At 38.7% G+C, this 144,179-nt stretch overlaps 9 protein-coding genes across 13 annotated transcripts; 6 read left to right on the forward strand and 3 right to left on the reverse strand.

Moving 5' to 3' along the window:
* Window positions 1–10,147: 10,147 nt before the first annotated feature.
* On the reverse strand, window positions 10,148–19,784 carry sar1b (secretion associated, Ras related GTPase 1B). Its single transcript, XM_062432751.1, has 7 exons — window positions 19,625–19,784; window positions 16,462–16,537; window positions 13,890–14,009; window positions 13,525–13,590; window positions 13,154–13,257; window positions 12,253–12,384; window positions 10,148–11,870 (listed from the first exon to the last, which is right to left on the reverse strand). The coding sequence occupies exons 2-7, from the start codon at window positions 16,517–16,519 to the stop codon at window positions 11,754–11,756; spliced, it is 597 nt and encodes a 198-aa protein (XP_062288735.1). The 5' UTR covers window positions 16,520–16,537; window positions 19,625–19,784; the 3' UTR covers window positions 10,148–11,753.
* Window positions 19,785–23,096: 3,312 nt separating this feature from the next.
* On the forward strand, window positions 23,097–44,628 carry sec24a (SEC24 homolog A, COPII coat complex component). 2 transcript variants are annotated; one of them, XM_062432878.1, is made up of 23 exons: window positions 23,097–23,470; window positions 27,316–27,957; window positions 30,749–30,934; window positions 32,224–32,286; window positions 33,056–33,222; window positions 33,770–33,957; window positions 34,304–34,406; window positions 34,782–34,908; window positions 35,437–35,546; window positions 35,742–35,854; window positions 36,067–36,185; window positions 36,549–36,604; window positions 36,954–37,160; window positions 37,382–37,505; window positions 37,924–38,082; window positions 38,380–38,553; window positions 38,639–38,749; window positions 40,564–40,739; window positions 40,926–41,063; window positions 41,284–41,388; window positions 42,068–42,160; window positions 42,341–42,444; window positions 43,028–44,628. In XM_062432878.1, exons 1-23 carry the CDS (start codon window positions 23,416–23,418, stop codon window positions 43,140–43,142), a joined length of 3,435 nt encoding a protein of 1,144 aa, XP_062288862.1. In that variant the 5' UTR covers window positions 23,097–23,415; the 3' UTR covers window positions 43,143–44,628. The 2 variants fall into 2 exon arrangements, with proteins under 2 accessions (XP_062288862.1, XP_062288863.1); XM_062432879.1 differs by having other exon boundaries at window positions 30,752–30,934.
* Window positions 44,629–47,333: 2,705 nt separating this feature from the next.
* Window positions 47,334–54,889, forward strand: camlg (calcium modulating ligand). Of its 2 annotated transcripts, none has more exons than XM_062433785.1 (4): window positions 47,334–47,586; window positions 50,615–51,078; window positions 51,298–51,363; window positions 51,940–54,889. In XM_062433785.1, the coding sequence occupies exons 1-4, from the start codon at window positions 47,433–47,435 to the stop codon at window positions 52,129–52,131; spliced, it is 876 nt and encodes a 291-aa protein (XP_062289769.1). In that variant the 5' UTR covers window positions 47,334–47,432; the 3' UTR covers window positions 52,132–54,889. The 2 variants fall into 2 exon arrangements, with proteins under 2 accessions (XP_062289769.1, XP_062289770.1); XM_062433786.1 differs by having other exon boundaries at window positions 50,618–51,078.
* Window positions 54,890–56,460: 1,571 nt separating this feature from the next.
* ddx46 (DEAD (Asp-Glu-Ala-Asp) box polypeptide 46) lies at window positions 56,461–69,338 on the forward strand. Of its 2 annotated transcripts, none has more exons than XM_062433046.1 (23): window positions 56,461–56,590; window positions 56,819–56,983; window positions 58,134–58,250; window positions 58,409–58,496; window positions 58,624–58,792; window positions 59,121–59,359; window positions 59,945–60,058; window positions 60,268–60,433; window positions 60,644–60,764; window positions 61,184–61,359; window positions 61,562–61,683; window positions 62,098–62,176; window positions 63,339–63,421; window positions 63,660–63,824; window positions 64,000–64,162; window positions 64,385–64,578; window positions 64,724–64,861; window positions 65,316–65,465; window positions 65,700–65,927; window positions 67,660–67,878; window positions 68,174–68,318; window positions 68,450–68,523; window positions 68,702–69,338. In XM_062433046.1, exons 1-23 carry the CDS (start codon window positions 56,574–56,576, stop codon window positions 68,747–68,749), a joined length of 3,180 nt encoding a protein of 1,059 aa, XP_062289030.1. In that variant the 5' UTR covers window positions 56,461–56,573; the 3' UTR covers window positions 68,750–69,338. The 2 variants fall into 2 exon arrangements, with proteins under 2 accessions (XP_062289030.1, XP_062289031.1); XM_062433047.1 differs by having other exon boundaries at window positions 59,948–60,058.
* A 309-nt stretch (window positions 69,339–69,647) lies between these two features.
* On the forward strand, window positions 69,648–73,338 carry c14h5orf24 (chromosome 14 C5orf24 homolog). Its single transcript, XM_062432900.1, has 2 exons — window positions 69,648–69,767; window positions 72,712–73,338. The coding sequence occupies exon 2, from the start codon at window positions 72,715–72,717 to the stop codon at window positions 73,336–73,338; it is 624 nt and encodes a 207-aa protein (XP_062288884.1). The 5' UTR covers window positions 69,648–69,767; window positions 72,712–72,714.
* Window positions 73,339–79,823: 6,485 nt separating this feature from the next.
* On the reverse strand, window positions 79,824–81,545 carry LOC133993807 (tripartite motif-containing protein 16-like). Its single transcript, XM_062432899.1, has one exon. It carries the CDS (start codon window positions 81,521–81,523, stop codon window positions 79,847–79,849), a length of 1,677 nt encoding a protein of 558 aa, XP_062288883.1. The 5' UTR covers window positions 81,524–81,545; the 3' UTR covers window positions 79,824–79,846.
* Window positions 81,546–83,064: 1,519 nt separating this feature from the next.
* On the forward strand, window positions 83,065–88,042 carry txndc15 (thioredoxin domain containing 15). The gene is made up of 6 exons (XM_062433232.1): window positions 83,065–83,253; window positions 85,050–85,369; window positions 85,732–85,878; window positions 86,005–86,168; window positions 86,956–87,086; window positions 87,719–88,042. Exons 1-6 carry the CDS (start codon window positions 83,160–83,162, stop codon window positions 87,913–87,915), a joined length of 1,053 nt encoding a protein of 350 aa, XP_062289216.1. The 5' UTR covers window positions 83,065–83,159; the 3' UTR covers window positions 87,916–88,042.
* A 436-nt stretch (window positions 88,043–88,478) lies between these two features.
* LOC133994467 (pterin-4-alpha-carbinolamine dehydratase 2-like) lies at window positions 88,479–103,511 on the forward strand. The gene is made up of 4 exons (XM_062433722.1): window positions 88,479–88,613; window positions 89,491–89,622; window positions 101,461–101,541; window positions 103,206–103,511. The coding sequence occupies exons 1-4, from the start codon at window positions 88,500–88,502 to the stop codon at window positions 103,299–103,301; spliced, it is 423 nt and encodes a 140-aa protein (XP_062289706.1). The 5' UTR covers window positions 88,479–88,499; the 3' UTR covers window positions 103,302–103,511.
* A 17,174-nt stretch (window positions 103,512–120,685) lies between these two features.
* On the reverse strand, window positions 120,686–131,493 carry pitx1 (paired-like homeodomain 1). 2 transcript variants are annotated; one of them, XM_062433248.1, is made up of 4 exons: window positions 131,448–131,493; window positions 126,051–126,200; window positions 124,659–124,861; window positions 120,686–121,234 (listed from the first exon to the last, which is right to left on the reverse strand). In XM_062433248.1, exons 1-4 carry the CDS (start codon window positions 131,491–131,493, stop codon window positions 120,686–120,688), a joined length of 948 nt encoding a protein of 315 aa, XP_062289232.1. The 2 variants fall into 2 exon arrangements, with proteins under 2 accessions (XP_062289232.1, XP_062289233.1); XM_062433249.1 differs by lacking the exon at window positions 126,051–126,200.
* Between the last annotated feature and the right edge of the window lie 12,686 nt (window positions 131,494–144,179).

The raw sequence follows: 144,179 nt of genomic DNA on the forward strand, positions 1-144,179 counted from the left end.
GACAACTGATAGCTTTTTGTCAGTCACAGAAAAAAAGGAATTGATTTAAAATGAAGTTCAAGGATGGAGGTGGTGATAGATATCTTCAAGTGCCTTCCTGTACTGCCCTCTGCTGGCTTCTTAAAATATTACTTAATACTTATACTTACACAGAGCAATCACCTCAACTCCCAAATGCAATACACAGAAAACTATTTATCTCTATTTGCAAAGAGATTTGAGCCATAAACAGAATTCAAATTGCTTTTTGGTTCAGTTAACAGTGCAGGCCGCACAGATGTAGCAAATGTCAATTATCAGCTTTCTTTACTGTATCCCAATACAACTGATTCACTTGAACACATTGTTAGAGTTTAGTATTGCATTATTAAAAGTTTGAATTTGAGAGCACAGGAGATTTTAGAATTACATTTCGATAGTAGATACTAGTAGCAAATACTTTATAATATCTTGAGACATAGTCATCGATATTAGCAAATATTGTAATTATTATTAGAAATAATATATTTTTTAATGTGGCCTCAAGATTTATTTTAAATGTAATTTTCATCTTATGTGAACACATTAAAAATGTACAAAACATGTTATCCAACTAAAGACTAACTGACTGATACTTTTTCTCCCCTGCTGCCAGTAGTTCAGAAGCCTGTGATACATTTACTTTTTATTGTACTTATGCTTTATGTTACAGGTCCCATAACCTCTGAATAGTTTCCAACATTTAATTTCCTAGGGAGTCTCCCTAAAAAGAGCTATGTAAGTTGGTACAAATTCTTAAGAATTTACAATTATGTATCAGCTTCCTTCTAAATTACTTGGTAAAGTATGGGACTTGTAAAATATAGTGCTACCCATATTTTCTGTACATTTTACCGATCTACTACACGAAACTGCCAAATCTATTCACACATGGTCTACATTACCTCTCTAAAAGATCATGTTCTCTCATCTTTGAGGTTACTGTATATGAAATAAAAAAACAACAGTAATGCTAAAACAGCTGTCCTCCATTCCTGATGGATTTTTGTCATTCAACGGTTATTTTACCTGAATTCACCCATCATTGCAGGTGTAACAGCTAATGTGTTAGCATGATAGCATCACAGAGAATAATCAGACTAATGATTTAAATGGCAACTTGACCACAATCAAATCTCTGTTCAGTAGCTGCAATGTGTCTGTTAAAATAGTTAACTTAACTCTCTTGCTCGTCTTATTTCTGTCTCATGTTTGACATTTACAGCTTTGTTTGCTGGGTTTGTATCCGAGCCTGTAAATAACATGAAATTAATTGAGCTTCCTGCCTGACTGTGTTGAGCGTGGGCATGTGTGTGTGTCAGCGTGTGTATTTGTGTGTTTGTGTGTGTTTGAGAGTCTGGCAGGCAGCATTGTTCACAGCAGCAGTGAAGGACACATCTCCGTGGCCTGTGTACCTTTTTCTCCCTGCCTGCTACTATAAATAGCTTCCAATGATGTTTTTAGTGTGTGTGTGTGTGTGTGTGTGTGTGTGTGTGTGTGTGTGTGTGTGTGTGTGTGTGTGTGTGTGTGTGTGTGTGTGTGTGTGTGTGTGTGTGTGTGTGTGTCCTTGCTTTCTGAGATATTTACCAGACTGTTGAGGACACAGAGAGAGGACAGAAGAATATGAGAGAGAAAATGAGAGATGGAGGGAGGGGCAGCTTAACAAAATAAAACATATTGAACACCTGATCACATCTGAATAATAACTTTAAGGAAGGCCACCATTTTTCTTCATAGCCTGTTCAAATCACCTTAGTATTGTCATCTAAAAACTTTGTTGGAACATCTCCAAGAAGGAAAGCTTCAATGTTTTTTTGACCTTGTCTTTATCCGAGACGGCAATCTTGAATTTATTTAAATTTAAGTGTATTATTCCAGCAGATGGTTTAAGGAAACATTATGGAGGAGCAGTGATTGTCTGGCATCATTTAAGTTTTTTCACCTTGAAGCTCCCATCTAATGTGGCATTTTTGGCACATTTAAATCCACAGGGGCCAAGTTAAATTGACCCTGAAAATTTAGCTGTGGCAAATTGTGTTAAAAAAAAGAAAAGTCAGGCAGGCCGTCTAAGAACGAATTGTTCACAAAGTATCAACAAAGTTAACATATTCAGACTGTGTGGTGGTTTATTCTTAGCATATACAAATATACTGGTAGCCTCTACAATGTGCAAAGCTAATATTCAAGTACAGTCCTGTAATACCAAGAACTACACAATAGAAAAGATTTAGCTGATTAGTCAATGGAAAAAAACAGGTGACTATTTTTATGATTCATTCATATTTGAATTATTTTTTAAGTAAAAACCACCAATGATTCTCAGTTGCAACTTCTGTAATGTGAGGATGTTCTGCTTTTTCTGTTTTATATCATTAAATTGAGTATCTTTGGTTTTTGGACTGTTGCTTGGACAAAAAAACAAGACCCTGAACTAAGAGAAAAAAGAAAGTGTCACAATCTTCTGACCAAATGAGTGATTGATTAATCAAGAGGGAAAAAAACAGTGGTGTGCAGTCAGGGGCAGCAAGGCTAGCACTGCTAGCCCTGTCAAAAATGTATTTTTTCAGTTTTTTCCATAATTAAAGGTCATTCTGAAATGTATATGGAGTCAATTACTTGTTCAGTATGCAACTTTATCCAGAAAACGAATGGTTATATTTTGTGGAGTTCAAATCTCCTATGTCCTATAAACGCATCACAGCTCCTTTAAGTTGCATTGCTAGCCTCTGATCGAGCTGGACGCTGCTATTGGATGTGTAACGTTGAGTGACCGTATCATCAGCCAATCAAAATTTGATGTGTTATTGACAGACCGCCCTATGTCAAGCAGAGTTTCTAGTGCTGGCCTGGGCGTCGTCATTCAAATGAGCTCTGCTGATTGGCCCATGGGCAGGTGCGTAATGACGCACTGTCTGTTATTCTGGAAAGGTGATGGCGGTTGATTTAACAGCAAGATCGGTAGATAAATATATGATTGCGGACCTGCTTCGGGTGACTTTTTCATCATGAAGGATCGCAGGATGGATTTCATCTACAAGTCATCGATGAGTGCTAGTTTTTTTTTTTTTTTTTTAAATTTCTCTGGACCAGATTGGCGATGGTGTTGGGCTAATATCTCTCTCTCGCTCTCTCTTGGTGAAGTAAATTTAGAACCGTTTTTGGAGCATGTTTGTGTCTGTTATAGAAATTGATTTTATTTTTGAAGTGATTTAGAAGTTTCCTTCTAAGGGTGCAGAGCAGTCGGGCAGTATGTGCTGATTTTGATGTTGTGTCACATGGTATGTGCATTGTAAAGTGGGCAGTGACCTAAGGGAAGATGATCTGATGGCGATGCTGCACATTGGTGTCTTGATGCTATGCGGATGTTGATCAGCTGTCATGTTGGTGTCGATTAAGTACTTTTGCATAATAGTGGCCTTAAATTGTATTCGCAATGTGTATGTATTGTAGGACATAGGCCTATATGTGTGCGGCTGCTCTGTTGGCTGTATCTGCAGACAATACTTTATTTTGGGGCGGGGGCGGGGGGTGTTGGATTTTGGTGCTGGCCCTGACTGAAACACCACCGCACGCTACTGATGATAACCATTGCAAAATAAAAGTGTCAAGACTGCACACAAACAACTTCAGCGTTCATGCAAACAAGGCACAGTACATTTAGCCTTATCAATAAAAACCACACAGCAAGTAAATTTAAACACATACATTCACAGTGGGTCAGCAACAAGCATTAGTGCAGCCACAAGACAGCAAACAGGAACAGAGAGAAGAGATATTTTTGACACACGTTATGTGAAGATGAAGGCCATTCTTCTTTCCTTCACAGAGGCAAACTTGTACATACAGCATCTTTGTCAAATAATGTCTCACTGCTTTGGTTTTGCACTTTAACTCGAGATATCCTCCATTGCCAAAACAAACTGACTCTTCTTTAAACTCCTCTGTTTGTATAATAATGCTTAACTTGTATTATTCAGTTTATTAACAGTGGTGTGACAGTGACCACCTCTGTTCAGGTTGATACAGTCTGTGACAGTCTGCCTTCTCGTTAATTAAAGGAAAGGAATTTCACCTGGCCTGATTTCAGCAAGGATGCAATACCAGTTTATACCCGAGGGGCGCTGTTTCACTCATTTAAAGAAACTCTGTATGGAAGCAGTTCATTGCCATAATTTGAAAAATATCATCAATTTAATACCAACATTTGAAATGTTATCTCTACTTAATACTTCATGTTGAAATTTAATTTCCAGTGAATTTATTGCACTGAAATATTTGACTTTAAAACCCATCTTTCTGGATGTATTCCCTTTGTGAAATTTTCAATAGTCACTGTCAAATCGTGCAATTTTAAAAACTATCTCCAGTACATGATTATTTTAGGGTTCACAAATTCAGTTAATATAATATCCTACTATCCAAAATCTTTATTCAAGTCATTGTATTTCAATAAACTCAATGCAGATTAAAAAAGTTAAGTCAAAAACTGAGGTTGCTCAAAATCAGACAATTAAAATTCAAAATATTAAATTCACATTTAAATATAAGGAAAAACAATTGAGCCTGAATGGAGTCAATCCAACCTCATAGTCATATAATATATTTTAAAATTTTGACTTTCCATATTCAGTAGTGATTCAAAATGTGGTATCCAGTTAATGATATAGTTCAAATGATTTAGGTAATGAGTTGCTTCCACAAATATGAACACTGAAGAAGAGATGACCATGAGGCTGCTGTCTGTAAAAGCTGTCTTTTTCACAGCAGAAATGTTGGTATTTCATAGCAGGAAAAATATAGTTGTAAGTAAAATAAAAATGTAGACTTAAATATCATTTTGAGGTTCTGCTTGTCATTTTAATGCTACTATAAAGTCTTATTCTGCCATATTTCAGACACAAATATTGCATATTTACTCAACCACATTTACTTTTCGCATGAAAAATCCCTCTGGATATGCTTTAAGACACATACAATACTCTGCATTGACTACTAATTAGTGTCTCATATGACTTCCACAAAAACGTTAAATAATCTGTTTTCCCGGAAAAATCACCACTGCATTTTGGGGAGGGGAGGGGTGCTAGCACATGTAGATGGACTTGTCACAGGGACAGTGGCCCCCCCTGGGACCTGCCCCCTCAGCCCCAGTGTCCCCTGGTCATATCTGTGAGCAGGACGCTCTGTTCTCTGCTTCATGTTTGCTTTAAACGCTGACTCTCATGCTGCTGGTTGCTACTCATTGTAACATGACTTGCTGGTACACTGCTGCTGCTGTTTTAGTCATTTAATTTGCCTCCCTGTTCAGATACTGCGTACATTATTGTATCTTCCTCCTCTGTTTGTAACAGCTGTTACATGCCCACACACACTCTATTCTCAGTAATAAAGTACAAGTACAGGGTTTGCCTCTGACGTAATTCCTCACTCAAATGATCTAATCCCTGTTTTCATTTTTAGAACATCCCAAACAATAATTGTTTATAACCTGTTTGTGTTTTTATCTTGGTTCTTTTGGTTTCATTCTCTTTGTGTCCTTATCAATGAGATCTCAATGATTTTCCATTCTTACCACTGCTGCCTCCACTATGACTTGCACTTAGGGTTACTACTGACCAGTAATTATATACAGGTTCATCTTAACATTCGTGAGACTGCAGGGTTTTCTTTTAAAAAGCTCTCAAAACTCACCTTTTTAAACCCACTTTTGACCTTTGTTTGGCTCTTAGTCCTATTATTTTAAGACAGAGTATGTTTTTATGTCTTGATGATGTTCTGTTGTTGTTGTTGTTGTTGTTGTGCAGTGTCTTTTTGTCACTTGGTTACAACTGTACAGTACATTAATACAGCATCTTGCTCAAGGACACAATCAGTAGGTCTAGTTAAAAGACAATTTCCTTACTTCCTGCTGTCCTGCAACTGTTATCATACATTTAGGGATAATCTCTTCTTGTTCCTTCAGATGGATATTTGAGCTTCACTGTGCAGAGTTAAGTATGTGGAGTTTAACATTCACTCACATTAATCTAGAGAGAGTGGAAGAGTTATCTGAGTTCAAGGCGGGTGCATACGAACTGCATTTGTGACATTACAACTAGTTTGGAAGACAATAGTTATCCAATATGCAACTTACACAAATGTGAAGTGGAAACTTGAGGCCTCCATTCACTGAAGCAGGAGACATCTTGTGGCCAGTAGTTAAAATTGTGAGAGTATTTATGTGTATTCAAGGTTAGCATTCAGTAAATTCAGCATTTATGCCACAAGTCATTTATTTTTTTCCCCATTCATCTGCATGAGCCAAATCCACATCCCCACACTGGTGGTCGCAAGTGTCAAAGAAATGTGACTGTATGAATTCTGAGCACTTCACTACTCAGAGGTGATCATCACAAGATCATTTTATATTTTCTTTTGTACGTTTGGTGACATTTGACTGTTTTTGACTGCAGTGTAATACTTATAGTTTTGACACAAGGTTATTCTAGTCATGTCTTTATTAAAGTGAAGGAGACTGACTTCTGCTACAGGCTTTAAAATATATTTTTATTGAAGATTTTGCCTCATTCATTTCTTGCACAGACTATTATAAAGAAAGGCACAGAGGTTTTTCTTAAAGACCTATAATGACATATGTGACAGTTCTATCTTGAATGAGTGAGTGTTAAGTTTCCTGTGTTCAATATTCATAAATCATTACACCTGCGCTGAGAGTCTTGATAAAGTGAACCTAATGACTCCAAGCATAGGGCCCATGGGTCTCATATGCTGAAATGACCTGTGGTTGAAATTTTGCACTTCATCTCAGTGTACTTTTTCAAATTGTACATTCACCTGATTTATAAGAATGGCTTTAAATGAATAAAGCTGCGCTAGCAACTCTCAATCTATAAATTGAAAGCACTTCAGGAGTGTGTGGGCTTCAGCTCCCACGGGGAGAATTTCTAATGTCAAGTTCAAGCGCTATAAATAAATGTATTGATGATTCCACTTACTCATATTTCTAGGAACATTTTCATTTCTATACGTGCCTGTGTTGCCATGGCTACAGTATATTTACACACAGAAAAAACTGTAAACTGATAGAGCTTGTGTTTGTGCTGTCACCATTTTGAACTCTACACAAAGTGATGTCATATTTATTCAGCAAATTAAATGTGAATTTTACAAGTTAAGAGTAGTGTTAAGATTATTGAAAGCCAGTTTCAGGGTTGAAGACAGCTATGCAGATTAATGTAATGATTAAATAAATAAATAGTCAAAGGAAAATCCTCTTACATGCGTGTGTGTGTGTGTGTAGGGGGTTGTATTTGTGCTGAAAATTTCCCCATCTTATCTTGACAGCTCATCTTGACCTGACAAAGCAAACTGAAAACATTGAATATTTCCTGTTGCTTTTATGTTGCTGGTACTGCTGTTCACCTGCAAAAGAAAGAGAGAGAATGTGTCACATGTAATCAGAGCAAAGTTTGTGACCTGACTTTCACCAGTGTTTGCTGTGTGTTGGTGTATTTCATTGGAAAAAAGCAGCACTACATCAACATGGAGCAAAGAAAACATGTCTTAAATATATAAATGTTTAGCTCTATATCTCATCATACATCACATTGTATTTTAATGTGACAATGCTTGGCATCTCAGCTGCTTTTATGTTAGAGATTTTGCATTCTTGATTGTTTTGACTTTTAAAATCTACAGACTGATCAAGATAAAGTTCAGTCTCCTATTTTTAGTAGAAATGTGTTTGGTTGTGACGTGGAAGAGCATTTCAACCAGATAAGACTCTACACATTGTTATATTTCATAATGTTTATTTATTTAACATGCCTCCTAGCCATTATTTCATTAGCACAAACAGATAAATTCCTAACGTAAGAGCTCCTGTTGCATGATAAGGTTGCACCCTGTGAGCCATTATCATCCAGTCCATCTTAAGAGGATTAGTTGCTTTTTTAAAATATATCAGGTAGCATTTCCCTCTTTATGTATGAGCATGTACCGTAGATTACCAAGCCCTTTTTTGTGAACGTCTTGTGTATTGTTGTGACTAGGTTCAGGTGTGTCTTGAATGCTGATTGGAGGGAAGATGGGACATGGGAGTCAAAGTACCTGCTAATGGGAAATCACTGCCTAAAATCCCTGTGAAAAAGAGCACAAGCAGCAGTATTTTCCTCTGCAGAGCTGACACAAGACTTCACTGTGAGGTAAGACATTAGGACACTGATGCTTTATACATCTGGCCGATTAAATACTTTAAATACTGCTATTATTAATACTACTGTAAGTGATTCATTTTCTTATGTTATTGAGGGTGATAACTGTTGTATCAGGAATACAGCTGTAGAAATAAATTAAAGTTAATGTTATAAATTATAACATACAGTCAGTATAGCCACCATATTGAGAAACTATGCAGGCGAATGTATTTTACTGAATTTCAGTTTCTTGTTTTTCTCTTCCTATAAAATATTTTTCATAAACTTTTTTTTTTTTTATCACAACAGTCCAACCCACTGAAACTCCTGCTGATCACATATTCCTGCATCATGCCATGTCAGTCTGTACCTGTACTAGGAACAGAAACTCTGACCTGCACCCAGCAAACCTGCAGAGGGACGCCACCAGCACCCCGTTCAGGCCGAGGGTCTCCATCTCTGTGTGCTCAAGGCTCCACGACTGTCTCAGATCCATCAAGCCTACAGGACATCTTCCTCAGTCACACCAGCAGTAGTAAGTCCTTCCACCCTGTGCTCCAGCAAGAGCAGATGCACGGGTCACAAACCTGCTCCGACACTCACCACCAATCTATTGAACTTCAGCCCCAAAATGGAGCCCCAGTCCCCACTGTGAGCGCAGCCATGGAGGCAGGAGGAGACAGGGGAAAGGGTGATGGAGCAGCTGAGACAGAGAAGCATCACTGTGGGGTATGTGGTCATCTGCTGCTGGCTGTTGTCCTGGTTGTCTTCTCCCCACTGGTAGCTGTGGGAGTCTGCATGGCTGACATCCTGACTGGAGCATGCTGTGATGCGCATGGCAAAGACAAAGACTGAATAATATAATGAACGAACAAAATAGTGAACGAGAGGAGCTATATGGGCATCGTTTGTATTTGAATGTGACTATTTTACCAAATGATTTATTGATTATGTACACATCACGTCACAGAATCACATCATTTTTCATGACATAACATTCTCTGCAGAGTAGTGCTGCAGTCGGGAGCTGGCACAGTTTTTCAAAACTCTCCTTGGTGCATTTTCTGAATCTCCAACTCTCAAGTACTGATAGTTAACTGGTCAATATTACTGCACTTTTATTCTACTTGTTTTCTTGCTGGAAAAAGAAACCTTGTAGACAAGGTGACACCAATATGCAACACACTAATCAATATTTTGTAATTAATATATTTTTGCTTGATTTAATTTATATTAATGTTTCCTGTACAGAAAGTACCTCCCATTTTTTATGGAAGTACAAGTATGTGGCTGTATCCTATTATATAACATGCATCACTGCAAAATAAAAAAGTGTATGAAGACAATGCACTGGTTGTAAAGTTATGAGTGATTTTTGTAGAATACTAAAATGAAGTATAATCTAAAATAAAATGCATGTGATGCTTTAGAAAACTGACTTAATCAGTTTCATTGTTAGGATAAAACCAATTGTGTGGTCATTTCAGTCATTGGCACACCTGTAAAATATCTAAATGTAAAGTTGAACAAGAGAAAAAATAAATGTTTTCTACAACAATACTGTTCTAAACTTAATTTGTCATTTATACTAAATATGATCCACAGTCATCTGTGTAAGGAATGTAGATAAGATTGGACTCCTACAAATGCAACTTTTCATGTCATGTGCACCATATAGTGGCCTGATAGTATAGTGCTTGTATTGAGGTTAAATAGAGGTAACTTGCTTTTTTCATAACTTTCACAGTTAACTGTATATAAGCTCCTTTTAAGCCTTCTCCATACACAAGGTGTATGTCTAAAAAGGCATTTCATTAACTACCAATTTAAGGTTAAAGAATTAATTATAGTCATATCACTAAAGAAATGTGACCAAAAAACAAAGAACAGCCTGTGTTGTTGTGGATCAATTTTAAAGACTGTTATTCATTGCAAACATTTATTACATTTTTTTAATGATGCAAACAACAGCAAGTCCCACCCTTGTTGGAACAGCTCATCACGTTGTCATGAGGGAATGAAAGAGACACAAAGGGACAGGGACAGAAAAGTGTGTATTACGCGCAATTCCATTGTTTCCTTTAAAAAAAAAAAAAACAACTAAAAAAAACTGAACAAAACATGACAATCAGCTCTCATTGTAAATTTTGGCATCTTTTTTTTTTTTTTTTTAACCTCCTGTTGTACTCTCTGGAATAATGGTCATTAAAAATCAAAAGAACAAGGCATGCATAATAGTTTCTGGTAATGCACATAGATAAAAGGATACCACCTATAAATACAAAATCCATGTACGGTGTTCATGTACATTTCATATATATATGGTCCCTTTCTTATAGGTGTCTTAGGCCTATCTACCTATTCCCATTGTGGGACTGTTTCCTTCGTTATCTACGCTTGGTCACTAGATTCACCCTGTAAAAAGGTCTGCGCTGGAATATACATTTGTAGATGGACCCCTAATATTGGCGAATACTAGATGTTACAACCATCTGCTCATTCTCCCTACATCTTTCACTGCGTGTTATTTTCAAGCTAGTTATTCCAAATTATCATTTACTTAAATAGTTTTCTTTGCAGCAACTGACCATTGTGCTATCTACACGATTTCAACAAACTTTGTTGGGGTTATAGCCAGTATTATTCTCTATTAAAAATCTCTTCCCATTTACTGTACTACCACCCCATGCTTCTCTTTAAAAAAGGGAGCCCACAGACTACTTGGATCCGCTCAGCGCTAGTGTGCCCATGAGATAGAAGTCTGGAACAAAAGTATTTTCACTTCCAAGTAGCCTAAAGAAATGGATCTAATTTCTGTTACACTAAGATAAATGCACTGGTCGATGTTTTATTAAATGGGTGAAACAGCCGTATGTCTATAATGGGGGCTGTATACGTGGCCACACATTGTACGTTTTGAAATCATGTAAAAAACAAAAAACAAGACAAACCAAAAGGTGGTGATTAAATACAATGTTGAATGAATGTCTACTGTTAAAAAAGTGTACCCCAATGTATACAACTATGTTGCTCTGTCATTGCTCAAAATGGGTTGAAGAAGGGGGGAGAGGCATCAAGGATAGTTGATTTACCAATGAAATCATGTACAGATTTACAGTTAGAATGCATCTATCATCACACTCAACAGATGGCAGGAAGGGAGGGAGCGAGGGCAGCAAACGACAGACACAATATAGAAAAGATTCATCCGTTTGAATTTGAACACCCTTTGCTGTGGAACCAATGCTATGTTACTCTCTTAGAAAAAGAAAGAGAGATGGAAACGAGTGTGTATATATGTGTGTGTGCGCGCATACAGGTATGAATGTTGTAAGTGCGGAACCAAATGTTCGACCAATAAAAGTCTATTGGGATCAAGTTGTACTGGTTTCTCTGAAGGTGGAGGCAAACTTGTTTAACCAAACATGGGGCTGAGTATGATGGTACTGGTGGCAACGGTGGGCGTCTTGAGTGGTTGGGTTTAGCGCCCTCCCCCCTGATGGTGGTGGTGTCGTTGGTGTGTTACGGGGGTTGGCCGCTTTAGTCGATGTACTGGGAGAGCCAGCGGAAGCCCTCGCCGTAGCCCTGCCTCTTCAACACGCTGCACATGAACACCTCCAGTGGTCTCGTGTTCAGCTCCTTCATGGGAATGTTGCCCTGAGAGAAAAGCAGGAAAAAGTTACACTAGATCCACTCCAGTCTGGACCCTCGTTATAAAGATATTTCAGGAGAAACCTATTCATGTGGTGAGCCTGGAGCTTCCAAAGAGATCAGGAGTGAGCTCTGGCCTTAACGCATTTTTTGAATATGTAAATGTGTTCAAGATAAAATGGAGAGTTAACACACACACACACACACACACACACACACACACACACACACACACACACACACACACACACACACACACACACACACACACACACACACACACACACACACACACACACACACACACACACACACACTAATAATAATTTGGATCAGATGCCAAGAAAAAGGTTTAACTGACTGTCCTGAGAGCTGAATGTCTACTTACCTTGCCTGTCGTCTGTCCATACAATCCAAAAAGTTCTCTCAGCTTCTCCTCACTGATGGCTTCTGGTCTGTCGATCTTGTTGCCCAGGATCAGGATAGGCACATTTCCAATGGTCTCGTCTGTCATTAATGCCTAGGAGAGTAGACAAGGTATTAATTTTTATCCTCACGATAATAAATGGTCAAATCTACCCCTCATGTACTATGTTGTTGAATATCAACTGGGTGACATTTAATGCCTTCCATGAGTGCTTTTGTGAGCACTAATTAATTTCTCCTTTACCTAGTCATTTCAAAATCTCCTAACTGAACCGTTTCTGTAAATGTTAAGAGGAACAATAGCACGGCACAGTTGGAGCAAGGGAAAAGTCAGATAGGAGGTGCAACAATGCTGTGATGAGCTGTGCCGCCTTATTCAAGTTACAAAAAGGCCCTCAAACAAGGATCATATTTCATGAGTTATTGCCAGAGCAGAAATTCATATCTTTGCCTCGTCTACATTGGATTCCTCTTTGCACATTTATTAAATATTCTTTCTGAAAGGTGAATAAAACAACCTAGCTCTGTTTGTGAGGGATTGACACTATACGTCTGGTTTTAAATCAGCCACTGTAACAAAATGCTTGTAATCAATTATTTGTAATAATCTATGTAGATGGGCAGCATTTCTTCAACAGTAAGAAAAATCTACAGGTTTAAAAGAATTAACAAGACCGACAACATTTTTTCAAACTGACTGAAACACCAACTAATCTGCCTCAATCTCGACTTTTTCTGGTGCTGTAGAGACAAGCAAACGGATATTTGACCCAAAATGCGTGATGTGAATATGAAAGATTTCTGCTGCCAAAAACACTGCTCTACACAGCATTACTGTGACCAAGCAGGTGGCAGGTACTTACATCAAGTTCTGCTTTTGATTCACCCAATCTGGTGAGGTCTGCACAATCCACAAGGAAGACAATACCATTTATGGCAGGGAGGTAGTTTTTCCAAACTCTGCGGGCTGTGAATACACAAATACAAACATGAATTTCTTACCGACCTCTCTGTCTACTCATAAAACACTACGATGGTATCTCTTATTGACTTTGTTAGCATTCGTGTGGGAAGGAGGGAATTTACTTTCAATTTTTGCATTTTCAATTGTGAAAAATGCTGAAAATATTGCAATCCTTTTATTCCCAGCAGTGAGAAAGAGAAATCAGAGCTTCATTAACACTTACTATGACAAATAAAACTCCACAACATGAGTAAACACACACATACACACCTTGTGCGTGGCCTCCAAGGTCGAAGGTGGTGAAAGTCATGCCAGCAATTGTCAACTCTTCCGAGGCTGGAGGAGGAAAAAAAAGATCATAGGTGAAGCTCAAAACACATCTGAAAAGTCAGGCAGCTCAAAAGAGTCAGTGGTACAAGCACGATGAATAAATAAAATTACTAATACTACACTTATAATCATATCACATCAATTACTTTGTTTAAAAAATGGCAAGCATACATGTCTGGGAGTTATCTGCACGGATGGCTTTGAACACATAATTGAGTGAGCGTGCGTGAGTGAGCGTGCGTGAGTGAGCGTGCGTGTGTGTGTGTGTGTGTGTGTGTGTGAGACACAGAGTAGCATCAACCCACTTGGATGTAAAGTTGGCACATGCTGTCCCAATCTGTCATCTTTGAGCATGTGCAGTAGTGTCGTTTTGCCAGCATTGTCCAGGCCAAGAAATACTAACTTGCCGGATTTCTTGTACAGTCCTGAAAGAAAAGCCAGAAGTATTTTAGAAAGCAAGTGTGGACACCAGAGATCTGGTTTAGATGGGCGGTATCACAATATACAATGCCTGGTATATAGAAATTTCACACATAAGAAAACATCTCTAAGTGTGGCCTCGGGTAATCCATCTTCTATTGAAGGTCTGTCATGGCTTGAAAACAAAATCAATCTTTACAGTAAAAAGGGGGACAACTGACTGAAGAAGTATCAGGCTCAGACTTGTTCATAGGCATGCATTAGATATTCAATTCACACACATAGCTGCACAAATAGTGTGTGCTCCACCTACTGATTGTGATATTCTCCAATATCTACTACACATGAATGTTAAATGAAATAAAATAAGAAAACCTTGCCAAAGTTAACTTATGCTCTCATATTCTCTTTTGTATACAGTTGGAAAAGTACATAGTGGTTGATTTGTGTTTCCATGGAGGAGTGGCGTTTGATCACATTGATAAAAAACACAAATCTTGACAATAAAACCTCTTATTGAAAAGTGCTTTCTGCTTCAAAGGGAAACAGACTTGATTTTACACTTGTCACACCTCTCAGATGGGCGTACTAACTGATTGAACTCAAATGAAAAGGTGAAACTAAGGTTACACCTCCCTTAACTTTCCTGTACTTAGAAAGACAAGATCATAAAGTTTTGTGTTTACTGCCCTCCCCTGAGTCAGCGTAGAGATACCCAGCAGATTTGTGAAATTTCTGAATGAGTCAGCTCTATCAGACGTCACCATTACTCACAGCGCTATGCTACCTGTCTGACAGGGAGAACAGGAACGACAGCTTCACAGGAGCAGCTCTGACACAGAAACTAGAACAGCACACTCTGGGGAAAAGAGCAGCTGGTACACAAAAGATCTTCCACTAGATTTCAGATGGACACGTTGAATACAGGCGCATTTAAGGTCCTCAATGAGTGACCTGTGTGTTTTGTCTATTATTTGTGGAAGTCTTCATTGGTTATTCTATGTTGTATGTGATTGCTGCTGGCTGTACCACAATTTACCCCTCAGGGACAAATTAAAAAGTTGGGGTGAGAGATCATGTTACGTTTCTAAGTGACTCTTTCTTTATCTGTCTTTCGTGTTCACATAGCCACACATACGCCGTTTGGTGGGTGCCTTTATTTGAGTTACTTTACAGGAGAGTGAGTGCATACATGAGTAGCCTCTGTGGCCTCAGAAGTAATCAAACCTATAAGACAGCAGGGAGTTATAATAAACATATATTTCATTAGATTAGATTATTTTATTTCGAATGTGTAAAAGAAGAAAAAATATACAGAGCAGCATTTAAAGGAATGGTGGCCACCAGTGATGATTCTGATTCATTCATTTCTTACTACATGCTCCACATTACTAGACACCGTGAAAAGGACCTTGTGATGCCTTTGATTACGAAATAAGCAACTGTTTTTGGCCTTACAAAGTGTTTAACTGAGGAAGCAACTTTAGTTGGAAATTATATAGTGTGGATCAGCCATTAAGAAGTGGTGCCAGCTGAACCGTTGAGTATTTGCGTTTCAGATTTGTGTCTGTGGGTCACAAAGTAAACGAACGCTTGCAGAGAAACTCGGCTTCCTCCTATCAACTTGTAGCACCACTGCTAAGATGGATTTCTAGGGAACAAAGCCTGCTATTGTGCACCATACTCTGAGCCCCGCTTTTCACTTTAAGACTGAGGTGTAGGACAGACTAGTATTTGGAACAATCAAAGTTGTTCTTGTGATCAGTAAATGCTGATCAATAAGACTGTCACATTATCAACTAAGTAATAATATTTCATTTTAACATATTTTCAGTTTATAATCATATTCTGGGGCCTATTTAAAATATTGTTGCACTTCTTAAAAGCTCCTTATTTAACTCATCCTGTCCTTTTACGCAACCTCTCAGTTCAGCCTCTATCAGAAACAGCCCACCACCCTCCTGATGAGTCCACTCTGTCCTGATTGGTTAGCTGTGTCACAGCTGACCTCTGGCCACTCAGGAGGCAATGTCAACAAACTACAGAGATAGGATTTTACAACTTTTTCTTGTTCGTTACTCGAAATTTCAACTTTTCAGATACATCCGTGCACGACTGAGCCAGAATCCAATCGGAAATATGTCAGTGGACAGTGCAAACGACACATGGAAAGACCTTAACAGAGAAATATCTATGGACATGCACAGCGATTGGCCGTCGGCTCATCAGCATCTGTACAGTAGTAGTATGTAAATAAAATCCCAAAAGGCGTGATATGTCCCATTTTTAACAATAGCTTAGTGGTTCAAGATATTCCTTTATTAGTCCCACAATGGGGAAATTTGCATTTCACAATAGGGTAAAACCACTTTGATTAATGACTTAAATACTAAAGCAGTTAAAGCTTTTAAAATATGAATAATTTATGAGTTAGGATTTTTGCTTAACAGTACTCACCTAAAAACTGTAGTACACTATTGAAACCGCTATAAATCCAATCAAATATGAAAGCCATATCCGGAGCTGTTGAATCCTGAAAAACAAGAAATAGAATAAAATAAATAAATAATAGAGGTCAGCAAAGACATGAATTCACACAAACATTCAGATACAAAGAGAAACAAAATAGCAGGGACGTGTTATCTTTGGCTGTAACACACGTCATTAGCCTACAGTGAGTGACCAAAATCAAATCAAGACCATGTGATATCATCTAATGTTTGTCCCTTTTTTTTCCTTATCATTCCGTTATTTTAAATATTTTTCAGTAACTTTAAGTTGTATTTATTTTTGTATGCATGTTGTCAGTGACGTTATTCAGCCAGTTTCTGTTCCCTTGGACATCAAGAAGAGTGTCAGCATTAATTTGAGGTGGAGGAACATTTCATCCCTTTCATCCCCAGCATGGACAAAATACTGGATGATAGGGAAAGGTGTAACGTTAAACTTGTCATGCTATTGTATATTTTTTTAATGAAGATAAATTGACAAATTACTGCAATATACGCATAAGGATACAACAGTTTCAACAGTAATTTATTTCAATGGAATAAACGATGGTGTAATATTGATGCCTAAAGTCTACAGGGGAGATTACATGAAGACACCAAGAGACAAATACTGCAGCAGATAGTAAGATCAGCAAGGGACCAATCAGTACATCTCACCACACACGTAATAAAAGTGACGAAAATCAGCTCTATAAATATGCAATCAGCCTATCAAACAGATATTGGCAACTGCTGATAAGAACAATGATTAGCTTGTTCCAGTAGGAGTCTTTGGACAGCAGGTCGAGGGATTCAGAGCAATGATCAAACACCGTCATCTCTTCAACAGGCAACAGGAGGGTTTTGTTCAACGAGCCTTAGAAATGAAGCCTAGACTCTGTTTTTAAGATAGAGTAGCTTGATTGTATTTCAATTAAAGCAACATGGATATTAGACCTGCTGTAACTGTGTGAAATCATCAGTTAGTTTAGTTTAGTTTATTTCAATCACATGAACTCAAAACACACGTACAAATAGACAAGCCAAAAGGGAAAAAACAAAAGTATAAATAAATAAATAAGTAAAGCAGCTTGACCAAAATGTTGAAGGCATTTGCTTATAGCGCCTACCCTTGAGTGTGACTTACTACATGCAGCAGCTTGTTGCCTCTGCTTAAGAAAGGCTCATGTTTTGTCATTCTCAAACGTCTTTTACCCTCTTCTTATAAACATGTGATCAGATGTTTCAGCCCTAAGTGTCAAGATTATGAAAATCTGTGAAACAGGGGTTAGAAAAAACAAACTTCCTCTCTCTGTAAGCAGAGAAGTTGGTTACAGAGAGAGGAAACCATGATGTTTGCCACATTGGACGTACACTCTGCTTTAAAGCTTCATCTCATCGTTTTTTCTCACTTCTCACGTTCGTGACAGTTACAGAGGCATCGGAGCAAGGTAAGCGTGTGCCGACCTCTAGCCCCAATTACGCAACATGCAAACAACTGTAGGGCTAAAGTATAAGGTAGCCAAAGGTCAAGACCACGCAAATACAGCTGAACTACACGTCAGCTGCTGCTACACTCTAGTCCATTAGGCTCCCATGCCCGCCCCCCCTACCCCCGGCTGCTGTGACACCTCTGGGGCTACGTTTCAGACTGATGCTCTCTCGTGTGACATGATGCAGCTGCAAATGTAAAAAAAAACCAACAGTTTGACAGTAACCACTATCAAATTTGGACTCTTACAAAACCATGTAGTAAAGTGAGCAGCCTTAACCTGTTTTGAAGGATCTCGGGTTGTTGTCTTACAGGGTTTAACTGTGCAAACTTATCAACAGACATGACATTAAAGTAACACTAAGAGACTCCCTTAGAGCTAATCTCACCATCACTGAAGCATATGTTATGAAATAAATCTACCACATGAATAAATAAGCATTATTTCAGGCTAAAAGATATTTAGCATTAATAGGAGATGTACTAACTCAAACACCATCAAATGACACCTTCTCAGTTTGCTCTACTTACTCTTCACCCTCTAAACTACATCTTTAGTGTCTGTTTATGGTGTTATCACATAAAAATAGTTATTATACTGGAGAAAAATTGTGTTTCAGCCATGGGCGATTCTAGGATCAGCAAGTGTTGTAACCTCTAAATTACTAATTTCATGGGATAACGTAATAAAGAATAAAGAAATATTCATACACAGTAGAGTGGTCTACTATAGTGTATAATAATAATGGTTCAAAATAAACAGTCACAGCTGTTGACTGTGAGAGGAGCCTGAGATAGTTAATGAACCCAAAGTACATTAAAGCTGTCCAAATAAAACCATTTGAACCTGCAGCATAATTGTTTGTCCCATCTCTAACAGACGGGCTCGCAAAATAATTAAAGTCGTAAAATGCAATACTAATTTATTTATTTATTTTTAGGGGTGCTGAGATCAAATTTACGGGTGCTTGAGCTGGTTTCAGCTCACAAATTAAGATGCAAAGTAACGCGTGATTTACATTAAACTCCACCTGTGTTAAGATTTAAGCCAGGTGCTGTGAATAAATACAGATGTGATAAGTTAAATCCATAATTGGGTGAAAGAGACACTCACGCTGTCAAACTACATCCAGTTTTAACATCTACTGTCAACGCAGCAGCTAAGTTTTTAACGCTACGTGGACATTAGAAGTCGCCAGCACTGCCTGAAAATTATCAAAAACAATCTCATGTTAGAATATTAACAAGTCGTGTTAAAGTTAAACACACCCGTTAAGTGTAATTTAATGAAATATGTGGGTGAGGCCGGCTAACAGGCTGGCTAGCAGGAAGCCACTACTTACGTGTCATACTCTCAAAAAACCGGCGACGTTGCACTTAGCTGCGTTGAGCTAATCAGCTAATATCAGACATACTTCACCGAGAAAACGCTGATAATAATGAGTGTTTCCCCTTCCAGTAAATAAGCACGAATGTTAAAAATGAATTTAATAAAGGAGGCTCTAGTTTATATCCATCTTACTCCTTCCAACACAGTAGTGAAGGTAGCCAATGCTAACGTAGCATCGTTAGCAGCCGGGGTGATTTTTACTTAGCCATAAAAGAAGATTTTAACATCGTTTTATCCCAAAAAACTTACCCGTTATTTAGGTGTAGATTACTTTACCGAGTCGCTCTACTAATCATGTAAATTGGCTTCCCCCCGGGTCCAGAGAAAAAAAAAGGTCCAGGTCCTCCTCTCCTTTTTTTTCTTCGTGTTTTGTTACTGAGCCACGACACTGCAATGGCTGTCCAACAACTCCCCGAAAACTCAGCGCTGCCGCTTCCTGTTTATGTTCCACTGTCATCTCTCCGACCAGAGACCAGAAGCTTACCCAGAATATTACCTTCTTCTCACATTATACAATCTACACATATGATTAAAACAATAATAAAATATGGTTTATATATAGAAATTGACGACTAACCACAAATGTTATTTCTTAATTGCTATAAAAAAACGATAATGTGACGTTCATCTTACAATATACAATCTCCACATATGATTAAAGATAATATAATATTTCATAAACTATTTCAAAGACAGCAGCTGTGATTGGTTTAAATATAAAAATAGAAACGACTAACCACAAATGTTAATTATTAATTGCTATCTAGCCTGTAAAAGTCATATAAATAATCTTGTTATTCACTTAAATATCACTTTTAATAATAATAATAATAGTAATCATAATAATGCATTTTAATTTAAAGGTGCCTTTCAAAGCACTCAAGGACACCTTACACACATAACACAACAACAGTACATCAAACAATATAAATCAGGTAACACTGATGTGGAAGTTAGTGTAATTGGATATGACTACATAGTGCAATAGTACAATAAATAAAAAAGAATGTGATTGCATAGTTAGTGTGAGACAGAGTATGCCACTCGGAATAAGTGTGTTTCATGCGAGATTTAAAGGTGGAGACAGTGTCAGAAGTGAGACTGGTGTCTGGTGGGAGAGAGTTCCAAAGGCGGGGGGCAGATTGGCTGAAGGCTCTTGACCCCATGGTACTTAAGTTGGCAGATGGGGCAAAGAGCTGGATGGCATGACTTTTGTATGAAGATAGAGATAAATAAATATATACAATAATGATAAAGTATATTTATTACCAAATCAAGCAATTACAAAGTAAGTGCTTTAACACTTCTCACATTCTCCTCCTGGGAACCAAGGGGAAAAGTGTCTTCCAATTTCATTTTTTGTGTGATTTCTTACCTATTTAGGACTAAAAAAAAAAAAAAAATCTTACAATTTAGACTTTTTAAAACATATTTTTATTTTTATTTTACAGGACTATTTTAGTGTGAAAAGACCGCAAAATTTAAAAGACAAAAAATGTATCAGATTATGGCTGTGTAATGATATTAATCCAAAAATACATTTAATTTGATCAAGAAACGCAATTATTTATCATTCTGGAATTGTTTCACTAGCGTGTTTGTTACAAGGAATTAAGTATATTTTCTATTGAAACTGAATGAATTGCCAAATCTCAGAAAACTTTGTAAATTTATAGAGAAAAGAAATGAATTGGGCTCCAGTTTGTATGGTTATAGAGTCATTTTGACACCCAGGAAGCCCAGGTAGCACAGATGTGAATCTAATATCATGGAAAAAAACACCAATAAATGAAAGCAGTGAAAGGAGATGTATGTGAACAAAATGTCCACTACAGAGGACACAAGTCAATGGGCTGGGTCTTTTGATTAAAAATAATAATAAAATATGGTTTAAATATAGAAATTGATGACCAACCACAAATGTTATTTCTTAATTGCTATCTAGCCTGTAAAAGTCATATAAATAATCTTGTTATTCACTTAAGTATCACTTTTGTACAAAGATGGAGATAAAGAAATATATACAATAATGATAAAGTATATTTATTACCAAATCAAGCAATTACAAAGTGCTTTAACAGCTGAAAAAAGAAAAAAAAGGATAATGTGATGTTCATCTTACAATATACAATCTCCACATATGATTAAAAATAATATAATATTTCATAAAATATTTCAAAGACAGCAGCTGTGATTGGTTTAAATATAGAAATAGAAACGACCAACCACAAATGTTATTTCTTCTTTAACCCTTTGTAGGTCTGCTCAGCCGTTTATTAGAAACCTGTAAAAAATAATATTTAGGGTCAGTAAGAAAAAAGAATCAATGTTTTATGTTGTCATGGCCCCAAATAGGTAGGAAAAGCAAATACATCATTTTTTAAATACCATTTTTCTTGATGTGACTTAGTGTGACAAAGGGTTAACACCTATAAAAATAAAAAAATAAAAAATGCAGTGCTAATGCACACACATTCCCACATATGTATCATTAAAACAAATAAAATAAATGTCTATATATAGTAATAGTAATGTAAATCAATAAAGATTATAAAAAATGACATAGAGTAAAAGTGAGTTTTAAAAATTGACTTAACAGAAGATATTGAATTTGCAAGTCTGAGATTCTCATTTCATAATAGTCCCTTATAGGAAGGACTCTTTTGGTCTTCAACCTTGCATTAAGTGCAGCTATGAGGTTCGTGCCATAGGAACTCAAACTTCATGCAGGTTGTTAAGGGGAGAGTAGCTCTAAAATGTAATCCACCACTAACTCACAGTTAAAAAAGACTGATGCTGCACATGTACAACAGTATGCACAAGTGTATTTACTTTACCTTACTATGTAAATCACAGAAACATTGCACATGTATATATCTCAGATTTTTGCACATTACACATTTATTTTTATCTGTATGAGGGTATATTCTGTATGTAGGAACAATCACATGTATATAATCTCAGGAACTTCTGCATATTGCGAATTTATATATTGCAGATTATTTATACAAAGATCCATTTTACTGTATATTGTATTTTATTGTATTTTTGTCTTATTTATTGTTAATTCAGTTTTTAGTACACTTTCACCCTTACGTTGCTTTTTTCCACTGTACTGCTGTGTCAATTTGAATTTTTCCCAAGGGGGATCAATAAATATACATCTTACATCTTAGGTTTTAGAACTGATCTTAAGATCCTACATATAACATAAAGGCAACTCATGGCCTTGCTCTGGATTACATTTTAGAGCTACTCTCCCCTTAACAACCTACATGAAGTTTGAGTTCCTCTGGCAGGAACCCCATAGCTGTGCCTAATGCAATGTTGAAGACCAAAGGAGACAGAGTGACGGTGATTTTTAAAGTATTTTTACCTGCACATTAACTTGTTCTTGTTGTTGTTGTTGTTGTTGTTACTTGATTTTTATACATATTTTTTTAGATACGTTGTTATTTATTTTAACACATATTTATTTATATTTATACTGATTGCAGCTGCTACAAGGATTACTGCCAAACCCGAAATTTAATTGTATCTCGCTGTGCAATGACAATAAAGCTTCTACTTCTTCTTCTTCATCCAATCTGAGCTGTCTCTCCTCTTGTTTCCAGTACGCTCAATTAGTCAAGAGCACAGGGAGGAAATGCCACGTGTACACACTGCGCATGCCCGACGAGTTTTACGTCGCTCCTGCTGGGTGATCCCAACTTCCGGTGAAAGAGGAGAAGTAACGATCATAACTGAGAGCAGGCCCGTCGTTACTCACCCGTGTGGGGTAGTTGTGAACGGGGGTTTCGATAACAGCCATGGCCCTGTGATTGCCAGCCACACAACAAGTCAGCTAATTAACTTTTTTTTGTTTTCTTGATACAAGCAGCTACGAGACGCCGCTTTGACTTAAAAAAACACACAAAGTGTGAGAACGTTTTTACTGCCAGCTAAGTTAGTTAGCATCGCTTAGCTTTAAAAAGACGCAGCTAGCTATTCGCCAACCAAGCAAAACCTCCAAATTATTAGATCCTGGTGTCTATTTCAAGATGTCAAGTGCGGGATTTAACTCTCAAAATGGGACAGGACAGACGTATGCGAATGGTGAGTAAAAAAACCACACACATACATTTATACGTAAACTTAACACAGGGCTAAGTAGCTACTATTAGCCTAATCGGTTCACGCTATCTTCTGTGGCTAATGTGCTAACTGTGAGCTATCTGCCTTGATTGGAAACGCTGCAACTTAACGTAACCAAGCGAGAGTGAGCTGTCAATTGTATCTGCCTTTAATCTTGCCACGGCACTGATTTAAAGTAGGCAAACAATTTATATCTCCAACGCAAACTTAACTATAACAATCTCTGGATTTAGCCTAGTGTTTGCTAACTTTAGGGTTTGTCGAGGTGGCAAAAAACCCAACAGGTTGACAAACTGAGGGGTCATAGACACCATAAAACCTTCAAGCCAAGTGTTGGGATGTCCCCTACCCCCACTCCTACCTCCTTGTGTCCCCCTAGTAAACACACATGGTGATATTAGTGACAACTTTTCCACTATGAGAAGCTACTCTGTTATCCACAACTTTTACCTCCTCCTTGCCACATCGTTTTAACACATCCACATGATTTTGTCTTGTAGCTTAGTCTTATTGGCAGTGAGCAGTCCTCATCTCCCAGGTTTGTTGGTGTCCTCACGGGGTTGTCAGCAGGTTAAATATCTCTAGTTGTCCTTTTCCGTTTTACTGTACATGTGGCACATTGGGGATGATCCAAATATATGAGATCCTTCATTCAGACTCCTCTCACCTAACTTTGAGGTTACTTGCACACATTGCACAACAACAATAGTGACAGCTGACCAAATTGCAACAGAGTGCAGCCTTCATTAGCTTTCCTTATCACTACCTTTATAAGGAGACCTCTTATACTATGCAGATGAAGCAATTGCACAGCTCTAGTTAATAATGCTGGTTTTCTAAAGCTGTAGATAAACTGAGCATCTTATCTTCATTGCCATTCTCCCTTTAATCATGTTCTTATCTTGTATCAGATTGGTCACCAAATGATGTTAATTCGTCTGTTATTTAGAGCCCTAATTAATCTGAAAACAGTGTCTTTCTGACAGAAGAAGCAAACTGTAACAACATGTCATTAAAGCTGGATGGGATCTTCAGTGCAATGAGTTTCCACTCACCTTTTAAAAATATATATAGTTTTTGTATCTGATGAATGGGACTAGGTATCGAAACCAGTGCCAATCCACACATCCTTAAAGTAATACAGATTGAGCACTTCATTCGATACCCATCATGTATACAGAAGCCACCACTCCTCCACATCTAAATGATTTGATTTTTACACAAATGCATTTAACTATTAACTCAAATTCACTGTGATTTCAGCATCACAGACTGGTTGTAGCTGCTGTGGCAGTGGGCCAATCAAATGTTGCATTAAAAAAAAAACACGCTTGTGTTGATTGACTGGAAGCAAGTCTGTACAAAAAGTCATATTTTTTAAAGGCTCTGGGTGCAAAAAGGATCGATTGCAGGTATATTTTGGATGGGAGATGTTTCAATACTACTTGTTATCAATTTATTTCGGTTGATACCCTTTAAAGGTATTGAGTACCGATACCCAGCCTGACCGATGAACATACAGTAACCTGCTTTTATTTATTTATTCATCTTTGTAAAATTATACTAACTTCCACATCAATGTTAGCTGATTTATATTGTTTGATGTTCTGTTGTTGTTTTACGTGTCTTGTAAGGTGTCCTTGACTGCTTTGAAAGGCGCCTTTAAATAAAATGCATTATTATTATTTATTATTAAATTTCACACTTGAGTTTGTCTGATTTATATGTTCTTGTTATACCAAAAAAAAATGTCAGAAGATGCTCTGGTATAACTTACATTATCCACTTTTCCTTGGAAAGTGTTTCCATCTAAATAGGAATTTTAAGTTTTAAGGGTTTTAGTTACATTTCTGTGGTGTTATTTGAAGACATGTTTGTGACTTTAATAACAAAATTACCTTTTAAAGGTCCTCTCTTTAACTGGTGTCAAGCTGAACAATTCCCTCATTTTCATCGCCAGTGTTTACAGTAACTTAAATAAATGAGTTGAGATTGGCGGATAGGACCGGTTCAGGCTCTTTCTGGCCAGAAGCTTTAGTTCTTAAAAAATGCTTTCAGGAAGGACAAAGATTTGAAGATTTTAGGTGGATTATGTGCCTTCATCTATCTTTTGCTCATTGAGAAGAGTTGTTCACTAATCCCATCTCAGTCTGCTGACTTAGCTCTACCTACGGTGGTGTAGTGCAGGACTAAGTGGATAGTAGTGAGTGTGTTGGCATTATGTAATCATTAAGAGTGTAAAGACGGATCCAGTCACTGATTCTGCACCGGTTCTTGTTTAGATAACACATTTATTGATATGAATTACCACTCCAGTCTCTCTCTCTCTCTCTCTCTGCTGATCATTAGATACGTTTTTAAGATCTGCTTTTGCTTTAAACAAGATTTTCTACTACTTCAGGAAGAGTAAATCAATTAGTCAATCTTTATTTATATAGAGGCAAATCACAACGAAAGTCATCTCAAGGCACTTTACACATAGAGCAGGTCTAGACCATACTCTTTGGTTTAATTAATTAGAAAAGAAAGAGGAAATCAATTAGTGCTTTGATCTTCAGTATAACACCATGGTCTGGTATCTGAAACATTTACATCTTAATTTAAAAGTAACGCTTATTTGTATTTCTTATCTAAAAAAAAGCAAAGCCCGGTTTTTGTGTGTGGGTTCAGTAAAGAAAGGTCTGACTCTGGCTCTGAGATCCACACTCACTGTCACTGAGCGCAGATCATGATTAAGGTAAAGGGATTACACCCCAGGCTGTCCGTTCATTGGTCATTTGGTGCATCTGAGTGGTTTTCACTCACTGTCGTCACTGACAGCACTGTCACCTGCTTTTCTTACACTTATTGTACTGTTCTTCAGATTTAAACCCAATGATTCACTTTAATCAAAACACACTCACCTTAAGTCACGAACAAAAGCTCTTTTAGACTCTGAATCTGTAACATTGCCGCCTTCATCTCTCTTAAGATAAAGACTTGGCTTTCGACCTTCCACATAAGGCTACCTTATAGTAATGGTTGATAATGGTTCTGGGTAAGCGTGGCAGGTCCATAACCTAGAGAGCTGCAATCCCTGTGCACATTGTGGTATCTGGTACGCAAGAGAGAGTCCAACAGCCTCTTTTTCTTCTCGCTACAGTGTCCGTAATTAGGGCCCGACCGATACTAGATTTTTGGGGCCGATACAGATATCAGGGAGCAAAAAAAATATCTGATATGTATATATTGGGTGATAATGTTACATTAAGAATATATACATAAACACACATTTTATTTGAAAATGTGGTTATCAAACACTTGTGACAAGGATATATAATGGAAGCTGTTATTTTACAGTAAACCAGTGGTGATTACTGTTTCAGTGCACTCATTTTATACAATAAGTTTATTTAGCTATGAATAAAAAAACACACAGAGCAAACAAACACATGTATATTAAACTATATGTATATTAAAGGATCAAATATACAGAAAATGCTGTTTATATAACTTTAAAAATGTACAAAACTATATTGGCACGTATCGGACAACATATCCAGCAATAGTGATATACCTGTGATAGGTCGATATCGGCTTACTGATATATCGGCCTGGCTCTATGCTGTAGAGCAGTTTGAAAGTAATGATATTAAAAAAGAAGCACGTTCAACATGCAAAAGAAAATGTACAATGTGAAATGCATGTCTGAAGGAGTGTGTGTTGTTGTTTTGGGAGTAGAAATGTGTAACTAATAACAAACATCAACCTGCTGTTTTTGACCTACTTTCTCTAACATGTATATTTTTACTTCCTCCCGTCTTCAGGTCCGTCACAGAATCCAGTTGCCATGCAGCAGCTGCCGGGGGTCAGCTACGGCATGACTCACCAACCAACCTACAATCCAATGCAGGCCAAAGCTCCCATGCCCCCCGGCCCTGGACTCTATCCCTCTGGGTCATACCAGCCTGCTCCCTCAGTCAACTGCTACCAGTCTGGCCCACCACCCACCTCTTACCCAGCTGCTCCAGGCCAGCCGCTGTTGACTAGGCCTCCTATGGGAGTTGCTCCATCACATACTCCTCCTCACTCTGCCAGCCCCAGCCCTGGTCCGAGGCTTCCCCCTGCACAGGGCACACCTCCCCCTCCTGCTGTGTCTTCTAGTAGCTATTACCCAAACCCCCAGCAGCAGCAGCAGCATCATCATCAGCAGCAGCCGCCCGTGGCTCCAGCATGGCAGTACAACACATCCCCACCACCGATGGGGCCGCCCACTTCTTCCATGAGCGCACCACCTCGTGGCCCTGTGGCAAATCATGTGAACCCAGCTGCTAGCATGACAGCACAACCGCCACCATCATCAGCACCTTACAGCTCTGCACCACCAGCCCCCCTGTCCCACAGCGCCACCCAGCCACCAGGCCCAGGGATGGCACCGCCCACCTCTTTGCATGGATACATCCAGCCAGGTACGAACACTGAAAGCCACATTTGTAAAATATTTACGCAATGAGTTTTTTGATAAATAATGATCAGTAATGTGGATATAATGACTAAGTGGTTAAAAGCAGGTAAGAGAAAAGTCTGGTAAGCTCAGAAAATGACATTTTTACTGTATTGCAGCCTTTAAAAGCAGGAAACGGCTTATTCCATATCATGATATTATGAATCTAAGATGATATCTATAAAATATCACAATATCAATATAATATCAGTTTATTGCCCAGCACTACTTGAAATGATAACATGGAGAAGAGGGGACAATATGCCGTTGTGGTAAATGAGAAGCTGATATTGCAGGCACACCTTGAGCCAAATCAATAAAAAGATGAATCACCATTTCAAGTTTCAAATCAGACTAGTGAACGTCAGCCTATCAAGTCAAGGGTCCCCCCATCACCTAATCACTGTAATATCTTTAAAAACATACACTGTGTTTTATAAATTAGCCCCCATACACTCCTCCCAATAACTTCTCTAAAGAAGGATGAATGTGTCTCGTCATTGTCTTAAATAAAAGACTGATGTGCTGCAGATATGAGTATCTAGTATGCTGATATGTTGGAGCTGGACATTGCCCTCTGCCCTTACACTAAACATGTTGGCTCGATGCCGCTTCTGGATTTCCTCCCAGGCACAGAGACTCATTTGCTCTGAATTTGTACAAAGTTCAAAGAAGAAATTTTATTGTTTCCATTGCAGCTCTTACGCATGACGTGGCTGTTGAGGGTAAATCTACTTTTTTTTTTTCTGGCACAGTTTCAGTTACTGGGCCTCGGTTGTGTTCCTAAAATGACCGTGTTTTTGATGTTTATATTGGCAGAAACACCCACAACTGTCTCAGGGGTATTTGTGCCATTTTGATAGTGGTTTGATTTCTTGTTTCGATTGAAAAATATGCCAAGAGGGCAGAGAGTTTAACATCTGTCTCCATGGTGAAGTATTTGGCTTATAATGAAAAACAAAAGGCCACTCGGAGTGAATCTGAGAAACTTTGTCAGCTACTCATGAACATTTTCGCTGGAGGAAGTGGTTTTGTTGGTTGTGTAATCTGTGGCCTCAGTGTCTGAATGATTTGTCAAAGCGTTTTGTGAATTAGCCTTGATTTTATTTTATTTTTTAAAGCTATCTTTAGTGCAGTAAAGTAGAGGTCACATAATCGCCTGTGGCTGTTACCAACATATCTCTAAATCTTATTGTAGCATTGGCTTGAAAATCTTTGTTCACATTCACTCTACCAACAAGAAGAGTTTACTTGATTTTTTTAGAGACCTTTCCCCCCAGCAGCACCATCAGGACAAATCAGTTCACTTGATTATTGTGGACTCCAGTTTGTGCAATAACATATCACTCATTTCACTACTGACGTTAATAATGATTGATATGTAATGAATGATAAATTAATCCCAAAAAAAAGCACAGGGAACAATGTGAGGATTATCATTTTAATCATAATCATGCAGCCTTATCTCAATCTAATCTCTAATCTAATTAAGACTATGCCTATGTCTTCTGGCCCTGCTGTTATAGATTTTTAATTTAATAAGTTGTCCTTATAATTATAATTGGCAATCGCAATTTTCTGTCACTGCTGTAAGAATAATCAAGCTGTATGGGGTATTACGCAATTATTTACACCGTTCACGAAGGTCATGTATCATTTAGGAAAACAATGTGGACACCTCATACTCAAACTTATTTGACACATTCATTGATAACATAAAAAAAGATAAGATATTTCTTTATTAGTCCCACAGTGGGGAAATTTACATTATTGCAGCAGCAAGTGGATAGCAAAAAGTAGTAGAGCATCAATAGAAATTATAAAAACAATAAATAATAAGTACACAAGCAATAAAACAGACAATAGCAGTAAAAAATATAGTAAAAGAATAGTAACATTATGTACACAGTATTGAAAAATAATAGCTTGTTAGGGTTCAGACACATGTTAAGTGACTGTTGTGTCAGTAGAGACGGTTGGGTTCTGTCGCTGCTCTGACATTTGCTGGCTGTTGGACAGTATTTCAACCAGTTGTTGTCACCTCGACTCAGAGCTTAACGTTCGAGCGCTTCTGTGATGCAACATATCTGCCGTCTACATGATATGTTGCAACTACACTCTTGTGTTTTGCATGACAGAGTAGTGCAGACAAATTTAGAAGTCATCACTCTGTCGAAATGACCTCACGGTGCCAGCTGAGCCACATGAATGGACTTTGAAGTGATTAATACATGTTAAAATAGATAATTACTTAACAACTTTGAGCTGCTCATAAAAAAAAAAGCCAAACAGTTTGCTGGTTGTAGCTTTTGAAATGTGAGGATTAGCTGCTTTTATTTTCTGGTTACATAATAATATACTAAATGAGTAATACTCAAATCTAGAAACGACTCTGTTAACCTTACATACTATTCATATTCTGACTCATAATTAGTCTCTACACCAATTCCCATTCATCCCCTTCAGTCATTAACAAATGTTTAATTAATCCTTAATGTGAGTGTATTGTATGTATTTATAAAAAAAAGACATTCACAGTCACTATTTTATGGTCCAGGAGAACATTTTATAGTATATGAAAGAACAGGTCGTCAGGTGTTTTTGAACATTTGTACATTTGAATATATAATTGTGTGTCAGCTGCACAATAGTAAGTAAAAAATATGCAATTTATTTCCATTTTTATATATTCGTGTCACATTATGAAAGGTCGATACCAGCCCTAAATAATAATCACTGTTGTCGGTCTGTTTCAGTAGGCACGGCACCCCCGCCAATGAATCCCATGACTCCCCACACATATCAGCCCAGCAGAGCTCCCTATGGTCCCCCACCTACAGGACCCCCACCTACAGGCCTACCACCAACCATGAAACCTGCACCGCCTCCCACTGGACCCCCAATGGCCAATGCAACACCTCCGCCACCCCCAAAGGCAGATGGTACGTTTTGTGCTTAGTCCTCAGGTGTGACAACCTGTAGAGGAACATTTTTTTATACTTTCTTTATTACTTTGATTATTTATTTACATGTGACGTCGGCTGATAGTGTTAACGGCCTGGTATGAGCTCAGCAAGCTGGGACTAGTAATTTATTGTGAGAGCATTGAAGTCGATGTTAGTTGAACTGGATAAGAAAATGAAATCGATGGTATGGTAGGTTTCTATAAAAAAACTTAAGAAGTCACTGAAGGTGGATTAATAGATCTGCGTGTGGTTATTGTGTAGCTACAGAGCCTGTGCCTCAGTAGTGTTTCAGTCTGACTGTATATGTTTTAAACTGGGTTAGCAAGCTCGTTAAAATGTTGGAAGTCAGTGCAGCACATGTTTCCCTCACAAATTAGGTAAGTAATGTACAAACATTTTGTGGGTCTGTGTCATCTCAGCACACTGTCAGCGATGACAGATATTGTACCACTTTGAGCCAGGGACTGTGTGTCCCTTTTTTTTTTTTTAACAAGCCAATCATTTTTTGTTCTGATCAGCTTTCGTTGTTTCCCCTCCCTCCCCATCCTTCCTCTACATGCCAGCTCATTGTGGGGGGACTGTCAACAGCACTCTGTCCCCCACTGAGCCCGACTGCCAGGAGGCGGATATTGAATGTCCAGGTGTGGCTAAATCTGTCAGTAGCTGTTAGCTGTTTCCGTCAGTGTTGTGTCCATCCTGTCGTTCATTGAATCTAGGGATGCACTCGTTCTGTTTTTTTCACCCCTTAATTTGATGCCAAATATGAAGATTAGCTGATACGGAGCTCCAATATTGTTACTTCTAGAGAAAGAAAATGAGTCAAGAGATATTAGGCAAGATGCTTTCCTTTGATCTCTGACAATGCGCTTATGTAGCTGGGTGTTAGTACTGAGGAATCTGTCAAGTATGCTGCTTTAGCTCAGTCATTTCTCATTATCAGTGCATCCCTGGTGATATATATTTCTTGTCGGTAGTTTATCTTCCTCTTGTCATCCATTCTCACCGTGTCTCTTGTTTGACTTCTGAATAAACTGAATTCATGTGTCTAGATAATGAAGTCTCTTTACACACCATACAACAATTTCCATCATTACCATCGTTAACAATGTCTCATAATAGTCCCTCCTTTGTGTCCATCTCATGCGTGTCTTGTTCTGTAGTTCAGATCGTTCTATATCTATCGCCTGTGGTTAGCACACTGAGATAGAAAGAGCAAAAAAGTGTCACTAAAATTATTCATACCACATGTCTTTGCTTTGGAACAGGAACTGTGGCTGGCAATGGCCCACAACCATCTAACAGCTATAATCATGTTGACAACAAAATGGGTAAGGCCTTTTTCTGCCACATCTTGGAAGCTTTTCACACCAACCACGTGTACAGTCTTGTTTTTTACTAAGCAGAGTTTCATAGCAGTAATAGACCCTGACAGTAAATGAGCCTCTTCTCTTGGAGGAGGCAAAGCATTTCTAAAAAAAAAGTTTCTTTTTGTCTCTGAAATGTTTCTTTACATTTTATTTAACATCTAAAACATTAAATTTGTTCTTCAGTTCTGTTCAAAATTTTAAAATTCATGGCCTGTTGCATTGATTTTTCTGTACATGTTGCTAAATACACAATGTCACAAGAGTAACTGCTTTCATAGTAACAAAATACATCAGCGAGCCGCTGATTAACTAGAACTACCATGAACTAGGCAACTGAAGTTTATGTTGATACAGTATAACACTTATTAAAGCACCAAATATGTATTTATCTGAAGGTGATAATGGTCTCGAAAACCAAATGCACTTTGAGCAACATTTGTTAAAAACTATTGAGCCGTGTTAAAAAATGAAAATGACTCACTTTAAAGATTTGTCTTCAGTAGAAAAGAATGAGCTCTGAGTGCCACAGGGAACGAAGAGAAGTCAGAAATCATTTTTAGACAGACTAACACATTGTATTTTTTTATAGTATTTCTTGAGTGTAAGAAAAATATAAAATATTGCTTCCAGTAAAGAGGTTCATCTTTAGTTTTTTCACTGATAACTGCTGCTCAGTTGGTTTGATTTCTTGTGAAAACGAAACTAATTTTTGTTCCTATTTCTTCCCCAGCTGGTCCACCTCAGCCTGGACCTCCGGGTCGGCACTTGGGTCACTACCCCTCCCTTCCCCCCGGGTACCAGCAGACCTCTGCTCCCCACAACGCCACCTCCCCCATGCACCCTGCGATGCAGGCCGCCACGCAGCCTTACAGTCAAGGACCTCAGCAATACCAGCAGGTGAGAGGCATGTTTCAGCAGCTCACTGACTGCGTGCTGTTAGTGTATCGACATGCTCTGCCACTTCTGTCATCCATATTCTTTTCACTTAGCACACAAGCTAAACCTTTCTGTCTGTTCAGGCTATACAGAAACATTAAGCTGACGTTGAGATATAACCTCTGTGCTTAATTTTACAGTATGAAGGAACACAGTTTGCTTATGTTATGTGTGTCTGGATTTCATCACCTTAACTAATTTTTAATTTTATTCCAGCAAATGTTTGCTGATATATCTATCTATGTTTTTTTAAAGTTTATTTTTCTTTCAAACATTTTGTTACACATGGGACAGTAGCCAGTGTTATCCACAAATATACACGATAATAATATTGAATTGTTTCTTTGGGTGTTTACGAGAAAAATACTTTTGAGAAAACAAAATATTTTATTTAATGATAAGACTTTAAGATAATAAATTATCAATCAAAGCATTGGTTGCCCTTCATACTAAATAATTTGGCTGTCTCAGGTTTTGGTTAAATGCTTCTTGTTTTTCCGTCTCTCAGCCACCTGGTGGTCCCGGGCCAGCTCAGCTGAGCCCATCCTTGGCGGCCATGAGCCTCCAGTCCAGCACCCCTGAGGCCCTGAGAGTGGTCAACCTGCTGCAGGATAGGAACCTGCTACCACCAACTCCAGTCCCCGCCCCGATACCTTGCCTGCCCCAAGATCTGCAGAAGATAAACTGCCACCCAGAGTAAGCGATGGTGGACTAATCAACAGCATCTGTCTATATTCTGTCTATTTGTGCTTATTAAATGATTTTAAAATAGCTTACAGTTAATAACAAAATGTTGTCTGTGGTAAGGTTACCATCTGTGCATGCACTGTATGTATTTTAGATTAGCATAAGCATGACTTTGTCCCTGTATACAGTACGTTACGTCATTCTAGGAAAATGTTTTTTAGGCAAAACAGAGTTTTCACAGGTTCATCCATTCATCTAACCCAGGGACCCACATACCAAACTGGTACATGTGAAATACCATATATAACATCATCTCGGCCTGCAGTTCAAGTTCTGTGTATTTGTGTCCCTCCAGGGTTTTCCGTTCTACGCTGACCAGCATCCCTCAGACCCAGTCTCTGCTCAATAAAGCCAAAATGCCACTAGGCTTGCTGCTCCATCCCTTCAAAGACCTCTCGGTAAAAAGCCTATTTCTTAAATGTTGTGTAAACATGAAACCTGGTTTATTAAGTTGGGGTAAGGGATTGAGAGGAACATGGTAAACACAGCTACATTTCTCCTGGAGAAACCATATTATTTGGTCATGTTGGTGCGTAACCCGACTAGGATAGGATTTGACTAAATGCCCCCCTTGGCAAAATCTGTCGGAATGAATTGGTGTCTGTTCCTGTTGTAATTGAGGACACGGACAACAGAGACGTTGCACAACTTGGACAGCAACAAGAAAGTCTTTATTGAAATGCCAGTTACAATGAGCCGCAGACAAGAAAATGCTTTTGCCTAGAGGCACTTCTCACACAGGGGTCGGTTTTGTTCTGTGGCTTTCCTTGCAGCAACTTCCTGTGGTGACATCCAGCACCATCGTCAGGTGTCGGTCCTGCAGAACATACATCAACCCTTTCGTTTCCTTCCTGGACCAGAGGAGGTGGAAATGCAACTTGTGCTATCGGGTTAATGATGGTAAGAATAGTTGGGAGGAATGATGGAAGAGATGTATTTTACCAGAGATATCTTCTGAATATTCTCTAAAAGAGCTACTTTCAGTGAGGATACCGGAGGCAGCTGACAAAGATTCAGTCTAATACAGCTGAGCAACAAAACGTATATTACAATTAAGTAATAAATTGAGAAAGTGGCAAGACCATCTCAGAAACGTTTCACCTGATTTGAAATATGGAAAAAAGCAAAGAAGGAAAACAGCTATTTGCCTCATGATCATTTATTACAGTGATTATGTAATGACTATATCATTATGAATACCTGCACGCGAAGTGGATGAAAGTCTTTAGCATGATTAAATAACTGTAGGTCGTATGCCTCATGTAGCACCATGTACTCCACAGCTTCAGTTCACAGTTTTACCTTTGTGACTGTGGACCATCTTTATATACAGCCTTTACACTGACCACAGAGGAACAAAGCACACAGCAAATTATTTCACACTATAATCTGACGAGATGGTGTCTGATTGTGTGTCTGTGTCTGTAGTTCCAGAGGAGTTTATGTACAACCCAGTCAGCAGATCGTACGGAGAGCCACACAAAAGACCCGAGGTCCAGAACGCCACCATCGAGTTCATTGCTCCTTCAGAATATATGGTAGGTTTCAACACACACTATTGACAAATGTGAACAGTTATCCGTGTGCTCAGTCTATTGTAAATGAAATAAAAGTACTAGTAGTAAATTAATATACTAAATTTTAAAGTTACTTACAAAATCTGTACAGTAATCTGTGTGTGTTTTATATTGATTATAGTGTTAAATTACATTTACTTGCCCTGATTTTCCCAGCTGAGGCCACCGCAGCCTGCTGTTTACCTCTTTGTTCTGGACGTATCCCACAATGCAGTGGAGACAGGCTACCTGAATGTGTTCTGTCAGTCACTGCTGGACAACATCAATGCGTATGTACAATATTTAATTTCTAGTTATTAGAGATAGAAGAAATCGGGGCCTTTTTTTGTCATTATTCCTCTGGTGCTTTAACACCATGAGGATTCAACAGCACTAACATAACTTCTGACAGCCAGGTTGAAATGAGTCTCTATAAATATAGCTGAAATAGGTCATTCTCATCGCCTGAGTACTAGTTTATTGAAGCATCTGTGTGTCCTAGGCTTCCTGGAGACTCGCGGACAAAGGTAGGCTTCATCACCTTTGACAGCACGATCCACTTCTACAACCTCCAGGAGGGGCTTTCCCAGCCTCAGATGCTCATTGTTTCTGACATTGAAGGTGAGATATATTACTGTAACTTGACAGATGTTTGTGCAAAAATGTAGAGCTAATAAATATATAAGGTATGAAGAGATCACAGACTGATTGGATCAATAAACTTCATACTAGGTGTTGCGTTTTAGGGAACTGTTACCTTCAGCCAAAAGATTTCAGAGAAAAGAATCAAGTATATAATCAAGATGACTACTAATTTTTCTGTTTTAATTATTGATGTCACCAGAAAAAGTGGTTCTTCTTTGTTCTTGAAATGAATCACTTTATGATAGCTTCAATTTTGAAAATTTGTTTCATCACTTTTATAACATCAGTGTTTATGATTGTATTTAATGTGTCTACATGATACATTTTTGTTCTGCACAGATATCTTTTTACCAACACCAGACAGCCTTCTAGTTAACCTCAATGAATGCAAAGAGGTAAGAAACTTTATCTTGATTAAAACTTGTTGGAAATGAATGTTGTTCAATAGCCCAGAACCTCCTCACTTTGTCATATTTCTGAATTTTAAGCATAATCTTAGCCATGTGTTTTCTATTTTTTTGCACCTTATAGGAAATGACATTGACAACTACTGTATATTTAAGATTTCCTTTTTCTATAAACACTTCAGCCACACTGCTGAATGAGAAATGACTGAAATCTCGCTGATCCTCTCTAACCTCTTCGCAGATATAATAAAGATGAAATGACAAAACTAAAGTCTCCCTTGTAGGGATCAAGTGTGCATCACGAAAATAAGTCTCCCTCTCTGTATTTGTCTTTCAGCTTGTGCAGGATCTTCTGAAGAGCCTGCCAACTTTATTTGAAAAGACCATGGAGACCCAGTCTGCCCTGGGTTCAGCCCTGCAAGCAGCCTTCAAGCTGCTGTCGCCCACTGGAGGGCGCTTGTCTGTTTTTCAGACCCAACTGCCTAACCTCGGTGTGGGGGCACTCCAGTCCAGAGAGGACCCCAACCAGCGGGCATCTGCTAAGGTAAGAGATCTGATGATGAGGTTTTTTCATAATATCAGTGAGATGTGTGTTGGACATTGTACTGTGGGATTAAATAGCCTTTTACCCAACAGCAGCAGCATATCGTAGGAGCAGTTGTATAATTGTTTTGTAGCTTTTCAGCTATAATTAGATCTTGAGAATGTGCCAAATTCCTGTTAATATTTTGAGCTTATTGTCCTACCTTCTTTGTTTTCTTTCAGGACATCCAGCACTTATCCCCAGCGACAGACTTCTACAAGAAGCTGGCTCTGGACTGCTCTGGTCAGCAGGTCGCTGTTGACCTGTTCCTGCTCAGCGCTCAGTACTGTGACCTGGCATCACTTGGTGAGTCCTGGACTAAATGGATGGAAGACGGAGGATAGATGAAAAGAAGGAACACAGGACAATTTGAACTGATGTTTTTTTTCCAGATTTTGTCAGCAACCTCAGATTTATAATTTACCCTCTGATTGTTTGTTTTGATGTAGCTACAGGAGGACATTATTTTGCAAGTAAAGTTAGTTGAACAATATTATGATTATTACCAACAAATAAATGAAAAACAAAAACTCATTGGAAATCTAGTGATGCCAACCCAAGTTTATATACCATCAATAATGGTAAAAAGCCAGATACAGACACAAGAAGCATCAGATTCTCTTTTCCACAATACCAGATTTGAGCACAGCAGGAGAGAGATGGGGAGAGAAAACATAGCATCTCATCTGTTCATTTCTCCTCTTGTCTGCCTTCTCTCCCACAGGCTGCATATCCAGATACTCGGCAGGGAGCGTTTACTACTTCCCCTCCTACCACCACCAGCACAACCCCGCTCAGGTGGAGCGCTTCCAGAAAGAGCTGAAGAGATACATAACCAGGAAGATTGGCTTCGAGGCTGTCATGAGGATACGCTGCACCAAAGGTCTGTTGGCACAGGATTTGTTGGGTTGAGCAATGACTTAAGTATCACACATACTGTACATTCTTAGATGTGATTAGTAAATTCTTTTCCATTACTGCTTTTTAGTTGTTTTTCATCTTATTATGATTTATGCAGCATAATTTAAATTTTGAACAGTCAGGATTGTTGTTGATGGCTATTTGATCTTATATTTTGGAATATGTCTCTAGAGTCCAGACATAATTGATTTTTGTTGCTGTTGGGGATAATTGTTTTGCAGTTGAATGTTACAATTTGTCTCTCTTTGTGTCTCTGCAGGTCTCTCCATCCACACGTTCCACGGAAACTTCTTTGTGCGCTCCACAGATCTGTTGTCTCTCCCCAACGTGAACCCAGATGCTGGCTTTGCAGTTCAGATGTCTATCGAGGAAAACCTGGACGACATGCAGGTCGTCTCTTTCCAGGCTGCGCTGCTTTACACCTCCAGCAAAGGTACATATAAACACACAGTATTAGAGGTTCAGTCAAAGCTGTGAACATTTCTGTTCTGTTGAAATAATGTGTCTTTCTCTTTTAGGAGAGAGAAGGATCCGTGTCCACACCTTGTGTCTCCCCGTGGTTAATTCTCTGTCAGATATCTTTGCTGGGGCCGATGTTCAAGCCATGAGTGGACTGCTGGCTTGCATGGGTACGTACTGTGACACTTGAAAGGGAACACATAAGATTACTTTTTTAGAAGGACATTGTGACTGAGGTTGTTAAATACGCATTAAACTCACAATATTGAAAGATTAGATCCTAAATTAATACTTTTTTCCACCATATTCTGGTGGTGTGCATGATGATTAAATGTGACATCAGAGTTGGGAAAACCTCCAATATTATACATTTTTATACCCTAAAATTATTTAGCAATTGTCCATATATCACAACTCATTCTTGAATTTAAGTAGTCAAGTTATGCATCCCTAGTTTCTACCAAATATTTATTATAATTTATGAAAAATATTTGTTACAATTTATGATTTTCAGGTGTTTCCATCCTTGTTTATAGTAACTTTGAGTATGAAGGCTTATGTAACATATGCAGTGTTCAAGGCATTTTGTCTTCATGCCAGTTATAATTTTGTGGACACTAAATGACATCAGATCATCATAACATGAATATCATATTTCAAAAGAGAAGCATCAGCTTGGTGTGTGTGTATAAACTTGGATTTGGATGAATCATTACTCTAAAATTATTCTTCTTGGATGCAATAATTATTCATTTGATTGGCTTGCTGTGAAATCATTGCAAAGTTTACATTGACTTCACTGTTATAAGCACTGACAGATGGTGATGAGTGGCGGCAGCTGTGGTCGCCTAGCAACCATCACACACTGAGCACTCAGATCTATGCGGTCTCAGTTCACGTTCACTTACAAAGCAGACATGGATATTTTATCCTCTTAAGAATATGATATCAAGAAGTTTGACATTTTGAATTTAATTTCATCATGAAGGTCAGCTGGAGGAGAGCTGTTACTGATGCATTAATTGAACACTAACACTTCAATTGTATAGTCAGTCTAAGCCATGTATAGTGTGAATTCTGTTGTTTGTGTCTTACTTTGACTGATAACCCACAGCTGCTCTAAACTCTAAACATTCAAATCGTCATTATGTGCCAAGAGTTAAATGAGAAGATGGATACCAATCTCATATCTGTGCTTTAAATATGACACTAGGAGTCAGCATCTCTAAAGCTCTTAATCTTTACACAAACTGGAGTGTAAAAATGTTTTCTTGGCCAGGAGCAGTGATTCCCTGGAGTCCTAACTGGTTGCCTGGCAACCTCACAGTGACGACAAGCTAACCTGCTGAGGGCTGCAGCTTCATACTTAATGAGCATATCTGAGAGTGGCATTGATCTTCTCATGTAACTCTTGGAAAGAAAGCAAATATGTACTGCCCAAAATGCTAAATGATCCCTTTTTAATTCCTGTATAGATTATTATACATTCATAAATCACATTTTGTCAAACCAGGGTCAAGAATGAACTTTCTTGTTCAATTTTCATTAAGTTTATTTTTCAACGCTCTTATCTTATTAATTGGTGGATAGCATATCAGTTGGGATACAATTATTATAGGCATTATGCTGCACCCTCTGTACACCCTTCACTTTATATAAAACCTACTTGCTACCTCAGCAACAGGACAATGTGTTAGTACATTTTCAGGCATTATAAACATTATAAAAAGCAGTTTTCAACTTACTGCTAGCAACTTCTCTCTCAATTTAAATACCTACATATATATAATTATCATGTATAACTTAGAGCCACTATATGTAGAGTTTGTATGTAGTTATACAGTATTATCTTTCAAATGACTGTTTGCAGAAAACTGCAACAAATACCTGTGAAAATTGGTGAGGCCCATGTATTAGCTGTGTTACTACCACTTGGGGCAGCGAAAGTCTGAAATTTAAAATCCTACACTGTCTTTCTGTGCAGCTGTGGACCGCTCGGTGACAGCCAGTCTGAGTGACGCCAGAGATGCGATGACCAACGCTGCCATTGACTCGCTGATGTCGTACAGGCAGTCTGTGTTGACCATCCAGCAGCCTGGCCTGCTGGTTCCAGCTTGTCTCAGACTCTTCCCCCTCTTCATCCTTGCCCTACTCAAACAGGTGAGCGTTTTCACAAAATCCAGTCATTTCACAGCAGCTGCACTCCGACTCTTAGTGTTTTATTTTAAGTGATTAAACATTTTTCTGGCCCTTAAACTCTTTCTACTTCAAGGATGTAGTGTTGGTAAAATACACAATCAAGCCTTTATTGATCTGGTTTCGTGTGTTTATGTGTGCACCTTACAGAAAGCTTTCAGGACAGGCACCAGCACCAGGCTAGATGACCGGGTGTTTGCCATGTGTCAGCTGAAGTACCAGCCGCTGGTCTACTCCATGCTGATGATCCACCCTGCTTTGTACCGCATGGATGACCTGACAGATGAGGTGAGGCGGGTGAAAGTTTCCTTTTCAGTGTCTGCACGTGGATAAAGATGTAGCAGCGAAAAACAGTATTGACCCTGGATAGTCTCCTTTTTTAAAAGCAGATGTTTCAGAGGAAACAGGAATGATTTTTTATAGGGTTTTTTTATTCCAATAATTTCCCCAGTTATATAGTGTGTGTCAGTGAGTGATCTTCATTTTCTTCTCTTTCCTTCATCCACAGGGAGCTTTGAACATCAACGATCGGACCATCCCTCAGCCGCAACTGCTGCAGCTGTCTGTGGAAAAGCTCAGCAGGGATGGAGCTTTCCTCATGGATGCTGGAATGGTGCGGAGCATTTCACCCCTAAACAGTTAGCACCGCTCACAAAGGCTCATTTCATTTACTTTTATTATTGGTTAATCTTTATCTATCTGTAAATCTATAAAATGTCAGAAAATAGTGAAAGATGCTAGTTCAAGGTGATATCTGCAAATAGTTTGCTTTTGTCTGGTAAACATTCAAAACTCAAAGATATTCACTTTATTATCATTACAAAAAAACAAAACAATCCTCCCATTTTAGAGGCTAGAAAATTAGTTATTGCTTTTACAATTAGAATTCTTATGAAAATGATTTGAGTGTGGGCTGTGGTGGACAAAACAAGACATTTGAGGACATCATCTTTGGGAAACATTTTCTGACAGTTTTTGCGACCATTAATCAAGAGATTCATTGATAAAGAAAATAATAATTAGGTACAGCCCTATTGTAGTTGTCCTGTTTATTATGGAAAAAAAATATAGCCTGAAATAACAATAACAAAAAGCATCCATCATCTAGATTTTAGAATACAACGCTAGCATAATATAGCAGAGGTATCCAGTGTGGCTTTGAATTAAAACATCAGTATAAGCTTCTGCTTTTTTATATCTCTAAAATTGAAGCACTCAGTAACAAAGTGTGCAAGTGTTCACAGTAGTAACTCTGTTATTATATTGAATATATGTCTATTCTGCTCCAAAAGGTGATGTATCTGTGGATTGGACGGAACTGCAACCCCAACTTCCTCATGCAAGTCATGGGAGTTCCCAACTACGCTGCCGTGCCTGAAAACCTGGTAGGAATGTTTCAGCAGTCACAGTTTAACTTATATAACCACCAAAACTCCATCAAATTACTTCCACCGTCTGTGGTGGTCATCCCTCCACTTTACCTTTTATCTTGTACATGTGATCCACGCTCATGCCGTCCTTCACTCTGCTAATGAAAACTTTACTGTCGTTCTCTCCTCTTATAGTATCTGCTCCCAGAGCTGGACACCGCAGAGTCGCAAAGAAGCAGAGCTTTCATTGGTTGGTTGAGGGAACAGAGGCCGTTCTACCCAACCCTGCATGTCATCAGGTGGGCAACAGACAGACAACATTCAGGAAAAGAATCAAGTGACAAGTCTGTGGGGAAGTTAAAAGCAGCTAATGCCTGCTTTGGTTGTTCATTTAGATTGTAGAGTTAGTCATCCTTCCAACCTCTATGGCAGGTAATCTACTGGTGTTTTAAAAGGACCAGTGTGTAAGATTTAGTGACATCTAAAGGGTTTTTGGAAGGAAAGAGTGAGGGGAGGGATATTCATTTGACATCACTGCTAGATGTCACTAAATCCTACCCACTGGTCTTTTTAAGTTTCTCTGTTTTTCACTAGGTGTTGAAAACCCTGTTGGTGGCTGGTAAAACCTTGAAAGTTGTGCCTTAATTGATCACTTTACACTTAGTGTGATTGAATTGCTCATTTCTGAAAATTGAAAACTGAGAAGCACCAAGTTAATCATGAGGTTTTGTTTCTGTAGATGAGAATTCAGAGTACATTCAAAATAAAATAAAAATCATAATAAAACAGAAGGTTTGAATTTCCTTCATCAGCACTTTGGCATAAAAAAAGCAACTTGTATCTCGACTTTTTTTTAAACATTTTATCATTTGCTTTTCTCAGGGACGAGAGCCAGCTGAAAGCCAGCTTTATGCAGAACATGATCGAAGACCGAACAGAGTCGGCCCTGTCCTACTACGAGTTCCTGCTGCACATCCAACAGCAAATCTCCAAATAACCTACTGTGGAGACGGCAACACTGAAGCAAGGATGTTCATCAAGTGTATGTGTGTGCGTATATATATATATATATATGTGTGTGTGTGTATGTGTGAGTGAAAGTAGTGGGAGGCTGAAGTTGCCTCTTGCTCCATCTCCAGCTGTGGTCCACCGTCTCTCTGAGAAAACCTCTTCTGCGCTGAACTGAAGTAAAGCGTCACTCAAATCAAACTATGCGAAGGACGGGGCGAGGATGGAGAGACGAGAAATCCATTCTGATGCTTATTTGGCACTTTTTACCCAGCTGAAGCAATGCATTGGAAGGTAGAAAAGAAGCAAGAAATCAACGAAGATGATGATGATAATTATGTATGTCAATGATCGAATGAATCAGTGTTTATTCTCATAGAACAATGCTGTCTAACTGAGGTATCGTTCAGATACAGTCCAGGCAAATGGTTGTGTGAAGTGTGTTTGTTCACAAAGCACAGTTGTCTTTACTAAAAACATGTCAAATGTATGTATGTATGCTTAAGAATAGGTTTATGAGGAAGGCTAGTATTTCTGCACTCAAAGACTGTTATTGGGTGTCACCTGGAGTATTTGTATACAGAACACCTGAGCTCTAATAACACTCTAATATCGTACCTGAAGGACAGAATGTGTGATTTTAATTTCTCAGTCATTATATCTGTGTGTGTCGAACAAATCCGAGACTCTGTTGTAAAAGGCAGAATTGTTTAAAGGTGTTTGAAGGTGGACCGACCTCACCGTCATCGGCTGCCTTGAATGTGCGGACTTGGAAGCGGAAAGTTGTTTCATTGGTCTGATCTGTCCTTCAGAAACCCTTTGTCATCCTTTCTCTTTCTGGACACTCAGAGCACCTGTGACGACATCGCTGTTCTGTTTAACCTTTTTTTTTTTCTTCTTTTTTTTTTCTCTGATTGTTTAATTTATGAGACTCCCAATCTGATTAAATTCGATAATTGCCTTGTATGGGAACTCACTTTTTATTATTAAGCTTCTGTTGAAATACAGACTCTATATATGAAATATTTTAATATAATAGGATATGGGAAATTCTTTAACACAGACATAACAAAGCCATTGTGATCTTTTAATCATGCTTATTGATACTTGTATATTGAAAAGAATGCGTTATATAAAGGTGAAGATATGCTGATAATTTTAGTATAAACATTAAGTTGAAATGACTAAGAAAATAAAATGTTTGGGACTTTTTAAATGTAGTTTGTGTTTTGGTGGGTGGACAGCGTTTATTCAGTGAAAACAGACTATAGAGCAGAATATGGACCAATTTAGTCAGTATTTCTATTGACTGAACTTAAATGAAGGTTTTTGATTTGGTCTGATTTCATACAGTTTGTAATCTATGTATTATATAAGCAAGATGTGTTTAGAAACAGAAAAATATGTTTTGGTCTTCATGCACAAAATTGTCTTTCATATAAAACTGATGAAAATAAACATAGCCTGTGTTGGTACATAGTGAATTTTGGAGGTGTGGACTCAAGTCAAAACAGTCTTGGGTCCACAAGAGAGGGAATGGATTTCCAAAGAAAATTGAAGTGACTTCACTTGGATTTAATTAATGGGCAGTACTGACATTTTAAAAAGAGCACCTGTCCTGCATTACAGGTTACAGTTAAGATTAATTTTTGCCCTCAAGTTTTGTCCTCTGTTGAGACATTAGAGCAAAACTGAATAATAAAGGTTTACTTCATGTTACTTGCTCTGAGTGCACTTAGACACTCTGAGTAAGTATTGTTTTATTCAGACATTTGTTTGTGCATATGCATGATATATACATCCCCAAATCACCAAGCCTGTCCATTCTAATACAGACTTTTTTGTTGGATTTCTTTAGATTTCAGGTAGACGGCAAGTAACCAGACAACCATGTTGTTGAACAGGTTAAAGGATAGGTACACGGTTTATCAAGTCTGTCTTAAAACAACAGTCAGGTGCCCAAATGAACGCTGAAACAGGTTTTTCTCCGCTGTAATCTTTCCTCCTGTTCATACTGACCATTAAAAGATCCTCTGAATGTGCTTACAGTGTACCACCGAGTGGAAACATGATGGAAGAGATAAAAACACATTACTGCAGTTGATCTGAAGCAAGATTATTAGCTACTCTTTTCTAAAAATGTCTTAAAAGTGAATCTGATTATTTATTGATTGTGTTTCTGGAAGGATCGTAGCAAAAAAGTGGGACTCTGGCACTAAAAAGACTCTTTGAAAGATGACTGGAACTTGATTTGACTAATTTTGATTGCTGAAGCCTCATTCTAGCTTCAAATGAACTTATAAATACATTTTTATTAAATGTGGATTTTTCCCGTCACTGACATTGTAACCTAATTGCATTATGAAGGGATGTCCTTCATGATTTTGAAGTGATGGTTAAATAAGGTTTTAATATAATTGTTGTTTGTTTAATTTTGCTTTTTAAAAAAAATGTTATTCTTTGTCTGTGCACAGTTTCTCAGATTTGACATTCATTTTGACAAAAGTTCCTTGTAGATATGACCTATTTCTGTTGTTCTGACTTTCTTGTGCTGTGGTTGACAGCGCAGTCTTGATTAGACACAACCATATTATCACTGGCCACACCCACAGTGTATATCAATGGAGTTACTGCAACCTGCTGGTTGATGTGGGCTCACAGGCAAGTTATTTTTAATTGTTGAGCACAAGTATTGCCCTCTGCTCTGTATAACCTAACGACTCTTACTAATGATGGAAAAATTAGTCAATCAAGAAATAAACAAATACATTTTGATAGCTTAATCAACTAAAAGAATATCAACGTTTTGGGAGGATTAAAAAGATTGATACCATCAAGTCATATTTTGTTTAATAGAGCTAAATTAAACAATATATTACTTAATAATAATAATGATGATAACTTTATTTATATAGCACCTTTCATACATAAAATGCTGCTCAAAGTGCTTACATTTAAAAAAAACAAAAAAAAAAAACAAGGACAAACAAGTAGAGCCAGTTGAAATAAACAACATGGGTTAAAAAATAAAATAAAAAATAAAAACATTGGAACAGGTAAAAAGGGACAAAGGTTCAAATACATTTAAAAAGGGAAACTAAATAAAAACTGGTGTAAAATACAAGATAAAACACAAATGAACTAAGCTTTGCGGTAAAGGTATGTTTTGAGCTCTTTTAAAAAAAATGTCCACAGAGGTCGCCTGAGGTGTAGGGGTAGGGGGTTCCACAGTTTTGGTACCTAAACCATAAAGGCCACTTCCCCACATTGGTTGTGAATTGCCTTTGGTACAACCAAACGATCAGCTGTGGAGGATCTCTGAGCTTTCTGTGGCTGATATGGTATTAAATACCATTCAAAAAGGACATTAAAATCAATTCTGAAAGAAACAGGAAGCCAGTGCAGGTCATCTTAAATAGGAGTGATGTGGTCTCTCTTTTTTTGGTCTTGCTTAAAAGTCTTGCTGCAGAGTAAAAATTGTAATTTTTGTGAGACCAGTAAAAAGTGCATTGCAATCTAGCCTGCTAGTAATAAAAGCATGAATTAATGTCTCAGCATCCTGTTTTGTAGATGAATGACTATACAACTATAATAGTCAGCGCAGGATCAGTCCTTTAGGGGGGCTAAGTTCCTAATGAGAATTTGACATACAATGCCCTGCAAGTGTTCAAACCCCCTGCTAAATTACTAATTTCACTGGATAACTTAAATTGCAACAAGAAATATTAATACATAGTAGAGAGTGGTCTATAGTGTGTAATAATAATGTTTCAGAATAAACAATCACACATTTCTACAGAGAGGAGCCTGAGATAAGTTCATGAACCCTGAGGGAAACACAATATTAATGACAGAATTATCCAAAGTACATTTAACCTGTTCCCATCTCTAACAGACAGGCTCATAAAATAATTAAAGCCGTATAAAATATTTTTTAGAGAAAATAGCTGGGGGAAAAAAGTCAGTCTGAACACCTTGAGTGATTACAACAAGGACATTTTAATAGTTGTAAATTAAATTGTGGATATATCCTTTTTAAGGCGTGTGTTTTTCCTGTAAGTCAACACCGAGGGCTAAAAGACACATTTAAAACCTCTTTGTCATGCTTACGGCTGACATCATCGCTGTGCGTCCTTTCTTTCCCATAGGTGACATCATCGACGTGCGTCCCTCTGTTCGGGTCTCACTCCGTCATGTTTACTGCCGCCGTGTAACACTAGTGTACTGTGTGTGCCGTGTATCTATCTATACGTTGTGGTTGACGCTCATTTATTTCAACATGGAGTCTGTGGAGGCCAGCAGCGAGGAGAAGACGGCCTCGCTGTCGGCGGCGCAGAGGAGAGCAGAGATCCGGAGGAGAAAGCTGCTGATGAACTCAGAGGACAGGATGCACAGGATCGTGGGCTTCACCAAAAACGAGGCTGAAAACAACGGTATGCTGCTAAAACTGTCTGAATACCAACTGCTTCATCTTACTGCTGCTGTTTTGGTCGACAGTCAGCACATTGCCATTGTTCTGTAATGTTATACTATCACCATGAATATTCACACAAAGGAATTAATAGAAATAACAACCACCTGGTCCTAAATGCAGTGATGGAAAGTAATTAAGTACTTTTACTAAAATGCACTACCTAAGTACAATTTTGAGGTACTTTTACTAGAGTACACTCCTCTCCATTTCAGAATGAAATATTGTACTTTCTACTCCACATCATTTATTTGACAACTTTAGTCACCATCCAGATGAAGATTTGACACAATGGATAATATACCAAGCTTTTAAAATACAACACATTGTTAAAGATGAAACCAGTGGTTTCCAACCTATTTGTCTTTTGACGTCTTACAAAAAGCAGTGTGTAGTCCGGCTCAAATTTCAGATGTCTATGATTTGTTAACAGCTCCACCAAATAGTGATTTTTCCCTCTAAACGTCTCACATGGTTTCATTTCAATAAATGTTCAAACGATCAAATTTTTCACCAAAAATCAAAGATTTGAGAAAAAGTCCAAAACTGAACTTTCCTCTCTCATTAATCATCTCACGGTCCTCAGATTTCTCTGGTGACCTTTTGAGGGGTCTGACCCCTGAATTGGAAACCACTGGACTAAACTAGCTAACTGTATATAAAGTAGTGTAAACTAGCTCCACCTCCAGCAGCTACAACAGTAACATGGTGCTCTAACACTGATGCTTCAGTATTAATAATCTAATGATGTCATATATAATAGTATATCAATCAGAGGGGCCAAACCACTACTGCAATACTTGTTTGTCCTAATACTTGTGTACTTCTGCCTAAATAGGATTTTTCCACCACTGCTATACAATATACAGCGGGTAAAATAAGTATTGAACACATCACCATTTTTCTCAGTAAATATATTTCCATAGGTGCTATTGACATGAAATTTTCACCAGATGTCAGTAACAACCCAAGTAACCTCTACTTACAAAGAAACCAAAATAAATAAGTTCAGAAATTAAGTTATGTGTAATAAAATGGAATGACACAGGGAAAAAATATTGAACGCGCTTAGTGAAATTTATTTAATACATCGACAAAAGCCTTTGTTAGTAAGCTTCAAGGCGCCTCCTGTATGGAGAAACTAGTCTCATAAAATGCTGAGGTGTGATTTTGGCCCATTGTTCCACACAAACAGTCTTCAAATCTTGAAGGTTCCGTGGGCCTCTTGTATGAACTCTGATCTTTAGTTCATTCCATAGATTTTCTATCGGTCAAGTCAGGTGATTGGCTGGGCCATTGTAGCAGCTATATTTTCTTTCTCTGAAACCAATTGAGAGTTTCCTTGGCTGTGTGTTTGGCGTCATTGTCTTGCTGAAATTTCCACCCTTGTTTCATCTTCATCATCCTGGTAGATGGTGGCAGATTTTTATCAAGAATGTCTCGGTACATTTCCATTCATCCTTCCTTCAATTATATGAAGTTTGCCAGTGCTGTATGCTGAAAAACAGCCCCACACCATGATGTTCCCACCTCCAAACTTCACTGTTGATATGGTGTTTTTGGGGTGATGTGCAGTGCCATTTGACCTCCAAACATGGTGTGTATTATGGCATCCAAAGAGTTCAATTTTGGTCTCATCTGACCAGACTGTATTCTCCCAGTATTTCACAGGCTTGTCCAAATGTTGTGCAGCAAACTTTAAACGTGCTTCAATATGCTTTTTTTTCAGCAATTGAGAATGAGACACCTTTTTATTGGCCATCAGTTGGGAATGAACCAGTTGATATTGATTTGCAAGTGGCAGGATTGCTGTCTTTTCTGTTCTATTACTGATAGATTTTAGCTGGTGTTTTGGCTTTCTATGCCTTTTTGCACATCCCTTTCTTCACGTGTTCAATACTTTTTCCCTGTGTCATTTCACATAATAACACAACTTAATTTATGGACACCTATGGTTTGATTTCTTTGCATGTGTGGATTGCATGGGTTGTTACTGACGTCTGGAGAAAATTTCATGTCAATAGCACCTTTAGAAATGTATTTCACAGGCTTGTCTAAATGTTGTGCAGCAAACTTTAAACGAGCTTCAACATGCTTTTTCTTCAGCAATTGAGTGTTGCGTGGTGAGCGTGCATACAGGTCATGGTGGTTGAGTGGATTACTTATTGTTTTCTTTGAAACAATTGTACCTGCTAATTCCAGGTCTTTCTGAAGGTCTTCACAAATAGTCCTTGGCTCTTGGACAACTCTTCTGATACTTATTTTAACACCTGTCAGAAATTTTGCGAGGAGCACCTGGTCCTGGCTGGTTTATGGTGAAATGATGTTCTTTCCACTTCCAGATTATGGCCCCAACAGTGCTCACTGGAACATTCAGAAGCTTAGAAATCTTTCTGTAATTAATGCCATCAGTATGTTTTGCAACAATAAGGTTGTGAAGGTCTAGAGAGAGCTCTTTGCTTTTACCCATCATGAGATGTTTCTTGTGTGACACCTTGGTAATGAGACACCTTTTTATTTTTATCAGTTGGGAATGAACCAGTTGATATGGATTTGCAAGTGGCAGGATTGCTGTCTTTTCTGTTCTATTACTGATAGATTTTAACTGGTGTGTTGGCTTTCTATGCCTTTTTGCACACCCTTTCTTCATGTGTTCAATACTAATAACACATAACTTAATTTATGGACACCTATGGTTTTGATGTTCAATGGTGACGTGTTCAATACTTATTTTTCCCGCTGTATGCACATTTGAGAAGGTAGAATCTGAGTGAATTTAGGACACTGCCTTCTTAAAAAGTGACTCAAAATGATTAATTTATTATCAAAATAGTTGCTGATTAGTTTAATAATTGGGAAAGTATTGACTAATTGTTGTAGCTCTAATTCAAAACATAAAGACGGTCCGTTTACAAGGAAATGAAACAGAAAAGCGGCACGTTGTTGCACTAGTTAAATGTGATGCCACTGATTTTGTCTCATATCCTCAGCAGGAGCGTCTCGGCATCCGACAGAACCCCGCTTCCACCTTGATCTTGACAGGTCAGAGCCGTGGTCGACATCCTCATCTTCCCCGAGACCATCTCCCTTCCTGTCGGAGGCTTCAGGGTTTGGCAGCCGCTCTCGCAGCGCCACCCCAGAGAGGAGGGGCTCACCACTGCCAGACTTGAGTGAACCGCTCGGCAGTACTCTGGAGGATGACATCGGAGGGCTCCGACAAAGACCGAGGGGGGAGCGGGTGTCAGATGACCTCAGCGGCTCCCCACACCGAGGCATCCAGAAGTACCTGTCCCGTTTTGACGACGCCATGAAACTGCGAGGTCAGCTGGCTAATGAGAAGCCAGGCCAGGACGGAGAGTCTGACTCAGAGGAGTTTGATGCATTCATAGTGTTCAGGCTCATCGGCAGCATCCTCCTCGCTATCTTCGTCAGGGTTTTTGTCTGCAAGTATCTGGTAAGGCACCATGTTTCTGTGAGATTCACATCTGGGTCATGTTACACGTTAACGACTACCCAACACATAGATTACAGGTTTTGACAGTGTATGATCATTAGAGAGGTTTAACATATTACTTTTTATGTTATTTATTTTGTGGTCTCCATAATAATGCATCTTACTACCGAACACATTATGTTTCCATGGTGATGTGACCCTCATATTCTTTCATTCTAGTCAATATTTGCTCCATTTCTGACTCTTGAAATGGCCTACATGGGGTTGTCCAAATACTTTCCAAAGGTGAGTTTTCTCTACATATGTTTTACCATTTCTTTTCTGTTGTTATAGATGAAAGTTTTGGCACATAATGTATGTACAATATTGTTTACGATTGATGTCAGAAGCCACTTTGTGGTTGTCAGTCTGGAGAATTTAAAATGATTGATTGATATGGTTTTGAGTGATGTTAATTAAGGTTTTGATGTAATTGTGGTTTGTTTAATTTTCAACTTTTCACTTTTTCTTTTTCCATGCACAGATTTGACATTATTTGCCATTACTTTTGACAATAGTTAACAACTATGGTAGCCATAATTATATCATCGCTGGCCACACCCACAGTAAATATCAGTGAAGTTACTGCAACTTGGTGTGTGATGGGGGTTCACTGAACTGTACAATTTTTAAAAAAGAATATATTTTCTAATTTCTCCTTTTTCCTTAAAGGGGACACAAGTTATTTTTAGCTATGCAAGTACTTTATTTAAATGTGGTAGTTAGTAGTTGCAGCTTTTAAAAAACGAGTATTGCACTCTGTATAACTTAAAGACTTTTACTAGCGATGAAATAATTTTGCATGTATTCCTGTTCTTCCAGGTAGAGAAGAAGACCAAGACCACTGTGCTCACTGCCGCCCTGTTGCTCTCCGGCATCCCTGCTGAGGTCATAAACCGCTCCATGGACACCTACAGGAGGATGGGCGACGTGTTCGCCGACCTCTGCATTTACTTCTTCACCTTCATCCTCTCTCATGAGATCCTGCTGCTCATTGGTTCAGAGACTCCCTGATAGACAAGCAGGACCTAAGCAACCCCATACTTATCCTTGTTGCGCCCCCCCCCCCCCCCCGCCTCCCAACACAACAAGGCATGTTCATCAACGTCAGCTGACGTGGGTTTGTTTATGACAGTCTGGAAATGAGTCCTTGCTGCATTCATGGTCTGGTTCGCGCGTTAGCAGGTCTTGTGCTCATTATTTCAGTGCTTCAGGATTTTTCGAAAGCTTCATGTGACCAGAGAGTCCAGTGTTTGTTACGGATCTCCATTTTACTTTTAATCTGGGCAGAAGCGGAGAAACAGAATAACAGTATTTGTTGTGTGTGAAGAATGTACATTGGCATTTTTCGTGCTGAGAGATATGTTTTCTTTCATCGGGTCTAGCACAGATTTGACGTTATAGTGAGCAGACACAGATTCAGTCTGATTTATAATCTGGAAACACTGGAACTCCTCGAGGGCTGGGCGCTGTTTCTGAACTTTCAGTTTCATGTTATTGATAAAAAAAATACCAATATTGATGCATATTACGATATGGCAAATGAGATCCAAGTCCGAAACTTAAGTCTACAAATGAGAGCAAATATAGTTTTGATCATATAGAAAACAATCAAAATCAGTTGGATCATTAATTATGAAACTCAACTGTGGCCTCTATGGAAATTGTGGGATAAACTTACTCACTAAAACCTGCCGTATAGAAATATGTTATCTAAAGTTTGCTAGCATTAGCTGCCTCAGCTAGTGTCTGTCTCTTTTGCGGGGGTTCTGCTGTGAAACCAAATCTGACAGTACAATTAAAAACTGCTGAAGAAATTTGGAGGTAGTCTATCTCCTTACTATTAAACAACACTATGAATGCCTTTTTGTCATTTTAGTCAGTCCTGCAGGACGTCAGGCAGGCAGAGTTGGGGGTCATTGCATTTTTTTTCATTTTCTTGCATCTAAACTTAGCCAGTTTATGATTTCAGTCAATAATACAGCTGAATTGACTGAGGTGTAAATTTAGTGATCACAACCTTGGAGTGAAGAGGTTTATTGAGGTTCTTGATCCGTTATGATTGACAGCTGATGATCAAATTAAGCTGAAGGTTTAAGATTGAGGATTATCAGAACTGACAGTAGCAGGTGGTTCCCTTTCCCTCATACATATTATCATTGCCTCTGCTGATTTGCTATGTCTGCCCCCCGAGCTGTAGGCTGCATTGAAGCTTTGCAATTGAGTCACAAATGGCAGCTATCTGACCTCTGGGTGCCAGCATGGAGATCCAAGAGCAGGTTTCTTGTTAAAACAAAGGATTCTTTACAGAAGAGGATTAGGGCCATTTGAACAAACTGTATTAAGAGATCAGTTTCAAGACACTGAAAATTAGATTTCTGGCTTTACTCCCAGGATTCTGCCTTTTAAATTATGAAGTATTTCCTCTTTTTTGTGAAGTCTGTGTTTAAATATGTCACATATAGCCCTTTTCTCTGCTATAATCCACAGCTGCATAAGGACCTCCAACACCTTTTTAAATCTTTCTGTCCAGAACAAGAAATTCAGGAAGGAAATGCAGAGACAGCCCAGCAGTCAGCATTTATTTAACGCGCTTATATTGATCTAATTTTAGGAGACACAGCTGTGAGATCAATTTAGGTCCATCAGAAAGTGCTGGCAACTGAATACATGAATATAACTGAGATCAACAACTTTGATTGTATTATTAATATCTTGAAATAGCAGTGACACAGAAGGCTAAACAGAGTGAAACCACCCTGGATAAATGAAATAAATGAGTATGAATGGATTGAGGATAAATGACAAACTTTCTTCAATCACATCAAACTCGATGCTCGTTATTTTGAGGTTAGAAAACGTACGGAACAGTTACACACATGGCCCTCCAGCCTTATGGTTAGTTAAGGAATAAAAAGATAGTTTGAGTATTTAAGAACATTTTTTTGGTAGATTTGGAGTGCATCATCTGAAAAACTGAACTATTTCAATAGTGCAACAGAAGTCAGTCACTTCCTGCTGGCTCTAATTGGTGTCTTTAAAAACTCTCCTTTTAATCAGTAGATATGAATCACATGTGTTTGTGTTGTGACAGATTTCTTCATAGGCAATGCTTAAAGTTATATTTTCTGTCGTGATCTGTCATCAAGTGTTCAGAAAGGGTCCACCTACATCACGAATAAGTTTTCCTTTGTTTAAGTCGTGAACTCAGAAGAAGCATTTCGTCCTTGAATGTGGAGTGTATATTTTGCACGTCTATGAGCTTGTAAATGCAGTAAACTTCATTCAGATATGCACGTGTAATGTGTGATTGACGGGGATGTTTTGGGTTTCACTAGAAGGCGCTGTCACTGCAGTTCGGTGTGGTGCAGTGGGAGTCTTATTTGTTTCGGGTAATTCTGGTGACATGTCCCGCTTTGCTTTGTTCAAGCCTCATACATACTTTATATATACACTTATATATATAATCTATTTCTGTGCTGTTATTTTCTCACTCCTCTGTTTTAATTTCATCCAAATTAATTTATTAATGTGAATATTTTTTTCTCATGTAAATGGATTGGTGTGATTTATCCTAAGACTTGTCTGAATTACTTGATTGTTGTTTTTTTTCCGATAATGTTTACAGAATAACTGTTTTTAATGGTTCTTACCATATCTGATGTAGTTGAACTTAGGTAACAAATTTAGTGTTGACATGATGTAAAGAGTCTGCTTAAAAACAAACACCGGAATGAATAACCAGACAATTCATACCAAATAAATACTACTTGTGTGATACACTGTGTTTTGATTCTCACCTTGTTAATGTACAGTATTTATTTATTTAATGTATTGGTTTATTTAGGAACAATGCACATTCACGAACATCGCAAAAGCACTAGAATAAGTCAAAAGGCTTTTTTTCATCTGTTGTCTCTGTAGAGGTGTTATTTACCTACCCTAAAAAATATTTTTAAAATGAACAGTTTTTGAATTGACGTTTAACTAACGTGATAAAAACGTGATATTATTACATTTTAGCAAATATGTCGCTTTGGCCTGATAATAGCAATGCCAGAATGAAAGACATCAGATCAGGTGTATTTATTTTAGCTCTAAATTTAAAAATACCTCTTGTACTTCTTATGTACGAGTCCCCATTTCTACTAAATGTAACTATTCAGCAGTGGTGGTAGAAGTACTCAGATATTGTACTTATATCTGTACTTAATAAACCATGTTATATTTATCATACTACTATAATATATATATTATTTGAATATTAAAACTGATTCATTGGTGTGTACATGTAAGCAGCATTTTGATGTCAAGGTGGAGCAAATTTGAACACCTTTATTGTTGAATAGTCTACAATAAAAGGTGAGCTGGAGATGATCATCCACGCCTTTGTGTCGTCCCAGCTAAACTATTGCAATGCCCTCATTACATGTCTCAGCCAGTAATCTCTGAACCACCTACAACTGGTCAACAATGCTGCTGCTTGGCTGTTCATCATGTCCAGCCGGAGGTCACACATTACGCTAATTTTATATTCCTTACGTTTATTTGTTATTTGAATTTATTTTACGGTTCTTGTAATCACTTACAGAGCCCTGCATTATCAGGCACCAGAGTACTTATATGACCTTTTCCAGCTGTATATACCCAGTAGGTCATTGAGGTCTGCTGACCAGGGCCTACTGATTGTCTCTCGCTCCTGCCTGAAAACAAAAGGTGATCGGGCCTTTCAAGTAGTAGCTTCAACACTGTAGAGCTCTTTAACTTTAGGGTAACGATCTGCAGCCTTTGTAGAGGTTTTTAAAAAGCAACTAATGACCCACCTGTTTAAATTGACCTTTCTTTCACCTTAAATTATTTTAGTGCTTGTTTCTCTTGTATGTCCTCTGTTTACCTGCGTTTTTGCTTTTATATTTTACGGTCTTTTATGTTTTGATTTAGTTTTTCTTGCTTTTCTTGCATCTGCCTCATTGATTGTATGTTTTTATTGCCTTCAATGTTTTTAATGGTATTTTTGTATTCTGTGAAGCACTTTGTATTTTTGTGAAAGGTGCAGAAATACAATTGGCCTACTACCAAATAAAGTTATTATTATTAGTAGTAGTAGTAGCAGCAGCTTAATAGTAGTAGTAGTATCATTATATAAAAATATATGTTTTACGTATAAGTTAAAATTACACTATAAGTTCAGTACTGTGGATGGTTTTAAACAAGGTTTGTGGTACCAGTGTGTTCGTATTTTCGTACATTTTTGTAGTCTGACCTCCCACCACTGGGCGGCGCGCTACGCAATTGATGCAGCAACATTTAAAAAAAAATGTGTCGCAGTTTTCTTACGTACAGGTTCAAAGACCCAAACAACCGTCCATGAAACAAGCACACTAGCTCAACTAGTGTCGTGTTTAATTGTGAAGTAATTTGGTTTTCTTTACTACGTGAAACTTCGTGGGATATCAATGGGCCGTGAGTCGAGGTAAGTCTAATGTTTGGGTTTAATTTGCTGTTTCAACATTTCGTATATATCTTACTTGTTAATTTCGCTAACATTAGCATCGTAGCTAATACGTCCAGGCGTGAATGCAAATCAACACTTTACCGCATAAAGCTTTTTAAATTTTGCTCATTTTATATAAAACAATATAATTTTTTTTCATCTACAGTTTGTCATCTACATGATTATTCTCGTGTTTGCTCCTTTTAGACACTACAGGAAGCGCTCCGCCTCTCGGGGACGGTCAGGGAGCCGATCAAAGAGTCGCTCTCCGGACAAACGCTCCAAGAAAGATGACCGGGACCGGAGCAGGAGGGAGAGGTCCCGGAGCAGGGACCGGCGCCGGTCACGGTCCAGAGACAGAAAGAGAACCAGGTAACTTAAAGGGCTTTTATTAGTGTGTGTGGCGTATGAGTGCTGTTAGGACTCTGGCAACTTACACTGCACTTACATGATGGTCACTTTGACCTTTTAATCCTTGATTTTCTTTTTATTTATGCTTATCCCTTTTTATTCATTGTTATTCCTTTATTTATGTTTACTTCTTTGATTTATTTTATTTTTTATGCTGTTGATATAAGGACTGCTCTCAAAGAAAGTTTCGTTGTATAGAAATGTGCAATGACAATAAAGCATCTATCTATCTATCTATCTATCTATCTATCTATCTATCTATCTATCTATCTAAAGGGAATCAGTATTTTTAGGTAAACCAGCAGCAAGTGGATTTCTTTGAATTTGTTTTCACACTTATTATAACACTAAAGTCAAGTCAAGTTTTATTTTTTGTATCGCACCTTTTCTTACAGAATAGCATTTCCAGGTGCCTAACATCAGCATAAAAGCAATTCATCAACATGGTTACAGTTGGGGAAAAATACAACAATTACAAATAAACACGAAATCAAACACACACACATTCACACAAATAACAATCATGAAAATAAGAATGATATAAAAGTTGAATACAGGTGTGCCAGCCCCCACACACTCACGTAAGAAATGAGCCGAAGAAAATAGGAGAGTTTTAAGTTTTATTTTAAACGTGAAAAACAGTAATGACTGACCTCGGGTCATCTGGTAGTTTTTTCCTGAGTGCAGGACCTAAGTCTCTAGAAGCTTCCTCTGAAGACCCTTATCTTGTTTTGGGGTAAAATTAGACAACATCTACCAGTTAACCTGTGGAGTCAGGTTAGACTGTAGTCAGTGAGTAGGGCAGTGATATACTGGAAAGCCAAACAATTAAGTGCTTTAGAGACTATCAGCAGAATTTGGCACCACTTGTTGCCACCTTATAGTTTCCTCAACACAGATATGATCTATGTGTAACATTTGGTCATCTTTGGACTTTTGACTAGGGGTATGAGCAACAGTGCACTGAAAGAACTGTTCAATCCAGTAAAGACACTTGCTCTAGAAATTCCCGAGTCAAGATTTTCCAAGTGTAGAAAGCCTGAGAACTGCAAATGAACTGTGTTAACTCTCTCCTGTGATTGTAATTTCATGTAATGCTTTTTTTGTCCAGGCGCTCCAGGAGCAGAGACAGGAGGAGGTCCAGAAGCAGAGAAAGGAGGAGGTCAGGCAGCAGGAGCCGAGCCCGGAGGTCCCGATCTGGCAGCCCCAGCAAGAGCAGGAGAACAAAGTGAGGCTTCCCCTCCCGGTTGATCTGACAAATGTTGTGTTAAGCACACTGATTACATCAGTGTTCACAATGCCATTTTTTGAATAACTCACTGTGAAAATTTCAACATGGTATGTTCTTTCTCATTTTTTTTTTTGTAATGTTTTTTTTCCTTACAGGTCAGTAAGCAAGGAGAAAGACAGTGTTGATCCTGTATCTGATAAGAAAAAGACTAAAGAGGAGAAGGAAGATGAGAAGGTTGAGGATGTAAGTTGAATGTATTCAGGTTATGCTTAATTCTGACCTGGAGTAAATAAGATTATAATAAAATACATAACATTAATCATTGAAAAAACGTGACTGACTTTTGGTCTTTCCTTTTGTGTCAATTCAGCAAGACTTTGACCAGAACAAGCTAGAGGAGGAGATGAGGAAGAGGAAGGAGCGGGTGGAAAAGTGGAGGGAGGAACAAAGGAAGAAGGCCATTGAAAACATCGGCGAGATCAAGAAAGAACTTGAGGAGATGAAGCAGGGCAAGAAGTGGAGCCTGGAGGATGATGATGGTGAGGAAGCAGTTTTAAACACATTCAGCAACAATTTCATTTAAATGTGCTCAGCTAATTGCTACAGACAAAAGTGTAATGTACTGTAAGTAAGCAAGGAAGCTCAAGTGAAGTTATATTTGGTGAGTTTAGAAATAATGGTGTATGGAAGGTCTTGGGTTTGAGTTGAGTTTATGCTTGATTAGTATTTATATGACACTATAATAATATATATTTATATTAATATATAATTAATACACTTTAATCAGATAAACAATCACTTGATCTGCTATATCAGTGTTAACTTGCATGCAACATTGGGTCACTTACAAATAACTGTTCCTTTCAGATGATGACGAGGAGGGGTCAGCTCCAATGGAGGCAGACGATGATGAAGATGGGGAAGGGAAGGGGGAGAAGAAAGAGGATATTAAGGAGGAAAAGAGTGAGGAGGGTGAAAAAGAGGAGGAGACTCCCATGGAGCAGCAGGCTGAGGAGGATGATGTGGATCCTCTGGACGCCTACATGGAGGAGGTCAAACAGGAGGTGAAGAAGTTCAACATGGGAGCCATGAAAGGAAATGATAAGGTGAGCACGAAGGAGTTCTGCATCACTTCAGACTGGAGCCAAATCATCTGATGTTTAATGCTGTCAGAGTTATGGAACATTATTTTGGAATTGCGTTAAAAGACAATTTCACCCTCTGCCATAACTAGCTGGTACTCATTAAAGGGGGTTTAAATAATGTATGAGTATAATTGATCTCTATCAGATTGATGCGAGTGAGAAGTACAACATTGACAATCACCTCTCATCCTCTTGAATTACTATTTATTGCCATATGTAAGATTGTTTTTGCGTTGTCGGCCACACTGTCAATTAACCATCAGCATTAGCTCTAAAAACTTGCTCATTTAGTTTGCAAATCAATGGACAGCCCCATATATGCTTTTATGTCATTTTTATTGTCTAATGTTGGTTGTCAACATCAGTTTATGTCAATTAGTATTGCACTAGATGTCATTTTTGTGGATCTTTTCCTCTTCTGTTGTGTTCAGTTATATATATATATATATATATATATATATATATATATATATATATATATATATATATATATATATATATATATATATATATATATATATAATTTACTTTTTCAATTTTCAACAGAAGGGGGGAGCAATGACAGTCACCAAAGTTGTGACAGTTGTCAAAACAAAGAAAGGACCTCACACTCACAAGAAGAAGGGTGAGCTGATGGAGAATGACCAGGATGCAATGGAGGTAAGTTTTCTTCCTCATCACTATTTTACTTGTGAAGGAAGTCACACATTCACCTGCATTTATTCAATATTGATGGTGTTTCTTTCTTTAGCAAAAAGTGCTCCTCATTCCCAAATTGTGTGTCCATCAAACTGCCTGACGATTTCATGAGGTGTCTCCTGAAGGATAAAACTACTAACTAACTTAAATCTGACTGCTCTGTGTGACAGTACTCATCAGAGGAGGAGGAGGTTGATCTGCAGACAGCTCTGACAGGCTTCCAAACCAAACAAAGGAAGGTCCTGGAGCCTGTTGACCACGGGAAGATCCAGTACGAGCAATTCCGCAAAAACTTCTACGTGGAGGTGCCTGAGCTCGCCAGGATGACTCCAGAAGGTCCGTAAACACAATATTTGGAACAGATGGTTATGTTAATTTCACCATGGCAATCAGCCAGAAATCAAAATATTAAATTCCAGTTGTTTCCAGCATTAAAATGACAAATACTGTATGTGCATGTATATTCCTTGGTAAAGTTTTAGTATTACTTTTTAGCACCCTTGCTACCTGTCTAACATCTTTTATGTGACTTTTTAATCAATTCAGATGTGAACGCGTACCGGTTGGAAATGGAGGGTATTACTGTTAAAGGGAAGGGCTCTCCCAAACCCATCAAGACCTGGGTGCAGTGTGGGGTATCTATGAAGATCCTCAACGCCCTGAAGAGGTGAGTCTGCCTGAGGGAGACAATAATGTGATGAACTAGACAACTTCTTTTTTGCAGTATAGTAATTTGGCCAATTGAAAATTCAGAAATTCTGCATTCAGCTTATGTGTAAATAGCTGATTTAGATTCATGTGCAGAGAACAGCTCCCTGTTTGTTGTGTGAAGTACATATATTCATTCAGCTGGACATGAAGCTGCTGGTAATGCAGCAGTACTGTGAAATATTTGTTAAACACTTGGAGTATTTGCTCATTGCGTTATCTTCATACAAAGGAGGATAATTTCTGAAGATCTCCTAGCTAAAAAAAAAAGAAGCATTTTCCCTGTGTTTCAGATCATTAAATTACATTTATAGATTCTTTATAACTATGTCAACCACTCAACACGTCATCATACTGTTTTCTCCTAAATATATTCAGGTATAGCTACGAGAAGCCCACCCCCATTCAGGCCCAGGCCATCCCTTCTGTCATGGCAGGCCGAGACCTCATTGGCATTGCTAAGACCGGCAGCGGGAAAACCATAGCTTTCCTGCTGCCCATGTTCCGACACATCATGGACCAGAGGCCCCTGGAAGAGTCTGAGGGACCCATCTGTAAGAAACAGATGATTTTATACTTTCTTTTTCACTCGAATATTTCATAAAATGTGGTCTATTTTCTTTTGATTATATTAAGTTAAGTTATATTAAACTGATGTGGGTTGAAACGTTCTACCCCTTTTCCTTTCAAAAACTTAGTGTTCAAAATGGTAAAAGACACATATATTCTCATTCTGTTTTGCTCCTTTTCACACAGCTGTTATCATGACTCCAACCAGAGAGTTGGCTCTGCAGATCACCAAGGAGTGCAAGAAATTCTCTAAACCGCTGGGACTCAGGGTGGTGTGTGTCTATGGAGGCACAGGTATCAGTGAACAGGTAAACATACTCACATTAAAGTTGCCTAGCTCATTTTATTTCCAGTGGGCTTTAATTGGCTTGTAATGGTATGATTATTCAGTGTACACCTCAGTTATGAAGCTAAATACTGATATGAATGCCCTAGCAACCACTTAGTAACACTGAACAGTCCCCAAACATCATCATATTAGTCAGCAAAACACTCACAAATGTTTGTCAGAAAGTTTGACTGTTCCTGATTATTTTTTATGTTTTTTAAAATGGAACAATGAATCCATTAATTTAGAAAATCACAACTTGATGAATCAACCATGAAAATGATTATTAGTTGCAGTCCCAGATAAGTAAATAAGTAAGGACTGCTACTTTTGGCCATCTGTCATATTCAAACTTTGAACATTGCATTAATGTCATTGGTTGTTATTTGTCCAGATTGCTGAGCTGAAGCGAGGCGCTGAGATCATCGTGTGCACACCTGGAAGAATGATTGACATGTTGGGTGCCAACAGTGGTGAGTTTTAGATACTTTTTTACTTTGATTATAAGTGGATGCAGATTAGCCTTTTTGATGCCTTGAGAGTCTTGTGTAAATTACCTTGCATGGAATAAATGTTCTAGTGTGATAAAATACATGATGAACTAAGTCAGTACCACTTACTAAACTGTTGACATTATCTGACCACCTTTGGGATCAGTCATATCTACAAGACAGTGATGTGTTTCCTGAAGATCAGGGCAAGTACAGGTAGGTGGACCTGGTGCTGCCTCCGCAGTTCTTCAGTCTACAAGCCACAGATGATCAAAATGTTTGATGACTGTACTGTCACATGAATGTTGGTTGGTCAGCTCCTTTAACTTATTATATTAAATAAGAGTAGCCAGAATGGTGAACCAGGGTTCTACAGTGTTGCTGTTTAAAAAGCATATACTCTCATGAATAAATTCAAACTGCATAAAAGAGATAAAAGGCACACATGTGCATCTTGAGATTCAAAGCTCAGAGAGAGATTTTCCTGTTGTTTTCACAGATCACGCATCGCCTGTCTCCCTAATTATTTTTAATTAGGAGCTCATGTTGCTTCTGAGAATAAATATCATTGTAGAGCCCTGTATAGCACCACGCATTTGCATAAAAATGTGACTAAACCCTGGAAATGTTTATAGAATAGTAAGTAGTTGTTATATTTGCTGACAGTTTTATTGTGCATTAGGTAAATATTTTCTAACCAGTTATTATAATTGAAGGGGTTTTATTGTTTCCACACATGCGAGGTAATCTGTAATATGTTTCCCTTGTAGGTGAAAAGGCGCTTGGTCAGATAATGCTTGATGGGGCTCCATCTCTTGTATTGTATCTTGAGGCTGTTTTCTGACTTTTACAGGTCCCTCATGCCCATGAGATGGTACGCAAGAACAGAGACAACTTAAAAAATGAACATCATTTTTAAATGCAAATAAATAAAAACTTGGCCACTTGAAACTAGATTAGAGGAATGTGCTGAAGTTAGGATGCCTTGTTTTACTGTCAAGTAATATCAGAGTCTCAAGATGGAAATGACGTTCTGTGTTTGAAAGATTAGTTTCTTATGTTTTGAAGAAGGCAGGATGCGTGTGAGGACAGACTTTTCTTAAAGTTAACTGTTCTACTCTCGCTCCTCTTCCTTGGTATTTAGGTCGTGTCACCAACCTACGCAGAGTTACGTATGTGGTGCTGGATGAAGCCGACAGGATGTTTGACATGGGCTTTGAGCCGCAGGTAGGTGACATGCAGATGCATCACCATTACGAGATTTAAATCTGACACTCATTAAGAATTTAAAGTTTGGGAAAAATACATTTTTTTAACTAAAAATGTGTAACTATTGTGCCAATTTCTTGTAACCAAGTATTTAGGCCTTCTGTTAAAGCAGAGAAACCTGGGGTCAGTAAGATCAATAATGCAGATGAGAAATTGTATTTGCTAACCTCCAGGTGTTGTCTGGTTCCTCTACCAGGTAATGCGTATTGTGGACAATGTGCGTCCAGACCGTCAGACAGTGATGTTCTCAGCCACCTTCCCCAGAGCCATGGAGGCGCTGGCTCGTAGGATCCTGCAAAAGCCCCTAGAGGTCCAGGTGGGAGGCCGTAGTGTGGTCTGCTCTGACGTGGAACAACACGTGGTAAATCATCTCATTTTCATCTCTCTCATTTAAAAGGCAACATTTGGTTACTTGGCCCAGTATCTAGACAGGCGGTAGACATTATTTAGATGAGCTGATTCATATTTGTAATCCAGTTGAAATGTGGTCTCACATCAGTCTCCCTGTTCCCATTTCTTTTCATTTGTTTTTGTAGTTAGTGATTGATGAGGACAAGAAGTTCCTGAAGCTTCTGGAGATCCTTGGCCACTACCAGGAAAAGGGCTCTGTCATCATCTTTGTGGACAAACAGGAGCATGCAGACGCGCTTCTCAAAGACCTGATGAAAGCTTCATACCCCTGCATGTCTCTGCACGGAGGTACTGGGTCATATATACACAGGGAATACATATTTTCACTGTCAAACAGGCTCTTATTTCTGACTTTCCAGGACTTGAAAAATCTGAAATAGGTTGGTCCGTTTTAAGTCTGCATATTGATAAGGGAAAATAACCCATTCTGAAGAGTATCTGTTGACTGTATTCCATGATGTACATGTTTAGTATTTGGTCTTTGATATTCCTTTCCTGTGCTCTTCTTAGGAATTGACCAGTACGACAGAGATAGCATCATCAACGACTTCAAAAACGGAGCTTGTCGTCTGATGGTGGCAACCTCGGTGGCTGCCAGAGGCCTGGACGTCAAACAGCTGATCCTTGTGGTCAACTACAACTGTCCAAACCACTATGAGGACTACGTCCACAGGGCAGGACGCACAGGCAGAGCTGGAAACAAGGTCAGTTATTTAAAGATGAATTTGTGCTGAGTGTGTTTTTGGTTCGCTTCCCTGGAATCCTGTAAAATTACGCATATAAATCTTTTCTTTTATTAGAGTTTAAATCTTGACATTTACAACATTAATATCTTGTTCCTTCTCTCAGGGTTTTGCCTACACTTTCATCACAGATGATCAGGTACGCTATGCTGGCGATATCATCAAAGCCTTGGAGCTGTCCGGCTCTCCTGTTCCTCCCGAACTGGAGAAGCTTTGGGGTTCCTTCAAAGACCAACAGAAAGCGGTAAGATGATAGAAAGTGATCTGAAACATTTAGAGTGTTTGTGCATCAAGCCTGCATTCAATCTTAAAGCTGCATTAGGAAGCACTTAGAAGTAGCAGGTAACTGTTTGAATTCCTGAAATTTTAAAGCATGTCATTGCCCAGAAATAATTTATTGTGATGCTGAAAAACTTAAATGTTGTCTTAGTTTGTTTAGTTTGAAAATCTGTTGGAAACCTAGCTGTCTTTACATTTCACCACAGTCCTAGCTTGCTGTCATATATTTCATATATCATTCAGTCATCACTTGCTTTGTATCAAGAAGATTTGCTAAGAATAATGTTATCAATACCTGAAATAAGTTCAATCTTTGGTGTCGCAATTAGCAAGTTGACCCATCTAGAAATGCATATGTGACAATTAAATATACATTTCCCCTCTCTCTCTTTTTCCTTTTCGCTCTTTCATCCTTGCAGGAGGGTAAGACCATTAAGAGCAGCAGCGGCTTCTCAGGAAAAGGCTTTAAGTTTGACGAGACAGAACACGCTCTGGCCAATGAGAGAAAGAAGCTGCAGAAAGCTGCTCTCGGCCTGCAGGACTCTGATGACGAGGACGGAGCCCTGGATGTGAGTGATGTGACATTTTTGCTGTCGATTTTATGATTGTCTTTTGATTGGCAACATGTTAGGAACAAAATGCAGAATGCTGTTTCTGAGCATAAATGTATCCATTAATATAAAACTGGACCTAGTAGATATCTTAAGTACGCCATCCTTCCTCTTAAAATTACATAATCATTACTAATTAGTCATGTCACCCTCCCATCTCAATCATCTCCCCTACCTTTCCCCTCTCTTCAGATTGAGGAGCAAATTGAAAGCATGTTTAATTCCAAGAAGAGGGTGAAGGATCTGTCTGCTCCTGGGTCGGCTTCTGGTCCTGCGGGATCAGTAACCTCCACAGCAGCTGCTCCCGGAGGCATGCCAGGCATCGGACCCACATCTGCTGGAAACATCCAGAAACTGGAGATGGCCAAGAGGTTGGCTCTCAAGATCAACGCTCAGAAGAACCTGGGTGCCGAAGCTCAGGTACGTTTTCACTGCAGGGTGTGGAATGACAAAGCAAAGACTGAGGAGAATTTTATCTCAAATTGTCACAAAACCCTAGCCTGGCTTACAACAGACCGCGTCTCGATCTCATGTGAGATTGAGGTAGGGTCTGGGGAGGAGCCGTTAATTTCCTCGTATTTGAGGCGGGATCAACAAATGTCGATCAAATGCTGCTGTACGCTACTGGACACACTTACAGCCAATCATATCGTTGATACACGATGAGGTATTCAGAGCCTGTAAGGAGCAGAACGAACACATCCTTGTTATGAAGGAAATCATGTAGCGCAAGTTTTTGTTCTATTTTCAAAGTGAACTTGCCTTCAAATGTATTTAGCACACAATCTACTGCTGCTTCGAACGGTTGCTGCATCTCCGTGGCCGCCATGCTGGATGTAAACACAGTCGCTTTACAGTCGTCATCGTCTTGAGCCCGCCTCCCCATTCTGTGATTGGTTCCCTATCTCAGGCGAAGATTTTGTCTTGGTGGCCATGCTAACTTTCCGAGCGAAGTAGAATCTCACTCGAATTAGAGCTTGGTTATACCCAGGCTAACATTACCCTACTTTCAGTCAGTAACTTTTGTCAGTTTGGATGTCAGTATTTAGACCCTGACATCAAATAGATAAGCCACCGATGTAAAACATTTAATTAATTTAATTTACTCATTCATTTTAACCAATTTTATATATATACGTGTTATCTTAAATACTGCAAATGCAAGTCCTTAATATCCAAATACTCTTTTCAGATTGACACAAAAATCCTTAAGCTGCATTCACACCAAAAGCGTCTGACGCGAACTGAGCAGCAAGTCTACATAGAAAATGAATGTAAATGGCGCGATAACACGCGATTTTATATCAGGCGGCGCAAATGAAGCGTCTGGAGCGACGCGAATGAAGCGCCTGAAGCGGCGCCAATAAAGTTGGAAAAAATTGAACTTTTCAGGCGGCATCGCTCCGTGACATCCAATCAGCGGCGAGTTTCTCCCGACGTCACTGTAGTTGGTGTCCAGGTGGGAGATCCTGGCACCGACCCGAGCTAACAGGTCCTCAAACTGGGCTCCAGTCAGCCTGAGGTACTGCTGGAACCGGCTGTCATCCAGGCGGAGCTCCTGGAGGAGACAGTGAAATTCCCCCAGCTCAGTGCGTCTCCTGAGGATGTCATGAACCCAGACACGACGGCGGGTGGTTTTCCGGCGCTTCTGGATCTTGTACATTAGGAACAGTGCAGCAACGGTGGTTATGTCAGCCATGATCGACGTGAAAAGACAGCGGGTTGAGAAATGAGCGGGCAAACGTTTTCCCACTCACCGTTTTTTTTTTCCCGAGCGACAAGCGCGAATGAAGCAATGATCCAAAAATTTACATTTATGATCAAGCGGCGCGATAGAAGCAATTTTTTTTTGCGTCAGACGCTTTTGGTGTGAATGCAGCATTAGATTTTCAAATGTCAGTTTTAATAGAAAATGTGACCTTGTCACTGCTATCAGGCTGTTGGTCAAATTAACTATAACCTTAATTAAAAGTAATGTAAAGTTATTTTTTAAAGTGAAAATGGCAAAATCTCCGCCTAACTCCTCTTTTCTTTAGGTCAATTTTTGCTGTTTATTTCATGTTTCTTATATTGTAGGGTTTTTTTCAGATTAGTTTGTGATGTGTTTCATGTGTACCAAATGAAGGCTAACTCACTTTCTCTTCTTGTGCAGGATGTGATGCAGCAGGCCACCAACGCTATCCTGCGGGGCGGCACCATCATGACACCCTCTGTGTCAGCCAAGACCATCGCAGAGCAGCTGGCGGAGAAGATCAATGCCAAGCTGAACTACACCCCTGTGGAGAAGCTGGAGGAGGAGCGGCAGGCAGCTGAACAGGCCGAGACTGTCAAAAGATACGAAGAGGAGCTGGAGATCAACGACTTCCCCCAGGTCAGCAGCACACAGCGCAGGGCTGTCATTTTTCACTGTCATCTGTGTTTATTTACTGTTAAAGCTTTTAACTTTTCTCTCTGTGTTTAGGTAGAAAAGCAGTGCTCTGTGTGTGTGTGTCTGTGTGTGTGTCTGTGTGTGTGTGTGTTCGTTTTTCACCTTCTAATGTCTTGGAAAAAAATGTACTTGTATCATCTAACTGTTTTCTATTTTCATGGAAAGAATCGCAAACCGAGAAAGAAAGTATCAAACTAAAGTCTTAAAAAAAACTGTTGCATCCTTTGTTCTTTATCAGACGGCCAGGTGGAAGGTGACGTCGAAAGAAGCTCTGCAGAGGATCGGTGAATACTCTGAAGCTGCCATCACCATCAGAGGAACATATTTCCCTCCAGGCAAAGAGCCAAAGGAGGGAGAACGCAAGATCTACCTGGCTATTGAAAGTATGTGTCATCAAATTAATTTCAGGGTTTATTTTCAGAAAGTTTTACACTTTAAAAATGCTAGTCGCACTCTCTTCCTGTGTTTAAGAGAATTGCTTACACTGTGTATTAATGCTGAGTTTCTTTTCAAGGTGCAAATGAACTGGCTGTGCAGAAAGCCAAAACAGAGATTACACGACTAATCAAGGAGGAGCTCATCAGATTAGTAAGTATCTGTAATTTTTAGTTAATTACATTTTTTAAACTTTATTAATGTTTCTAAAATCAATAACCAGTAAATTAGAGCATGCAACATAAAATATAACAGGTTGTTATTCAGCAAATATCTTTGAAAAATGTCCCTCCATTAATTTTCTTTTTTCTTTTTCACTTTCTCTTTGCAGCAAAATTCCTACCAGCCGACGAGCAAAGGCCGATACAAAGTGTTGTAGAGGGGGAACGAAGGTTCTCTGGAGGAGTCTCTCAACAGTCTCTCGTCATCTCTACAGTTTCATCAGTTTGGTTAAAGAATATTTTAGTCTATATTTTTAATAATGTTCCCTTTAATTACGTACGTTTAGCATCCGTTTTTTTCTCTCTTTTTGTCCTTAGTTTGCTATGTGCTTTACTTGAGTTGCAAATGATTTTATACCAACAAGAAATCTCCAAATGTCTGCTGTTGTTTTGACCTCCGTCAACATTAAGCTACTGCAATGTGTATTTAAATATAGGACTATTTTGTTTCACATCATTTTTCTTGTCAGATTTCACCCTGTTATATGTACATGCAACAAGGCTTTATAAAAGAAATCATCAGATGAAAGATGTTTTTACTTTTCCTTACAATAAAGCAAGGGGTTGCTAAGGAAATTAACTTGATGTGTCCATTTGTGTGCTTGAACAAAACTGTTATACATTAAATTCTTACCAGTTTAAATTATTCATTAGCCTTTTGTTTGTATATTATTCATCAGTAGTGGGGAGCGGATGCCTGGTGAGCATTAAAACTGGATAATTAAACTATTTCAGGACAATGAATTAAAAAAAAAAAAAAACACGAAGCAGGTTTTTGAAGCTTTATTTCTGAATGTGTATTAAGAAAAAGCAGCGTTTAGGATGTGAAAGTGGTTCAAGAGGGGAAGGAGAAAACCCCTCTTCACATCCACGGTTTTGGCGTTCTGCGCATGCTCAGACTGCGCTCCCGTCTTATTAATTTTTAATGGAAAATGGCTGCGTTTCTTATCCAAACCTCTGGAGCTCGGACATAAAAAAAACCCATCAGACTTGAAGCAGCTCGGTGTCTCTTCAACCTTCACACCGAAACAAACCGATGTGGTGACCGTTCTCCAACCAGCCGATGTCCTGTGTTGCGAAAATATTTTGGGGAAAATGGATAGACTCACGCTTTGAGGGATGAAAGAGCATTTTTCTCCTTAACCCTTTCTGCTCCGAGATCTGCAAACAATCGAGGTACAGTAACATTAGTACCGATGTTGGTGACCGGAGGTTGTATTCAGATTCCTTATTTAGCCTCGATGCAAGCATATAAATCTTATATCTCCGTTAATTTTCCGCATATTTTGTAGCCAAGATTTTGCACCGCTATCTTCAAATCCCGTTATCCGGGCCAAATGAGGCTAAATTCAGCCGTAGGTGTTGTTCACGTAGGGGCAAAGTGACTCCGAGAGCAGGAGGTTTGGTCGTCTGGACGTAAAGATGAGCAATCCATGTGCATATTTCTTTGTTTTTTGTGAATGAATATTACTACTGACAGTGAAGTGTATGTGTAGTAAGTCCACACCTCCCCGCATCCTGTGTGTGTGTGTGTGTGTGTGTGTGTGTGTGTGTGTGTGTCCTCTGCAGGAGGGAGAAGACAGAAATCTCATAAGCAGCAGTCTGTTGTTTTGCTTTTTTATTTTTTTTTTATTTTTTTATTACTATTAATAGCCTCTCATGTTTAGTTATGAGCCGTGTGCTGTTGTGACTGAAGAGCAGTGATGTGTGTAAGCAGTCAGAGATATTTGTAATCAAAAGGATGTTTTGTTTATGAGACTTGTTTGTGAAAGAGAAAGTTCACTGCCTCCTCCTCCTCCACAGAGAGGACAGGGTCAACAGCTGGAGGGGATTCAGCTTCTTGCTCAGTGGCATTTCAGCACCACATCTGCAAGGTGGATGTTTGTTCTCAAACTCTTTCAAGATCCCCTCTACACATGTTTAAAGATGCATGTTATAAATGATATACACTCACCAGCCTCTTCATTAGGCACACCTGTGCAATCTAATGCAATGCAATACAACAGCTCTGCTATAAATTCTACTTTTATTAAGCTTTTAGAAAGCCTTTATTGTCATTGCGTAATAATACAACAAAATTAGTTGTGGCACTCAAGTGATGCACTTCAACATAAAAACATGCAAAAAGTTAATAAATATAAAAGTATTTAAAGTGCAGCAAAGTGCTTAGGGCTTAGCTGTATGGCAGTAGTAAACATTATTGAAAATGTACTGAAAATTATGGCAGAGCTGTTATATTGGATTGCATTATGTTGCAAAGGTGTACCTAATGAAGTGGCTGCTGTATAGTACCAGTCAAATGTTTGGACACACCTTTACATTCACTTGAATGAGAAAGTGTCCAAACCTTTGCCTGGTGCTGTGAATGCATATAAAATACTCCACTTTGAATAATAATTTGAATAAAGAAAAGTTCAATCATCTTGTTAAAATTCTCAAAATGGCATCAACTCCCTCTCTCTTATTAAAAATTCCTGAATCTATAAATATGTATATATATTTCATTTAAGGAGTTTACCAGCTGGACATAAAATGTCTCCTTTTTCATTGAAAAGTCAGTTCTCACTTTATGTGCACCGGAGGTTTCAAGTTTCCAACTTACACTTGTGTTAGTTGGATATTGGACCAGGATTGGCTTCTGAACTGTTTGCAGTGTCTCAAATCATGCTCATAGGCTCACCACTGAGACTCAGATTTACAGTGAGCGCAGAGAAAATTTCCACTTTCAGCAGATTAATATGAAAACAGCCTTCACCTCTATACATCCTTCTGCAGAGTGAAACTCAAACATCCAACTCTAGGTACGAGAAGAAAAATCATATTTTTGACTGGAGGGGGATGTTTTTCTTGCTGTAATCATTCCACCTGTTCGTATTGACCATCAAGAGATCCCTTCATAATGCAATTTCAATGTAAGGGATGGGGGGATGAAATCCACAAGCCTCCATCTGTGCAAAAATGTATTCAGAAGATTTTCTGATGCTAACATGAAGCTTCAACCATTCAAATGAGTAAAATTCAGCATGTGTCTTTTGAGGTTACTGTACTTTTAGCAGCAAATTCCCACTTTTTGTTATTGTATCACAGTAGCTCAATAGAAAACATTGTCCAGAGAAACACAAAGAGGAAATTTGATGCTAAAAAGCCCAAATTCAATAGATAGCAACTTGATTTTTCTAGTTTGGACAGATGAAGTTCTATATTAGCTTCAGATAAACTTTTAAATACATTTTTGCTCAAAATATGGAGTGTGGATTTGATCCTCCATCACTGTCATTGTAAGTGCATTTTGATGGGATGTTTTAATGGCCAGTATGAACAGGAGGAATGATTACACCAAGAAAACATATTTCATATGGGGACATGACTATTGTTTTAAGGCACCTTCCAGACATATTTTAAGACATAGACTCTACTTTGAATAATAATTTGTATAAATAGACTTTTCCACAAAAGAACTTACCTATTTATAAATTACCACCATCCATCCCTTCACCCTATTTGGAAAATGTATTGAATATGCAAATACTGTTCATTTCAAAAGTTCATCTACTGGACACAAGATGTCTCCAGTGTGTGTGCACTGGAGGCTTCAAGTCTCAACATCCAAGTTGCATAGTGTACCAAGATTGGCTCCAGACTAATTGTAATGTCACAAATCATGCTTGTAGGTACACATCTGAAAATTTAAAATGAGCAAAGAGAAACTTTCGTCCTTCAGCAGATCAGTGTGGAAAAATTCCTTCTAGTGTTAAACTCACAGTTAAACATTCAAGAAAAGTAACCATAGGCAATACACATCTGTCGGTGGTGGGAGCTTATTTTAACCTACACATCAAACACATATTATTTTTGTATGTGTTAAAATATGTCTGGTGGGGGTCTTGACGGAGCCCCTAGGCTTTCTTTAGATTAGGATTTAGGCTAGCCCCGAGCCAAAGAAGTGATTCTCTGCTCATTATTTTTTCAGTTCTTTAAAAAGGAATAAACAATATCCATTATATTCATTTTATGGTATCAGTATTCAGACTCAGACTTTGCTAAGAGATATTTGTTCTGTTACTGTATCTGTGTGATAATAATAATAATACACTTGCAACTTATTTCCGAATCCTAGCAGAAGATGATGCGCCAGGTGACAAGCAGTGACTTCTGCATGAACAGCAGGCCGTCGTGCCTCGCAGAGGACGGACACCACCCCGCCTCCCACTTTGACCTGTGCACCTCACAGTCCAACAAGTTCTACCCCCCTCTTCCTCCATCGTCCCTCCAGATGACGCTGGCTCCCATGGCTTTACCTGCCCAAAGCCACAAATCCATGGTGTGCCAAAGACAGGAAGTACTCGGTGGTGACCCCCGCTCACCTGGAGATATACTGGGCATTAAAAGCACTGATCAAGCAGCAGATGATGCCAAGAAGAAGAACAAAGGCGCCGGGAAGTCAGGCAGACGTGGACGGCCCTTGGGAACTACCAAGCTAGCCGGATACAGAACCAGCACGGGACGACCACTCGGCACAACCAGAGCTGCTGGGTTCAAGACGAGCCCGGGAAGGCCGCTAGGTACAACCAGAGCGGCGGGGTACAAGGTTAGCCCTGGACGACCTCCTGGTAGCATCAAGGGCCTCTCTCGCCTCAACAAACTGGCTTACGGGAGCACCTGCAGTGGAGCGGCTTTTCCCTATCCGCTACCACACAAAGAGATCCTCTGTGAACCCTCCTGCAAAGAGAAGACCGCTAATGAGTAAAGTTTCTGCTCTGTTTCTACTCACCCTCCATTGCTGGAATGAGAGACACGTGTGTACAGGTTTCCTGCCAGATATCGGGGGTGATTGTAACCTTTCTAGTCTGCTGCAAGTCTGAGAGGAGGAGATTTTCTATATTCGTGTTGGTGTCATCTGTGTGCCTGCCACCTGATATAATACTGTTAGTTTTACAGTGCTACTGCTGGAGGTCTATAGCATTTGAAAGATTTCACCACACATGAACGTATCTGTTTTCCTGGAAACAAATAATACCAGATGTTGATTGCGCAAGGGGTTGACTAATAACTGTAGTGCTAGTTCATGATAAGTACCATTTTTAGTGTGCTATATGTAGCATTTAACACCATTAAATGATTCTAACATTTGTTTTAAACACCAGTATAATGACCATAAACAAAGGAGACCATTGTTGGGAAGATTGATAGCAACAACTTTGCCATTCAAGCCAGAAGAGACTGAAAAACAGGTTGTTGTAACATTATTTATAGATATATAAAAACTCTTCTTTTGACAGTTTTTGTGAGCATTGTGAAACACGTTAACCGCTCCTTAACCGTTACTGTATCAACCTAAATGACATCGACAGAAAAAATATATCTTGGTTCAGGCAAAATAAAAACTATATAATAAAGAAAAAGGAAATTGGTTTAGTTTATCAGGTTATTTGCCTTCTATATTATGTACAAGCTGTTTTGTTGCATTATAGTCCAAAACAAGCATGGAGTTCACATTTTTCTGCATGTTAATCACACTGCAGTTTCAATGACATATTAGCTACTGTCATTGGACACATGAAGGATAAGATGCCAGAGTGGCTACAGTGTCTTTGCAGCAGAAAGGAAGTAGGTTTTGTGGGGGATTTAAAAAAAAAAAAAAGCATATGTAGCTCCTTTACGTGTCACATCTGTGAACTGAGGCATCCCACTCCCTTTTTTGATTAACTGTTTTTAATTGGAGCAGATTAAGTGAAGTGGTTGGGAGTTAAGTGCCTTGGTAAGTGGCACTTCAAAGACAGATGTAAAAGGAGAGGAGAGTGACTCTTGCTCACCTTCACATTCACCTTCACATATGTGCATTTGTTGCGAGAAATAACATAAACCAATTTTTAAACCAAAATAGAAAACTAAAATATGCATAAACATTACCAGCAACTCCCGCTAAATATTTTGTTCCCATTTTGAACTGCTAAGTCATTTGCTTATATGGATAATGGTTGCCCGGTTGCCATGTAAAAGTTGCCCGTTACTGCACCACTCTTCTTTAATTTTCTCTCTACACAAAGTGACTCAGTTATAACTTTTCTTCAATAAAACATTCTTCAATTTGAAATTGTTAAATATAAATTAGGGAATACTTAAAAACAAGTAAAGTAAGACTAAAAATCTAGCATTCAATTCCAACTTTCAATACCTGACAGGTTTTTATTCTTGTTGCTACAGACACATTTCAGTCATTTCACAACAATTATCAAAGCTCTTTTGTAGTTATTATCAAATCTGACCAAAAGCTGTAGGGTTTTTTGTATGCGTTTTTTTTAAATTCACAACTCCTATAGAAAAAATCTGGCGTTGCTAGCTCTGTTTTGTACCATTGTGACGGTTTATGATATATATACAGCATATATAGCTTGCTTTAATTTAAAAGGGACACTTTGTAATGTAATGTCATGTCACATTGAAGGGAAATTATGTCACCCAAATAATTACTCTGTCTTTTGTGTCACTGGCTGCATTATCTAAAGAAAACATGGATACAAACATGGCTAATAAGTGAAATTCAAGCACAGATCATTTATTATATATGTCGCTTTAATGTTACATGTATCCCAAGAAAATGAGTGGATGGATATTCTAAATATCAGCTTATCTGTAACATGAATGTGTCACTGAATGCACTGATTGATACGGCATTCCCATTGTAGTTATAAAATGTATTAACAAAAACTATATTTGATATTTGTGTGACAAACATTTACTTAAGTAAAACCTCAAAAATTGGCATTCTTCCTCACAGATGAAAAAGTACTTCCTAGATATTTTAAAGCTCATTTTAGTCAGTTGAGTCGTGAACAAATGAGACTATCACTGAGAAGGCCTCTACTCTGCGATTTTATACTGTGAACCGCCTTGTTAGATTTCACTTTCTAGCATGTTCATCCTCTTTAACGAAAAAAGCACGTTTGTGAAAGCTTATGGAGCATTTATAACCACTAGCACTGGTGTGAGACAGACTACCAATAATCTCATTCATGGTCTCATTTGTTTACAATGGTCACAATTATGACAATTATGTGTTAACATTTAAATAGCTTCTGAAATTGCACAGCCAATTGTAAAGGAAAAAAATCACATTGTAAATCTTATCAATCTTTCAAGTTTTTATTAGAACAATGGCAAGGTGAAGTCATGTGTTTTTTTTAATGTTGATATTTATTAATGGTTTTTTTTAAAGGTACATTGCCATTTCCCTGTAGGACACTTGAATCTGACTTTTGGGGAAGCTTTTTTTTCTGTGAAATGTAAAATGACTTGACATCATTTAGTGCAAACAGGATTATTGGTTTAATATTTCACAACATGCTTTATGCAACATAAATAGATCATATACATTCTAGTCAAGTATGATTTTGATCCAGAATAATCGATTGGATGTTTGTATTCAAGTTTTTATTGTTTAGAAAAAGATGTTTTGTGCAAACTATACATTTTACACCTTTCACTCACAAATGTTCAGTTTTATGTCAATGTTTCAATCAAATCCTGAGAGAAAGGAAACACCATTGCTTCACTGAGTTCATCTCTGGTGTAAACAACTCAAATCACAATAACACGACAACATTTAAAATGGTTACATTTGGTGCAATAATCTGTCGTATGTATTGTACTGTGGTAACTTTGATACTATCGATTTTTATTATTGTTGTATTTTGATACTTGTGTACAAGGCCTTCTATCACTTGTTTTGTTGATGTGTGTAGTGTTATCAGAAGTTACTGAAACGTCACATGAAAACATCACCCTCCTTTACCAAAGAATATTACGTTATCTAACTGTAGGCATTTAAAGTTTTGATTTTGATTTTTAAAAAATGATTCCAACATCTCAAAATATCCATAGCATGAAAGTTTTTGTGTAATATTTAATCGAAAAAACACTCACAGACCACTATCCCATAAAAGATAATATGATGGTTTGGTTTAGTAAAAAAGAACCTATAAATTATTGCATCTGAAGCTCAAACGATGCAGATGTACGTCTTTTCATGGCTCGGACAATTAAAATGACAGTTTCTTGAATGCGTTGTAAATTGCTGTACGTTGACGATGTAAATGCAATTCCTTACGTTTCATTGTTTTTATTCTCATCAGTTTTTCTTTGGAAGTAATTCTCTTTTTATATATATAATTCTTATGTAGTCATGTTTGACATTTAACTGACATTTTTTTGTTGAGGTTATTGCTGACTGGGTATGTGGCTCTCTCACATTCTGAAGTTTGTGTTTTTGTGCACAATATTATTATTAAGTTGTATTTATTCTTTTTTTAATTTTTTTTTTTAACTTATCTTGTTTTTAGGCTTTAGATGCACACCGGGAGGAGGAACCTAACATGCCAGCAGGATACAAAAGTAGCTAGAAATCCCTTTTCACAGACAACATTTTTACATGTCACAGCAGGGAAATCACACAGGTGTAAATAATCAAATCAAAGAAGGCTGAAATTTGTTTAGCTGCGTCAGCTTCACAGTCCTGCATTGATGCTCACTGTCACACTGTTGGGCTTACTGGGACACTTGAACAAACCAGAGCCATCATTAATGTTATCAGTAACACCTGCGCTTTTCCTCCAACTCAAAATGTCTCCTGTGAAAAGTGTCTTGTCCCCTGTTCTACCAGCTCATGCAACTTAATGGGTTTTTCTTTATGAAAAGCTGGAACGTGTTCTTCGCTATTTTTGTGTCAATTATCGAGGCACAGATTTTTTTGTTTTGTTAATCTTGAACAGCTAGAGCTTACACAGGGCTTTGACAGCGCATTAATGGGGCAGTGGCTTCTGTGAGTCATTGTAATCTCAGATTGAGGGTTTCTTTGTTCGGTCTTCCTAAAAAAAAAAAGTGACATGTGTTCCTGGGGTTTACAAGCTCCTCAAAGATCCACAAGGGTTTTGGGTTGGTTGGAAATGGTGTTTGATAAATGTAGCTAAAATCAGGAATGACTAAAATAATGTTTAAAAAAAAAAAAAATGTGTCACCCTCCATATTTTGTGTTGATTCTGCAAGATTATGTTGTATGGATGGATTTGATCATTTATGTTATTACAAATGGCATTATTAGAGGTTTTCTCACATCTTCAGCCCCCTATAACTCACTGATATATTATAATTTCTTTAATACTAACAAAATTAATGTATTATTTTGGGTAATATTACGAATTGTGGAAAGTTTACTTTCCATCGCAGTAGCAGTAGATACCTACTTTGCTTAGAAAATGAATACAATACCCCAGGAAGATGTTTCAGCTCCTTAGAAAAACAAGGGTGGCTTAGGTATGGTTTGAGCAGCTGGTTAAAATGTAATTTTATCCTGCAGCCCAAACCTCAACCTTGATGTATAGAAAGTTTCCCCAAAACCCATTTTGGGTAAAGGGCACCATTTACTGAAATACAGGAATTAAAACTAGATTATTACACAGGGAATCTTTACACAACAAAGTCATTCATCAAGATTAGGTGGATATGAAAGCCGCCTTAGTGTTCTAACATTTTAGTGTTTATTTTGTTTTACTGGTACACAGAAACCTGAGGCATTTGACTGCTTTGCTTTGTGATAATCCAGTTGTGGGTTTAAATATAAATCTTAGCAGAACTTCCTTCTCCATAAGAACGCCTGAACAACACAATCATTTTGTGTTTTTAGTCTGTCATGGTATCCCAGATGTTTGCCTTCCTGCACTGGTAACAGACTAATAGGTTAAAGGTTAAAATCAATGACCATGTAATGTTAATTTGCCTCATTTTAACACACTGAAGGGCTGTGTTAATTTCTTTCATTATGTAGGTTTGAGTTTTTATGTAAAACACTTTGTTAAATCAGAGAACCCAGTGTAAGAAGTTATATGTTACTGGAAACAATTTATTGTCCCAAAGATGGTGATGATAAAAAGCAACTAAATGGATGATTATGGAATGTGGATGACATTAAAAAGACCAAATTATTAATTAATGGTTAATTTATTGACAGTCCTGCCATTTTCAGCTGTAATACAAGTCTAATCAGTGCTGACAAAAGACAAATATATTAATAGTTTGTGTTACATTTGCTATTTTCATTATTGATTTTGAGGGTTTTTTCTCTCACCATCTTCAGCATTAAATCAACACATGGTCTGTTGTCTGTAAATGATGATTTATAAGAATATTACTTCACATTTTGAGTGTTTTTCAGGAGACGTGATGCCCAGTTATTACTGAAGTGTGATTGGCGAAGCCTGTAAAGCTTTGTATAATTCCCGTTTTATTCCTGCATGATTGTTGTGGAATGTTCAAAAGTTGTGTAATAAATCTGAAAGTAAGACCGTCTGTTGCTTCCTTTGCAAACATTTCACAAACATAAAAATCAATATCATGATAATGCTATTTCTGGTGAAATTACTTGTCATCTTCACCACTTGAGTGTTTGTCTGGTACCAAACTATCTTGAAAAACTGATTGATTGGAAAGAAATGTAATACATAACAAATACTACAAAGTTATTTACTCCAGGATTTTTTATGAGCTGGTTGGTTGTATCATGAACTAAAAGTGTGAAAAGACCAAAACATACTGTGAATCACTTGTAATCACTTTATTAACAATGTTGCAGTCCTCGGACCTTCAATGGACACGATTTTGTGATATATTACAGTACAAGTAGCATCACAAAGCATGCAAGGTTAGATTAGAGGTTTGTTGTCAAAGAGGTGACTATTCATATATTACTAGGATCTTCGATGCAGAATCTTCCTAAAAAAACATTTAAAAACAACAACAACAACAAAAAAACACTAATTCACACTTAAAAAGATGATTGAAGCTACTACAGAGTACCGACTTGTACTAAGGTTGACAGCACAGACAGCAAGAGACTAAACATTACAATTTACAAATCACATTCATAAAGGATCAAAATGTTGTATTTTAAAATTCCAAATACACATATATATTTTTACATAAAGTACATAATTTAGTTTTAATTACGCTAATTGATATAATCACCAAATTCAATTTTTAATTGGACAAAAACTGAATTGTCATTAGACATTTGCCTCAATATTTTACATACCCATTATGCAGTAATTTGAAAATGTAAATATAATGCAATAAGCATTGCAAGCAATAAGCAAGCATAATCAATATGTAGCAAATTCATCCACAATGTTCAATCTGGTGCAGTGTACACACACCCTAACAAACACACCACAGATAAACAACCCAAAATCTCATAGTGTGATAATTCATTTATACTTCAGCTCACACAACTCAGCAGTGCCTCCACTAGAATTTTGAAACCAAAGTCCGGGATAGAGAGGCTGAGTGAACCTGGCCTGGACTCTGTGGAGAAGAGTCATGGTTTCAGAAACACTGTAGAAAGACAGAGTACCTGCCCGGTGATTGAGGTACACCCCGACTCTGGAGGACAGAGGGCCTGAGATGGGAGTACAGATATTGTTATGTCTGAATTTATAACCTGTGCTGTCACATTCTAATGACCATGACTTTTCATTGTGTCCAAATCCACATTCATCCCTGGTCCCTGTTCGGCTAATATCCTTGTATGCGACTGCTATAATAACCACCCCACTCCACTCCACCTCCCAGTAACAACGTCCTGTTAAACCTTCTCTACTAAGGACCTGCCACCTCTCTAAGAATCGGTCTGGGTGAGCTGAATAAATCTGTTTTATTGTCATTATTGTTGCTTTTCTGTTGCTCTCACACAGCGACAAGTATATGTTTGCTGTATTAGGATCCAGTGTGATTTGATGTGAATATTTCAAGAACTCAGCTCTGGTCATGGGCTCGTCTCGTGCCAGTAAAACATCTACTTCAGTCATTGTCTGTGAGATTTTTGGCCATCCTTCACTCAGAACAGCCTGCAGTTTATCTCTGGCCTCTGATACAGCTGTAGTCACATCTTCAAAGTACCGGAGAGGACAGATATTGATGCTGGGTAAATCTGTAGATTCACTCACTTGAGAGAGCGAGGGGTAGTTCAGAAAATGGAGGTGATCTTCTGTGTGTGAGAGCTGGTCCATCTCAGCATGTTTCCTCCTCAGCTCACTTATCTCCTGCTGCATTTTTTCCTCAAGCTCTTTAACTCGACTTACTTCAGTTTTCTGCTGAGATTTGATCTGCTGCTTCACTTCTGAGCTTCTTTTCTCAATGAGATAGATCAAGTCCTTGAAGATTTTCTCACTGTCAGTCACAGTCTTATCAGCAGAAAGATTGATAGCCACCACCTCTTGTTGAAGCACTTTCACGTCGTTCTCTCGGTCCTGGATTCTCTGTTGGATTTTTTGCTGAGTTGCTCCCAGCTGTGTCTGCCTTTCAGCTCTTTCTGCTGCAGCTGAGACTGTATCGTGGCCTTTGTGTTCCTCCATGGAGCAAAGTATACAGATACACTGTTGATCAGTGCGGCAAAAAATCTTCATCACCTCGTCATGGCGAGAGCAGATGTTCTCCTGAAGCTCTGAAGTGGCTTCAACCAGCTTGTGTTTCTTCAACGGTACTATATTGTAGTGAGGCTGGAGGTGTTGCTCACAGTAAGAGACCATACACACCAGACAGGACTTGACAGCTTTCAGCTTTCTCTCAGTGCAGAAATCACAGGCCACATCTCCAGGTCCCGCATAGCATCGATCAGGTGAAGAAGTTGTGAGTCCCACTTTCTTTACTTCCTCCACTAACTCTGCAAACATGATGTTTTTCATCAGGACAGGCCTCGGTGTGAAGATCTGCCTGCACTGAGGGCAGCTGTAGATTCTCTTCTGATCTTCCCCATCCCAGTAGTCTTTAATACAGCTCATGCAATAACTGTGCCCACAAGGAATAGTCACCGGACCCTTCAGAAGATCCAAACAGATTGAACAGCTCAGTTTTTCTCCGTCCAGCTGAAACATTTGCTGCGCCATTTCTTCTCTAGACGACAGAGAATGTCAGTGAGTTTCACTTTCTTTTTCCTTGTAAAAGCTGTGCACACTGCCTAGTTGTTCATAAATGATCTGCAATGTATCAGGTTTCAGCTCTTGCGTTTTCATCACATGGTTTCTACATTCATCTTACTGGTAGATCTGTGAAAGGGGTGGGAACTAAAATATCTCAACTTAATGGACTTTGTGAGGGGGGGTTATGAAGTTGTACTTCATTCCAGGTAGAGGAGTGGCTTGACAACTGCAGTGTGTTTTTGTCCTCCTTTTTTAAAATAAAAATGAATTACATATACCGGGAACTTGCTTAATACAACTGAAAATGAAAATAAAGAGCAGACCATTTAGACAATTTAAATATGCATCTAAAAATGAGGTTAAAAAAAGAGGATAGAATATTTAAAAAATAGTTTTAAATTAATGTTTCAACTCAGTTGAATTTGCTCTTCTCAGATCCAACTGCAGAGAGTTTAACATTTTGAGTCCAGAAATACAATTATACAGCTTAATACATAAATAAATAATACATCTTTACCGTTTGTCTTGGTTGGTAAAGTGAGCAGCAGAGAGTTTGTGGATATAAGGGACACATCTTTGCATCATGTCAACCAAATTTTCAGGAGTCTATGAATGTATTTACAGACAAGTGTAAGAATCACACTCACTTAGACTACAATTTACAGCTGAAATGAGACTTTTATAAATAGTTTGTGACTTTTATCAAATGAAAACATGTAATGTAAACTTAATGTGAAAAACAAGTGTAATATTCATCTTAATTGATGAAAAGTGTGGTTCAAGTAGATATGATGCTGAATGCAAATTAAGAAAACAACTAACTGCATGTTAAACTTTTCTGCAGCAGGTAAATAATTGGAAAATATCCACTCGATGGGATCAAGACCACATAAAGTAGTAAATATTTACATAAAACCAACATTAAAGACAATGCAAAGAATACCCTAGCCTATATATTTCCTCATGTACAGATTACTATAGATAATTCAACACAGTGATCAGTACAATGACACAAATCATCAGTGTTGGAAAGAAACTACACTATGTACCTTTAGTACAATTTTGAAGTTCTTGTACTTTACTTCAGTGTTTCCATTTTATGCTACTCTGTACTTCTACTTCATTAAAAAAATAAGACATCAAAAGCCAAAAAGGTCAGAAGCCATTGGTTTAATCTTTATCAATGTGTTGTATTTTAAAAGCTTGTTATATAATCCATTGTGTCAAATATTCATCTGAAAAATAACTAAAGCTGTCAAATAAATGTAGTGGAGTAGAAAGTACAATATTTCTCTGTGTAAGTATAAAGTAGCATTATATGAATATATTCCAGTAAAATACTTCTAAATTGTATTTAGCACAGTAGTTGAGTAAATGCACTTAGTTATATTCCACCACTGTATAACTGTATAATTTAGACTTTAGCCTTTTATCGCAAAGCTGACTGTTCCGGAAGTTGAACTCGGAGGTGTCACATTTTCAGTCATCCGTTGAACCCACTGCACACATTGGTTCCTACGAGCCGACCAACAACAGCATCACATCACGTATCAAAATGTCGTGATAACTGTTCATATTTACATCCAGCTACATTTGGAAAATTATGACGGGGTTTTTGAACAAACTTCACATCTATGTTTTATTACTTACGTTGTATGACTGTAACTTTAACGCGTTTTCATCTGTGACAGCACAAGGTAAGAGACACACAGCCGCTAGCTAACAGAGCTAGCACAAATATATAGAATAGATAGAGGATTAATGTCAACTTTTTTTATCAAACTGTTTCTACTCATTTAAAGAGGCTAGTTGTCTCTGTGTGGTGTTCATGTTTTAGAGAGATATTGACTCAACTAAACCGACCCTGTCCAATGCTGCAAACTAATTGACATTATATATGGTTGTAAATTTAAACATTTATGAACCATTAATTTGATCAATAATTTCATTTAAGAAGCAAACTCAGTGTTGAACTCACAATGAATAATGTTGAATTGTACTCCGTTTGTTAAAAGCAAAATTAGGAGTTTACATGGCTTTTTATTTGATTGGACTTCATCTAGCTGGAGCTAATTTGACATTTCTTAGATCATGTCAGCTGAGCACCAGAATATATACTAACTTAGCTCTGTGAAATGTGTTTGTATTATATCTTCAGTTGCCAGCTTATTAACACAACAGTCTTGAAATTAATCAAAAATATCTGAAAGGACATAAAGGTTAGTTATATGTTTATGTATGTTTAGTAAATGATTGATGAAGTCTGTCTTAAAACAACAGTCAGTTGCCCATATTAACAGTGAAAGAGGTTTGTCATTTTGTGTAAAAGCTTACATGAGGCTTCAGTCTTATCAAGTAGATATCTGCCACATTTACACTATTTTGTTTTAGCATCAGATTCCCTCTTTGTGTTTGCTTGTTGAGCTGCAGTGGAAGTATAGTAACAAAAAGAGGAAAAGGGTCCTTGGCACTAAAAAAGACTAACATTGAAAGATATCTGCATGAATTGAGTCATTTTTAGGACTTTTAAGTAGCGTCAAATTAGTTTCAGATAAACATTTAAATACATGTTTGCACATAAGCAGGCTAGTGGAATTTGTCCTCTATCACTTACATTGTAAGTACGTTATGAAGAGATCTGCTAATGGTCAGTATGAACAGCAATAATGATTACAGCAAGTAAAACCTATTTCAATAATCATTTTGGTACCTGACTGATAAATGGGCAGCAGTGTGTTGATTAGGGCTGCAACTAATAATTATTTTCATTGTTGATTAATCTGGTGATTATTTTCTTGATTATTTATTAATACTTTGGTACATGAAAGATCAGAAAACAGGAAAACATTTGCTGTCATATTTCCAAAAGTCCAAAGTAACATCTTGAAATGTCATGTTTTCTCCAACTAACAGTCCTAAACTTTTAATTAGCTGTAATGGAAGAAACACAGAAATTCAGCTTTTCGTGCATTTGATAAAATCTGAGGACTTGGAACCATCAACATTTTTTATTGCATTTCTGCTTCAAAAATGAGTTAAATGATATGTCAGTTATCAAAAATAGTTGTCAATTATTTTTATATCTATCAACTAATCGACTAATTATTGCAGCTCTGGTGTTCATATTCTTTGATTGATCTTATCTAGCTTAATAATCAAACTGAATTGTAGGTCAATCATTAATTCTGTATTAATAGTTAAACAAATAATGGGTTGTGATTCAGAGATGTGGAATCAGGCCAAATGTTTTTCAGCTTCCATTAATGGAACATTTCCCTTATGTACCAAGATCTGGGACTTTTAGGTCACTCAGTAAATCTGATGGGAGGTAAATGTGAACTTATGGCAGAGAAAAGGAGAGCTGTCATTAGAAGTAACAGATTATCTTCAGAGAAAAACTGCCAAAAGCTCATTTTAAGCATTGTAAAAGACAAACAGGAAGGACAGCTATTAAAGAAATGTCGTACATACGGATCTATTATTTACTTTTCAGAGAATGACGAGTCACTGGAGCTCACGCTGTCAGAAGATGCAGTGTCCGACTTGGAAAACAGCCCCAAGTTTGTGGAGTCAGAGGACCTGGACGTTCTGCCCAAGAGGCAGTTCAAGACAGCTGAGATTGCAGATGCTGTGATGGGGACTGAAGCCCCCATTGATCCATCTGACATTGAGTCTCTCTTCCCTAGAAATGTAAAAGATTTCCAGTCAGGCTTCTCCCCACCTTGTGATGAGAACAGTGGTCTGTGTGGTTCACCTGCTCTGACTGCCAAAGGAGTGTTACTGGACGATATGAGCTCTGAAACGTCACAGCAGGTTAATGACTAGGACCACTATGACAAAAATATGTATGGGTAGCTGCCTCCCATGAATATCTGGTACAGTGTGGCTTTGGTTTTGGGCGTTTACCAGACACTTCCAAACTGCCCTCAATTTGTAAAATAGGATTTGTTTAAAATCACAAAAGATTTTCTCACACTTTAGAAAGTGCCTTAACAAGTAAACTGCACTTCACAAGTAAAACTGGTGAAATCTCCCTTTAAGTGTTGTTTGGGTTTAGATTTTATATTCGGATGTCATCCGAGCATCAAGTCTGTGGAAGCAAGTCCTAGATTAAGACAGTAAACACAGTGATGAGTGCAGTACCCAGCAGTGACCTCTTCAATCTTTATATGCAGGTCACTCTTGAACTGGTGCATGCGGACGTCGCGACAACAGAGGAGCAGAACTCCACAGAGACCGCCAAGACGTACAAGGTTAACTGTGACAAGAGGAACATCACAGGAATGGACAACTTCACTGTGCAGGTCCTCAACATTTCACAGGTATTCATACTGCCCTATGAGGCTCACTGGTTGAGGGATGCCATGAAGGATGAATTAAGACAGTGATGTGTGTCAGATCTCGGTTTTACACCCAAAAGCTAAATCTGTGTTCCTCATTCCTCTCAGGACCTGATGGAGTACCTGAATGCTAACAGCACAGAGTGCTCTGTGGTGCTTTTCTTCACCACCTGGTGCCAGTTCTCAGCCAGTCTCGCACCTCACTTCAACGCCCTGCCTCGAGTCTTTCCCAGCATGCATTTCCTGGCACTGGATGCCTCGCAGCACAGCAGGTGAATACTCACATTTTCAGGGATTTACCTGTGTCATCTATTCCTCCCTGAGCTCAGTATAATTGCCCATTGAAGGTGATATAAAGCTGAAATAAATCTAAACACTTACATTTTAGTTTCTGCAACCAAAATTGCATTTTTGCAAAGAAAATTACAAAATGATTGTTCGATTATTAAAAATAAGTGTTGATTAATTTTCTGTCAAACAACTAATCCATGAATTGACTAATTGTTGTAGCTGTAGCTCTAATAGAGCAGACCAGAGCGAGCAAATTTACAAATTTTCAAGTTTGTTGGTATAAAAAATCTTATTTAAATCAACTTTATGTTGACCAAAAACTCAGAATACATGAAAGCAAAGCTAATTGTACACTGAAGCAGCAGGAAAATCCAAACTTTGTGACGCTTATGAAGTAATATTCTGCTGTTGTTGAGACCATTTTATAATAACATTTAAGGTCATAATTAGTAGTGATGTTATATTGAATTGAATTATATTGCGAAGCGTTTGTAATATTCTGTCCCTCTCATGCATGTACTGCGAAACAATAGAAACACCTTTCAATATAATGCAGATCAATACATCATAACTACAGCCTCAAGAAACACCGTAGAGTTGACTCAACGACCTTTTAAAGGAGTTAAAACTGAAAATTAAAGGGTTCATTAATCTTTTGAAGCAGATATGTGATTATTCTCTATATTGGATCAGATCAATGACTCAACTAAATATCTAAAACTGAATTTGTCATTTGTCGTTCCCATATCATGTTCTGTCGTCCACCAGCCTCTCCACGAGGTTCGGGACGGTGGCAGTGCCGAACATCCTGCTGTTCCAGGGGGCCAAACCCATGGCTCGCTTCAACCACACAGACAGAACGCTGGACACGCTCACGTCCTTCATTAGCAACCAGACAGGTACAGTCGGACTAGAAGCAGTCAAAAAAAAAAAAAAAGTTTGTTTTTATGTTGAAGACTTACTCGATGAAATAATAATTTTGACAGTAAAGAAAAAATCTGCTTGTTCTCAGTTACAGGAGATGCAACTTTGCTTCTGTTGCTGAAAGACATTACGCACTAACATTTAGGTCAATTTGTTGGATGTTTGCAGTTTCTTGTGGATCACTTGAAATTCAAAGTGATGTTTAATTTCTTAAAGTTTCCTTTATACACTTTAAGATTGACTTGCAGTAAGAAAACGCCTCATTTTGCTGCTTCATCTGAATATCTGACATCTGACTTCTCAGAAGCCATCATTCAATTTTGGTGCACATTAACAAATAGACTTAGAAAAAATAAATACATCTTATGTTTGTTATGTTGCCTCTCAGTGGTTCTTAGTCCAGGACCCTATAGTGGGCCCTCCAGGTGGTTACAAGATAATTTGGATCATACAAAGGCAATTTTATTGGAAAGGAGAATCGTATCTCCTCTGTACCAAACAGATAACTGAATTATCTTTTTTTTCATGACAAACAGAAACTAAACAGTCTTCCAATGCTGCTCATCAAGTATGTCTTATTTTCTGATTAACTGTTTTTGTGCTCCAGGGTTTGAAGCTGACGCAGACAGAAACGTGACAGACGCAGACCGCCTGGGCCCCCTCCCCAGTGTCCCGGTGAGGAGCATCGACTGGTTGCTGGTCTTTTCTGTCCTCTTCATCATGGGCTTCACCACGTACGCCATCCTTCGGACCGACAGCATCCGCTGGCTCATACCTGGACAGGAGCATGAACACCAGGACTGAAACATACAGACTGCAAATCACTGGATGTAAACTATTATTTAGTAACCGATTGTGTTTGTTATTAAAACTTAAGAGTTGCTAATTTGCTTGTGTTTCAATTGTTGGATGAATAAAATGAATTACTTGATTTATATTAAAGAATATAATGATTTGTTGGAGTTAGTTATGTAAAAGTCTAATGAAAAGGCTTGTGTTTGGGTTTTTTTTGGGGGCGGGGTTGGTGCATTTTCATCTGTGCCGATTAGATGTGCCCATTAGATATTCACTTTTAGCCATAATTTTTAAGTATAGTACAAAAAAACTAGCTCTGGAAGGTATGAGGTGGATAACATCAAGCAAAGGATGCCGCTAAGAGTAAAGTCACCTCCAACTTACTCGTTTATACACATTTTATACTGACATATATTATAATTCAATAATTCATGTTGTAGTCTGCAGGTTGTTTTATTCACTATATCACTATGTTATTTCGGTAAAACCAGATATTTTAATCAGGCAATAAACTGAACAGCCTCGGTAAACTGACAGGACAAGCGTGAGAGCAGGACACTCAGTAGAGTTGGTGAAGAGGAGGAGGACAGCCTATGTCTGGGTTAATGTTTAGCCTGAGGCCGAGCAGCTCATGGCCCTGCAGCCGCCTGCTCAAGCTGGGCAGTCTGTTCCTGCCTCCTCTCTCCAGGAGCAGCGCCTCTAAAATGGTGAGTGTCGCATTGACAGTCGGTGTTTTAGCATTAGCATCTAAAAGCAGTTTATTTATATATTGCACACCAAGCTATTGTCATGTTGGTGTGCGTGTAATCTCATGAGACAAGCCGAACATTGTGGTACTGCATGTGGAGCTGCAGGTATCGGTAGTTGTGTGGGACCTCCGCTGTTGTGCCTGACATGGAAGAAAACGCGCGCCAAATTCCAGTAGAAAAACTATGAATTAAATGTTTGCATGCAAAATTATTAACTTGCACACTTAATGAGCAGAATTTGTTGCTTTCTCTGACTTGCTCCGGAGCCACTCTTCAAATCGTCGTGGATAATCACAACTCACTGGGCTGCATTCATACATAAATATTAACTTGACTTTGCCCGTTTTCCCTCCTCATGATCCGCCAGTCTGCAATGTTTTTAAAAGCTATTGATTTTGACTTCAAGCTCTTATTTATAGATTGTATACACGCCACATATGAATATTACAGCAACATTAATATAACATTAATTTCTGTGTAGACATTGCCTGATTGGTTTCTAATTAGAGCAGCGTCAATACTCAAAATTGGTGTTATGCTGCCTAATTAGAGCAGCGTCAGTACTCAATATTGGTGTTATGCTGCCACCTGGCGGCCCCATCAGTCTTAGCACTCAGGTAACTGCTAATACTTGAAGGTACCTTGTATAAATGCTGTGAAAACACATTTCCAACTGAGAAGGCTGGATCAGCAAGTTTAGATTAAAGTGACCATGGGTTAAAAAAAAAGTTATATATTTGACTAGTCTGTTCATATTTAATAGGAAAACTCACAGTGTAAATACTTGTGTGCAAAATGTGTGTGTGTGTGTGTGTGTGTGTGTGTGTGTGTCCAGTCGCCAGACTCCCACTGGCTCTCCCCTGCAGACCGAGACCAGCAGGTGACGGAGCTGAGGGCCGCAGGCTGGATGGAGGTGGAGGACCGAGATGCCATCTTCAAAGAGCTTCACTTTAAAACCTTTAATCAGGTTTGTGTATATTTCTATTAATGGACTCCTGATCATGTTAGACCTTTGAGTTAAAGACCTTTTCTCAAAGCCATTTTTTGGTATTTATTTAGGTTATTTTTGGGTTCAGACTTATGTTTAAGTAACCATGGAAACTTAATCTTTCAAATTAGCCTAGAAGAACAGTACACAGTTCACAGAGTAAATAAAACAATTATTATGACTCAGAGACAGCCTCTATCCACAAGCCATCAGACTTTGTGAACACGCACGCGCACACACACACACACACACACACACACACACACACATACATACACACACACACACACACACACACACACACACACACACACACACACACACACACACACACACACACACACACACACACACACAGTCTCTCTCTTCCTTCCTCTCGTACACACTCATTCACCTCCACCAAACACACAGACTCTCTCCCATCTACACAATATATCATTTTATTTCTCTCATTTTATTATATACTCTAATTGGAACTAGTTAACTGCCTTCAATTTTTCCATCTGCTGTGTTGCTTCACACGTGACAATAAAACCTCTTGAATCTTGAATTTCTTGTAACTAACGACTGAAATGACAGTATGGGACAAAATAATTGTATTAGTCCTGTAAGCCATCACTGTCCAGCTGGTGAGAGTGAGTTTGTTGTTTTTTCATTATATTTTCACGGCAGTTTTAGTCTGTGTTGTTTTTTTTTATTCCAGACGGCCAGTAGATTTTGCAATCCGATTTTTTTTAACGATGTAAATCTGTCTGCCTCTGCGTTCTGCTGTGGTCTTCAGGGGGCTGTTGAACGTTGGCTGGAGGTTTGATGGGGATCAGGACGCAGACCGCCAAACACACAGCCGGCTCTCTAACCGTCGGAAACACATAAATTCATCTGTGTTCATGCGCTGATTGGTTGCAGGTGTAGCAGGGGGCAGGTTCCTCCTCTGTTTTCTGTGGTTTCATTTGGCTCCTGGTTTGTTTTTTTGTTTCTACCTGCAAAGGAAAGCACGATGATGATGAGTGAGAGGTTGTTGTTTTTGAGAGGTGGCATCAGTCATACATTGTCTGTGTGATCAGACAGAGCATTACAATGCACCGCACGGGAAAAATTGTGGAGAGTAAGGATACTGAAAGCAGTAAATTATGTTACTGCTTGTGAAGCTTTATGTTATTATGAAACATAAATGTAATTTTTTGAAAAATGCAAAGTCATGCTTATTTAAAGCATGTGAATAATCAAATGAGTATGGCTATTATAATCCCTTTTCCTGGTGAATATAAATATTTTTACGATGAACGAATGACTGTTTCAACAACAACAACCAAAGTTGCCTATCCTATATGGGATTACATGAAGTAGATTAATTCCACATATAAATAACAATTACAGCAGTTGACTTTCATGTTTTAAAGAAAAACAAATGGTAGGTATAAAACAGGTATTTAAGGCATAACATATACAATAATATTCATAAAAACCACAAAAGAATAAAAAACATGATTTACACAGAAAACTAAATAGGGACATTACAATATGAAAGCTTATACAACACATTTATTGTTTGTGTCCATGTATTGATCAGATATTATCTATTTTACACGTTATGCTTTTGATTGTTTCAACAAGAAAATAATCTCAGTATTTTTTCATTCAGCTGAATAACTCATTTTTTAGTACAAATCATTACTTTTTCCCATTTTACAAAACGTACCTGACTTGTCACTGCGTCAGTGTTTTAACCAGAAGCTGAACAACAACTTTGCTCAAATAAAATATCATCTGAACTAAAATAAAGTCAGGTCAAGTTTACAATCTGTAAAGCAAAACAACTTTCAATTCTTAGACCCTCAGTTTGGATAAGGAAAATTACAGAAATGCAGAATGAAAAAACAAAATTAAAGATGGATTGATGACAAATATAAAGAAACTGATTAGGAGGACGTCAAGTCCTTCTAGGTGCTGCCAAACATATAGGAAGTGAACCCTAATACCTCCATCACCGTAAAAAAAATTTCAGTACTTGATAGTTTTTGATACTTGATTTTAAAGACACATTTTGGTCAAAACTTTGGAAACAGTTTGTGACAAGGCATTTTGAACTTGTTCCAAAATGCATCGTAATGTGAAAATATAAATAAATGAATACAAAAATGAGAAAACACAATAAAATATCTAAACCTAAGGTTCACTCACTAGTTTTATCTGGAACTTTTCATTTAATTCCATGGCCTTCATCAGCAAATGGAACTTGCTCAGGTGTCGTCCTGAGATAACAAGGTGTCATGTACACTTGGTCAGAGACAGGGGTTTTGATCTCCCCTCAGTATATGACCACTTTCTAGCCATGGGACACAACTGAAAGCTCTGGGAAAAGCTAGTAAGTGAACCTTGAGAATGTATTATTGCAGATGTGTTCCCATAGATATATATGTATATATATATGCATATGTAGTATGTGTTTGTTGTTAAAAGGATTTTCCTGACTACATCGGCCTGCCTCAAGTAGTACCACAAATTCCACAAAGTGTTTAATTTGACGCCCTTGTTGTGCCAGACGGGTGGGGTTTATCACTTCAGGATAAAGTCGGATGGTATCAGAAGACAGTGATTTGCAGCTTTCAATGAGCTTCTGGCAGTTCATAGTGGTTCTAGCTCTTCTGGTGGTAAAAGAAACACAGAAAAACAAGTTTAGATGTTTTTTTTTGCCAAAGCTACTTCGCCTTGTATTGCACAAGGTAAACTGCAACATCTCAAGGCCACTTAACGGACTTCCTCTAATCCTGTCATTAGTTGTTTTAGCCCCTAAAATAGTCTGTTTTTACACTTCCCCACTTTTGAAGTTGGGGGGTGAGTGCTGACCTCCCCCATCTGCTCCCCCCGGCTCTAAAGCCTCTCCTCTTACCCCAACATGTCAGGCTGCATTACCCTGAGGCAAGCCAGGCCGCCAGTTGGCAGCAATTGGGGTTTCGATCAGAATGATTTCTTTCACAAACAATCAAATTGGTTAAAATGTTTCATCTGGTTCACAAACCACTAACAACCCCATCATTCCTTCTGGTAGATGGGCTTTACTTTCGGTTTTTTTCTCTCAGTTGTTGCCACCCTCCCTTCCCCTTTCCCATCTCTGTCTGTCTGTCTGTCTGTCAGTGTCTGTCTCTCATTCCCAGTTTGTGCCCCATACTGGGGAATGAGCTCATGTTGTTCCAATTTTACATGTTGGCAACTCTTTCTATATGTCTCTCTGTCTTTCATTTTTCTCTTTTTATTCTGTCTCCAGCCACCCCCCAATGCTCTGATGCATTTTCACAAATTCTCTAGCTCATTTTTCATGGCTGTTCTTAAAGGGCTTTTACCAGCGGGGAATGGAGATGAGGAGCGACATGCTGGCTGATTTCCATTCGCCACTTATCTCCGAGTGATGGGCTTGAGGAAAGCAGATCCCCTAGAGTTTATAATGAGAATAACAAATCCCTTCTCTGTGAGTTGAAACACTTCCTCTTGTGGTCTCTAGGGGGCGGCAGAGCTGCATTCAAGACTGTATATCCACAGTGGCAGTCTGTTAAAGTACAACTGAATATATGAAGACCAGAGCTGCAAATGAACAAAAGAAGACAGCTGGACTATTTTTTTTTCTTTCTTTTTTTTGAGTTTATTTTTCTTTGATTACAGCAAGTGGAAAGTGTTATGATGCTGTTGTAACAGCCTCAGTAATTTATCTGCGGCATGTGGGTACACAGAGCACTGTTAGTGGCAGTAGTCTTAGAACTAACTGAGTTTTTTTTCCTCGTCAAGTCTGGTAGTATCTAATCGGGTTTGAGAGGTGAAATCCTCGTTCTGGAGTTGCTTTGGTCAGTGAGAATCCCTGCAATCATATGTGGAAACATCTGTCTGTGTGTGTGTCTGTGTGTGTGTGTTTGTCTGTGTGTTTAATACTGTACATTTTGGTTGGAATTGTGCATGTTTTTAAGTTACAGTCTCTGATATTGTTTACGCATCTAGCTTTATGTTATGCATGTTTACAGATGACCATCTGCTTTACATTTCAGTGGATGAAGTGGAAACATTCATGTGACACAACTGAAATGGGTAGCCTTAAGATGCAGATCGTATAAGAGGTGAGCTGTGCATGCTCAACTGTTGCGTTGTGTTACATGAGGTTGACAACGATGGCATTCCAAAGCTCACCACAAATATTCAGTCGTCATACAGCGATGGGAGAAAAATCCCTCAAAGGCTACATCCGAGATGGAAAAATAGCTGATTATTATCTTGAGTGTTTCCTTTAATGAAGGAAGGACATTTTTAACCAGGTAAATCTCTGTGAAAAGTGCAAGATTGATTTATTTTAGGGCCGGGACTCGATTTAAAAAAAATTAATCTAATTAATTAGAGGCTTTGTAATTAATTAATCGCATTTTAACCGCATATAAATATTTGACCTGAGAACAGTGAGAAGTAATTTTTTTCGCATGGATTTTTAGTATACCATTGAATAATGACTGAATACATAAGCTTAAGCAACAAAAATATTGTTTATTTTTGTTCAAGTCCAACAGACCAGTGCAATTTTTGCCATTAAGTGTAGCAATAGCATATTTAGAAATATAGTACATTTCAGAAATTAGCTAGCTACCACACTAGCGTCCACGCTAGCTGCTATATGTTTTGCATTGAGGTGATACTTGAGGCTCGATGTGCTGCAGTGATATGCAAATTCCTTGTTGCATAGCTTGCACACAACCATGCTCTTATCGACACTTCCATCCGTTCGTTTTTTGTAACAAAATTTCCCATCCACGGGGCCAACCAAAGCGGTCTCATCAGCTACTTTGTTCATGTTCACTGTGGTAGTTCAACAAAACATTAAGTCAACAACAACTTTTATATCATAGTAAAGTGAATATTTTTAGATTATCACCTTGGATTATTGGAAATTAAGAAGGTGTTTCATTATTTTTGGACATTTTATAGACTCAATGAGGAATCAATTTAATCAACCAATTATAAAGATACTTTTGAGTTTACCCAATTAATTTAGCAGTATGTAGTGAAGGTGAGTGTAAATGTTTCAATTAGTTGAAAAGTTGAAATTTTTGACTGTTTCTGCTAATGTAATTCTGAAATGTTGGCTTCATGCACCAAAAATAACATTAAACAGAATTTCCTTGCAAATTAGCATTCATGGTTTGATATATTCCTGTACTGAACAATATTACACACAGTATTCTTATACTCTTTAAATGTATTCATTCAGTCTGTGGTGTCTGCTCACTGGGCTGTTGAATTGTTGAAATTCAGTTTGGACGGATCACCAACCAGACCTTTAAATATTTAATAGACCGTGAGGTGTGTAAGGTGGCCACATTAAATCTCAAAATGAGCAAGCATGTCACAGACTGATGCCAAGAGGTAGTAAAAACTCCATAAAGCTTCTTCAAAAACATTTCTGAGGTCATAATAGAAAGCTATTCAATGTCCAAATGTTTGCTGAAACCCCCCCCCCCCCCCCCCACTCACAACATTTATGTATCACATTTGCTCAAAATAATGTGACAAAAACAAAAAAGAATATTACATTTATGAAACAAACAACACGCCAAAGTTGCGGTTCAATGCAGACAAGAATCACCGGAAAAAGTTGGTTTGTCCACACTCCCTGTGGACTTAGGCTCCAATTTTGAGACGGGGAAAGCTGCTGTGATTTCTGAGGAGAGCAGCGCTGTATTCAGACAGCTCCCTCTGCTCCCTCCGCTACGTTCTCGGAGGCTTGATCCCCCTTTTTATATTCAGTCAGGGGCTCCCTCTCCACCAAATCTCCCTCAAGCCTCTGCCTCTCGTTATGGGCCTTGCTCTGCTTGTGTTGAATAAGTTGTCCTACAACTAAAACTGAGCCCTTGGGTAAACCAAACTCTGAGCCATCCCCCTCCTGACACACACACACACACACACACACACACACACACACACACACACACACACACACACACACACACACACACACACACACACACACACACACACACACACACACACACACACACAGTTGTGTTGTGTCTTCATCACTTCAGAGGACATTACATTGACTTACATTCATTTCCTGGAAACCTTAACCATAACCACCACATGCCTAACCCTAACCCAACCCTAACATAACCCTAATTTATTTTAACTTTAAATCAAGTCTTCACCCTTAAATGAATGATTGAATGTTAAGGGGACTTGCTATTTGTCTGCATAAGGGAGCTGAGTTCCTACAACATGACTGTATAATATATATATATATATATGTGTGTAAGTAGTGGAAATGATAATAATTATTCAGTTGAAAGTTTTTGTATGTTGTATGTATAGTTTCTCAAGTTTGGAATGGGTGTGGTAGTCATTTATCTTGATTTCAAAGAGCTGGGAACCATCAACAAATGGATAGTTTGGTGTCGTAAATAAACAGTTTCAAACACTTTTCTGAAACCTTGTAATTTCATGGCATGACAATGTTCAAATTATTCTAAATGCTCAAGAGCTATCTTTGGCAATATCAGTAAAAAATGTCATAAATTTCTATCTATCAGCCTTAAAAAGTCATTATTTAAACCCAGTATGAATGCACACATGTATACATACTCACCCTACATAAGAGCTCATGCCATATCCCTTATTCAGCGCGAGAGGCCAGTAATCGGCTCAGTGGTGTTCAGTTCCCACCTCCGTCTCTAAAATGGAACTTTCCCTGGGAACTCGAGGCATACTGCATTCATCCCATCCTGTGAAAATGGCTGGAGGCGAGCCGTGAGGTGTGGCACCCAAGCGGAGGTGGTTAGATAATCTGGCTATCAGTCCTTGGGTAAGCTAAGATGGCCCTGACGTCTGCTGTCTTTTGACGAGCCCAATGTCTTTTTAAGCCCTTGCTGGTAACACTGCAGTTAATGAGGGGTTTGCATAAGTTGGCCTTAACGCAATGCTTGAGCATTACATGACACTCTTTACATAAATAGGAGCTGACATGCATGAACATTTGTTACACAGGATATCACTCACTTAATGAGTATTCACAGCATGGCAGCGTGCATTGCCTTTGTCAGAGTATCAAATTGAAGCTCCTCTATGTGTTTCACAACTTAAAGAACGTTAATTTGAGAAGATTAATACCACTGAAGTTACACATGCACAGCAGAGTTCTCTCTTCTACATGAAAGGACTTCAGCGCTTGGCAGCTCGCTTCATAATTATTATATATTTTGCTTTAAGTTACATGTCAACTTAGCGGGCAGCCTTGTCCAGCCAGCTGGAAGCTTCTGAGGAGCTTTTTGGGAAAGAAGAGAAATGAGACATAAGAGGTGTGGTCATCATCATCATCATCATCACCGCCACCACCACTGTTCAATTCACAGCGTTCTTGCCTTTCACTGCTGAGGAGCGACGGTTTTCCAGGAGGCTGACGCTGATGTGGGTGATGATGGGGCTCGCAGGGTAATCATCGGGTAGTCATGGTGGTGTGTAATGGAGGAGAGCGGCTACAGAACAAGAATGCTTGTCTTCATGTGTGTCGGCACATACTTGTGTGTATGCTGAAAGGGTTTGCATGTGTGCATTCGTACATGCATCAGTGTGCATGTGTTTTTCTGTCAGAGGCTAGCAAGAGTAGGCGCAATCTGCATGCACTTAGTCCTGGCAAGGCAAAGCAGGCGTTTCTAAGCCCCTGGACTGTGCGGCGGTGGAAAACCGATCTGTAAATAACAGACACATGTGTTTGAAACTGAGTCCTGTATTCCAGCCCTCGGCCGCAATGAGAGAGAGAACACCACTCTGCCCCGACGTCAAATTGTCTCATCCAGTGTTGTATGACAATCATGTTGTAATAGCACCAAAATGGCTCCTCAAAAGCGGGTGCGAGAGGAAAGGGGCATAGTGGGGGTCTGCTGTCGGGTGTTTCTGATTATTTGAGATGGGGGCCTGCATAATGTCATGTCAAATTATCTGACTCTGACAGCTACAGCTTGTTGGGCCAGTTGGAGAGAGTGGCTGGCTGGCTGGCTGGCTGGCTGGCTGGAAGGATGGATAGCCGACTAGCTTGCTGACCTGTTGGCTCGAGGAGTGTGGCCCGTACAATACAAACGGGATAAACAAAGCACTTTGAGAGGGAGAGTCCTTGACCTCTGTTGACATAAGACCTCAGCTGGGAGTTGAGGGTTGGTTTTATTTTCTTGTTTGGCCCAAGTGGAGGGCGTTGAGATGACCTATGGATGATAGACAGGCGTAGCACCAGCACTTCGCCAGTATTGTGTCCTGCTACTCTCCTTACTGCCCCTGAGGGACCACCACCTGTGAGAGAAGGTCGATGTAGGGCATGAATTTTCAGGTCTTTTCAGGATTTCAGGTTTTTTGGACATTCAACTCCAATTTATTTGTAGTGGGAGATTACTGCTTTTCTTGCCTTTTGCTCTCCTCATTTTGTCTTCCTGAGACATGAAGCCTTTTCTCAGGGTTCATGTTGCACACAGGCTGAATGTCATCTTCTGTTTCACATTCCACTCTTCTCCAAATTGCATTTAGCTCTGTGGTTCGTTTGCACATCAATGAGGTCTGAATTGGGACGTTATTTTTCGGGAAGTGTGACACTTCGCTTGATAAAAGCAGCGCGGCCCGCGTTGTTGCTCCACACTTTGAAGTTTGGGTAATGAATATAAGCTCTGGTGGGAGTTGGTTCAGTTGTCTATTCAACTGATTCAAAAGGCAAATAAAAAACACACTTATTTGGATGCTAATGCAGCATTTGTTCTTAATCTCACGATGGTTGGCTTTGGAAGAAAAATATACTTCTTGAATTAAAACTGAATTGAAGTGACCAATTGTTGGTCCAGATTCAGACGTTTTCTGCCAAGTTTGGATATCAGTGGAAGCTTATCACACAGATGCAACTGCAGATGTTTGCAGTTGCAGGGCCATCGTAATGTTGGTGAATTCACAACTGTGTAACTGTGATAATGTTACTTTGGAGTGGTGTGACCCAGTTGGCAAGCATGTAATTCGTAAAGGGATCCTCCCTGTATTAATAAAGGAAATATACCCATGAGTCACACTTGCTGATCAAGGCCCGGATGCTAAAAACGTTCAGTCTCTAGTGGGAATTAAGTGATTCACATGTGCAGCCCTATTTTCTTACAGTCGCGTAGCACTGCCTTTTTCAACATTTGGACCCCTGACAAAGTCCTCAAATCGAGCTATAAAAAAAAGGAATGGGCATTAAGTAGAGCCTGACTGATTCATTTTCAAAGGCATCGAATTGGGACCAAGATATGCACTGTGTGTCTGTGATAAGCTAAAATCTGTTAATAATATTGTTTTTTCACATAGACACAAGTAATATAGCTGTTTACACCAGAGATTCAACAGTAACGTTTTGAGCAAGAATTTTAATTTACAAAAAAAAAAAAAAAAATGTAAAGATGTATAGCCCAAGTATGGACAAGATCAAGAGTGTCTTAAAATGCCAAAGGGTGAGTTTTTGTTCCATAACAAAGTCCAGACTGGGAAGTGGGTTTCTAAAAGAATATGGTGTTTTGAAATGGGACAATGTGCAGGAACCCACACAGAATCCTTTTACCTGTCAATCAATGTTCCCCAGCAGCAGATTAGCCTGAGAGAGAGAGAGAGAGGGAGAGAGAAAGAGAGAAAGAGAGAGGACATGTTTGAACAACACCTGACATGACAGGCTGCTTAACCATCACCATTAGAGCCAATAAGAAGTGAGAAAACGCAGACCGCCTCGGACTCCAAATTGGTGCCAGTGGGGTCAAGTTGCAGGAATATGCCAATTACTTAAATTGATCAGGAGACGGTTTTCTTGATAACCAATTTGATCAAGCTGCCGATCGTGTTACATGCGCCGTGCTGCACGGGTACCGAACAGGACGTCTCAGAAATTGGTTACAATGCACTAAAAAGGCTAAACGCAATTTCCTCTGCGAGAGTAATTCTGTTTCGTCATGTCAGGTGGTGGACAGGGCCGCCGCCATGGCCAGTAAACAATGGTGTTTCAGTTGATTTAATTAGGCAGGGAGGAAGTATTTAGGGGCTTAATTGAGATTGCAGTGGGAAATTGCTCTGAAATAAGTCTACCTGATTTTTTACCCCCCTCTTTTCACAGTGGACATGACGAGGGATTTCACTCTCCTCTTTGTAGATAATTAGAATAACCATAATCACTCCCTGGATGGCCTGTGATTGGAGAGAGCCACATGCCAAACCCGAAATATGAAGAGTGTGTATGTTTTTGAGTGTGTCCATGCATTGGTTCCTATTGAATGTGGAGGTATGCACATATGCCTTCATGAGGGTTTTCTACATACACAGAGATGCTGACGTGTGCTTCTCTGTGCCTCAGATGGCAGCATTGCTCCTTCTGCTGTGTGTGTCTGCCGCTACATATTTTACTTTTCATCATCCTTGTTTTTTTAATTGATTGATTTAGACCTTATTAGCTAAAGTTGAATAAGTACCACAACAAGTAACACATTTTTGGATCTTGTGGAATTTATTATGAATGCATATTTTAATTTTGTAAGATCCAGAATTTCTTGAACACATTTGTTGTCATATCAAATTAAATGTTTTAATTTAATAGTTTCACTTAATAACAATGTGTTTATTGTAAGCTACTTTTTTATGAAGTGCATTTTTACCATATGTTACCTCACAGCCACTTGCCAGGTTGCAGGGGCTGCTGGGACACTAAATTTCAAAACCTACATAATCTAAACACCTGAGCAACTCATCTTTCCCTCTTCTCTCCTGTCCAGCATACTGCCTGATCAGTACTTTAAATAGTACTTTGTATACTTGGAGCACAACAGCTTTCCCTTTGCAGCTAAATTAATACACTATATAACCTGTTGACTGTGCTTCAGCACAACCTTTCTTTCTAGGTTTAGAAATGGATTTTCTAAACCTAGAAAGAATTGCAACTAGTGTTGCAACTAATGATTATTTTCAATACTCATTATTATACTGCCAATTAATTAATTAATTGTATTCTGTAAAATGTCAGAAAACAGTGGAAAGTAAAGAAAGAGATATAAGAGCCCTAACCTCCAAAATATTCAGTTTTCTGTCATGAATGACAAAGTAAAGAATTAAATCATCACATTTGAAAAGTTAAAACCAGCAGTTTTTTGGTGCATAGCTATGCTTAAAATGTGGTAATCAAAATAGTTTTACAATTCATTTTCGTTCAAGCAACTAATCAATTGATTGAATAATTGTTGCTGCTTTAAAATAGTCAATTTTGCTTTAGTTTTGCAGCCAAAAACTAGAGAAATGAAAAATAAATAAATAAATGTGTATGCTGAATATAACAATAAATCTTAATCATGTGGGATGCCTTATGAACTAGTCTTGTTTGTCTGCTCTGGCGTTCTGGAGCTGTAGTTTAAGACCTCTGATGTGTGTAACGTCTGTATATGTGTAAACACTCAGTTGCAAGATAATGAGGTCCATCCACTGTACATTAAACTAATGCAGTCTAATACAACAGCCTTACAGTAAGTGCTACCTTTTATTAGGGTTACAATAAAGAGCTGTTAATTCAATGTGATGATTTTTCTAATGGCTTTATGATTTTGGGGGCTGTAGTTTATGGTGCCATTTAATTGTATTACATTATACTGAGAGATGTTTCTAATATTTTGGCCACCCCATTTATATAAACATTAGTAGACTAGACTAAACAACATAATCACATAATAGCCTTTTTTGGTCATAATTTTGCAGTATTTTAGAAGATAAATCCACTTCCTGAATTGATTGATTGTTGATTGTTTCTCCTTCAAACAGGCATTTGGCTTCATGTCACGGGTGGCGCTGCAGGCAGAGAAGATGAACCATCACCCAGAATGGTTCAATGTTTATAATAAGGTAATAGCTTTCTCTACATCATGGCCCAAATCACACTTTGTAATAGTGATCGAAAAGTCACTTTCAGTACTGCATTTGCTTAGTATCAATTACAGAATTCACGCCTAGTATAATCAAACTGTGTTATCACGACTACGTGTTTGACTTACTGCCATGTTTGCAATGCTACGGTTGGTTTATAACAAATTACAGACACACCGAGATCAATCAACAATGGATAAAGTCAGATTTTTTCATGTCAAACAATCCTCGCTGATTCTGGAGAGCTCTCCGCTCAAAGGTCTGAAACACACTCCGTTAGTCAGAGTGACAAAAAAAACGCAGTAGCTTCACACTGTAATCCCATCGTTTTTCTTGTGAAAAGCTCTGCAAATATCTCTTCCTCCCCTCCACGTAGCACCCACAACCCCAACACTCACACACACTCTCTCACTCTGCCTCAGAAATAAAGTAGTGGTTGATATGACAAACCCAGTCCCTGAAAATCTCTCAGCATTAGGCTGTAGCCACTGAGTTACTGTGTGGTGGACTGGGCTGCTCTGAGAGGAATGCTGCTCCTAATCCACTCTTTATTAAAGTGGCTGTAGAATGGTGCTACAGGTCTCTGGGCCCCCTCAGCACTTTCCACCAGACACTTACACATAAATCCCACACTGACTGAGGTTCAGCCTCAACAAAATAGATGCTGTACACTGAGCTCCTGCTAATATTCTATTAATATTCAATCATGTTTTGTTCTGTTTTCTTGGCTGTCAATATTAAAATCAGAGTTTATTAACATTTTAACTGCTCTCCAGGGAGTAACCTCATTGGTTTAGGCAAATCTCAAAGGTGGAGCCCAAAACTTCCACTCAAATCCTAAGTGCAGCCTGCTGGAGGCGGAGTTGGACATCCACTTTATCACCATTACAGCCAAATAACTGGACAATAAATGTCACTCTTTCTAGATAAAGGCTTAAAGTAGTAGTTAGATATTTTGGGAAGTATGATTATTTGCTCTCTTTCCAAGAGTTAGATCAGAAAAACGATATAAATCTCAAGTCTGTGCGTTAAGTACAGAGCTGGAGTCAGGATGTGGCTATCCTAGCTTAGCAGAAGGACTGAAAACAGGGGAAAACAGAGGGCCTAGCTAGGTGCTCAGTTTAAAAATACACTTATTAACATCTTTAAAGCAAATGAAGCAGGGGACCATGACTAAAAGGCCAATATAAAAGTTAGCTTTCAACAATAACACAGCATTTCCCTCATCATCACATAGCAATGTCAACTTCTGATTCTTCAAGTATGCATAAAAGCATCTGCTGTCAAAGGAATAACAGACATCCTTCATCATTGTAATACATAAACATATTATTATTTCAGGGTTGTAACAGGTTAAGGTGCAACACTTAAAGGAACACTACAAAAACTGTTTGTGTCAACCCCACTATCTTTGAAAAGGAGCTCCAAAAAGTTTGAATCTTGCTCTTTTTTGTCCAACAGTAGTTTCATGATACCAGACAATTGGAGATCTCCTCCTACCTCAGTCTTTCTAAATGCACGGTAGTTGCTTGAACGGCAGCAAGAATGGCTACTAACAAACCTGCACCTCTTACATTTGATCAAGGACATACCTTACTGGAAATTATATTTTGTGATAGCAAACAATGTGTTTGTCCCCTCAGGTCCAGATTACATTGACTACTCATGACTGTGGAGGACTGTCAAAACGGGACATCAAAATGGCCAAGTTTATCGACAAAATTTCACTTTCCATGTAATGTTTTTCGTCTTCAATCAAAAAGTTTGATTCCTCTCCTTTTTTTTTTCATTCTTTCCTTACTTTCAGTCACACATTTTTCACAACAAAATGCATTTGCATTTGAGTCTCTATATAAGTCAAATCTCTAAAAGATATTTTATTTTTGTCATTTAACAGCATATTTTGTATAAGCTGTCTATGAGAATAAAATATTGATTTTGTTAAGTTATGTATTGTCTGTAATTGATTTACAATGACTTTGCCCCTGCACTGACTTTAGATGGACTTTCAAAGGCTTTGTAGAAAATCTTGCTCTGTGGTTTATATTCAGAATTCTTTTACTAACTGATTCTGGCAGATTTAATTTCATTGTGTGTGTCACTGTGGTTTTCACACATGGAATTAGAATAGAGTGTAATTGCTCTGCTGTACTCTGTCCAGCAAGGATCCGGAGAATACTTTTCCCTGTCAGTCCTCCACCAGACCACATGTTCTCCTTTTGGCGCTGGAGAGAGGAGCAAAATGAGGAAGGGGTCAAAGTCAGTAGGAAGGGGGATTTATCTGATTTACGATTTGGTAAGGGATGAGTCAGATAGGGCTGCTGTGTTTTCCTGACTGGATCGCCATCAGGAGAAGATCAGCTAAGAGAAAAGAGTGTAATAAAAGCCAAATCAGTAGGACTGTTCATGCTTCCAGTGTATGCTGAAAAGCATTTCTCTGTCCTCTTGAGTTTTTAGCCTGGATTTATCCGAGAAATTGCCCGGCACATTGGTATTGATCTCTCAGAAAACGAATAACTGCATTTTCACAAAAGGCCAAAGATTTTCCTTGCATTACCTCGAGCACTACTGGATCTTAATTTATCTATAACAGTGTGTGTTGGGAATAAACAGAAAGTAAGTTGCAGTCCTTTAGATGTTAGGGCTGATTCTTCTTCCCAGGAACTCCACAGGCAATAGAGCCTTTGTGGGGGCACATCATCAAAGAATTAGTGTCCTGTTAGCATCACATTGTCCTTAAATATATCCTGTAAACATTAGATAGGCGGGGTTATAGACACTCTGCCCCTTAACCTTTTACAGGATTGAGTGGCATAGCTGAGGGCGCCCTAACAGTGACTTTTCTAATTCATTCACAGTGTTGAAATGGTGGTGAGATGGCATGGCAGTTCATTTGGGGGTGATGAGAGATGAGAGGTGTCTCCACCCCAATCAGGGTCATCAACATTGCTGCAAATTGCCCATTGTCATTGGTAATTGTTTGGTGGAGGCCAGAAAGAGAGAGAAAAAATCTACACCGAACTGAACAATGCATTGTGAAAATTTCAAAATTAAATACATTTGTAATTTTCAAAAATGTTTGTTAGGATCACAAACCACACCAAACAACCCACTACAAGTGTAGTTGCAGGAGAAAAGAGCATCCCATTCTTTCCACATGAGTTGGAGCAGATTTCTACTATTTGTCCAAACCAAACAAATCAAAACAGGTGTCAGATGTGGATATCGGTGAGAAAAATCTACACTCATAAGAGCCGATGAATTTAAATTTGGTGTAAAGCATCACAGAATGACTGGGCTGGATGAATTTGTTCTGTGTTGTTACTGTCAATGTTTCACTTGATTTGAAGTTATTCATGCTTCTTAAGTGACCTCTTATTTGGGTTGGTCCTGTTGAAAAGCTCGGCCATAATACTGTATGTGTGTGTTCTTTTGGATGACTGTGTTGAATCACAGCTCTGTTCAAAACCATGAACTCTGTAGTAATGTTGCCGTTGGATGTTAAATTCAGTTTTCCCATTCCTGTATTTTATCCTCTTCCAGGCTTTGGCTAACATGGTAACTTGAATCTTACGGGCTCCACAGGGGCTGCATTTACATTAGATTAGATAATTTGTCAAATCTTCACTTTGTTTTGCCTTTGCACAGTGAAGGCCATCCAGGCCCACACACACGTTGGTGAGGATAAAGCACATGGCCAAAGTTAGATATATATCATATTCCATACATGATTTGTGAGCACTTAACCCACTATTCATTCATCTCTATAGGCAGGTTCTGACCAACATTAGACAACCATTGCATCTGTTGTGTATTACTCGCACAACACTGACCCATGCAGCCACCCCTCAAGCTGCTTTTTGTACAGGAAGAAGCCTGGAAACAATACCAGACAATTCTCCCAAAAGTCTTTTAATGAAACCAACTTGCCTCTGTTTGTACTGCACTGTGTATCTCATTTGCACTGTCTGAGGTGGACACCAGTATGACAATACCTGCATCTGAAGTTAACCTAACACACCAGATGGTTTGTTACACAGAACCATCTGAGAAGTTATCCTTGGAAACTGTTTGGAAAAGGGCAAGCGCTTTCAAAAACTACTTTGGCAGGCAATTGGATGAACCATCTGATCTCCGTCTATCACTGTCTTACCTTGTGATGCAGCTGGATTCGTGACCATGATTGGTCTGAATCACCAGTGGTTGAATCTAATGGGATCTTGCAAATCCAGCTACCTTGTAAAGTAAATCTGAAGCAGCTTCTTCTTTAATATTTATTGGTTGTGTGTAATCATGTAAGAAGTGGAAGTCAAATCCTTAAGTTGAATAAAAGCCAGTATAATAATGTAAAAAACACAAATCTAGCAAGTAAAATCCAACTTAAGTGTAAGTATTATCAGCAAAATGTACTAAATAAATAAATAAATATATATATATTTTTTTATTATTATTTTTTTTTTTAAAGAATCGTTAGCTTAGAATGAGCACTTTATATCAACACAGGGAGCTTCCACAGAGCCCACCATGTTGCACCGCCATGTTTCTACAGTAACATCTGAAGTGGACAAACCAAACAATGGCTCTAGAGAGGGCCTTTCATGGTTTTTGTGACCACTGTAGTTTTCCTACATACTTGGAAGGGGAGGATGAGAAGTATTCAGCTGATTACAATCAGCAACCTCACAGCTAGATACTACTAAATCCTACACACTGGTCCTTTAATGTTGGAAAACAAAATGTTATTTAAATGAAACCATTTGAGGGGATTAGAACAGAAATTGTGCTTTGGTGGAAATGCTAACAACTCATAAACAAAAAGATGCTGCTTATTGTAAGGGGTCATAACTCTTGAGTGAAACACTTTTTATTATCTTTTTTTTTTTTTTTTAAACCTCAGAAGTATTTTGAAAAGTAGCTAGTAACTATAGCTGTCAAATCAATGTAGCAGTGTAGTGTAGTACAGTACAGTACTTGAATAAATGTACTTACTTCTGTACTTACTTACTTTTCACAACTACATGTAAGCAATATATTTAAACTGGTAAAGACTGGAGACAATGGCATGCACTATGAATTCATTTAGCACAGGAGGTTTAGTGTTAGCCCCTTTATTTGGATACACATTCACACATCAGGGCTCTTGAGATTCTGAGGACTGTAGATGCTGGAGAAAGGTTGTGATAGGCGGAGCAGGAAAACTCACCATGACAGAGGGACACTTTTATAGCACAGAAGACTTACGAGTCAAGTGTGCTGGCAAAGGCAGGTGAGTGTCTTCATGCTTGAACTTGTGCCAGGAGCTTCATTTCATGGCACTGTATTTATACCTGTTACTCTGAGATCCTTGCTGACATTTTCTGCTGTCTTATGTTGCTCCAGGCTGTAGAAACTTAAAAGCTAAAGTAAAAGCTTTAACTGTAAAATACAGATTATTAATGATAATGGCTCAGCTTGTAGACAGACAAGAATTTCTTGTATGGAATGTTAACTTGCCAATTTTGTTAAATTGTGTTATGATTTCAGTATTTAAAAAGGTCATGTCAGTAAGGAAATTCATGTCCAACTCAACTCATTTGTGATCATTTATGCTAAAAAGAAGCAAAAGGGATGATGCAGCCAAAAGATATAACATCATGTTGTCCAGTTTTCTGTCAGAGAGCTCTCAGTCAGCGCTGCTAAGCAGAGCGTTTGGATTTCACTCTCATGTTTGTATCCATTGCTTCCTGTGGATGGAGGGCTGTCCATTCTCAAAACCATGGGCCTGTCTCGGGAAGCAGGACTGTTAGCTGGATGTCTGTGCTGAACAAAACCTGAAACCCAGCAAAATGTGAAAACATGCTCTGAAGTAAAGCCAGGTTAGTGCAGTTATGAATAAATCCAAATCTTTATCGCTCTTGAGGGAATTTGTCTCGGATGAAGGGGCTTCAGAGTACACACATTAAAAATGTTTAAACCCCCTCCACTCCCCTCCACCTTATAATTATAAGAAATTATGTTTTGTGATGCATTTCTCAAGACTTTTATTTGAGCCAATAATTGAATCTTCAGGGTCTAAGAAATGATGAAATACAGTCAATACTCTATACTGTTTTCATAAAGTCACTAAATGCAGCTTTAACTAATGAGTGAGAGCTACATGCTCCAGTGCCTCGCTCATTTCAACTTATGACCTTTTATTTTAAGCCTCTACATATGCAAACTGATTATTTTCATTACTGATAAATCTGTTTTTAATAAACTGTCACAAAAGATTAAAAAATGTCCATCATAATTTTTAATTTACAGAGGAAAACAGCAAATCCTCATATTTTAGATGCTTGAACCTGCATGTTTGGCAGTGTTCCTTTAATAATTAGGCTATCAAACTTTTTGTTGATTAAATTATCAACTTATCAATTGACTAATTTCAGCACTGCAAGCCTCTCTGCTATTCCACCGTGTGACTCTCTGAGGAGGGGGACTCTCTGAGTGACCAGAAAGCCATTTGTACAAGGCCGTGCCAGGCCAGACCAGGCCATGCCAGATGTGGCCCCTTTAGATAATTGGCCTCAGCTGATGGCCAGACGCAGCAGGCAGCCAAGCCAGCCCTCCCATTAGTGAACTCCCTGGATTCTGGCTCCTTAATCCGTTTTCAGTTTCACCTACTAATTCTGCACCGCCAGCAGTCCTGCCTACACACACACACACACACACACACACACCAGAACAAGAGGGAGACAGACGGGAAGGAATGAGGAAGAAAGAAGCAGAGAGAGTGGGGTGGGGGTTAAGAGATTGTAGGGGTGGAGGGGAGTAAATGACAAACGGAGAGAGAAGAGTGGAAAGGAATAGTTGAGAATAGATGAGTGGGAGAAGCCAGGTGGGGGATGTTTTTTTTGTCCTTTTTTGTGTAGAGCTTGAGATGGAAAAATAATAATTCTCCCCAGCATTAATGTCTAGTGCCCCTGAGAGCGAGTGAAGAGGAAGGAGAGAGATGGAGTGGAGGTTTCATCAGTGAGTGAGAGAATAAACTGCGAGCAGGAGAGAGGCTCTCTGGGGGTTTTTTTCCTGCTGTGCGTGACAGCAGTCCATATTTTTCCACTAGTGTGTGAATCCAAGTTTCACTCCCTGGCCATGTGTGGATGGCGTGGGGGACCGGTAGCTGCAATCTGATACTGCCAAATAAAGATAACAAGGTCACAGAAAGTCAATCTTGACTTAAGTTTACTTTTGTAGTCTCCAGGGGAGTGCACAGGCCAGCGTTTAGCATGTGGGCTCGTCTGTTGTGGGATTCGCTGCAGACCCGACGCTGATAATAATCACAGTATGTGCTTGATGCCAAAAAGCAACCAGGAGCTTAACATTTGTAGAGACATTTGTACGGCATTTGTTGTTTGATCAAATGCACCCCTCTTGTACATTTCCCATGTGGTGCCGCAGTAACTACTGGACGATCATGGGTTGTTTTCATCTGTGTGAACTGTGAACAGAAACATATTGTCTGTTTTGCAGATTCTTTTTTTTTTTCTTTTTTGCTGATGAATGGCAATTTCATGCTGTCCTTTTCCATTTAAAAGACAAGTTGTTTCTGTTAAAAACACATTTTCCCGTGAAGGATATCTGTAATGGATGTCACATTTATACCAGAGTGAAGAAAAGTATCAGTAACAGAGAAACTCCCTAATACAGACATGCATTACAATTGATGCTGTCTTGTGAAAACCATGTGTCTTCAAACTGCTAACTTTTCATGAGCTAATTAAAGCTGATTATATTGTACTTGGGAGTCTAGTGTTTTTAATAATGGTATATGTAACATGAGAAGTAGGAGGAATTTGCTCAGCCAATAAAGAAATGTTTCATTCTTTAGTAAAATTTTGAAATCCCAAAAGTTACATGATTTTCACTGGAAAGCAACTGCTGTCTAATCAAATGGAGACTATTTGGGGTTATTTTTTTTTTTTTTTTAACAAGGAGCTCATTTTAATATGTAAACGATGGGAATGTCTTTAGTTTTGCAAGTATTTGGTCTAGTTGAAAAGTTTGGGGATAATCAAAGTTTTTTCAAATCATCTTGTGGGGAACAAATGTCATGGGAATGGGAATCGCTGTCAAGAACAGGAAAAAGGTGTTGCACACTCTGTCTCCATGTGTGCACTTTATTCAGACGATGACGTTTCGGCTCTCCGGCCTTCTTCACGATCAACAATGGCCCTACAGGAAATGTCAGGGGATGACAAAAGTGAGAGTCTTTATCCTCTGGGGGCCATGAATGTCTGTACAAAATCTCAGTTGTTGCTGAGATATTCCAGTCTGGACCAAAGTGGTGGACTGGCTGACATTGCCAATCGTATTAAATGTGATACTGTGCAGGTGTTGCATAACTCTTTTACTGTGTGAACATACAAAAAAATCACATAGGAGCTATAAATAAAAATTGTGTGTTGGTATATATTGCAATAGGAATATAACACAAATACATACAAAATGTAGTATATGTCCACATACTTTTGTCTGCTTTTGGTGTGCGACTTTTCTAAATGCTACAGCACACAATTATATCTTAGACAATATAGAGCTTAAAAGGTTATGGTAACAGTTTCAACATAACTAAAGTGAGGTTTCTGCCATGCCCAATCTGCTTCATGTGGTGATTTCCTACATTTCCCAGAATTCCTGGTGAAAGTGTGAAATAGCAGTTTATGGTTCAGAGAGAGCAACAGCAATAACAGCTCAGCATAAATTGTTAAACTAAAATAACAACTCATTTTAGTTTTTTATGTCTGCCCCTGGAGGTATCTGTGCACACCAACGAAGTCTTTAAAAAAAAAAAAACAGTATCTTCCCTCATACAGTAGACCTCATTCTTTACTCAGCCACCCACAGCTCTTTTTGGTGTGTTTTAAGCACATGACACAAAAGACTGGGCTGTGAAATCACTGCAGCTCAACTCAGCATGGTCACTAATCCCAAAATGACTGTCATGTGTCAGCTTTGTCAGAATTACTGCGGTACAGAGATGGAGTCTTGGCGGTAATTGAATCATTTTCTTAGGACACATATAATTATAGTAATTGATGCTGTTGTACTTGGGCTTGCAACAGCATGCAGTTATTGGCCAAATGTTCTTTTGGCTGCATGTGATCCAATATTTTGTAATCAAACCTTTGCTCTATTAATCAAATTGCATCTCTAAGCAGCACAGCATAAATGTTGGCTTGTCATATCCAGGAGTATTGCATTCATCAGGTTGGCCTTGTGGTAATTTAATTAAGATACATTCATAAAAATAACACATTAACTTCTGGTGCACGCTGAAAATGGATGTATTACATTGTTAATGTTGGAAGTGCAATGAAATATTGGAGGAAGGAAGTAAAATAAGCCACCATTTAGCAATTTGAGACATTTGGCTGATGTTCCTATTCAGACAGATTTTAAGTACAGTGTCAGTGTCTTGTTCAAGGACTATTTTTGGGGGAGGAACACAATGAGTCATATGGATTGTTCCTGTGAGCTTTCAGACTCTCATCTATGCAGCTGCTCACTTTTTAAACACTTAGTTTTTACATGTCACCCAGAGCAATGGTGTGGCACATTGATGTGTTTTTAAAAGCTTTGAATGATACTGATATGTTTTAATAACAAACTGTTACTAGACTCAGTTCATTGTTGGTTTTGGCCTTTTAATTGGATTTGTTGACAGAAGAAATTAGTGCCAAACATGTATGTAACCACCAGCTTCATCAAAAGCCTGACCCCCCTCCTATTTCTTCAAACATGGTATAACCAGGAAGTATAAATAGTTAGCAGATCCTAGGCAGATCATTTTGCCTGAGAACCAGAAAACAGGTGAGAAACAAAGTTAAGAAAATTGCAAGTGTGTTAGCTGTGCTTCAGCTAATGATCATCCAGTAGATAACAGACATGCATGGTTGAGTTACTGGCACAACTGCTCATTCATTTCTTGCTTTGTGTAGCATTAACTTCCATGGCTGCTAAGAACTGCAGATTGGATTGATGAGTCCTCCTGTGTTGTATAAGCACGAACACACACACACACACACACACACACACACACACACACACACACACACACACACACACACACACACACACACACACACACACACACACACACACACACACACAAACCAAGATAGCAAAACAAACATTTGTATAAAACAAATAAATAAACATGTATATACAGCTACCACTGTTACGGGATTAATATTGTTAATTATTTATCCCACACGTTCAACTTCTCTCAGGCCCTTTAAGTGTTTCGACACTGGTCCCCATGCCTTATCAAACACACTCCTCCTTCCTGCCATCTTGAATATAAAATGGAGGATCTCTCCCAGCTTCCTCTCAGCTACATCTCAACTGAAGACACAGCATCATATTTCCATGATTACGTAAGTATGTGTTTTGGTTGTTGTTTTTTAAGCCATTAAAGTACACAATACAGCAGACATTTGTCATTGCCACACTTCACAGAAGTGTCACTTGTAGGCCCCATAATGGCCACAAGGAAGATGCTTTTGAGTTAAAAAGGAAGTCATTAATAGGTGGAGGTTGTGGCATGTTCAGAGTTGCTGTGTAAGGGTGCCAGCTTGATTCTTACAGTTGTTACACAATACTGATGCACTGGGATTCATCTGGTTTGCTTTGACTTTTGAATAGTGCAACCTATGTATTACTTTAAAGTGTATAGAGTAGTTACTGACTTATAATGATGAGCTGTTAGCATAGCACTGGACATGAGCCTATCATACCTAGCATTGGCCTGTATTCCAAGAGCTCACCTAAGCAAGGTTGAAGCCTGCATAACTTCTGCTTCCCATGTCATATCAAGTGATAGTGATGCTGAAACACTGTGAATGAGAATGTGGAGGGTTTCTGTCAAATATAAGGGTTGTGAGGATGAGACTGTTTTGCCAGCAAATATTATGTAGGCCATACTCTTATGCCAGATGATCTCTGTTGTGTTTTTGAGAGGATCATAACACACAAACTGCACGTAAAATAGAGATTCTGATGAAATGAAGACTGTTTTGTGGATTGGATTAATGCTGAACTGAAAAATGTTTGATTTATTCATTTGATGCATGCTTGAAGCCGTGTGCTCCTAGTCTGTCTAGTGAGGAAGTAAGCCATATTAAATCGCCACATTTTGAAATGGAGCTTGGTGTCATAATGTCTGCACACAATGAGTAGTTTAAAACAGTTAAATCAGTTCATTGTATGATTAAATATTCTAGCTGGGACTTGCAACAAGCACAGAAATCACAGACTTAATCTCTCAAAGTAAAATTATCTCTTTTCACAGGATGGATGACAAAATTCAGAGAGTCCAAGGGTTGATTTTGACTGGAGCAAGTGCAGAAGACGTGTATCATGCACACATTGCTCGAGTGATGGAAGACATAAGGCACTGCCTCATGAATGTGGGAATGTGGAAAAGTCCTGTTGATTCAGCTGAACAGGTAAAATTAATCATTCTTATGATGCATTTGAAGGATTTTTCCTGGAAAAGATATCATCAATAATCAATGTATCCAAACTATTCAGCTATTCAGAACATCAAATGTAGATATTTATACTCAAGAAATGGTTTACACAGTATGTCAATATAATGACTTCACGAATATTGGCTTCAAATGTTAAGTTCGCTCAGCTAGAAGAATCTGATAAGGAAAATGGTATCATTTTAAAGTGCAGGTAAGATTTAAGCTGCATCATGTTATTATAACCAGGGAGGTGCTTTGTCTACTGTCATGATTATATAAGTTTGTGGACACCTGAACGTTACAATCATATTCTACTGATGAAAATCTCATTCCAAAACCATGAGCATTAATATACAGCTATAACTCTTCGGTGGGGGCTTTGTACAAGATGTTGGAACTTGGCTGCAGAGATTTGCTCCCATTCTGCCACTAGACTGATTTGGGTGATAAGACCTGGCTTACAGCTCATCCCAGAGATGATAGATGGTGCTGAGGTCAGGGCTCTGTGCAGGCCAGTCTGGCTTTTCCAGACAAAACTTTCTGTATGGGCCCCATTTTGTGCACAGGGCATTGTCATCATTGACAGAAATATGTCCTCTCCAAGCTGTTGTCACAAGGTTGGAAGCACACTGTTGTTTAAAATATCATTTCAAGCTGTAACATTAGGATTTCCCTTTATTGGAACCAAGGGGCCTAAGGCAAACCATCAGTGATAGACAGACGTGTCCAAATTTGGCCAGTCAGTGATCAAGTCCGGTTCTTGGAAGCTGTGGTCACTTCACATTATTTTTACAAAGCAAAATTATCTCTTTAGTATGTGCAAATTATAGTGGAAAAGTCCAAATGTAAACACACTGATGACATGAAAACCTGATGACTCATACTGTGTGTCTTGAATTCCAGGTTGAACAGCATATGTATTAAGAAAAATAGATCAGGGGCATGTGGCTTTTTGTACATGCAGCTTGTAACTTAACATTTAAGCTAGCTTTGCCATAACAATTCTTGTGTTGCTCACCTTTGGCAGTTGCCATAAGTTTATTAGCCCTGGCAGTTTGACTGAGCTGTGGTTAGTTTGCACCACAACGATACAAAACAAGGGACAGAAAGCCAAATAGTGACTTAACTGCTGTGTGTGCTTTGGAGACGACTCTGTTCAGGGTACACTAAATAAGGGGGGATACGATAACCCAAAGTGCATTTGAAACGAGCAAAAGCAAAACATCTTGAGTTACTGTTTGTGATATGCGTTACATGGCAACAGTAATCCAAAGGCAATCAAATGTGAACAGAAATTCAGGATTCAGCCTGTTGGTTCACTCTCCTGTTTTGTTCTCTGTGAGTTTGAGATCTGAAAAAGCTTCACATAATTGAAAAAGAGAAGATTTTGCAGCTAAAGGACCATACTGTGTGTTTTGCAGGTGTTAGCCCATTTACTACAAATCATGCATATTTCACATCACTATAAAAAATGTTTGACTGTGTGCATTTTTTCCCTACTTTCCAAGCAGCCGTTACTTTAGATTAATTTTAGTATCGTATCAAATCAACTTGCAGACATATTCGAAACGGGCCTATAAATAAGTCAACTATCAAAGTGTGTCCACTTTCATTGATTGATTGGATATTCAGCACTGCATTACAACACAATATAACTTTGACATTAATCAAAGCAGACAAGATGTTCATTGTGATGGATTTTCCATCTCAAGTGTTTTTCAGCTCTTTGCAATTTGATTTTCATACCATATGAAAATGAACGTAAATCAAAAGCTTCCTGGAAGATCGGAAAAACATTTATAAAGCTTTTTAGAAAACAGTCTGCAGCAAATTGAAGTACATCAACAAATGGAAATGGACTGATGACTTGTGTTTGGGTTGCAGCAGCTGCCTTGCAACCTGAGCGATAAACAGTACACTCATTAAGAAAGATGAAGGCTGGTGGTACAATGTCTTCCTAATGGACCCCTGCAGCTATTATTTGATTACAGGGTCCATGTTGTTATATTATAGAATCCAGGAAGGCTCCCGAATAAACTACAGGTTTGTATCTAAACAAGGACTTGGTGTGTTTATTGGATGCAGCAGCTGCAGTGTAGGTTCGGGATCAGATGAGCTGCTGCAGGGACCTGGCAGCAGAAAACCAACAGAAGCTGAGCAGCATTGTAGTCATAGTTGAGGGGAGGCCTCGGTTTAGCAGTGCTTGTTTTGTTAATTAGGGTACACCAGATGGGCGAGGTTGTAGAGACTATTCAGATGTCATGTGAGATGGGCGAGGTTGTAGAGACTATTCAGATGTCATGTGAGAGAAATGTGACATTGAAATAGTGTCGTCTAAAAATACTTCATACAGCCTCTTGTTACATTGTGGTATGACAAAAAGTTAGATGAAGTATGTGAATGAAAAGGAAAGTGGTTTCTGCCTCCTTTATACAACCATTCAGCTTATTTTCATAGTAGATTTATAGTCTACTACAGTTTAGCCTCATCCATTTTATGTTTATTATGCATGTACCCTGTCACCTTCAGGTGGCTGTTATTACAGTGCACACAGCAACATATCCGTGACACTGAGATACATATCTGTTGAACAGTACCTGACCACAGATGTGTATGTCAGTCATTTGGCAATAACCTGATTAAACACAACTTTATCAAGGAATATGGACCCTGTGAACCCAATGACTTCCATAACAATAAAAGTCTTAAGACTAGATTTTGATAAAGGGCCACAACGTAATAGCACAGAACCCGCCTTAGTTAATATTCAGCAGTGCAAATACCAAAAACAAATGACTTACAATGAACATTTAGGGATCTACTTTGGCATCTGGAGGCCCCCGTGGAAGTCGTCCGTTTTGCCCAGCTGGTAATTTGGACTTGCCTATCTCAATGTGGACCTAAGAGCAGTTAAACGTAAGGGGACTTACGGGAAGCTGGTATTGTTATTTACATATTCAAATGATAGTAGGCTATAAAATCAAATGATGTATTTATAAACCACAATTTGCTGGTGGAGTTCTTATTGAGTAAGCAGCTATATGACTAATCACAAAAAGTCTGAAGATATTTTAAATTCCATTATTTTCTCTTTCATCCTGTTATGATTTCTACATTGTGAATAATTTGCAGTGATTGTGAGAAGTGAAAATATGTTGAGTGCAGATTGGCTGCAGCCCTCCCCTTTTGATGTCTTTCACTTGTTGGGCTACAACTAACTAGCATATTATTTTAATTGTGTCTTAATTATACTAATCAGTTAATCATTTGTACCAATTAAATGTCAGAAAAGCATTACCAAATTGCCCATGATATGAAAGGGTATATCTTTAAATCACTTGTTTTGTCCTACAACCACTCCAAAACCTAAATATGTGAAGGCTACATATAGCCTAAAGTGTACAGTGTGTAAGTCTAATGTGTGTGTAAGAGCTGCATTTCTCAGAGAACACACGTGATATTAACTTCATTTATCACTGTGTGTACAATTAAGTTATTTTTATGTGACCTAATACTCTTGAGAACACACACTGGCTCAACACAACACACACCTGGTTAGGTACATAGACACGTTCAATTATATTAGTACTGTGACTATTAATTCAGAGAAAGTGGGAGAGTTCCCATAGACTAGTTCAAATATTTACTGGCTTTAAAGCAGCGTGCTGAACTTTGCCCTTCAGGTTGAGGCGCGTTCATGTTGCCGCGAGGTCGCATTTATAACCGGAAACAAGTATTATGGTTTACATTTACGACTGCGTGCACGCTTTGTTTTTGTTACGGATCACCATGAGCCTCGAGTGCGCTTTGTTCTCCAGTCAAACATTTCCCAATCAAAGCGTATAGCTGTAATTACAGCCAGTGCGCATGCCCGCCCTGAGTAAATGTTCTGCCTCTCCAGTGCACGCGGGCGCGCCCAAGGAAAGAATTTAAAGCCGCGCGCACTGCTGTTTCTGCTGTTGCGACTTGTTATAAATGGTAAACTTCAACGACAGAAGAGCCTCAGAAAACCTGTGACAGTAAGTAGATATAAATGGAAACAACGGTGTGTATAATTTAACATCAAACTTGACTAGTCCTCTGTTTATGTAGATAAAAAAACGCACCTACAGTAGCCTGCATAAACTCACCTGAACGTGTCATAGACTCACTACATGTTAAAGTGAAATATTATAAGGGGATCAAATTACTTACAGGCTTATTAGCCTATAATCAGGGAAGGTATAGGCATATTAGAAGCTATGAGAATAGAAATAGTAGCCTGTGGTAGATAAAATCATCAAAAGGCTCCCAAGATTTATAAACTCCCTTTTAAAATGTGACAGACTCTCACTTACACTCACTTTATGCTTATAAATAGAGATAAAATCACCAAAACGAAAAGTCTAATAACTCAGTACATGTTGATAGAATGTAATAGGAATTTAGGATGGGAGATTATGGGAGATAAAATCACCAAAATACGCCCGAGGTCTACATAAACTCACCTGGAAGTATCACGGATTCACAACATATTAAAGTGAATATTATATTAAATAAAATTACCAAGAAGGCACATACTCTAGGCAAAACTCACTTTTGTGTTTGACAGACTCATTAGTCTATGTTCAGAGAAGATATTATAGGAATATTATAGGAGATAAAATCTTCAAAACGCTCATAAGATCAACATTGCCTTTTAAAGTGTGCAGACTCACTACATTTTAAGGAAAAAATCTTATAGAAATATTATGGGAGATAAAATCCCCAAAACGCACTTACAGTAGGTCTAGACCTACATTAACTTAACTGAAAATGTAATAGATTCACTATATAATAAAGTATAATATTGTATGAGATAAAACTGTCAAAAATGCACCATAAAAGCTATATAAGCTCTTAAGTGTAAGTGTCTTGTTACATGTTAAGGTAAAGTTAATTACAGGAATATTACAGGTGATAAAACGACCGGAAAAGCCACATTGAGATCTACATAAACTCCATTGAAATGTGACAGACTCAATAATGTATTATAGGAATGGACATAAAATCACCAAAAGGACCGATCTACATAAATTCACTCAATGTTACGGCAGAATATTATAGAAATATTATTGGAGATAAAATAACAAAAGATGTACACAAACTCACTTTTAAGTGTGACAGACTTACTACATGTTAAGATGGAATATTATAGGAATATTATAGGCTATAAGAGATAAAAATGGCAAAAAGATACCTTGAGGTCATAAGTCACGCTACATGTTAAGGTAAAATATTATAGAAGTAAAATTGAGTCACTATGAGATATTTTCTGAAAAGGCTTTAAGGTCAACATACACTTGCTATTATTATATTGTAGGAATATGATAGAAGTAATAGAGGAGAGTAGGCTATAATTACCAGAAAGCCACCATAAACTCGCTATTGAGTATTGCACTCACAGGTCAAGATAAAATATAATAGAAGTAGTATAGGCTCATTACCAAAAAGCCACCATAAACTCGCTTTTGAGTGTTACAGACACATGTCAAGATACAAGTCGAGATAAAATATTATAGGAATATAACAGAAGTACTATTGGAAGGTAATTACCAAAAAGCAACTGTGAAGTCAAAGTAAACTCACTGTTGAGGGTCAAATATTATTTTAAGACTATAGGTATTGATTGATTTTTTAAGTATCCTATATACCAATTAGCCTATAAGTAGAATACACAAATGTTAGTATGGAAAATTAAAATGGCATAAAGTAGGGAATATAAAACATGGAGTAATATGTACAACAAGTTCCTAATAATACTGATAAAAAGTTGAGCTTCGCAATTATTGCTTTAGACCCTAGTTTACATCAGAAAGTTTTAGTTGCAACACTGTGGGTCTAAATCAGTAGGCCTACTGTATAAACCATGTAATAATTCTGCAGGTATCTGAGGCCGTTTTATTAGTCATTGAAGGCTAGTTGTACATTTGATGATTTATGAAAGAGTTGCCTTTAATCCTAACATCCGTCCTTCACAGTGCACTATCAGTTAAAGCACACAATCACTTGTGCTGGGCGCTAATATCAGTGTAATGGTGAGTAATATAGATATGGGGATTTCTGCAGGTGTCAGAAAACAAGATATGGTATTGATTGAATTCATTTTGCTTGCTTTGCCGTCAAAGAATTCTGCTTTTTAAAACATAAACATATTTTCCAGGAGGTGTTTTTAGTTCTGCATTTTCTGGCACTCAAATAATGTTTGTTGAATGTTTTTCATCTAGTGTAAAATACGCAGGTTGGATATAATCATCTGAGGTTGAGACACACCAAACCACGTACAGTATGTTCCTTCAAATGGAAGTCGGCCTTGCGAAAATGGTGCCAAACCTCAACCTGAGTGAATCCAAATTTAGTCTGGTGTGTTATTATAGTGTGATGAAAGGAAAGATCAACTAAAAATAATTACAAATCTATTTCGACACTGTGTATCATAAAATAAAATAAAAACATATCAGGAGCTCATTTAGGACTGTGTTCTGCATCAAACCTCTCCAAATAAAAGTACAATAATCCATAATAAGGGTTTAGACATTGATCCTACTAAGTCCGATTAATTCAGACAATATTAAGGTCTGGAAGTTTGCAAGATGCGTTTAAACTCTGGTGGATTTATTTCCATCCACAAAGAAAGAGTAGTTTGATGTGCAATAAATAAATAAATAAACAATAATGCAAAAAAGCTTCAAAAGAGAAATGAAATATCGTGCGTAAACCCCAGATAAGTAGTCCATGTAATCCTTAAAACTCTTCATATTTCTGAGATAATCCTTGTAAACTGTGTGGATCAATAAGCGGAGGATTTTTAGCCAAGTTATTTATTTTTGCTCCTCTTGGAGGGAAAAACTGGACCACTGCGGCTCCTCTGAAACACTTGAAATAAACCTCTCTTTTCCTGGAGTTTATTCAAACAAACATGTTACCATAAACACATGAGGACTTTGAATCACCTTTTTCTTTGTATACAGTTTAGGCTAATGAACTTACTTCTGCAAAGTCTTACATTATTGTACAAAACACGTTGCAAGTTAAACATGCGTAGTTTTCTAGATTTCAGCAAACAAAATGGAAAAAAAGAACAAGTCAAAGTAACGGGCCGGTGGCACCCTGCATAGACGGTAAATAGAAAGCACACATAAGCAGTATAAAATATGTACAATAAAGGCTATATATTTTTTTTTTCATTAAGTCTGATTCTTGATATGCTCACACAGTTTTACTTGTTTTTCTCTTGCAAATCCTTGTTTTGGTCGAGACACCCCCCCCCCCTCCAGCCAGTCTTCAAAAAGCAAGCAAGCACAAAAAAAAAAAAATCCCATCGTCTGTTTCATAGGTTAGGCCTGTATATATTTACATTTATGTATGTACAATGCAGCAATGTAACACGTCTTCATCATAAAAAAAAAAAATCCGAAAAACCTGGACATTTCAATTGCTGTGCAAGTTCAATGGTAAACACATAACCCGCATAATCCATTTTTTTGAAAAATGATTGCAACTAATCCAGTTTAGTTGTCTTTTTTTTAATCATCCGCAGGTAGCCTAAGCTGTTACACCGTGTCCGTTCATCACATATATTTATTTAATATCTAGGCCCTGCTGCAGGCCCGTCAGCTGTTGTATTGACAGGCGTTCAGGCTGGATCCGGGGCTCTGCAGGCTGCTGTATCCAAAGGTTGGGTGCTGTTTGGATTTGAGTCTGAGGGTGGCCAGGCTGGAGTTGCATGTGTCCCGGTAAACGCTGTACGGAGAGCCGGGAGGCCCGTACGGACACGCGGATGACGACATGGCAGAGTTGATGCCTGACGTACCGATCCCGTTCAGGTTGCTTATATTATTGAGACCGGGGGTGGGCATGCCCGGCACGGCGGAGTGGCCCATCCCGGATGCCATGGTCATGGAGGAGATGGAGTTCGGTGCCGAGAACATGGACTGCGAGGTGAGGGGGCTCATGGAGTTGAAGAAGGTGAAGTTCTTGGTAGTCAGCGGCGCCGGAGTCAGGCCCTTGTTTGTCCAGTTGTTGTAGGTGTAAGCCGGGTACATGTCGTCGTAGGGCTGCATCAGGCCGCTGAACTGTGGCAGGTAGCTGTTCTTGCACAGGTCCATCTGTTGGTTCCGCTCCCGCTTCCTCCACTTGGCCCGGCGGTTTTTGAACCACACCTGGAGGAGACACACGGGGTTAGTGCATGTGGAGATTAATGGACACACAGCAGCGGAGCAGATTTATCAAGAGGCTCAAGAAACTGTCAGAAATATTATTAATGTATTCCTTTTTTTCTTCTCCATATTAACACTTCCATGTCTTATAGCCCTAAAATCTAAAACATGTCCCAAGTAGGCCTATGTGGCACTAAAATTAGACTTTTTATTAGAAATGACACTACACTGGGTTTTAAAAAAATCTTAAATTGTGTAAATAATAACAATTAAGTAACATTTCTGGGAACATTTAGAAGATCAAACCCTTGTTAGTGCTGCTGCCTTTATTAAAAACAAAACAAAACAGTATAACAAATACAAAATAGTATGTGTGCTTTTTTTTAAACTCTAAATGAATGTTTGCATGTTTCTCTTAACTTGTGTGGGCTAAATTTCTTTCAAAAAGTCACAATTTGAAGCCCCATGCCCTGCCATCTGACTGACAGATCTTTAATACACACACACACACACACACACACACACACACACACACACACACACACACACACACACACACACACACACACACACACACACACACACACACAGTAAAATGACTGTATTTCTGTAATTTTCAGTTGTGATCATTTGAGAAACACACAAAGGCTTATTTGCCTCGTGGTCAAACCTTTTAAGTTCGGCTCTATAAATAAAACAGTTTATTTATGGTCACATAAATCAGTTTGGACCTTTTTAAAACAAATTAAAAAAACAACTCAGTGCTCAGTTTCTCTCAGGCCTTGACTGCTGATTAGTATGAAGGATGTTTAATGAAATGCTGATGAAGACATGATTGAGATAAACGGCGTTTCAGTGTTTGCATGTAAAAATAAAAAATGTTTTATTTCCCTCATTGAACACTTGACTCAAATCCTCACAATCAGTCAACGGGGGAAACCTTATTTTAAATCAGACAGCAGCTGCTGCTCTTTAGTCCAATCGTCAAAATCTTTCACTTAATTCAAATAATAGTGTTTGAAAACCAAGATTCGACTATTTAAATTGAAACAGAAACTACAGTAAGTAGCTGTCAGTTCCAAACTGCTGTTTTTTGTTTGTGTTGTTTGTGTATTGAAGTCTATTATTAAAATACATTAATATTCAGTTGTGTTCAGATATTTGTGCAGAAGATGTTAAATGTCCTCTTCATAGAAAATAATATTTGAATGATTAACAAAAAGTAGTATTTGTAAAAAACAAAACAAAAAACATCTAACGTGAGTCTTAACATATTTGCATGTTTAATATTTTTTTTTACTATTAATCACGTAGAAAAACAACAACAATTTAACTCCTGTTATGACAGTGATTTTCTATTGCACCATATCTAGCAATGAAATGTATCTGATACCTGCTTTGCACGGTGGTAAAATAGAGGCCTGGGTGTATATATCAGTATGTAGGTCAGACTCCCAAAAATAAAACCAACATGTTTACAACATGAATCACGCGCGCACAGACGGACGACTGTAAATGAATCAGAAATGGGCCTCTGGATATCTTCACACCTTATCGAAACCTGACAAAATATCCGTTAGTCGGCACTCTGCGAGTCATTTTTAATTCATAGTAGAAACAGTTTACAAGTGGTATCATCAGAGCGGGCCCACGGCGGCTATTTATAGACCCGCGAGGAACAGGGTGCTGCGGACAAATTGTCCACAAAAGACATGAGCGATGTGACAGCAGAACTGCGCAGGAAACACGCAGCTACGCTTCACAGCACTGTCTCATCTCGTGTGTGGCTCCAGCCAAAAAAGTAAAAAAAAAAAAAAAAGAAGAAAAAAATTGAATTAAAAAGATACTTTGAGTTTGAATGTCATGTTAACGAGCAACAACTAATTAAAACTATTTAAACGAATAGTTGGCAACACTCAAAAGACTTCGTCCCACTGAATATGTGTTTCGCTTCATTAAATGGCATTAATAAATCAGGTCTAAATGCTTAAGTGGTAAAACTTCACTAAAAGCCCAAACATGATTTGTGACATATTCAGACTGTTCTGTGTCAATCTGCGCTTTTTACAACGTTTTCTTTTTATTCCACCCAAATAAAAGGCTGCGCTGTTTGTAGAATTCCCCACTCATTGGCTCCAGAAATGAGGGATCCAGCACTCTGAACTACTTCTAAGATTTTTTTTTTTACGGTTTCCCTACACTTTCAATATTTTTTATGCAATTTGAGACGGTGGATTCTGCAAGGACAGGCCGCCAGGCGCCAGTTGCTGGAAATGAAAACCTACTGCAATTTTTCGTGTTTAATGCACGTTTCTTACTTAAAGTTGTTTGGACCCAGAAAGGAGAAACCTGCATGAGGACCTATACGGAGTAATTGAGTCCAACATTTATTAAGCCACTCAAAGTAAAAAGCAACGTAGTGTGTCAACGTTCTACTTTTAAATGGACCATTGACATAAAACAATTCAAATCACCTAATGTTGGTTGTATAACATATTGTTTAAAAATTATTTCCCTCAAAAAGTTGGTAAATGTATCGTCCTGTGTGCTGAATAAATATAAGCACATGATGGTTCTGTTCTTGCAGAGCTCCAGTTTTCCTCTGCGGGGAGAAATAAGGGTCCAGACTTGTGATGATGTCATAAAAAGACAAATGCTTCATTAGCAGCGCCAATCCACCTTTAGACAGGATGTCATTTCCAGCACATCTAAATAGTTTAATATATTGTGTATTTCCTGCAAAATGTTCAGCATGAATAATGTTTTTTTTTTTAAGGGTGAACTTTTAGTCCCGTTTGTGTCAGAAATGCGCGCGGTGCTGAGTTGCTTTAATAATGGAAGACTTTGGATGCACTCTAGCTGACAGTCAGTGATGATTGCAACTTAACAAATGTTAATTCTGCAGTTTTGAAAATATCCCAGTTTTTTGTCAAAGGATTTTCTTCAGGGCCTGTCTGAATTATATCACGGATTAAATGTAAAACCACTGCTGTAATTGAGATAAAAAAGGTTGGATGTTTATGTTTTCATTCAGTTGTAGCACAGGACGCCGCATTTAAAATAAAGACCTCAGTTCCGCACATAGTTCGGTCAACATTTTTTGAGTTTGATTTTAGGCAAATCAGTGGTCAAATTAGCAGCAAATAATAATGGGGATACTTAACGCACTTATCATATGGCTTTCGTTTCAATCCATTAACTTAAAGTTTACGTTTTTAGTAAGTTCTTGTTTTTTGTAATGTTTTTTTATCCTCTGAGTTTGATTCAATTTCTTTGGTCAATGTGTCTCAGTTATTTCATTAATTAATCGAGAACTCTCCTGCCCGAAAAAAATCACAAAAAGCCTCAATGTATTTGTCTAATCTTATTTAAGCACGCATGAGGCACACTTTACGCACGGCCGGTGGCCTGCCTGCTGGCTTCTTACCCGGACTCTGGCCTCGGTCAGGTTGGTCCACACGGCGATCTCCTCCCTGGTACTCATGTCCGGGTAGCGGTTCCTCTGGAAAGTGGCTTCCAGCTCCTGCAGCTGCTGGCTGGTGAAGTGAGTCCGCTGCCGCCGCTGCTTCTTCTTCTTGGGATCGTCCACGTTGCCGTCATCGCTCCTGTGTTCAGCACTCCTCTCCTTTTCTGTGGATCGTAAATCAGGGTGAAATGACATTATGATGCAGCTGTATGGTACTTACATAGTATGCTAATAGATTATATGTTTGCATTTAAGATGTTAGTATTTGGATTTATACATTTCAGAGTGGAAATGCAGCGATGTGCAAAAGTAGCTTCTAAAACTCTGGGTCAACTGAAAAGGCCTGTCAGCCTATGAATACTTTACAAAGTTCTTTAAAATAAACCAGAGGAGAAGTGACTGACTAAAGCCAAATATTTTACAAGTATATCTGTGAGTTTTGTGTCGATTATTTCAAACACACACTTAAGTTTGCCTCGGTTTACATTAATAGATCAATATGACTTTTCTTTACGAGGTCTGCCCTCTCTTATCTACCAACGCTATCTTGTATGCGTGTCCTTACAAGATTGCCTCGTTAATCTGAAGGGTCAACACGTGCAAAGGTTAAATCACAAAACAAGAATAATCACCAAAAATAAAAAAATTAAAAACTAATTGAAACCTGAAGCCACAAAACACAATTTATAATGTAAACCCTATAAATAATGTCAACCCAAGAAAGGAGGAATTATTGACAATCACCCATATTTCTTTGCCATGCATACTTTGACGACTGACACAGAAAAAATATGTTTTTCTTAAAATGAGGCCAAGCTAAAGGACAAGAAGCTTTTTGGAAGAAAAAAAAAAGTAAATTCAGTCCTTCTGGCTTTCCATTTAGATTGGTGGACGAGCCCAATATTTATAGTTTGTTTTAATGCATTTACTGACAGCAGGCCAGGCTGTTCTGCACATTTTTCCCTGACAGACCTCAGGATCCTGCCAAGTATTTGGTTCAGCCAGCGCAATAAACAGAAAATGGGATGTAACAAATCTTAGCTATTCCTTATTCTGGTGTTTTTGTACACATTAAACTAGAGAACAAAAATAGATCAAGTTAAGATTTAGTAAAAATATGTCCATGTAATTTATCCATGTGGATGTTGCATCGTAACATACGGAAATAACCCGTCATTGCAGTAAGAATAAACAACACTGGAACTACAAGTTAACTCAAATAATCAGTCTCCCTGTTTAGTAGCTTTAACCTGTGACAGCTCACCGTAAACGTGCGTATGGAGACGTTAAATAAACTGTTATTGCACTTAGAAGAAAAAAATCGAGTTGCTAAAAAGCACTCTGACTGTGTACCTGCCAACTCTGTGTCTGAAGACTCGCTGCTTGAGTTCTCTAAAGTTTCCCGACTGCTGTTTGAAGTTCTGGGTAAATGAAACGCGGGCGCCACGTCGCGGGGCGGCGGTGCTCTCACTGCCTCAGCGATTCTGTCCAAATTCATCCCACCTTGAAGAGAAGGATGCGTACAAAGAGGAAACGGGGGTGAATCCTGGGCTGCACAAAGCTTTCCTCAACAGCTACTCTACAAAAAATCCACCCGCTGCCAGACACACACGGCGACATGAGAGAATTAAGCATGCAGGGAGAATTTCCACGAGAGTTTTGTCCTTCCAAGAAAGAAAGAAGAAAAAAAAAAAAAGCCAGCCCCCCTTTCCCTCCAATGCAGCAGTGACGACCCAATGCGCACTCCTTCTATCCGCTGAAGAGAGAAGCTTCTGCCCGCTGTGACCGAGAGGAAGCTCCGTCTCTCCAATCCACACATGAGACCCACCCATCTGCTACGTTCAACCTCCCCAAAACGAGCGAGTCCCACCCACTGCCCGCTGCAAGAAAACACATCCACCCAGACAAGATATTTAGTCTGACGTCAAGCTAAAAACCAATGAAAAAACGTGTGATTAATTAATTGGAGGTTTGTTTGTTTTTTAGTCGCATGCAAATATCTATAATCAAGTTTGAGTGGAGGAAAAAATCAAAAGCAACCCGTCTGAACAAAAAAGCCAATTCATACCAAGTGAATGTATGTACCCTGCTGGCAGCTTTGTTACCTGAACATACTTTTTAAGGCACAGCATTACACTGGAAGTCTGGTTATGTTTTGCAGCGTTCGCTCTTACTTTTCTCCAGCGGGGTCACCTATCGGGAGCGCGCAGGGTAATGCTTTGCTCTCAGAGTAAAATAGGCCTTTGTTATTCGTGCAGGCATGTTTTGAGATGTGTCCGGTGTAACGCAGGCGGGTGCGCTTATACACACACTCCCACACGATGTCGACTATATCTTGGATATGTACTGAGCTGAATAAACATTTGCTATCCTCGCTGGCCTGCCCAGTTACTGTTTCCTCAGAAGGAGAAGTGCACGATGATATGAATATTATTGTGTGTTTAAATGAGACACTGTAAACTGACAAGTGTCGCTTTATCAGCTCCTTGCTTCTCCTTCCCTCGACTCGGACAAATAAACAATCAGGACTAATTCAAGCCAGGCAGATCAGAGCTCTCTCTTTCATTACTAAACGCACGCTGTGTTTTGTACCTGCACTCTGTGCTTTCTGTAGCAGGGCCAGCACCAGGCTGCTTTCTACCAAATAAGTCAGTGAATAATAATCTGTTGACAGCAGTAGATCTGTCTGCGCAGCACAGCCGCCGGTTTGTAATCAAACATCAATAGAAACTTAGTTGAAACTTCAACAACATACCTTCAGTTTCCTCACATCCCACTCTGACTGCTGGATTTCAAACTTTCAGCACAAATCCCATTATGACTGACTGTCCGCTAATATAATGAGATCACAGCTAACCTAAAAATGCAGTTAATTAGCTACTGATGTGATGACGACATAGTATAATGAGCCTTTACTCTGTTTTGTTGGCACTGAAGTTAAGATGTATGTTATATCCCAGTGGAGACTGACAGTATTCAAGCCATCTGGAATCCAAAGCCAATTAAATCCTGTGGTATATTTTAGATGAAGCTGAGAAGAATTAAGTGTGAATATCAAAAATGCAAATGAAGTGTTGATTCCAGGGAGTCCTCTGGTTGGATTATAATCTGTCATCTCTGACACGCATGCACAGTGCGTGCATTGCCTCACAGCGCAGTTAAAGTGAGCTGTAACCCTCTGAACATCAGTGAGCCGGTGCGCAGAATTGAGGAGCTTCGTCCAGATGTGGACTTGCTGATCTGTGTGTGCTACACTGTAGTGGTATATGCATCAATACACTGCAGCAATGCCGAGCCTGCAGTGGACATTTTTAACAAAACTTACTCTGTTAAAAAGCTGCTCATGAATGTCTCGATGTCAATTAGTTTGACGTCAGAATGGCACCAGGTGAGGCCTCATCACAGGCCATTTCTTTATGGTATTCATGAGATGGAGTTTTTAAAAATGTATTTTGTTTTAAGCTGTAATTTTGATTTACCTTTTGTTTCTTTCTCACGCAATATGCCCATACAGGCCTTATTTTCACACATGTAACAATGTATGTGCAAGATCAATAGGTTTGAGCTAAGTCCCCTTTTACTAGCCCGTTTTAAGCCTTTGGACTCTTAAAATCTTATTTTCCTCAAATCAAACACAAACATTGGAGCGAGAAGGCATTACCAGTTCGCCCAGTTTTCCAATTTTCTTCAGTTTGTCTTGAATTCAAATCTTTTTTCATTTGTTTGTGTCTCTGCGCATTTTAGCTATATGTAGACAGAAAACACAAATTACGTAATTTCAAAAATGTCCTTTTCTTGTGTGGTTACTGGCTGCATGATGACTGACTTGTTATCTCCCGGCCTGTAGCTACATATGTCAGGTAAATGTGCACCGGCTCAGCCAGGCCTCACAGTCTGACTCGGACGGTCCCCGGCGCCAGTCTAGAGCGTATTCGGCCATTGTGTGACCGTGACTTTTGACATGAGATCCCCGTCCGACCGGAAAACTCCCCTGAAGGCCCTTTCAGAAGACAATTGTGCAAGCTCTCAACAATCACTTGCCTTTTTCTATCTATATTTGTTCACTCTCTGTATGCACAGAGCGTGTTTCGAAGAGAGAGGGGCTCATAGAAGGCCCTCTATTATATTTCTACACATTACAGGGGCGCTATATGCATTCCTTTTAATGAAAATATCTGCATATGTAGAATTTTTGTTACCCATTCCACATGTTTTGGTTTTTTAAAGCAGAATTAATTAACCCTTAATTAAGAATATCCAGCTCCACCATGATGCGTCATGCTGGCCTGCTGTGTAAAGTCAGTCCTGTAACAATTATGACCATCACACATAACCTACCAAAGTATCCTTGTTCGGAACTAACTGTCCCCACCTGTCTACTGATTTTCTGAGCTGCATGCAATTGCGTAAAATGGTTCTGAGGAGATATTTGGGACAGAATGCACTGATCACGCGCAGCGCTGCATAGGAGAAGTGATGATGCATTTTTTAATAAGTGACCTCGAGGACCTGGTCAGCCCATTGTGACAGCAGGTGTTATTTACTATGCAGGTCTGAACACTGAATGGACTGAACGTCGGAATAGGTGCGTGTTAGTTTGCAGGGGTTAATGGGTGCACTGCGTGTGTTATTGGGTAAGTGCGCATGACTATGGGTGGCCCAATATACGGTCATTTAGGGGCAGTAGTGCAGTTGTAGCCTGTTCTTTAAAAAGAACTGAAGCCGATCTATAAAACATTTAAGAAAGAAACAATATCGAAAATGATCAACTAAAGGATTGTTTTAAAAAATCCAGCAGGCTTATTCTAAGGAAAGTACAGCTCAAACATATAGTTGAAACGTTTTCTCTATAGAATATCACCGCAGCATTACAGTAAACTAAAATTCAATCACATCGCAATAAACTCAATGACCCTTTAAGTACCCACGGGAATATGGGATTTACAACACATGGAGATTTTCCATGGAGGAGTTGATAGTTCCCGTGATTCTACTTTCCTCTGTCCTCCAGCAGATATTACAGGCTGATAGATGGAGGTAATCTAAATACTCAGCCTCCTCAGCCTGCATCCCTGCCTGCGTCCTGCTCCTCCTCTGCTCTGGAGGGCACTTGCGTGTGATGGATGAGTTAAAAAGCCTTTCCATCCGGCACGACAGGTTAAAGGCCAGTGGCAATGCAAACACTCATATTTTTCTCCAAGAAGTGAAAATAAACTCGGCGAATGCCGTTAATCACACACCAAACACACAAAAATATAAGCCTGGTGTATTTTTTTTTACCCTCTCTTCACTGAAAGGCAACCAAGCAAAGTAAAGTAAAGCTAACCACGGGGCCAAAAAACAAAGCATATAGAAAATTAAAGCTGGCGAGCAGACTCAAGGGAAGGGCAGCAGTAGGGATGTAACTGGAGACGGTGGGTAACTGGAGAAGGACAGAGCTGATTATTGCCTTGGTGATGGTTTTCTCTGCTTGGTCCAAGGCCAGTTTGACCTGGAGCCTGACAACCAACAAACAACCTGACAGGTGTAAATAAAACAACGCCTCAAATGGTCATCATAGTGAAAACACCGATGAGAGAAATATATTAAAATGCCAGAAAATGTTGTTTTTTTCATGTCCTTTATATTACTCTCCTCATAAGGCGAAATTTTACTCAGCACAGCTGTTTACTGTGGTTTTATATTTTAAAAAAAGGTTGATCACTTGAGTTGAAGTGGAATTAGTTCTCAATATGTGAACAAATACATTTGTAAAACACCAAAAAAACTGAGTGTTGACTCCTAAAAAAACAATAAAATTAATCTTTTGCAACTTTGACTACACAATAACTTTAATAAATGGCAAAATATTATCATCTACTATTAATAACGATCTCTTTCAGTTAGTTTGTCTTTAGAATAATTGTTTGTCCACTTTGTGTTTTCCTGTTTTAATTTAGCACCAAAGCATTTAGTTTGAAGCTACTTTCTTAGTAGTATAAATAATTATTTCCTGCGAGAAAATTAGGTTTAAACAGATTGTACACAAACAGTTTCCTCCTCACGAGTCTGGCAATTAAATGTCTAAAAACCCTCCAGATATTTTCCAAAGGTTTTCAGTCTCCATCTTACGCACGGCTCTTTCTTTTGGTCTGTGGTTAAACCCAGGCTGACAGAAAACCTCCTTTTTTGATTTCTGACCTAAAACTTCATTTGATGGTACAAAAAATATTCTGCTTTGGGAAAATATTTTCCTCCTGAATAGAGCTTTTTGATGCTTGCAGTCCTTCTGGCTTGAAATGTTACCTCCTGCCCCCCCCCCCCCCTCTCTTTTTTCTTTTCAAAGGCAAAACAACTTGCCAGAAAATCATCTAATAAGAAACCAGACACACAAAAATATAGATGTTCTGTGTGTAAAAACTGAGCTGTGGGATACATTGTTGAAAATGTTGTAGGGTTTTCTCAGTGTGCTTTCAATGATTTCCGCGCGCTCCCAGATTCATCTCAGCGTGTCCTAAATGCTGCACGCATTAATTCACCATAGCCCCCTTATTGTTTCTAAAAGCCAGATGCCTGTGAGCACACGTCCCTGTGTGCTGTGAGATTGACCAAAAACGAGTTCTGACTTTGCTGCGAAACAACACTACAGCATATTTTTGCTTTATACATAATATTTTTGCAACGGACAGTATACACAGTCAAAAAAATGAAAAACACAACTTCTCTCAGAGGAAATTTAATTATTAACCCGATAAGTAGAACATGTCATACCTGGATCAGCGCAAGAAATCACATTCTTCGACAGATTCAGTTCCATTCCACTTGCCTGAAAACACAAAACAAGAGGGCTGCATCAGGAGAAAATGTCAAGCATATAAAACAATCAAATACATTTATTTCCCTCTCTTTAATTTAATAATACTCGTGTTATAATCAACAATTTTTGATGCTGTTAAGTTAGTTCAAAACTTTGTATTAAGCCGTGCAATAATAAACTACAGCAGAACAACACAGAAAACGTCATATTCATGTTGGACTATTTTCTGAATTCTCAAACACCTACTTTTTACAAAATGACAAAAACAAATAAATATGTTAAAATAAGGAAAATTCTAAGGCAATGCAACCACTATAAATAACAAAAAATAAATAAATAAAAAATAACATTCCTAAGCACTAATATTAAATCAAATAGCAAAATTCACTCACAAATATAAAACTATTATTTATTGTACTTTAATATATTTATATCTATATATTTAAAATATTCATGTTTTTGGCCTTTAGTGACATCTGTAACACAACATGGTAAAAAAAAAAAGAAGGTTTATCCATGCCATGATACTAGACAGACACACACACACACACACACACACACACACACACACACACACACACACACACACACACACACACACACACACACACACACACACACACACACACACAACCCCTCTTATCTACAGGAATCCCTCTGCTGCTTTTATGTCCACAGTAAATCTTCACTCATCTCCTCTTTTCTGTCCCTCAGAGGTCACACGCTCCAGTGTGCGCACCCGCCTGCACGTATTTTCATTTGGTTCATTTAAGGCGTCATTCAGGGATTAATGCAGATTTGTGCTGGAGTACACTGGTGCATAGCAAGCTAAATGCTGACAGCGATGCTCAGACACTTTGAATATCGCTGACTCTCTTTTAGCTGACTGAATGATTCTTTTTACAGGCGCTGCTGCTGTTTTACTCCAGAAATAGTTGCCGTTGCTGTGCGTAAAGCTCCACTTACTCTCCGGCCTCTCTACGGTCAATTGCCTCTCTGACCCCAACTACCTGACAACAAGCACCGCACAGTTCAGCCAGCAATTGTAAACATCTAATTTTCTTCAACCCAGACTCGTGTCTAATTCACAGTTGCAACATATGAAGCGTAAGACGACCCAGAGCGAGATGCCTGCCAACCTTTCTGACCGACCCCCAAAGCCAAAATTCAATGAGTTGAGAGACAAGGTGCGTGCTGTACTCACCATTTGGTTCCCAGCAGAGTCAGACGACAGAAAAAAAGGAATAAAGCCTCAGAGTTTCCCCATGCAGGTGTTCAATAAATCCACTTTAGCGTCGGCTGCGCGTAAACGCTGCGTCCCCGGTAATCAGCGCTTTGGTTGAGTGTCCGCGGCGCTGTCTTGGTTTTCTTCACCAGCGGTCTGCAGCACGCCTTGTGGTGACGTCATGAGACCGCAACTACCCCCCCCCCGCCCCCCCAGTCCCCAGCCGCCGCGCCGCCCCCCACCTCCCCGGTCGTACTCATCTTCCTCCTCCTGTGCCCCCATTCTTCTCCTTCTCCTTCTCCCAGCTTCTTCATCTTTATCATTTCATCCTCATCTTCTTCTGATTCAAGCCTTTATACTTAAAATAATTATCTTCATCCCTATCCTCATCCTTACTTCTCCATCCCAAATTGAATCATCATATTTATTTTCAAATGTATAATTATATATTATTATCATTAGCAGAATTCTTGCTATTATTATAATTGTTAATATTGTTGTGTGACATGCCGATTTTAAATATTTTATGGTATTAAAAATACGCGTGTGTTATACTCTTATAATTTCCTCTGTATTGTGTGTGTGTGTGTGTGTGTGTGTGTGTGTGTGTGTGTGTGTGTGTGTGTGTGTGTGTGTGTGTGTGTGTGTGTGTGTGTGTGTGTGTGTGTGTGTGTGTGTGTGTGTGTGTGTGTGTGTGTGAAGCTGTAACAGTAGCTGTAAAGAAAAACATTTTCGGCGGGAAAAGATTATGCTTAAGTGTATTTTTATGATGCACATTAACTGAGCATCACGCGCAATCCACCTTTTAATGAGCCTTTCTATGAAGTCACACACTGTAGGTAGAGGTTGAATTATTACTGTTAGACTACTGAAAGTCCAACAGACCCGGCAGATGTATTATTATTATTATTATTATTATTTTATTGTGTTTAAAGTAGGATTTTATTTGTTTTACAAAGATCAAAACATACTATAATTTAAACTGAACAGATCACACAAGCTACCATTCATTCTCATATTTTCATTGTGTTATTTTACCTGTCAAACACGAAATATCCCAATATAATACTCAATTGGCAGCAATTCTATAATATTAATCTATAATTACAGTAGGCCTTTTTTTACATTGTGTTTGGGTAACGGCATTAAATAACGTTTATCTTCTCGGTAATTAATGGTTTCGGCAAACAATATACCGTCTGATAATTATTGCCTGAAGTCTTTGTTAAATTACGGTTATTTAAGCAATTAGTCACTGATATCCTAATATTTACACACGTTTAACTTCCGTTTTTGTTCAGTTGTTGGTTTTAAATTAATCAAAACATTTAAATTGTACATATTAATATATATTCTGTCACTTAGAACTGGATTTTTCCCCTGCAATTTATTTATTTATTACAAAAGCTTTTAAAATAGTTTTTGCATCCCCTTGTTGACATAAAATAACTCTGATAAAGGAAGGATCAGATGGAAACATTCGTGTGCCTGTGAGCTGTAGCTGCGCAGCGGCGGAGACTAAAAGGACACAACACAAAGAAGACGACGAAAACACTCATAAAGCCTTTAGCTAAAGCAAATAAACTTGCTGATTTGTTTCAGGTATTAAGCTCGCAACGCAGTTGTATTAATGGACAAAAGGCCTAAAAAGGCAAAGTAAAGTAGTAGGCCACAAGTAGCCGAGACCGAGATTAAAGTAGATTTAGACTGTAAGCCGCGGAGCGACTGGATCACTGATGAATACTTTTAATAAGTTCATGAAAGTGACAATGAAATAAATACAATAAAATATACAAACATCAATTAAATTTACAGTATCTGAGAGACTGGATTTACTGTAATTTACATTTTTTATTCGTGTCCTTATCAGCATCCTTGATGATCTCATCTGAGACAAAAACACACGTTTCAGGTTGGCCTCAAACGTCTAGAGTCAAGATCTGCTGCTCACTCACAGCCAGTCCAATCACTTGAACCACCGCTGCGTCTGTGTGGCAAAGAGTATTTCCAGCTCCACATACTTGGTTTACAAGCTCCTTCTTTTGGCCTGAGACATGGGAGAAAGTGTGAAATTTGTCCCACCCTTACACTTTCCTTTTTAACTCGGCCAAGAGCTGCGCACAAAGCAAAGCCCGGCTCTGAGAGAGGGATCCTGGAGGGATTAAAGGGGAGCTGCGGGCCTCCCTCCAGGACACGGACAGAGGCCTCCTTCCCAGTGGTGCCTCTCAGAATTACCAAAGGCTCTCTCACCTCTCCTCACGTCAGCTGTTTTTTCTTTTCTTTTCTTTCTTTTTTTCAGAAGCCCAACAGGTTACTTCTGCTTCAAAATGGACGTGTCAATATTTGTCCTGCACATACAGGTGAGATGCAGTGATGTAATGCTCTGGCCTGAATCTGTGCAGGAAAATCCTCACCGTCATTAATTGTTTTAAATGACCATGATAATGAATTTAAAACCATTTGCCCACCTGGAATTTAATATTAATCGTTGAATTTCACCAAATTATGTAAAGTCCACCCCTGCAACTAAAAGTCTGCATGTCATGCCTCAGACATGAAGTCTGCTATTCTGCCCCTATATGACAACACTGACCCTTGCTCCTTAGCATGCAGCTGTATCCAGAACATTTTAATAATAGGCAGTATCAGCCTGTGTAATTGTCTACCTGTGAGGCCTGCATTGCTAAATAATGAGTCTTTTATTCACACACACACACACACACACACACACACACACACACACACACACACACACACACACACACACACACACACACACACACACACACACACACACACACACACACACACACACACACACACACACGCACACACACACACATACACACAGAGATTCTCTGTAATTAGGCAGTAGGCAGGCAGGTAGGAGAATGCTGTGATTACTCAACGAGTGACTCGAGGAGTTAAGTAGTACCCTGAAGGTGAGGCTGTGGCCTCATCTCTCCTGTGTAAATAGGTGGAGGGATTATTTAGCCCGTTTGGAGTGTGTGTGAAGGGGGAGGAGGTGTGTCTCTGTGGCCAGGGCCTGTCTGATGGTCACCTCCGCAGCGTAAATAGTTATTCCTAAATAACATAAGGGCTGATGCACACTGGAAAGGTGCAAAACAAGCTCACACCCCGTTGTTATCAGTGGGTTTGAGTTTGAAGGAGGCTGGATGTGTAAGTGTGTGTTCATGATACATATAACAGCTCATAGAAGCATTACAGACATATGCAGAGTCATGTGTGTTTTTTTTCTGAATCAGCTTCACAGCAGTATTGAGTGTTTTTGTTATTCGGACAAACCTGCCACTCTTCTTTTACTGTTCTTTCTCTTCACTGTGGCCCTTCAGCGTGCTCCCCATCCAGGACAATCATAATAAAGCAGAGCCGGTGGCATTAGTATGTAAGGCCTGTTTCCGCTGAGCGAGGAGCAGAGAAGTGCTTTTGAACTGTGTGTCATCCAGACTCTGTAGAATCAATCAGGAGGGTTTTGTAAGCTTGGCGCTGGGCAGCTCGACAGGATGGAAAGCCTTTTGTAACGTTGCAGCCGTTTTTCTAACTCGCAGCAGAGCCGGAGAGTCCGCCTGCATGTCAACAAGCCAAACACCCGACCAGCCAGCCTGCCGAGACGCTCAGACAGATACACAACAGTCTGTTAGACAGACAGCCAGCAAGTCATGCAGGGATATTTACTGCATAAAGTTTCCACTACTATGGATATCTATCTACTTTGAAACATGTGAGCGGACGAGGATGAAGTCACCCTCTCATCACTGGGGCTATTATGAAGAATGGATGCTTCCCAGTTGACTTTTTTTTCTTCTTTAAAGAAGTCCCCCTTGAAGTGTGTTGAAAACACAGATGTCACAGTTTCCAATCGGCAGTGAAATTAGTGATGTTTTGATTATGCAGGGTTCAGAGATTACCAACGTAAACAGGTCTGGTGCATAGATCATCATTTCAAGAGGGAGGCATCATCCCTTTTTTCCACTTTATCCAAACTCAGCGGGCCTCTTTGGCTTAGTGCTGATGAGAATCGGACGTCCAGCTTCCAGTTTTTCATCTGAGCATAACCTTAATGCTGGCTAAAGTGATATTTCCTTTTGGTAGAACATTTAAATGGCCACCACCAACACTTGCTGCTCTAGTAAACGTAAGTCAGTACAACACTTTGACAGAGCTTGTCTAAAACAGCATCCTTTTCTTTGGTTTAATAAGTAAAAACAGGAAATAATAATTATAAGGGCATCTTCTTCCATTCTAGATTTGGATACATCCTGAATGGTGATCTGATCTCTACTCCCATTGATGGAGGATAAACACTTCTAAACCTTTAACAGTGTTAAAATTACCCAAAGATGTAAGAATCACTTAAAAGAAAAGGAACTCACTCTTCTATATTTGTCACTTAAAAATATGTAATCTCAAAAAAGTAATTGTTTGAAGATAAACCCTTGTTGTTGTTGTTGTTGTTGTTTCCATCATCGTCTCCATTCATTTCTTCACCACTTTAGACCCATTTGTTGCTCCGTATTTGGAGTTCTAGCAGAGGACCCACAATTCTCAAAGACACAAATATGTGGGTGAACAACTAAAGCTACACCAGGCTACTCTGTACGCTGGCGGCTCCAAATGGCAGCAACAGGCAACTGTTGGAAAGCAGTGTGGATCTCGACACCTAGAAATCCTCAAATCCATTAAAGTGACATCTTTTAACTGCATACACAGCACGCTAATGTTCATCAATCCGATGAGTCAGGGATCCGTTCAGATCAAAGGGATTAGATCTGACATTGCAGAGATGAGCCCTTTCAAGAGTCAATTTTCCACTTCCTGTCACTGGAGTGCCTTCAAGTGATCAAACCTGACACCATAATTTCATTTGGGCAGATTAATTGAATCTGTTGGGAGTGGGTTTAAATTTTTGACAGAGACTACAACAAGTGTGTGTTTCTGTATTAAAATCGTTTCTACAGTAGCTGCAAATCCTCAAATATCCTGCCTCCTTTGTGGTACAGCATGGAAATCTTAAGTATCAAAATGTTTTGCAGGCAATCGGAGTCTTCCGCCCCCTTTTGTCATGTTATGTTTATCAAGCCAAACCGAAAGCTGAGAAAGACACAACAGCAGCAGTGAGGACGCAGAATACAAATGGGCCCTTCAGGAGTCAGTCCCAGACCAGCAGGCGTTCATGTCCAGAGGCAGAGGTCTTAAAAAATAAACCATCACTATGCTCTGCACGCTAAGATTTTAAGCCATGGATATTTATTCCACAATGAGGTTTCCATATCTGTTTATCCCTTCAATCCACCTGCATCTATAAATGATAAAAACTAATCCAGAGGAACAGGTCTGTTTTGTATTCAGAAACACCTTGAGCTACATGGAGCGCATGGTGCTATAATATCTGTGTTGTCCCAAATGGGATTAAAGTACTGATTTCACTCAGTGAGGGAGTTTGTATTGTACACGATGTGAGTCTGGTTGGTGCTGTAAAGCCCCCTAACCTTATTGATAATCAATAAAAACAAGTAGAGTTTTTTTCTTTCCAATATCAGTTGCATGAAAATAAGTTTTTAAAAAAGAGGGGGAAAAAAATCTTTTTTTTGTCCTACAGTTTTGATAGGTTGTTTTATTTATTGTCTCTCTCCAACATCTGGATTCTGGCCTCTAGAGCGGCACACAGCACTGAACAAGCTTGGCTGTGGCTCGGCAAGATCGGAGATTTATGGCGGAGGCTTATAGCACTCTGCTGTGTTTGGGATAGCGTTGCCCTGCGCCGTCCCACTAAAATCACTATACTCCCCCCCTCCTTCGCCGTTCTCAATGCAACCTCTGGCTCATCAAGAAACGTTCTGCCCCCTTCTTCCCCTCTCTGTCTGCTTCTGTCACCAGCGAGGGACAATAAAAACCACAAGGTCATGTGGCTGCTCTGATTACAGGAGGATTTTGACTGTTCAGTTTCAGGAGCTCTACTCAGCTGCGTGGTTCTTCACATGATCTTTATGCAATAAAAGATAGTAAAATAGATGGATTTCTTCACCAAACCTGCTGATGTTTTTGACTAATCCTGATACATCCTACAAAAATTGTTCCAAAGTCATTCCATAATTAGAGAAACCATAATGTTCATGTTTTTATTGTTGAATAAATTGAACCTTATTGTTATTCTGAGACTATTCTCGCTGAAAGGACAGACTTTGGTCTTTTGGTGAAACACATGTTATACTTCCATGTTAAACAAGGTTAAAGTTCCAAGACTTGAAGTAAATGTGTGTAAGAATGCTCCCTGCAAGTCAAAAATCAGGTCTTCATCCTGTTCTGAAGGCTTGGTTCGTAATGTTACCTCCTCTTCCTCTTTGTGATAATGTCACATGCCCACAAATGGCTGTCCATTATGTAGCTTATGTTGCTAAAGTTGTTGCTAGGGTCATTCCAAGTGCTGTTCATTGTCCACCCACATACATACATGAAAATAAATGTGTTCAACTTTGACCGGGCAGATGTCCTTGGTCAGCCAATAGCGACCCTGCTGCAGTGTATGGAAATGGAAAAATCATTATTCAAGTGTGCTTCATCACAATTACATTATCACAATACTAAACTACAAAGTGTAGCATTTCTCTCATACAATGTTCAGTTTGAGATCACACTGATCCATACTTGGTCATTACCAGCATCAGAAATATGACATCTCATCCTTTTTGCGGGCAAAATGAGGGGGAATTGAATTTAATGGAAATGTAATGTGACCGTACATTGGCTAACAAAGCAGCTTTCAATTGTGCAAAAGTGCAAGTATGTGTATATTTCTGGTAGATCACTTTGTAATGTTATCATCGTACCTGTATTGTATACACACATAAAGTAATTGTCACCATGATAAGTTTTAAAATCTGGTCTCAAACCACAATGCATTTAGGCATCTAATAAGCCTAGAAATGTATCTGTTATTCCAACTGGACGTCTTGGATTGTATTTCATATCTCACTGGTACCTGAAACAACACACCAACGCAGCACCTTGAATATTATTTTAAAACGGGGCTGTTTTTGATTTGAATTTACGCTTTGGGAGGAGGTTGAGGTCTTTGCATCAGTGATTTGTGTGACTTGACACTACAGGCTACAGTTCTGATCCTGTTTCCTACCAACAATCAGTGTTTGGTTTCCACTAATCATGATCCCAATATTTTCTTAACCATAGTCAAGTCGTTCGTCTAACCCTGACCACAATCAGTCTCCTATCTTAACCAAACCTTAACCATAGAGGAGGAAGATCAGAAAAATGTTGTATGTCATCCTGCCAAATAGAGAACCAGATCAGAAAATATTTAATCAGAAGTGAAGGGGAGAATCTTGGAAGGCAATGACAGCCTATTTATGATTTAGGTTGGAGGACTTGATTATAATTCATTTTGAATCTTTTTCCATATTGGACAGACTTTCCCCTTGTGTTCATATTCCATTACAATTGAGTTTGAGTTTCATAATTTAAGATTTTTTTTCAAGTTATATATATATATTTATTTAAGCTTATTTCAGTAAAATTGAGTTATGTTTATATTGGTACTGGAGGTCATAGTGACTTTAATATCACTACCAGTGCAGATCTTTTATTTGCTCTCTGGCTGAAATCTTTCTTTCTCTGGCCTGTGACAATTGTTGCTACTCCACTTCCTCATTTTTGGGCTAAGAAGTGGAGCTAATCCAATTTTCCATCATATGAGGTGCATTACTTCCCCTCTCTTGTATCTCTCTCAACTCAACTTCACCAGGGCTGCCCAGAGTATCTGTAAAAATCCTTTTGGCCCTTTCAAAGGGTTCCCATAATAAGAGAACTGTTTAAACATAATGAAATTGTCTTGAGGAGTGATTCCTAGATAAGTTGTTTTTGGCATAAGGGCCAACAGCTTGAAGCTTACTCAGCACATAGCTTGATAATTGGATTTTTTGGCGCCTGGCCCACCACCCCTAATGTTGGATTCAAGTCCTTGGATTATGTTAGAAATCTGTATGGCAACAAAATGTTCATGGTGTATAGATGGTCTGTAGGATGTTGTATATCTCTGCAGTTTATTGGCGCCATGCTGTAACTGTTCACGTGAAGGTAACAACACATGGGGCATGAGAACTACCAAAGGTTATGCCGAGTAAGGCAGCTCCTGCCTCTGCACTGGGCCTGATACGTGTCTATATAAACCTACTGACAGCAGGCTGGAAAAACAACCTGGCAGAAATAGAGAGAATGGAAAGTAGAGTGGAAAGTAAACAAGGAATAGAGAGAGAGAGAAAGAGAGTCCAATCTGACCCGCCCAGGTTTCGACCTATAGCTTTCTTTGTATTCCCCTGACACAAAGATTTATTATGCAAACATTACCATTCCCAAAAATACATATTGAAACAATTTTTGGACAAACACAGGAGACAAAGTGAGCGTCCTACGCTGTCACGGGAGTTTGGAGCTCAGGGAGGGCCGACGAGGCTTCGAGGAGAGCAGCAAGTGCATTAGTAGTCTCGCTTCAGGAGCCCTGAAAAGGTAAGCAGGCCAGGGCAGCGATGCGAGCCGTCACACAAGAGCAAAGGACTGTCAAAAGAGAAACAAAAAGGAGGGAGAAATGATTAAGAAGCTACCACGGCCTCCCTGCTTGTTGGTGTACCTGCCTGCTCAGTGGGACCAGCCCGAGTAAAAAAGGAGCCCGGAGAGTGTAAACAGTTATAAACACACTCCCATGTACATGTGAACAGACTTACACACACACACACACACACACACACACACACACGCACACACACACACGCACACACACGCACACACACACACGCACACACACACACACACACACGCACACACACACACACACACACACACACACACACACACACACACACACACACACACACATTCTCATACAGCTGTTCGTCCTCAGAGCACATGCACTCACACACGTATGTAAAGCTTAAGTTTTAAGTTAATCACTGACTAAGCTTTGTCATGCTATTCCACATGTGTCTGTGGTTACCTGTGTTACCCCCTGCTTTCTCCATTGGTCACACCATAAAGTGAGGAGTAAATTCCTACAGATATCGTTGCAAAATAGATAGTACTTGAGGCTAGTTAGCTCACCAGCTATATTAATAGTTGAAAATCAAGCTTATGCATAATTGAAAAGTTGGGGGAAAGCTGTGTAATAGGGTACTATGAGCACTTTAAGATATGATGGTGCCTGATCATTAAGGGCTATATAGGTGAGGAGGATTTTAAATTGTATTCTGCATTTTACAGGGGGGCAGAAGAGAGAAACTAATATGGGAAAGTATGTATGTAGTATGAAAGCAAACATGTAGCAGCATTCTGGACATGCTGGAGAGTCTTTAAAAGACTTGTTGGGGCAGCTTTATTATAAGGAATTGCAATAATCCAGCCTGAGTCTAATAGCAGAACATTGCAGGCCTTTATATCCTTGAGACATGCATGGAGTTTAGTTAACTGATTGGTGTCATCTGGCTTTATTGATAAATATAATGAGGTATCATCTGCATAACATGAACGTTTATGGATTGTTTATTAATACAATTACCTAAATGAACCATATAACCTTAGTCCAAGCACAGAACCTTGTGGAACTCCATGTCTAACAACTAACTCCATGCACTTCAAATAAACTATTGTGTGGAAAGTCACACAACTAATTGTTGACTGCTTTCTCAAGGATCTTAGAGACAAAGGGAAAGTTAGATATAGGTCTATAGTTGACTAAAACATCTGGATCAAGAAGAGGCTTTTTAAGAAAAGGTTTAATTACAGGTACATAAAGGACTGTAGTACATAGACAAATTGATCATATCTAGTAAAGTAGAACTAACTAAGGGTAATTTTTTAAGCAGCCTAGATGGGATGAGGTCTAAGAGACAGGTTGATGGGTTAGATCAAGAAATCCCTGAAGTTAGTTCAAGAGGGTCCATTAGAGAAAAGCAGAATATCTCATATCATCATAAAATCTAAATATATATCCGGTTTTACAGCTGTTTCTAATTTTTCCATTGAGATCATTGTTACCTGAAGGGGCTTTTTATGCTTCATATATATATATATATATATATATATATATATATATATATATATATATATATATATATATATATAGTTACAACTATGTGATTGTATATCAGGTTTTGTTCTTCACAGCACTTTTGAAAATGCATTTTTGACTGAATGGCATAGTTTGACCTTTTGGGAAATAATTCTTGTTGAGAATTAAGAGATAAGAATCTGTCTGTTAAATATTTAGGTAACACATGGTTAGCATAGCTTTGCGCAAACACTAGAAAGTGGGTGAAACATCTAGCCTGGCTCTGCTCAAAGTTAAATTCACTAATTAACATTTATTTATTTTGTTTGTTTCACCTGTAAAAAATGAAAGTGTAAAAACCTCAATTTATGGTTTTATGAGGGGTTATGTGCTAGAAGTATTTCTTGTCCAGGTGCAGTGACTTTCTGTCACAGTAAATACACATTTCTTTTACGAATACACTAGGGGGGGGGGGGCTGCTACAAAACTGTCAAATCAATTGACTTTTATTTAGTTGAACAGTTTATGTCAGTGAAGACTTTAAAATGACCATCCTTGCACTGATAAAATGAGTCTGTAACACATGAAAAATATCTAATGTGGGTCTAAGATCCAATAATAAATGCATATAGTGCACTGACTTACACCTCGTCTTTCAGAGAGCTGACAACACACCCTGAATCGACCACAGTGTCACTTTATGAAATCACCTGTGGATTTCATGTCTTTCTGAGAGGTTGATACATCAAAACAGCGTCCTAAATGGAGGTGACGAGTTCTTGGCAAGGCTTCAATTCCTCTGCAGCAAGTAACCATCTTATATTGATCAACAGAAACCACTGAGGTTGAGGGAGACTCCTCTATGTATTTGTTCCCGAACCTCAGCCATGTTTGTCCATCAATAAAAGGTCAACCACATATTTCATTTCTCACAAAGCACCGAGCTCCCTTTTCCCTTTATCTGGGAAGCTGTTGGACTTGACAAAGTCATGGACTGAGTGCATTCAAGCACATATTTACATGCACACACACATGCTCCACCTCAAGCTCATGTCCTCCCCTAAAACAGTGATGTATGTGTTTTTCAGAAAGGACACATAGGTGAAACTCAACATGCCTCCTCTCTTGTCTCTTTTTCTCAGAGTGAAAGGTATTCAGGAGGGAGAGGACAACGTCACCCCGCTGGACAATTTACTACCCTTCTCTGGGAATTCCACATGATCCAGGTATGGGAATGGAGAGTGGGAAAAGCCAGAGCAGTGAACTCACCCTGGCAGTTTTATCTAGATTGTCAGATAAAACAGTATCTGCTGCTCCAAAGCTGTACATTAGAGTCTTTAGCAAGAAGCACTTTAGCTCCTTCTCACGTTCTGGTTTCTGATAAAA

This window comes from Scomber scombrus, chromosome 14 (genome assembly GCF_963691925.1).
Source record: "Scomber scombrus chromosome 14, fScoSco1.1, whole genome shotgun sequence".
Taxonomy (NCBI): domain Eukaryota; kingdom Metazoa; phylum Chordata; class Actinopteri; order Scombriformes; family Scombridae; genus Scomber; species Scomber scombrus.

Excerpts from the sequence above, each read along its gene's own strand:
- LOC133994467 (XM_062433722.1), top strand. The coding sequence starts at position 88,500 with ATGTCTGGGTTAATGTTTAGCCTGAGGCCGAGCAGCTCATGGCCCTGC. Across the intron at positions 88,614-89,490 it reads GGAGCAGCGCCTCTAAAATG|TCGCCAGACTCCCACTGGCT; the intron begins GTGAGTGTCGCA and ends GTGTGTGTCCAG. Across the intron at positions 101,542-103,205 it reads GGTTCAATGTTTATAATAAG|GTCCAGATTACATTGACTAC; the intron begins GTAATAGCTTTC and ends TTGTCCCCTCAG.
- LOC133993807 (XM_062432899.1), bottom strand. The coding sequence starts at position 81,523 with ATGGCGCAGCAAATGTTTCAGCTGGACGGAGAAAAACTGAGCTGTTCA.
- sec24a (XM_062432878.1), top strand. The coding sequence starts at position 23,416 with ATGTCAAGTGCGGGATTTAACTCTCAAAATGGGACAGGACAGACGTAT. Across the intron at positions 35,547-35,741 it reads TTGCTCCTTCAGAATATATG|CTGAGGCCACCGCAGCCTGC; the intron begins GTAGGTTTCAAC and ends TGATTTTCCCAG. Across the intron at positions 37,506-37,923 it reads CTGTGACCTGGCATCACTTG|GCTGCATATCCAGATACTCG; the intron begins GTGAGTCCTGGA and ends TCTCTCCCACAG.
- camlg (XM_062433785.1), top strand. The coding sequence starts at position 47,433 with ATGGAGTCTGTGGAGGCCAGCAGCGAGGAGAAGACGGCCTCGCTGTCG. Across the intron at positions 47,587-50,614 it reads AAACGAGGCTGAAAACAACG|CAGGAGCGTCTCGGCATCCG; the intron begins GTATGCTGCTAA and ends TCATATCCTCAG. Across the intron at positions 51,364-51,939 it reads TGTCCAAATACTTTCCAAAG|GTAGAGAAGAAGACCAAGAC; the intron begins GTGAGTTTTCTC and ends CTGTTCTTCCAG.
- c14h5orf24 (XM_062432900.1), top strand. The coding sequence starts at position 72,715 with ATGATGCGCCAGGTGACAAGCAGTGACTTCTGCATGAACAGCAGGCCG.
- ddx46 (XM_062433046.1), top strand. Across the intron at positions 60,059-60,267 it reads ATGACCAGGATGCAATGGAG|TACTCATCAGAGGAGGAGGA; the intron begins GTAAGTTTTCTT and ends TCTGTGTGACAG. Across the intron at positions 61,360-61,561 it reads AGAGTCTGAGGGACCCATCT|CTGTTATCATGACTCCAACC; the intron begins GTAAGAAACAGA and ends CTTTTCACACAG.
- sar1b (XM_062432751.1), bottom strand. The coding sequence starts at position 16,519 with ATGGCTTTCATATTTGATTGGATTTATAGCGGTTTCAATAGTGTACTA. Across the intron at positions 13,591-13,889 it reads TGTGCCAACTTTACATCCAA|CCTCGGAAGAGTTGACAATT; the intron begins GTGGGTTGATGC and ends TTCCTCCTCCAG. Across the intron at positions 12,385-13,153 it reads AATCAAAAGCAGAACTTGAT|GCATTAATGACAGACGAGAC; the intron begins GTAAGTACCTGC and ends CTACTCTCCTAG.
- pitx1 (XM_062433248.1), bottom strand. The coding sequence starts at position 131,493 with ATGGAACTGAATCTGTCGAAGAATGTGATTTCTTGCGCTGATCCAG. Across the intron at positions 126,201-131,447 it reads GATTTCTTGCGCTGATCCAG|GTGGGATGAATTTGGACAGA; the intron begins GTATGACATGTT and ends CTTCTCTTCAAG. Across the intron at positions 124,862-126,050 it reads TTCAGACACAGAGTTGGCAG|AAAAGGAGAGGAGTGCTGAA; the intron begins GTACACAGTCAG and ends TACGATCCACAG.
- txndc15 (XM_062433232.1), top strand. The coding sequence starts at position 83,160 with ATGACGGGGTTTTTGAACAAACTTCACATCTATGTTTTATTACTTACG. Across the intron at positions 85,370-85,731 it reads GCTCTGAAACGTCACAGCAG|GTCACTCTTGAACTGGTGCA; the intron begins GTTAATGACTAG and ends CTTTATATGCAG. Across the intron at positions 87,087-87,718 it reads CTTCATTAGCAACCAGACAG|GGTTTGAAGCTGACGCAGAC; the intron begins GTACAGTCGGAC and ends TTTGTGCTCCAG.